This window comes from Mustela nigripes, chromosome 6, assembly GCF_022355385.1.
Source record: "Mustela nigripes isolate SB6536 chromosome 6, MUSNIG.SB6536, whole genome shotgun sequence".
Classification (NCBI taxonomy): domain Eukaryota; kingdom Metazoa; phylum Chordata; class Mammalia; order Carnivora; family Mustelidae; genus Mustela; species Mustela nigripes.
The window spans coordinates 19416013-19537732 of record NC_081562.1 but is presented as its reverse complement, the minus strand read 5'-3'; the positions used below and the strand labels follow the sequence as shown (position 1 = coordinate 19537732).

Here is a 121720-nt window from a genome sequence, read left to right as displayed (position 1 = left end):
GGAAGAGAAGACCTTAGTTCAGCCTGTTTCTGACAGGTTTAGGGCGGGCGCGAGGGAGAGACATGCAGACAGACGAAGGCCCACTCTGCTCCCCGGATATAAACTTGCCCAGGGCATCGCGACCAGTGAGACCCCCTTTCATCCCGCAGCTTTCCACCTGTCCTCGCCTGATCCAGGCCCTGCGCTCAGTGAAGTTCACTGACTTCATTTTTCTGTCAGAGGCCCCTAGTAGAGCCAGTCGGAAAGATTTACCTCACAGATCCAGAAAAGCCTCTAGCTCGGATGCCCGCGCTAGAAAAAATCCTCCCCTCCTCCCGCGTGAAAAAAACCCCAATGGCCAAAGACCAGAGCTATAGGTCTCCAGACAGTGTCGCTGCCACTCCAGCTTCCACGGCCCCAGCCCCTCACCTGAGGTTCCTGTCCGCTTGGCCAGCGCGACGCTCCTCTGAGGCAACTCAGAATTCCCGCGGGAGAAAAGCCAGAGCCGCCTGGCACGAAGGCGTCTCTGATTGGCTGGTGGGCTGTGCGCGTGCGTATAGAAGACCCACAGTCTCCGCCCCCACGAGCGACTGACCACGAGACTGCTGACCCAGAGTGCCTTGCGGGCTGTGGCCTGCGGGTATTAGGGCTCTTGAGGTATGTTCCTGCTTTGGTTTTTTTTGTTTGTTTGTTTGTTTTAAACTTGTGTAGTACTTGAAAAGTGCATAATATAAAGTTACGAAACACGAGGAACACACGACCTAATTTGTGAAGCAGAATTTTACCAGAATTACCCTTGGCATTTTGTCAGGAAATCGCTTCCATCCCATTCCTTTCCCACCCCCAATTCCCCGGTCAGAGATATTTTCTCACTTATCCTGAATTCTGTGTAAATCATCGTCTCTCACATGTTCTAAGTTTTGTTTCCACATACAAGTATCCTTAACCTTGCTTGGTTTTTGTGCGTGGATAGTATCCCCCCCCCCCCAAATACCATATTCTTTGTAATATCCTTCCACTCACTTTTTACTTTACCCGTCACTAAGAAAATCTATATTATCAGGTGTAGCCATAGTTCTTTCATGTTCACTGCCGTATAATATTTTATCGTTCCTCCTTTCCACAATTTATTCATTGAGTTTTCTGGCCATGCACATGTGGGTTGCTTCCAGAGCATAATCTATATAAACAATGCCGCTATGAATTTAGCATATGTGCTAAAGCTTTTGCAGAGAATCTAGGTGTGAAGTTGCTAGGTCATAAACTGGATGATAATAAGTAAGTGAACTGGTTTCCAATTTAGTCCCCACCGACAGAGTGAGTTCCCATTGTTTAGTCTATTCTTTTTGTTTTTTATTAAGATTTTATTTATTTATTTGACAGAGAGAGAGATCACAAGTAGGCAGAGAGGCAGGCAGAGAGAGAGAGGAGGAAGCAGGCTCCCCACCGAGCAGAGAGCCCGATGTGGGGCTCGATCCCAGGACCCCAGGATCACCACCTGAGCCGAAGGCAGAGGCTTTAATCCACTGAACCACCCGGGTGCCCCTGTTTAGTATATTATTAATTTTGCCATTCTATCAGGTATAAAATGATACTACTTTGGGTGTGCTTTATATTTCTCCTGTCACTCAGAAGATTAAACTCTAATTATGCTTATTGGCTATTTGCATTTTCTTTTCCTTAAAATATCTATTTGTTTGGTTTTTGTTGATTTATAAGCCTTTATGTATGCTGGATATTAATCTTTATGACTTTTTCTGTATGTTTTCAAAGAAACATCTTTATTCTGAAGTCATAAAAATATAAAGGTTTTAAGGTTTTATTTTTTAAGTCTTTGTTCATCTAGAATCAATTTTTGTGCTCAGTGTCAAGGTAGGATCCAGTTACTTTTTTTGCCATGTATGGAACCCAATTTCTTCAATAGTTTGTGCTTTCCCTCTTAACAGTTCTATGTTTCTTTGTATGATGTTTCTACATGTTTTTGAGTTTGCTTCTTTAACGTATTCCACTGGCCAGTCTGAGTGTCCCTGTGCCAAAACCATAGTTTTCATCATTCCAGCCTTATTATATCTTTGGTATCCTTTTTTTTTGGGGGGGGGGGAAGGTGAGCAGCAAAGCAAGGTTTATTGAGCAATGGCAAAGTGACAGTACAAAGCTCCCAAGGAGGGAGGGCAACCGATGGGGTTGCTGTCTTTAGTATTTAATAGGGCAAGTCTCATACCTTATTTTCTTCAGGAGTATTCTGTTATTTTTGAACTTTTTCTTTTCATGTAAATTTTAGAATCTGTTTTCTAAATTCCACGAAAAAAAAACTCTCTTGGATTTTGATTGGAATTGCACTGAATCCAGACCTCAGTTTGAGGAAATGAAGGCTTCTTAGTCTTTTTTTTTTTTTTAAGATTTTTTTATTTATTTGTCAGAGAGAGAGAGAGGGAGAGAGAGCGAACACAGGCAGAAAGAATGGCAGACAGAGGCAGAGGGAGAAGCAGACTCCCTGCCGAGCAAGGAGCCCGATGTGGGACTCCATCCCAGGACGCTGGGATCATGACCTGAGCCGAAGGCAGCTGCTTAACCAACTGAGCCACCCAGGCGTCCCGAAGTCTTCCTAGTCTTGAATATACATATTTTCCATTTATTTAGAACTTATTTAATATCAGTCAATAAAATTAGTCCTTTTTTTCTGTTTACAGGGGTTTCACTGTTATCAGATTTATTTATAAATTATATCATTTATTTTCTGATTGCTGGTATATAAAAATCCAGTTGGTTTCTGATACTGATCTTGTTCTTATACCCAGCTGGATATAATAATTTGTAAAGGCTAAGATGGTATAATCATATCATCTGTGAATAATGACATTTTTGTTTCTAATTCTTAGGCTTTTTTTTCCCTTTCTTTTCTGACTGTACTCATGAGAAGGTTTAGAGATGAGTAGAAGCATCAATACTGAACATTCTCTCCTATTTTAAAGGTCATGTTTCTAAGGTTTCTACTAACAATGATGATGCTGTATGTAGACAGTTGCTCTTTTTACAAATGTAGCTTCTATTTGTGATTCAGTAAGTTTTTTGTTTGCTATGTTTGTCCTGTTATTCTGTTTTAAATCATGAATGAATGCTGCATTTTATTTAATTATTTTTATATCGAAATTATCTTTTCTCTTTATTCTGTTGATGTGGTGAATAAGATTAATATGTTTTTCTAATGTTAAACCAAACCTACATTCCTGTGATAAACGCAAGTTGATCATGATACATTAATTTTGTAAGCACATTGCTATATTTGGTTTATACAGTATTTTGTGTCAATTTTCATGAATGAGATTGGCTTTTAATTTTCTGCTCTTACCTAGTTTGGAATGAAGTCTATGTACATGGCTTGTTCCATGTTATCAAGTCTTCATTCAAATGCTAGTATTCATATCAGTGAGGACTTTTCTGCCCCTACCTACTTTTAAATATTGTAAATGCAAACTTTGAACCTTACTTTCTCTTATCTATTCTTCTTCACCATGTACCTTTCTCCTAGCACTTAACATTTTTTATTATACGTGTAATTTATTTACTTTATTGTCTCCCCCAGGCCCTTTAGAATGTAAACTCTGAAGGGCAGACAGGATTGTATATAGTGTGAGGAACAGATTTAATTTCATCTTTTTCCAAATATCTATCCAATTATCCCAACAACATTTACTAAAACATCGACCTTTGCCCCCCCCCCACCCTTCAAAATACTACCTTTACAGGCGCCTGGGTGGCTCAGTGGGTTAAGCTTCTGCCTTCAGCTCAGGTCATGATCTCAGGGTCCTGGATGGAGCGAGCACTGCATCGGGCTCTCTGTTCAGTGGGAAGCCTGCTTCCCCCTCACTCTCTGCCTACTTGTGATCTCTCTCTCTCTCTCTCTCTCTCTGTCAAATAAATAAATAAATAAAGTCTTAAAAAAAATACTACCTTTATTATACACTAGATTTCCATAAAGAGTGGGTCAACTTCTGGATTTTGTTGCATTCCACTGACCTATCATTGATGTACCAGTACCACAGTGAATTATAGACACTTACAAGTGTGTGTGTATAAGTAAAATATTTACTTATTTATTTTAAAGAAAGAACAAGAGTGCACACAGAGAGGGAATCTCAGGCAGACTTCCTACTTAGTGGGGATCCCCATGTGGGGCTCAACCTCACCACAGTGAGATCACACCTGAGCCAAAACCAAGAGTTGGAAGCTTAACCAATTGTACCAGCCAGGTGCCCCATGAGCTTATTTTAATATTTGATAGGCTACTTTCCATGATAGTTAATTTTTTCAGGAATTTCCTAGCTATTCTTGCATTTTTGGGGGGGTGTTTTTGTTTTTGTTTTTGTTTTTAGATTTTATTTATTTATTTGACAGAGAGAAATCACAAGTAGATGGAGAGGCAGGCAGAGAGAGAGAGAGGGAAGCAGGCTCTCTGCTGAGCAGAGAGCCCGATACGGGACCCGATCCCAGGACCCTGAGATCATGACCTGAGCCGAAGGCAGCGGCTTAAACCACTGAGCCACCCAGGCGCCCCTATTCTTGCATTTTTAAAAAGATTTTATTTATTTGAGAGAGAGAGAGAGAAGGAGAAGGAGCAAGCATGGAGAGGCAAAGGGAGAAGGAGAAGCGGATTCCCCACTGAGCAGTGAGCCCGATGCAAGACTCAATCTCAGGACCCTGGGATCATTACCTAAACTGGAGGCAGACACTTAACCTACTGAGCCACCCAGGTGCCCCTTTGCATTTTTAGAAATGTGACTTTTAGCATCATCTTGTGTCTCTCTAAGAAGAAAAACCTTGACTTTTTAGAAGTTTTTATTTAAATTCCAGTTCGTTAGTGTACATACAGTGTAATATTAGTTTCAGGTATACAATATAGTGATTCAGCATTTCCATACAACATCAGGTGCTCATCATAGCAAGTGCACTCCTTAATCCCCATCTCCTGTTTTACCCATCCCTCCACCTGCCTCCCCTCTAGTAACTAGCAGTTTGTTCTCTATAGTTAAGAGTCACCATTAGTTAAGGGGGTCACCATTGCCTCCCTCTTTTTTTCCTCTTTGCTCATTGTTTTGTTTCTTAAATTCCACATATGAGTGAAATCGTTGCTATTTGTCTTTCTATGACTGACTTATTTTGCTTAGCATGATTCTTTCTAGCTCCATTCCTGTCATTGCACATGGCAAGATTTCATTCTTTTTATGGCTGAGTAATATTCCATTCTCTATATACCACATTTTCTTTATCCATTCATCAGTTGATGGACAGTTGGGCTGTTTCCATAATTTGGTTATTATATACAATGCTGCTATAAACGTCTGAGTGCATATACACCTTTGAAATAGTATTTTGGTATTCTACATACCTAGTAGTGCAATTGCTGGATTGTAGATAGAAGGTAGTTCTGTGTTAACTTTTCGAGGAACCTCTATACTGTTTTCCAGAGTGTCCACACAAGTTTGCATTCCCACAAGCAGTGCAAGAGTTTGCCCTTTTCTACATCATTGCCAACACTTGCTGTTTCTTGTGTTGATTTTAGCCATTCTGACAGGTGTAAGGTGGTTTTTCATTGTAGGGTTTGTTTGTTTGTTTGTTTTTAAAGATTTTATTTATTTATTTGAGAGAGAGCATTAGCTGGGGTGGGGTACAGATTTTCCAACCCATGAATTTGGAATGTTTTTCTATTTCTTTGTGTTGTCTTTAATTTCTTTCATCATTGTTTTACAGTTTTCAGAGTGTACAAATCTTTCACCTCTTTGGTTAGGTTTATTCCTAGATATCTTACTATTTTGATGCAATTGTAAGTGGGATTGATTGCTTAATTTCTCTTTCTGCCACTTCCTTATTGTTGTATAGAAATGCAACAGATTCTTTTAAAAAAAGAAAAGATCTTATTTATTTTAACAGAGAGGGAGAGCATAAACAGGGTTGGGGCAGAAGGAGAGGAAAAGGGAGAAGCAGACTCCCTGCTGAGCAGGGAGCCTGATGCAGGGTTCCATTCCAGGACCCTGAGATCATGACCCAAGCCAAAGGCAGAGACTTAACCAACTGAGCCACCCAGGCACCACTGGAAGTACAACAGATTTCTATACATTGATTTTGTATGCTACAACTACACTCCATTCATGTATCAGTTCTAGCAGTTTCTTTGGTGGAGTCTTTTGGGTTTCCTATATAGAGTACCATGTCACTTACAGGTAGTGAAGGTTTTATTTATTCCTTGCTGATTTCGATGCCTTTTATTTCTCTTTGTTGTCTGATTGCTGTGGCTAGGACTTCCAGGACTGTGTTCAATAACAGTGGTGGGAGTGGACATCCCTGTCTTGTTCCTAACCATTCAGGAAAACCTCTCAGTTTTTCCCCATTGAGGATGATATTAGCTGTGGGTTTTTCATATATGACCTTTATTGTGTTGAGGTATGTTCCCTCTAAACTTATTTTATTAAGGGGTTTTATCATGAATGGATGTTGTATTTTGTCAGATGCTTTTTTTCTTTGCATCTATTGAATGATCATATTGTTCTTATCCTTTATTAATGCGGTGTATCATATTGATTGATTTGTGAATATTGAACCATCCTTGCAACCACGAATAAATCCCACTTGATCAATGGTAAATGATTATTTTAATGTATTGTTGGATTCAGTTTGCTAGTATTTTATTGAGAATTTTTGCATCCATGTTCATCAGGGATTTGGCCTGTAGTTCTCTTTTTTAGTGGAGTCTTTGCCTGGTTTTGGCATAGAGTAATGCTGGCCTCATAGAATGAATTTGGAAGTTTTCCTCCCTTTTCTATTTTTTGAAATAGTTTGAGAAGAGTTGGTATTTAACTTTCTTTAACTGTTTGGTAGAATTCACCTGTGAAGTCATTTGGCCCTGGGCTTTTTGTGTTTGGGGAATTTTTTGATTGCTGATTCAATTTCTTTGCTTGTTACTGGTCTGTTCAAGTTTTCTATTTCTTCCTGTTTCAGAGAAACCTTGACTTTTTATTGGGATCTCATTAAATTTATAAATTTACTTAGAAAAAAATGACATCTTAATGATGTTAAAATGTTCCAAGAAAGTTCCAGTATATATATATATATATATATTTTTTTTAATTTGAGACAGAGAGCACATGAGCTAACACAAGCAGGGGGAGAGGCAGAGGGAGAGGGAAAAGCTCAGTCCAACACAGGGCTTGATCCCTAGACCTGGAGATCATGACCTGAGCTGAGGGCAGATGCTTAACTGACTGAGCCAGCAGGCACCACTAAAATGCTTCTTAACTACACAAAAGTGGGGAACCTGGGTTCTGTGAGCCTGTGGATGCAGCAATGGCACAAGCTCTGTTAAAATTTGTTGTCTTCTTCTTAGAGAAGTTCATTGTATGCTCTGTCTCCTAGTAATGCTGAAGGCATGGATTATGTATGATTTTATTTTTGCTTTTGTTATTTTATGGTTCTCAGAGAAGATGTGTGGAGAGATTCAGATTCAGGGGGGTCACCATTAACATCCATGTGCCAGATTCTCCCTCGAGTCTTTCCTTGTTTGTTTGTTTTTTTTAAGTACCACCAGAGGTGTATCTTTGCTATTAATTTTTTTAATGACTTTTATAATTTACTGATCTTTTCTATTAAACCTAAGTTTTCTCTTTCATCAGTTTTTGCTATTTATTATTTCTTTCTATTTTCTTTTGTTCTTTTTCTAACTTTTTATGTTGGATTATTGTTTATTTTCAGTCTTTTTTCTTTTCTAAGATATTCGTTTGGGATGATAAATTTCTATGTACCCTCCCTTTGACTGAATCCCACTAGTTGTGATATGCAACATTGTCATTACTATCAAGTTCTAAGTATTTTTAAATTTCCATTATGAGTTTTTCTTTGACTCCTGAATTATTTAATATGTTTTTAGACTTTCAAACAAATGTTTGAAACAAATGTAGTTCAATTTTATTTTTTAATTGAAATACTCTAACTCAGTACCCTGTAATCTGGATCATACCTGTGATATTAAATGTGTTACCACTTGTTTTATGATTTAGCACAAGGGCCATTTAAAAAATTTATTCTATGTGGGGGCACCTGGGTGGCTCAGTGGGTTAAAGCCTCTGCCTTCGGCTCGGGTCATGATCCTGGGATCCTGAGATCAAGCCCCAAATCGGGCTTTCTGCTTGGCGGGGAGCCTGCTTCCCCCCATCTCTCTGTCTGCCTCTCTGTCCACTTGTGATCTCTTTCTGTCAAATAAATAAACAAAATCTTTAAAAAAAAAATTTATTCTATGTGTACTTGATAAGAATGGGTAAGCTCTGATTGGGAGGTCTTTCATTCTAAATATGTCCATCTAATTAAGTTTACTAATTGTATCATTCAGATCCTTTAAGACTTGGCTGATATCTTTGTCTTATTGGCCTAGGGATAACTGAGGAGTTACTGGTTATGTGCTTAAAGTCTTCTATTCCGGTAGTAGATTTGTATGTGTTACCTTATAGTGCTATCAATTTTTGATTTTTGTATTTTGAAACTAGTTAGGTACATACAAGTTTAGAATTTAGTCAACTTTTAAAGGGTATCTGAGTGGCTCAGTGGGTTAAGTCTCTGCCTTTGGCTCAGGTCATGATCTCAGTGTCCTGGGATGGAGCCCTGCGTTGGGCTCTCTGCTCAGCCGGAAGGGCTTCCCCCTCTCTCTTTGCCTGCCTCTCTGCCTACTAGTGATCTCTCTCTGTCAAATAAATAAAATCTTTAAAAATATATATATTTAGAATTTATTCAACTTTTAGTCAGTTGAAACTCTAATCATTAAGTAGTTACTTTAATAATGCTTTTTGTCTTAAATTCTATTTTTTTATATTAATAAAATTTCCACGTGTTTCTTTTGTTTAGTGTTTACCTAGGATATCTTTTCTCATGTGTTTACTTTTAGACTTCCTACATCCTTTTATATTTCATGTGTACCCCATGGTGCATATCCAGTTTTGTTTTATTGTATAATATTTGGGGCATGTAGGCTGTTGGTCAGGGTGTTTCAGTTTTCCTCAAAGTGGGTTCTTCAGGAAGCTACTTCAAACCCATCCACATCACGGTTTCTGGGTTCCAACTAAAGCCAGAAGAAAGCAAACCCCAAAGAATGACCATTTTCAAACCTCTGCATTTGTCCTATGTACCAAAGTTATTCAAATAGCCAAGCCCTGCTTCAGAGAGTGAAGAAATAAATTCAATCTTTTTTTTTTTTTTTAAGATTTTTTAAATTTATTTGAGAAAGAGAGAGAAAGCACAAGCAGGGGGAGGGACAGAGGAAGAAGTAGGGAGCCTGATGTGGGACTTGATCCCAGGACCCCAGGATCATGACCTGACTAAAGGCAAGTGTTTAACAGACTGAGCCACTCAAGCACCCCAAATTCTACTTGATGGGCGGAACAGCATAGGTATGTACATACAGAGACAGGGGAATTATTGTAGCCATCTCTGCAAATAAGTTATCACAAACCTCTTTTATATTTTGCATCTCTCTGTATCTCTGCTATAGTGTGGGCAATTATACTTGGTTAAGTCACTATGTGAAATGCAAACAAATACAATTGTGAATGATAGAGAAGTACAGCTGAAATTTTTCTTACCCTCTTTGCATTAGCTAGGGTAGACTGTTACTGCAACAAATAAAACCAAGCATGTATAATGACTCAAAAAAATTTTTTTTTGTTTCTTCTCTAACAGTACTGGGAAAGTAAATAGGTCCTCAGAGAACTTTTAGTGTGCAGTCACATAAGGACCCAGGCTGATGGAAACTCTGCCATCTTCAACTTACGGGTTCCAAAGTTGCCAAAGAAGTGGTCTCTGTCCCAGCCAGCTAGATGGGAAAAGAATATGAAGGAGCACAGGTAAGAGGTTTAAGTGACACACATTATTTCTGCTCACATTTTATCACCTAGAAACTCAATCGCATGTAGACACCTAACAGCAGGTACAATGTTATTCAAGGAGAAACTCATAAAAAATGGTGTAAAACATGAAATGAAAATTTAGAACAAAATTAAATTATGCTCTGCCACTTATAAACTGTGAGACCTTGGGCAAATCACTTGACCTTTCTAAGCCTCTGTTTCTTTCTTCACTAATGTAAGGGGTGTAATGGTATTTATCTCTTAGAAATTTGGATTTTAAAAAGTGAAATAAGGCATAAAAACTCTTAGTAGTCACTCAATAGCATATAGAAAGTACTCAGTAAATATAAGTTATCAACATTACTAATATCATGATGGTTATTTGTTGAATCATTGGTATACCATTTCCTGAATATCAAACATGAATGCTACCAGTGGCAGACATATTAAATAATATAGAAATTTAAAATTTTATTAATAAAAATTAGAATTCTATTTTATTAACAAGTGCAGATTTAGGGATGGAAAACATGTTTTTTTTTAAAAACTGAGAGTCATTCAGAAGATATAAAATGTCACAAGGCATCTTTGAGTCTTTAAGGAGGTATTTCTCAAAAAAGATCTAAGAAGTCCACAGCTATTCAGTCAAAAAGAAGACTGCTTGCATAGACTGGTTTAGAAGGACTCTGTGGTGGTCACTGCTCTCAGAGTTTTGAGGCCAGTCTCTCACATGTTGTCCCATCCAATTCTGTCTGTAATAGGCAAATTATATGATTTTATTAAGTTTAGTGGGGTGACACACTGCACATCAAACAGAACTTTGTAGACATCCTTTTTAACCAGGGAGCTCTTTCCTTTCAAGTGCCCTTAAAAGAGCCTCATGGCAGCTGCCAGTTCTCTCCCACTACCTCTCTTCCTGGCTTCTCCAATATACCTCTTCCCTGTTGCCCTGGATCTTCCCTTTTGGGTTACTCTATTACTCTCTTTTGTAAACAACATAACTTTCTCGTGCTCCTGTTGTATTCACCTTACACTTCCAGTCACCAAAACAAAGGAGCGTCGTTAGAAGTTTTGAAAGGAAAAGGGGGAAAAAAAAAAGAAGTTTGAAAGGGACAAGATTATACATAACTTAGTTGATATTTTTGCAATCACAGAAAAAAAGTATAACTTAGAAAGTTAATTTTCTAGACAGTTGTCCCAAGCATCCTTAACATCTCCTTCTTGGTCTCCCCCTGTTCACTTACTGAACACAGTGGCATTTGGCACAGTCTTCTCACCCCAACTCTTGCCCTCGTCTTTTGATCTCTCAGTTTCTTAAGGTCCTCATCTAAAATGACCTGCCCCTGCACTCCATTTAAAGTCCTCTAACTCGTATGGCCACGCCTGAAGCTGCTCCACCCTCGTAATTCCCCTGTCAGATACCCTACTCTCAAACCACCACGTCCCACCTTTCCAGCTCAGTCTCATCTGTTCACACTATAAATACATGCCAATCTTCTCCAGACCTTCAGTCCATTACTGTTTTAACTTTTCCTTTCTCCATGAGCTGCCCTCTTGTCTTTGATTCAAATTCCATTATTTCAGTCAGTGTCATGCAAATAATAACCTGTACTTTCACTGCATTTGTCTGGCAAAATGTTATTTCTGCAAACACTCAACTATCTTCCTCTGTGCTACCTACCCTCACTCTGGTGCCTCTGAAGAAAACCATCCAAAGGAACAAATTTGTGGCACTTTTATTTTGAGTTCCAGCCTCAGTTGGGCCCTCAGCTTTGCCCTACATTCTCCCATTTCCCCTGTGGCAACTCATTGTCCCCAGCCCTTTCTACTCTATCCAACCTTGAACACTAACACTTTCCCTTCACACTTAGTATTTAACAATCCCATTCTCCCCCCCATCCCCCCCGCCCCGAGGGAGTAAATCACACTGAAACCCCCAAAGCTTCTGCCATCAGAGCTACAGCCTACCTGGGTCTGAGTCCTTGTCTTCTAAGAATCTTACATTATTCATTCTTTCTCTCCCTTCCTCTGTTCTATCCCTCCCATTAACATTTACAGATATTCTAATATCTCACAACTTTAAATATTCCTGGACCTTAATTCCAAACAATTACTCCCCTATGTCTTCCTCTTAGCCATCAAAATTCTAGAAAGAAATATCTAAGCTTGTTGCCTCAAATTCCTTTCCTTCCAAATACCCTGTAACCCACACTAAACCACCTTTGGTCCTTTCTACTTTAAAATTGTACTCACTCTAAAGTGACCAGTGACCTCCATATTGCTAAATCAAATGCATGTTCTCTGGTCCTAATCTCATTTGACTTTCAGCAAGTCAAACTGTTAACCATTTATTCCCCCTCCTTCATTCTGTCTTCCTTTGGCTTCTGTACCTACAGATTCTCTTGATAATCTCTTATTGTGACAGTTTCTTAATATCTTTGTTAACTCTTCCTTCTTCAGTGGACCCTCAGATGTTGGAGTTCTCCAGGACTTGTTTTACTTAGTTCTCAATTTGTATTCTTTCTCTAAGTGTTTTCAAATATACATGGCTTCAAATACAAGAGTTTCTCAAAGTGTGGTTCATGGGCCAGCATGTATCAGGATCACTAGCAGAAGATAAAGTGGGGAAATGTGGGTTGGGGGGAGGGGAAAGAGGTGTTAAAGCAGATTCCTAGGCCCCATGGTAGACCTGCCAAATTAACTCTGTGGGTAAGGACTGGGAATCTGCATTTTAAATAATTCTCCATGTCATGCTCATACTGACTAAAATTTGGAACCACTAACTTGATTTGCTCCATTAACAAGAACAGCTCAACATCTCCATCTGGTGACATACTAACACCAATGCCTTATTTTCTCAAATGTTAGTTAACTTAAAAATATGAAAACCAGAAAGGAAATAAGAAACAGAAGATATGAATGATCTATCTGCCCCATGAGTAATCAAGATTAGATTATGTTATCTTTTGGCTTTTCTAGCTCCAAATGAAAACTCATCTTTATTCGTAAGTTTCAAGTTTTAATCCTTATCCAACTAAATAAAAACACAAGAATCGAAATGACTGTTTCATCACATGAAGTCTCTTAAAATGGAACCAAGGACATCTTATGGATTTTCAAAGTTAGCTTTCCCTTGTTTAGCTAATAAAAAGCATTCTACTTTCCCCTAAAAATTTAACATGGGTCCTTATAATTTTATCTAAAATGTATTGTTAAATTGTTATCTTAGTTAAGGTAATAATTATTCATTGTAAAACAATTTGTAGAAGATAAATAATTAATGAAGGAAATGAAGTTCACTCATAATCTCACTACCAAGATATAATAGTTAAATTTGGGGTATTATTTCATTTTTTCTGTGCATGAATGGATTTTTCCACTGAATAATTTGAAAATATTTTTTCACTTTGTACTTGACTTAATTTGCTACCAGCTCTGCAATTCTTTTCCTTTTCTTAAGAGTGAGAGCCGGTGGGGGAGGGGGCATGTGTGCCAGAGGGAGAGGAATAGAGGAGTCTTAAGCAGCCTTCATGCCCAGTATGGATCCCAATGCAGGGTTCGATCTCATGACCCTGCGATCATGACCTTAGCCAAAATCAAGAGTCAGATACTTAACTGACTCAGCTAGTTTTTTCCTTTTTTTTTTTTTTTTTTTAAAGATTTTATTTATTTGACAGAGATCACAAGTAGGCAGAGAGGCAGATAGGGAGAGAGGAGGAAGCAGGCTCCCTGCCGAGCAGAGAACCTCATATGGGGCTCGATCCCAGGACCCTGGGATCATGACCCGAGCCGAAGGCAGAGGCTTTAACCCACTGAGCCACCCAGATCAACACAGTAAGTCTAGTTACTGTCACCATATAATTGATTCAATTCACCCTTTCACATACCCAACCCACTTCCCCTCTGATAACCACCAGTCTGTTCTCTGTACCTATGAGGGCTTTTTTTCCACATTCAGTATACAAGTAACATCATATGGCATTTATCTTTCTCTGACTTATCTCATTTAGCCTCATACTCGTAAGGTCCATCCATGGCAAGATCTCCTTTTTATGGCTGAGTAGTATTCCATTGTGTAAATGTACCACATCATCAAAACAGTATGGAGGTTCCTCAAAAAGTTAAAAATAGAACTACCCTATGACCCAGCAATTGCACTATTAAGTTTTTACTCAAAGGATACAGAAACACATATTCAAAGGAATACATGCACCCTGATGTTGAAAACAGCATTATCAATAATAGCCAAACTCTGGAAAGAGCCCAAGTGTTCACTGACTGATGAATGGACAAAGGTGTGTGTGTGTGTGTGTATACATATAAAATGGAATGTTGTTTAGCCATCAAAAAGAATGAAATCTTGCCATTTGCAACAACCTGGATGGAACTAGAGTGTATTATGCTAAGCGAAGTAAGTCAGAGAAAGACAAATACCATAGGATTTCTCTTGTGTGGAATTGAAGAAACAAAAGAGATGAACATAGTGGAAAGGAAGGAAAAATAAGATGAAAACAGAGAGGAAGGCAAACCATAAGAGTTGCTTTTAACTACAGAGAACAAACTGAGGGTTGCTGAAGGGGCAGTGGGTGGGAGGATGTGCTAAATGTATAGGCATGAAGGAGGGCACTTGTGATGAGCCCTGGGTGTTACATTTAAGTGATAAATTACTAAATTCTATTCCTGAAACCAACGTGACACTGGATGTTAACTTGAATTAAAGAAAAACTTGGAAAAAAATTGGAAAATATATATATACCACATTATCTGTATCCATCCATCAACAGTTAGGTTTCCATTATCTTGGCTATTATAAATAATGCTTAAATGAACTCAGTGCTGATTCTTGGAAGACATTAATACTCCTCCATATTTGCTCATTTACTCTGTTACCTGGATTCCTGACAAAATGTCCTCTCATTTTCTTTAGTAACCAGTGGTGTAGAATCTTGTCAAGATCATTTGAAGGCCTAAATACCACATTCCTTCTTTGCTTATTGTTTCAAAGAACTAAGGTGATAGTCTCTTAGAAAACTTTCTAGTAGATGAACTAATGATGGACGCACACCTTGAGGTATCAGTGCGTTTAATGGATTATAAGCAAGGAAAAGTCAGGTCAACCAGTAAGAATAGCATCTACGAGGATACAGAGGGATAAAAGTATGTAACACGTTTCGGGAAATGCAGTGTGGCCACAGTGTGTGGCCATGGGTGAGACTGGCAGGAGAGGAAAAGTATAAGGAGGATCAGTCAGAGAGACAACTTGGGACCCATTGTGAACTATAATAACCATAATTGTGAACCATTGATGGAGCATTTATTATGTGCCAGGTACTGTACTGATGCTTTGCAAACATTTCTTTGAATCTTTTCAATAATGAAAAATTTGTAAAGTTCACGGTATCCTAATGAACAAATTTGATTTTTCTAATTTTTTTTTTCAAGTATGGCAGCTTCCCTTCAATTTAAGTATTTAATCCAAGAACTTCGTCTTCCACATTAACCCAAACTTTATTATGTGAAGCTCATGTTTTTGTCAGGCCAGAACTCCTCTCCTTCCCTCCTTCTTTTGGTAAAAGTCTCCATCTCTCTGGCTATAAAAGTGGGCACAAATCACATTAATTCATCTCTACCAGCTTCCTGCGTCTCTGAGAGATGAGAGTCAGAAGCTGCCACAGCGCCACTGTGGGGAGAAAAGCTGACATACGGAGGCAGGGATGGGCTGTGTTGAGCAACAGTCGTGCAATGTATCTGCCTCCTCCACCCTTGTTTTTCTTTTTGTCCCTTGTATTCTGAGTGTATCTTAGTGGCTAAGAGTTAATTCTGGAGACATTTGGGTCAAAAGCTGGAATTGCCACTTAAACTAGTTAGGCCCCAGTGGTAAAGTGGGAATGTGGTGAGAACGAAATGGGATTATGGGTCTAAGTCACTTAGCACACACAACGTGTTCACTAAGATGTAGGGCAAGTGGAAGAAGGAGCAGTTAGAATGACAAGAAGCCCGTTTACCTCCCCTTAACAACTGAAACTTTGTACTCCTGTCTCCATGAAATTGGGATTTACTTTAAAATATATGAACAAAGAGAAATAAAGAATAGAGCAAAAGATGTGCCAAATCTTGATAACAGTTAAGCAGAGTCACTGTGCTAGACTCTTTTAAATTTTTTATAATCTTTTTTGAAGAAAGTTTCCTTGAGAATATCATGCAGTTTCTCTTTTCAGTACTGCTGATATAAACAGCATTGATTTTCAAAGGTTGGATCCACCTTGCATTCCTACAGTAGATGTAGTTTGATCAAAAAAGAGTTGTTCCGGGGCGCCTGGGTGGCTCAGTGGTTAAGCCGCTTCTTCAGCTTGGGTCATGATCTCAGGGTTCTGGGATCGAGCCCCGCATCGGGCTCTCTGCTCAGCAGGGAGCCTGCTTCCTCCTCTCTCTCTGCCTGCCTCTCTGCCTACTTGTGATTTCTGTCAAATAAATAAATAAAATCTTAAAAAAAAAAAAAAAGAGTTGTTCCTTTGAAGGATATAAGAATCTGGCTTATTAGTTTTCATATGGGATTCTTGAGACAGATGGCCTGTGGTTTCCCTCTCTAATTGTAACTGTGCCAACCTTTGGTGTGGGGCTGTGTTCACCTCAATGGATGAATTAGATGGTGTGTTTCTTTGTTTTCTACACTCTGGAGGAATTTTTGTGGGATTGATGCTATTTCTTCCTTAAGTAATTTGACCTCAGTTATAATTACACTTTCCTTTTAAATCCTTGAGCTGTTATTCACTAGACTGCATACTTTTTTGTATATGTAGAAATAATTTTTAAAATATTTCAAGAAAGTAGGCAAAAAAACAAAAAAATGAGAATATGTGTAACTTTCTTAGCTAAGTGCAAAAGTAAACATTTCATCCTAATGACTACACTAAAAACCTCACCCGTGGTCTGGACAGCAATCCTTTACCCACAAACTTTCATCACTACTGACATTACCAGGCAGAAATAACTTCCTAGACACTGTGCTAGATGTATTACATATATCATTTCCTTTCATCATCACCGTATGCCTATCAGTAGACACCAGTTACTGCCTCCCACATTTTAGGAGAAAGTCAAACAATGTCCAGGATCTTGGACTCAAACTCCAGAAGTCTGCTGCGAAGTGTATGCTCTTCACCCATTCATGCCTGTATGTCATGGAGAGGCAGCACAGCCTGGCAGGGATGGGAAAAGAGACCTAATCAGGGCTCCAACCTACCTCTGCCTCTAACTGGCTGTGAAATCTTAGAAAAATCACATCATCTTCCTTGCCCTTGTGTCTTTGATGACAGAATGCAGGGTGTTGTCCAGGAAGTTATTTTGAAACTCTACCTGTCAGGCCTCGGAGTTTGGAGGCATCACCTGGGGTCAAGCAGGACAAGGAGCTTTTCCTTCTTCTATATTACATATTGGCCTTTTATAGAATTTCATTTAATGGTTCTGAGGCTTAAAAAAAAATTTTTTTTTTAAAGATTTATTTATTTGACAGAGAGAGAGATCACAGTAGACAGAGAGGCAGGCAGAGAGAGAGAGAAGGAAGCAGGCTCCCCGCCAAGCAGAGAGCCCGATGTGGGACTCGATCCCAGGACCCTGAGATCATGACCTGAGCCGAAGGCAGCGGCTTAACCCACTGAGCCACCCAGGCGCCCCTGAGGCTTTAAAATTTTGAAACCATCTGACTACTCTTCAACTTCTGAGATTCTTCTGTTCCAATGATTCTACAGAATCACTACAGAGTCATTTAGATGAATGATTCTACAAATATTCTATGATTCTATTTTCTATCCAATTAAGCTATTAAGCTCTAAATTAGATCTAACCACAGAAATGTCCAACAAACACACCCAAATGTTAATTTCTCTATAATTTTTCTATAATAAATTCTTCACTTTTAGAATGATACCCAGATACCTCCTCAACTTCTACCACAGGATAAATCCCATTTAGAATTTATGTCTCCTATAACATGACACTCCCCAGTATGTTATAGTACTACTCTCTCCTTACATCACTTTTCATTTATGTTCAGTTATGTTCAGCACAGATGCTGATATACTGTACAAGCCCTCAAGTGACTGCAGAATCTGGATAACAATAAACTCATTCCTCAAAAGTTTAAAAATCAAAGCATCAGACAAAATGTAAGTTTTTATGAGACTTCACATTTTGAAATACATAACATAGCACAAACACACTATTTACATCACAAGTTCTTTTTACAAAATATGTGTTGAAAGAATACTGTTCAAGATCATGATCTTAAAATACCTGTTAGAGTTCAAAAGGGACTTATGGAATCTAATCTCCAGAAATCCACCATATGGTGATATAAATAAAAGCTGAACATCAGGGCTTACTCATACATAAAAATACGAATTCTCTATCCCAGTGGTCAGCAAACAATGGCCTGTGGGCCAAATCCAGCTGGTGGCCTGTTTTTGTACAGCTGCAAGCTAAACATGGTTTTTTGACATTTTTAAAAGTTAAAAAAAAAAAACACTAAAACTAAACAATAAAGAATATGCAACAGAGACCCCTGTGGCCTGCAAATATTTACTATGTGACTTTTTACAGAAAGTTTGCTGACCTCTGCATTACTCGAAACCAGCTGAAAGAGCTAGCTACTAGAATATAGGGAGCATTTAAAAAAACACCACTGTAATGTGCCAGTACCATCAGCACTACTCATTTCTAAAATGAGGCACTTCTGTTTGAATATGTACATTTCCGAAACATAATTACATCTGGAAGGTAGCTCTGCTACTTAACTCTAGCCCTTTGTAATTAGGCCTCTGCATGAAATCACATTCTTAGGGGCTGAAGTAAACAAGCACAAAGTACTTCAGCTGTCAGTCATTGATCTCATCAGTAGTTTGACCACTTATGGTCTTAAATGTTAATAGAATCCATAATTTAGGTATTGCCAATAGAAGGTGATATTGTTGTATTATTTAAATAACATAGATAAAAACATGTTTAGATATCCCAATTCATTATTTTCAGAAGTAAGGGTTAACTAGTTAACTTAGTAGCTACTTATTTTAAAAAACAAGAAATGGAAAAAACAAAAATGTAAAACTGCAGCAAAAGGCTTTAGAATGCAAAGACTGGGATCGCTTAGCAATGGTTCCCAAGCTTGCCTAGGCTTCTCATGTGAAAGTTAGTTGGAAATAGTTGCTATGGGAACTTGGCAGCTTTATCTTGTCAGATTTTTCATAAAAAGAATGATGGGTCCATAGCAAATGCTTTAAAAGTAAAACCAGGTCAGAGCTGCTTAACACACAAGTTTTCCATGTCTTGGTTAAACAACTCCTGGTCAGTAGGCTACATTCATGCCACAAAACAAGTATTGTACTGGATGCTTTTCCTTCTTCAAGTCAGGCTGGGTAAGCATCACATCACGAAGACATCTCTATGATGCCGAGTTTCAAAATGCTCAGTGAATGCTGAGGTAGATGATTTTCAAACGAAGATCTTCTATACCCTGATTCGATCAGGACTAGCTTCTTTCTGTATCCTCCTCCTGGGAAATATCTTCCGCTTAAGTGCAATTAACTAGAATATCAAACACAGAAAATATATTTTAATTCTCCATGTTGACAAATTTTAAACTTAGAATCCTATGACCTCTATCATTTCCAGTCTTCTACATTAAAAAAAAAAAAAAAAAACCAAAAACAAAACACAAAACACAAAAAATAGAGCAAACAAGTTTTCATCATTCCTCCCCCAAATAAAACCAACTACTACTTTCATTATAGGGTCAATATGCCTAAATATAGGCCAAAAAATATTTGAACACACAAGGACTAAAATTATTTTGGCCCATAAAGACCTTTTAACTACATATTTTTACACAGTGATTACCAAACATATTTACTTTTTATTAACATATAATGTAATAATTGTTTCAGGGGTACAGGTCTGTGAATGATCAGTTTTATAAAATTCACCGCACTCACTGAGCACATACCCTCCCAATGTCCTTAATCCAGTGACTCTATCCCTCCCCCCTTCTCCTGCCCCCAGCAACCCTCAATTTGTTTCCTGAGATTAAGAGTCTCTTATGATTTGTCTTCCTTCCCGGTCCCATCTTGTTTCACTTTTTCCCTCCCTTCCCCCCCATAACCCCCACCCTGTCCCTCAAATTTCTCATATCAGAGAGATCATGATAATTGTCTTTCTCTGACTGTCTTATTTCGCTTAGGGTAACAGCCTCTAGTTCCATCCATGTCATTGTTGCAAATGGCAAGATTTCAGGGGTTTTGATGGCTGCATCGTATTCCATTGTAGATATATACCACTTCTTTATTGATTCATCTATTAATGAACATCTAGGCTCTTTCCATAGTCTTGCTATTGTGGACACTGCTGCTATAAACATTCGGGTGCACATGCCCCTTCAGATCACTACATTTGTATCTTCAGGGTAAATACCCAGTAGTGTAATTGCTGGGTCGTAGGGTAGCTCTATTTTCAACTGTTTGAGGAAACCCCATACTGGTGTATTTTCCAGGGTGGCTGCACCAGCTGGCATTCCCACCAGTAATGTAGGCGGGTTCCCCTTTATCTGTATCCTCACCAAAAACCTGCCGTTTCCTGACTGGTTAATTTTAGCCATTCTGACTGGTGTGAGGTGGTATCTCATTGTGGTTTTGATTTGTATTTCCCTGATGCCAAGTGATCTGGAGCACTTTTTATGTGTCTACTGGCCATTTGGATGTCTTCTTTGCAGAAATGTCTGTTGATGTCTTCTGCCCATTTCTTGATTTGATTATTTGTTCTTTGGGTGTTGAGTTTTAGAAGTTGGGTTTTTTTTTAAGATTTTATTTATTTATTTGACAGAGAGAGATAACAAGCAGTCAGAGAGGCAGGCACAGAGCAGGGTGGGGGAAGCAGGCTCCCTGCTGAGCAGAAGGCAGAGGTTTAACCTACTGAGGCACCCAGGTGCCCCTATGAGTTTTATAAGTTCTTAATAGATTTTAGATACTAGCTCTTTATCTGGTATGTCATTTGCAAATACCTTCTCCCATTATGCTGGCTGTCTTTTGGTTTTGTTGACTGTTTCCTTTGGTGTGCAAAAGCTTTTGATCAGGATGAAGTCTCAATAGTTCATTTTTGCCCTTCCTTCCCTTGCCTTTGGCAATGTTTCTAGGAAGAAGTTGCTGCAGCTGAGGTCTAAAAGGTTGCTCCCTGTGTTCTTCTCAAGGATTTTGATGGATTCCTGTCTCATATTGAGGTCTTTCATCCATTTGAGGTCTGTTTTTGTGTGTGGTGTAAGGAAAATGGTCCACTTTCATTCTGCATGTGGTTGTCCAATTTTCCCAACACCATTTATTGAAGAGACTGTCTTTTTTCCACTGGAAATTCTTTCCTGCTTTGTCAAAGATTAGTTGACCATAGAGTTGAGGGTCCATTTCTGGGCTCTCTATTCTGTTCCATTTATCTATGTGTCTATTTTTAGGCCAGTACATTACTGTCTGGATAATTACAGCTTTGTATTACAGCTTGAGGTCTGCAATCGTGATGCCACCCACTTTGGTTTTCTTTTTCAACATTCCTCGGGCTATTCAGGGTCTTTTCTGATTCCATATAAATTTTAGGATTATTTGTTCCATTTCTTTGAATCAAGTTGACAGTATTTTGATAGGGACTGCATTAAACGTGTAGATAGCTCTATGCAGCATAAACATTTTCACAATATTTGTTCTTCCAATCCATGAACATGGAATGTTTTTCCATTTATTTCTGTCTTCTTCAATTTCTGAGTATAGATTCTTTGCCTCTTTGGTTAGGTTTATTCCTAGGTATCTTATGGTTTTGGGTGCAACTGTAAATGGGATCAACTCCTTAATTTCTCTTCCTTCTGCCTTGTTATGTATAGAAATGCAACTGATTTGTGTAAATTTTATATCCTGACACTTTACTTTTTTATCCTGAGTTCTAGCAGTGTTGGAGTGGAGTCTTTTGAGTTTCCCACATAAAGTATATCATCTGCACAGTAAGAGTTTAATTAATTTTTGCTGATTTGGAAGCCTTTTATTTCTTTTTGTTGTCTGACTGCTGAGGCTAGGACTTCTAGTACTATGTCGAATAGCAGTGGTGAAAGTGGACAGCCCTGCTGTGTTCCTGCCCTCAGAGGAAAAGCTTTCAGTTTTTCAACATTGAGAATGATATTCACTGTGGGTTTTCATAGATGGCTTTGATAATATTGAGGTATGTACTATCTATCCCTACACTGTGAAGAGTTTTTTTTTTTTTTTTTAAGATTTTATTTATTTATCTGACAGACAGAGATCACAAGCAGGCAGAGAGGCAGGCTGAGAGAGAGGGAGAAGCAGGCTCCCTGCTGAGCAGAGAGCCCGATGCAGGGCTCGATCCCAGGACCCTGAGATCATGACCTGAGCCGAAGGCAGAGACTTTAACCCACTGAGCCACACAGGCGCGCCAACTGTGAAGAGTTTTGATCAGGGAAGGTTGCTGTACTTTGCCAAATGCTTTTTCAGCATCTACTGAGGGTATCATATCGTTCCTGTTCTTTTTTATTAATGTCTTATATCACATTGATTGGATATTGAACCAAACTTGCAATCCAGGAATAAATCCCACATGGTTGTGGTGAATAATCCTTTTAATGTACTGTTGGATCCTACTGGCTAGTATTTTGCTAAGAATTTTTGCATCCATGTTCATCAGGGATATTGGTCTGTAATTCACCTTTTTGATGGGGTCTTTGGTTTGGGGATCAAGGTAATGCTGGCCTCATAAAATGAGTTTGGAAGTTTTCCTTCCATTTCTATTTTTTGGAACAGTTTCAGGAGAATAGGTGTTAATTCTTCTTTAAATGTTTGGTAGAATTCCTGTGGGAAGCCATCTGGCCCTGGGCTCTTTGTTGGGAGATTTTTTTAAAAGATTTTATTTATTTATTTATTTGATGGACAGAGATCACAAGTAGGCAGAGAGAGAGAGAGAAAGGGAAGCAGGCTCCCTGCTAAGCAGAGAGGCCAATGCAGGGCTCGATCCCAGGACCCTGAGACCATGACCTGAGCCAAAGGCAGAGGCTTAACCCACTGAGCCACCCAGGTGCCCCTGTTGGGAGATTTTTGATAACTGCTTCAGTCTCCTTACTGATTATAGATCTGTTCAGGCTTTCTGTTTCTTCCTGGTTCAGTTTTGGTAGTTTATGTGTCTCCAGGAATGTATCCATTTATTCCAGATTGTCAAATTTGCTGATGTATAGTTGCTCATATATGTTCTTATAATTATCTGTGTTTCTTTGGTGTTGGTTGTGATTTCTCCTCTTTCATTCATTATTTTATTAATTTGGGTCCTTTCTCTTTTCTTCTTGGTTAAGTCTGGCCAGGAGTTTATCGATCTTATTACTTCAAAGAACCAGCTCCCAGTTTCATTGATCTGTTCTACTGTTCTTTTGGTTTCTATTTCATTGATTTCTTCTCTGGTCTTTATTATTTCTCTTCTCCTGCTGGGTTCAGGGTTTCTTTGCTCTTTTCCAGCTCTTTTAGGTGTAGGGTTAGGTTGTGTTTTTGAGACCTTTCTTGTTTCTTGAGAAAGGTTTGTATGGCTATATGCTTTCTCTCAGGACCGCCTTTGCTGTATCCCAAAGATTTTGAACAGTTGTGTTTTCATTTTCTTTTGTTTCCATGCATTTTTTAAATTCTTCTTTAATTTCCTGGTTGACCCATTCATTCTTTATTAGGATGCTCTTTAGCATCCATGTGTTTTTCTTTCCAACTTCCCTCTTGTGGTTGAATTCTAGTTTCAAAGCACTGTGGTCTGAAAATATGCAGGGAATGATCCCAGTCTTTTGACACTGATTGAGACCTGATTTGTAAGCCAGGTTGGGATCTATTCTGGAGAATGTTCCATGTGCACTAGAAAAGAAGGTGTATTCTGTTGCTTTGGGGTGGAATGTTGTCAGTATATCTGTGATGTCCATCGGATCCAGTATATCATTTAAAGCCTTTATTTCCTTGTTAATCTTTTGCTTAGATAGTCCCTCCATTTCAGTGAGGGGGGGGGTGTTCAAGTGTTCTACTATTATTGTATTATAGTTGATGTGTTTCTTTGATTTTGATTTTGTTGTTAATTGGTTTTATAACTGGCTACTCCCATGTTAGGGGCATAGATATTTAAAATTGTTAGATCTTCTTGTTGGACAGACCATTTAAGTATGATATAGTGTCCTTCCTCATCTCTTATTATAGTCTTTGGCTGATGTAAGGCTTGCCACCCCAGCTTTCTTTTGATGTCCATTAGCATGGTAAATTGTTTTCTACCCACTCATTTTAAATCTGGAGGCGTCTTTGGTTCTAAAATGAGTTTCTTGTAGATGGCATATAGATGGGTCTTGGTTTTTTTTATCCATCCTGATACCCTGTGTCTTTTAATTGGGGCATTTAGCCCATTTACATTCAGAGTAACTACTGAAATATACGAATTTAGTGCCATTGTACTGCCTGTAAGGTAACTGTTACTATATATTGTCTCTGATCCTTTCTGGTCTGTTACTTTTAGGCTCTCTTTGCTTCGAGGACCCATTTCAGTATTTCCTGTAGGGGTGGTTTGGTGTTTGCAAATTCTTTTAGCTTCTGTTTGTCCTGGAAGCTTTTTACCTCTCCTTCTATTTTCAATGACAGCCTACCTGGATATAGTATTCTTGGCTGCATATTTTTCTCATTTAGTGCCTGAATATATCATGCCGGTCCTTTCCGGCCTGCCAGGTCTCTGCGGAGAGGTCTGCTGCCAATCTAACATTTTCTACCATTGTAGGTTACAGACCTCTTGTCCCAAGATGCTTTCAGGATTTACTCTTTGTCACTGAGACTTTTGAGAACAACGGGGCAGAGAGAAAAGAGGATTGATTCTTCCCCTCTTTTCTCCCTCCTTGCCTCTCTGTTTCCCTCTTCTCTATGGGTATAAGTGACACAGATGAAAGACTGGCACTCCTGTTCCTTCCCACTGCTGTCAGCTGCTCCTTCCAGCCAACCTGTCTTTTCTCCTCATTGCAGGCAGGCACACTGCTGACTCCTAATTCCTCAGTGACCTCTGTTCTAGAGCAGGGAGAGTTTTACTAGCCCAGAATAACGGCAATCAGAACAGAACTGATACTGCTAGGAAGTAGATGAAGATTTAAACTGCAGTCCTGCTTACCTACCCAATCTCCCCTCTTTTTATTTCCTTCCATTTATGGTAAGAAGCCCAGGCACTGTTTATTTCTAACGTTCTCAATACTTCAGCCTCCTCCTTCCCAGTTTAAGTAAACTCAGTGCAAGTTTCCCATAATTGACAGCTAGAAAGGCTCCACTCAACAGTCACCTCAGGTGGAGGCTGAGGTGAGGTCTACTTAACCCAGGTAAGTCAGGTCAGCCCAGACACCACTCCCTTTCTCTTAAGACCATTTCATGCCTACACCAAGTAAGGATTCTATGGTCCCTTTCTTTTTACCTCACTAACCTCCCTTCTACTCATGGGACTTCACTTGAAGAAGGCTGTGTACATGTGCCTGCACGGAGAGAAATTCCAGCAATTCAAAGGAAATGTAATTGGGAGAAATGTGAGCACAAATGGGCACTGTCCACAGAAGAGTAGGAGGTCTGAAGATAAGTCACTGCGGTCACTTTTAGAAAGGTTGTAAGAAAAGAAAAATCAAAAAACCATACAAAATCAGTATCAGATGAGGATTCTAGGTGGGTCTTTTGGTTAGAAACAGAGGTTTTCAGTTTTACCTTGATGTCTACAAGTTAATTTACTGAGTTCCAGGTAAAAAGAATACTGAAAGTGCATCTGGAAGATTAATGAATAAAAGGCTATTATGTTTGCTGCCTGAATATTATGAAATCTGTTTGACATATTAATATCTGAGTTAGAAGCTAAAAGAAAAAGTTAAAATTTTCCTGTGAATTCATATCACTTTTTAAAGAATCAGATATTCTTATACTAAAAAATGTTTGGGGGCACCTGGGTAGCTCAATGGGTTAAGCCTCTACCTTCAGCTCAGGTCATGATCTCAGGGTCCTGGGATCGAGCCCTGCATCAGGCTCTCTGTTCAGCAAGAAGCCTGCTTCCCCTTCTCTCTCTGCCTGCCTACTTGTGATCTCTCTTTGTGTCAAGTAAATACATAAAAATATTTAAATCCATCCATCCATCCATACATACATACATACATAATAAATAATGTTTGATCCTCACATAAAATATGTAAGACTTACCTGTTCAGCAAAAAATGAGAATATAGTAAACATAATCAATGTTGCCAGCACACAGTGAGTCCAAAACTTCAATTTGTCTCGATATGCTCTCCTGTTCAGAGAAAGAAGAAAGCAAATATGTAGTCTGTGCATAGTCCCACTATATCAGAATTAATTATATACTATTTTAGCCTAAGTTGTGAAACACAAAAACATTGTCTGGAGACAATTTGAAAATGTTAATACAATGTATATTTCCACATTAGATCAGATTTTTCATTACATCAGAGTAAATATTATATTTGAATTATAAAAGTTACCCAGGCAGAGGATAGGACTTCAAAAGAAAATTACTTTTAGCATTTAAACAAAAGTACACTTTCATTCCTATCCATTTCTTCACAGTCACTTAATCAACACTTTCTGTGGATGTAGACAGATAAACAAGAAGTTCTTGCTCTAAACTGTAAGCGTGGGGAGTCACTGACATGCAGATGGCTAGCCATCACACAAAATGGAACAAAAAATGTAGTATCAAAAGCAAAGTCTTATGGAAAAACAGAGAAATGAGGAAAGCACTTCAGATCCGGTAATATTTCATTTAAGCCTTGCAGCGGGGTGGGGGACCTTAAATGAAAGCATTTAACGGAGTAAGGCAGTGAGCATCATAGAGGAGCAGGCTGAGTCCTGTAGAAATGAGTGAAGTCTGGCCTAGGGACATCAGGAAGAGAGCTAAAGCCATGGCAAGGCAGGTGGGCATAAACTGCAGGTATTCTGGAAAAATATGCAATGGGGTTTGGACATAATACTCTAGTGGGAAAGTGTATGAAATGGCAGGTATGGGTGTATGTGTGACAACTGGAATAAAAATGGTGGCCATCTGAAGGATGCATGTCCGGTGACCAGAGGTGACCAGGCAGCCAGTTGTGTTAGTCTGGGTATGAAAACAAAATGAAGACAAGTGGGAGAAAGAAAACAAGCAACAGAAGAGATAATCTAAGAGTAGAATCAACTGGACTTGAAGATAGGTTATTGGGATTAGAGGCAGTAGAGAAGTTTCCTCATCTGTACTGTGGAAGTAATAATTTATTATGAAGACTAAACATATGCTTAACATAAGTCTTAGAAGATATTCCAATAGCCATCAATGCAGGCCTCTGTGCTGAGTTCCAGATTCTCTTTTACAGCTTATCTTGTGTAGATGTCTCTACTTCAAGTCCCATATTGATAATAGTACCTCTAATTTTCTCCTGAATTTCCTATGTCTCATAACAGGATCACAACTAGTGCAGTTAGTTCTAATGTCTATGGTGTCATTCAGAATCGATATGTAATTTAGAGAGATAAGAAGCCAGAAGCTCTAATACAGTTAAGCTGTCCCAGCAACCAGAGAATCTGATAATAGCTGGAGGTTCCCTCAGCCATTCATCCACTGAGCATGTATTATGTGCTAGAAAGGCACTGTGCACTCAGAGAAGAGTAAGACACCATCTCTGCCCATGAAGAGAGCTTATAGTCAATCAGGAGGGGCAAACGCACCAAACAGACTACTGTACAGTGTAGAAAGTGTTATACCCAAGGAAGGAGAACAGGAAGAAAGCCTAAAGAGAAAGGTGACAGGGGACTCAACCACAATGTCATGAAAGGAAAGAAAAAGTGAAGTTTCTAGAAGGCAAGGTGGTAGTGGAGGCCCAGCAGTAAGAAAAGACACAGATGCTGAACAGGATGAAGAAAATGAAGCCCCCCAGTTCAGAGAATTCCAACTGATTCATCCTTATTTGTGTAACACAGAAATCAAAGTCCTCTCAAATTATTCTTAAGCCTACTCCTTTCTTATTCAGTTGGGCCCTTGAAGATAAATGTAGTCACAAACTGGATTTGGGGAATTAACACTTGAAACCATCCAAAGATCTTTTTCCTCTGAGCTAAATAAAAGAAAGTAAAAATGAGAAACCATTCCTAGAAGGTAAGAACCACAATTTAGTAGTAACTTCTCCTTCTGGAAATAAAAATACACAGCTATTAGCAATATACATGTTAATGGGCTCAATTATCCAACTCCAATACACCAAAGAGTTCTAGTTGCCAAGGCTGCTAATTTCCTCCCTACAATCTCTCCCAATTCTGTCTTCTGCTTTCTCTCTATTCCCTGAGCTGTGGTCCTTGGTTCACACCCTGTTTCAGAGCTCCTGAAATAATTAATACTTGTCTCCCTGCTTTCAGTTTCCAGATAACACTGCCTCACCAGTTACCTTTCCAAAAATCATGTGGATTTGGATTGTGATCATCCAAGTCTGATCACTACAAACATCTAAAAAAATGTCTCTTGGGAAACCCCATTCTCTAAAGAAAAAAGTCAATTCATATAGAGCCCTTCACAATCTCTCCTTTTGCTCTCCAGAAACCCTCTTTTACACTCCTGTGCCTTGTACATGCCATTTCTTCTACCAGGAATGTCTTTTCTACTTGGGAAAGTCCTTTTCATAATTCAAAACCAAGTCCAAAGAGTGCCTTCCCCTAAGAGAACTGGCTGCTCCCTCGTTCATACTCCAGTAGCACTGAACCCTGTCAGAGCACTAGATACCACAACTGTCTGCCTGCAGCCTGTCTCCCTGCAGGGACTGAGGGCCTCAAAACCGGGTACCCTACTCCTTTCATCTGTGTATTCCCAGCACCTGGCATGGGGGTAAACAGTAGTAAAATAAGACATGAAGGAAACATTATAAAGCAGCTTTGGATTACAGTGGAACATATGGAAGGCTGGGTGGGAATCAGGCGGGATTTACCACTTATCAGCTACTTCACCTTGAGCAAATCATGCAGCTTCTATTACCATGTTCTCCTGCCATATAGCAGATTCTCAAGAAACAAGGTAGCTATTCTGATGGCAATGAATGATACTCAGCAGAGGTGCTTGGCCAGTAAGCTCAATAAAATCTTTTAAGTGTATTTTTACAAAGTAATTATAGATCAAATAGTACATTAAAGGAATTTCATCACTTGTCAATACACACACACACACACACACACACACACACACGTGAACATGAGACCCACCACTCCTGCAGCTCATGCATATGAAGGAAACGGTTTCGATACTCCCTTGGCAGCTCAAACTGGGATGGTATGGGGAACATGGATTCGTAGAAGTCCCTGAGAACAGCTTTCACTGTCTGGGCATCTTTATGATTATGGTCTATGTTGTCATTCAGGCAAACAAACTTCCTAGAAAAATAGAGATTCAGGGTTATTGGCTATCATGAGAATGAGCCTGATACAATAAAACAAGAAATGTAGATTCCAAATATATTTTAAACGGACTCATGTTCCAAGCTGTTATATGTGCTGATACGATTCTCTGGGGGAGGAATGTTCTATAGAGTTTTTCTTTGGATTTTCCTCATCTGTAAAACGAAGAGAACTAGGGAAGATAATCTTAAAAGTGCTTCTAGTTGTTGGAATGTTAATTTAATGATTTCTGTTTAACATGGCCCCAGTTAAGTGTTTAATAAATACAGTTTACTGATTAGAGCATTTTGTTGGCAGCCAGAGAAGAAACTGGTGAACACCTAAAACCAAGTTCTATTATGGTTATATTACTAAGAATAGTGATATAGACAATTAATATAAAGATAGTGCCTTACAGCTATAGATTCTATGAGTTTGATGACTTTTCTTAATATGTCTCCAACTAAGGTACTAGAGTTCTGGCACCTTACTGTCATGCTTCCCCCTACTGTTTCAAGTTCCCTTCAAGGCAAACTCACTAAACTGAGGGCCCATTAAAACAGCAGGCAGGGATAACACCACTTTTGAAGTAAATTTTACTAAAATTTAAAATTACTAAAATTTAAAAGAGACCAAAAAAAAACACAAAAAAACCCTCACCAAACTTAAATCTAATAAAGCCCTCAGATCCAACTACCAATTTATAAGAAAAAGTGGGAACATGAGATACAATCAAAGTAGTCCAAAGTACAGAGATTTCTTCATATACACATACAAAATTGTATGTTTAAAAAAGAGAGATTGAGGAAAAACTGACAGACTTAAGTGCAGTGAATTTACTTGATACTTCAAACCAATAAAAAACGTAAATGCTTAGAAAAGACAACTAGGGAAACAGGTATATTGACCAGATGGCTATCATATTAAGGAATAAAATAATGATATGGCGGTTATTTTGAAAGAGCTGTTATAGAGAAATATATTTTAAATATCTAGAGATAAAATGAAACAATGTCTGAGCTTTACATACAAATAATCAGAAAGAGGTAGTAAAGGACTGGATGTGTGTAGATGAAAGAAGAACAACTTCTAACAATCACTTCTTATTGAAGATGGGTGGTGGGTAAAAATTCATTATCCTATCTACTCTCTTGGGGACTGTATCAAATTAAAGGATACTCAAGAGATATCAACCAAATACAATGCATAAGCCTTGACTAGATCCTGCATTTAAAAAAAAAAATAGCTATACAGGGCATTTGGATGCAACTAGGAAAATATGAATATGGATTATCTATTAGATGGTATTGCTTAGTGTTATCAGATTGTGTGTTAGTTATGTGTTAACTGTCTTTAGTATAAAGGAGAATGATTTTGTTTTAGAAGATATGTACTAGAATAATTACCGGTGAAATGTATGGATGCCTGAAACTAAATTTCAAATGGTTCAGCAAACAGCAACAACAAAATAAAAACAAAACCTGTTTTGTGTGTGTGTATAGACAGATCAATAAGTATAATAAAACGCTGACATTTTAAAATCTGGGTTAAATATTTATGGGATTTATTGTAGTATTTTTTTCCATTTTCCTTTATCTCCAAAATTTTTCGTAACGTTGGGAGAAATTAAAGAAAGTATATGCACGAGACAAAGGGTATGTGTGGACAACAACTAAATTAGACCCTGCTGGGTGCCTAGAAAACATCATCCCCTTTCTTCTAAAAGGAGTTTGCATTTTGCTCAGTATTTCTCTCCCCATGAGCTGACTCAATGGGAGGCAAGCCTACTCCATCCCAGAGACAGCTCCTGTGTATGTGAATCCTTTTCACAGTGACTGATATTAGAATGGGGGTCTGGGGCGCCGGGATGACTCAATTGGTTAAGTGTCTGATTCTTGATTTCTGCTCAAGTCATGATCTCAGGGTCATGGATGGAGCTCCTCATAGGGCTGGGGGGTGGTCTGTGCTCAGTGGGGAGTATACTTGTCCCTCTGTGCACCCCTCCCTGCAACGCGCAATCTTTCTGCTCTCTAAAATAAATCAAATCTAAAAAAAAAAAAAAAAAGAATGAATGATGAATGAATGGAGAGACAGCATACCCTACATACAAAGGGGCAATCCCTTTGTCTCAGAGCATAGCTCCATTTTCAGAGACATCTAGAATTGCTGTGGCTCCCCTATCTCCAGCCTGAAGATGAAGCCAACAAAAGCAGGAGGGCAACAGAGAGGAACAGGCCTGAGGGAAAAACAAAGCCTGGATTCTGCCTAGTCCAGACTCCTCGTTAATGGGGGCAAACCTGTCCTTAAAACTTCAGTCAGTAAGAACACTGGTTTTCCATTCCTGACTTAAAAATGAGCACCTAAAAAAAAGTAAAACAACAGTTAAAAATAAGATCTGTTCAAGATCACAAGGGCCTGGCAGGTACTAAGCCTGGCTTACCACGTGTCCTTTTAGGAAATCCCTGTCCGTTTAAGTACCATAAAGGTCTATGAATTCTCTTACCCCAAAACTTTCAAACGGGCACAAAGACATAAAGGTATAAGGTACAACTGAAAACTACAAATTCTCACGTGGTATTCTTACACACAACAAAATGACTGGGAGGGCACATCAACAAAATGGGGGAAGCAAAAAGCAAGGACTGAAATTTTTTTTTTTTAAGATATTTTAAAAAATTAAAGCAGGGCATTCCAGTCAGAGGGCATAACAGGAAGAGAAAGCTACAAGCTGAGTGATTATTAATCATAATGGTTGGGACGGCTGGGTGGCTCAGTCAGTTAAGCTTCTGCCTTCAGCTCAGGTCATGATCCCAGAGTCCTGGGATTGAGTTCCGCATTGGGCTCCTTGCTTGGCTCCTTCTGCCTGCTCTGCATTCCATCTGCTCCAAACTAAATAAGCCACTTCCTTCTCTTGAGTCACCTTTTATCATGTCTATTTGCATAATTAAAGATCATTTTTGGGGGTGTCTGGGTGGCTTAGTTGGTTAAGTGTCAGCCTTTAGCTCAGGTCATGATCCTGGGACCCTGAGCTCGAGCCCCACATCGGGCTCCATTCTCAGCAGGGAGTCTGCTTCTCCCTCTGCCTCTCCCCTCCCCCACTAGCTTGTGCATACACGCTCTCTCCTAAAAAAAAAAAAATTTTTTTTTAAAGGGTTATGGACATTGGGGAGGGTATGTGCTCTGGTGAGTGCTGTGAAATGTGTAAGCCTGATGATTGACAGACCTGTAACCCTGGGGCAAATAAGATCTTATATGTTAATAAAAAATTTTAAAAAAGAAAGATCATTTTTTAAAGTTATGGGAATTCTCTGTATTTTCTGTTCAATTTTGCCGTGAACCTAAAAGTACTCAAAAAAGTAAAGTTTACCAGTTAAGAAAAAAGTACCTGGGGTTTTTTCTTATATCATCCAACTGGCCAACCACATGAGAAACATTGGTACGGATCATTTTAAAAGCAATTTCTTCTTCTCCCATGATTTCAAACCTAATTATCAAAACATATTTTAAAGAGTATAAATATTTACATGGAAATAAAAACAGAATTTAAATAAGAAAAGTATTTTATAAAACTTTAACAGTCAATATCCTGAGAATGACTTACTCTTTTGGTGTTACTAAACAAAACCACCTCATATAAATTTTAAAAGGGGGCTCAGGAGATAAACTATTGTAAAAATTATGAAAATGCCAGACTCCTACAATTATTCTTAAACAGAGAAAATGTATGTACAACTTACCTATATTTGTTTTTGTCCTTATATGCTTTGTGGATTTTATCAGTTACTGGTTTACAGTTGGTTACTAGACTCTTAGTGACTGGTGGCTAGAGAAAATACAAACAATGCATCAGGCCAAGACCTGGGTGGGATAGGTTGAAGCACTAACCTCAGGGCAAAATTTAAGGAGGGACCAAAGACTCCTAATCAAGACAAATACTTTAATGCAGTATTTGAAAAAGTCAAATTGGCATGAAATAACCTCCAGGCTAATTGCCTGTTTTTGTAAATAAATTTTTATTTTAATCACACATTGCTATACACTGTTAAAATAGTCTTGTAAGTTACTGGCAGAATAAATTTCTAACATAAATTGTAATGAACTGGTCTATGTCATACTCATAAGCTAACTTGTCATTCTTAACCTAATTGGGAAATACTTTATCCTAGGTATAATCACAGTTAATTACAGTAATGAAGCCAGCACCTTGCTAAGAGTTCATTCGAGTAATGCTAACAAAATGCTGTTAGTATTCATGTTCCAAGTAGTTTATTTGTATGAACCTCAAGCCTAACTTATTAACATTAGCAAGCAGCCTTTACTTAATTCTTAAAAGGGTATTTGCTGATTCTAAATCTCATGCCAGAAAGCTAGTATAAATCACCTTCCTTAGGGAGGAACACATTTCTGCAAGTTCTGTGTAAACGCAGGGGCCTGGTAACTGTGAAGTCTTACTAGGAACACAAAGTTTATAAGAGAAAGCTAGGAAAGGGGAGGAGAAAAGACAGTGAAGGACAGAAATGAAAGTACAGGTGGGGGAAACAGAAGTCTTGAGTGAGAGTAAACACCAGCAAAACTCTCTGAAGTATTCTCATTGGCTATCCTCTGCTGTCCTTAATGAACAGATGTCTGATTATAGAATATTAGCAACTAATCTCAATATTAGCTTAACATCCACTAGATAGGAGAAAGAAAAGATATGAATGATTCCGGATTATCTGAACTTCTGCTGTCTACCAAAGAGATAAATATAGAGTCTACTTCATATGTTTGAAATGCTATACAAAACCGGTACAGATAATACTTGATAAGGATATACTTCCTTGTTACACAAAGGAACTCATGCCACTTACCAAATTGGGATCATAGTATGCTTCCTGAGTTGGTGGAACACTATTTAGCAGAGTGATATTAACAGGGAGCATTTTCGAGCAATTTATTAGCATGTGTTCCAGACCTGTTAAATCCTAATAAAGCAAAATAAAAGGATAAACCTTATATGTACAAGTAATAACTGTGGTTTTAAAAATAAAAATTATGTGAAAGTCTCCAACAAAATTTCTTTAAATGCTATCTTCAAGGGGAGTTTGATTACATGGCTCCTAAAATAAAAACATCCCCAAAAGAACAGAATGAGATAATACAAACACAAATATTTCATCTTCATCTCAAAGTAGAACATACTGGCTTATGAGGCACTTTTTAGTCAGGGGGAGCCCCAGATGGGAGGTCCTGCAGTCAGGTTCATCTTGGCACTCTCCACTAACAAGTCGTCTACTCCTAGGACTACAGGATGCTGTGACCAAGGGGACTGTGCAACAACCCAGGCCTGGCTGAGACAACAATCCAGTGGGCCACACCTGAAGCTCCTGAAAGAACCTGTCACGAGAATCTTATATGCAGGGATGGTCTGGCTCTTTTCCACATAATATAATAGCAGAACACCTACTTCAGGCCTAAAAATGTACTCTTATAAAATATGAACCTCAAATTTGGCTTTAATTCTGGCACTAAAAATGGACTAGTTGTGAATACCTCTGTTAAATATTAAGAATTACTCTTACTTGCACTACAACAAAATATGTGAAAGAAAAGAGAAGGTTCAGAAGAGAAAAACAAAACAAAACACACCTGCAAACTTAAAGGCAGGTCGTGAATTCTGGTAGCCAGTGTTCGGATTTCTCTGTCAGATAAGACACCAGACTGGTCTGTATCAACTTCATCAAAAACCTGAGATATATTCAGTGGCTGAACAGCACTCATGAGATAGTAAAAATATGAAAAGGCAAACTGCATATCCTCCGAATGGCGCACTTTGTGAAATGATGTCTTGTCAAATTCTTCAGGGAACCTGTCCAAACATAACATACAGTGAGCTGAGCTCTGGATACTTGAAGTATATATAGACATTAATCTGTATTCAAATATATTCCAACATTTGTGGAGTTAGAATCTTCTTTCCCATTTCTTTCGCTGATACCTTCAACATACCAGTTGTCACGTGTTAAGAGCCATACATCAAGCACCACAAAGACGTCCACTGTAAGCAGACTTAACTCTGAGCACGTGCAAGCAACTCACACAATAAGCAAGACTTACATATCTTGAAGTTCTTGCATAACGATTCGGTCAATCATGTGAGGCATGTGTGCAGGGACTTTCCGAGATGTGAATCCAAACTTGCTGTTTAGAATTTTATTTACGTATCGAAGGGAATCTGCAAATGTATCTTTCAACTTCCTTCCAGTGTGTTTGCTATCAGTGTAGTATGCCAGTTGTGTCTTCAATGACTCTTCTTCCTGAAAAGAGAATTCCATGTAACATAGCATTATGTTTACTGCACAGGTGTACTTTGTTTAAGTAGTATTTTATATACCTAGCCAGGAACTGTGACAAATAAATGAGCACCAGCAGATCACTTTAAGGATCCTAAGAGTAGGACTAAACTCAATTTCAGTGAAAGTTTCACCAGCACTGGTCTATGAACAACAGTTGGGCAAAGGAGGTCTATTTATAGGGTATTTTTCAAGGACTAGTCACCAAGCATGAAATTTCATAGCCAATTCAGTGCAGTATTTAAAAAATTTATTTGAAAGTAAGTTTGACAGGGGCGTCTGGGTGGTCAGTTGATTGAACATCTGACTCTTGATCTTGGCCCAGGTCTTGATCTCAGGTTGTTAAGTTCAGGCCTCACATTGAAGCCTACTTTAAAAATAAAAATTAACCAACTGATCAATTTAATAGCACTTTCAATATCAAGTTATTTCTACTGGTGACATCTAAGCAGTAAGCACTTGAGTTCTGAACAGAAGGACCAAAAAAAGGATTGTTTCACCATATAACAGTGTTAATATTATAAAATACAAAGATGGAACCCTGTCAAAATCAAAATCAGTAAGAGGCAAAACTAATGGGCAAAGAATATTAAGAGAATATATGAATACACTTTACGAAGATGGGATATTTTTGCTTCTCAATCTGGTGAAAAAATATCGATTGATACTGTTGTTGGTTAGCCTGTGGAGAAACTAGCACTTTTGTATACTGTGGCAGTATGAAGTGGTATGGCATTCTAGAAGGACACAGTAAAAAAAAAATTAACTTTAACCTAGAAATTCCACCTACATAAGTAGAAACTTCCTCAAAAATAGGCTATACGTACAAGAATATCTACTGCAACACTACTTGTAATTGCAAAACAAACAGCTCTTAAAAAACACAGTGACACTCGCATGGGTTTGCTCCCATACTACCGGATCAAGAGGCAACCACAGAGCAGTATGTGTAGTGCTAGTTCACTGCTGCAAAACACTGCTGCAAACAAAAAAACAAAACACTGCCGCAAAAGACGTATTAATATAGTTTGTTTATTTGCATATCTATATAAAAATACTGGAAAAATACCCACCAAACTATTCCTAGTGATTATTTCAAGTAAGAAAATAAAGGAAGAAAGGAGGAAGATCTTTCCCTTTTTTACTGTATATTTTTTGGATTGCTTACAATTTTTGCCACTAGTCTATAATATTTTTTAATTTAAAGTAAGTAATGAAAGGGATATTATCACAGGTAAGAACTTTGCAGTCCTTCACTCAATTGGTAAATGACTACTGTAGGGATAAGATACTCTCCAAAGACAGTGAGGGAAGTTCCCCTCTTCAGCCTCTTTTTTCCCAGCCTGACACCTACTCATGGCTGTGCTCTGTTCATGATCCAGCCTTGACCACAGACAGGGTGGTCTGTCAATTCCCACATAGTTGACAGGAACTATCCTCACAAATAGTTCAGGAGGATAGCTCCTCATGGATGCCTTCTCTAATACCTCTAGGCAAAGTAAGAAATTTTCCTTTTGGACTCCTTGCGCAACCTCGGGAGACCTCCGTCACGTCGCTACAATTATTTACTCACAAATCTGTCCTCCTAGCTGTGTTCTAATAGTCTTGCATTCCCCTGCAGTGAACACAGTGACAGCACTTGGCAGATGGACAGATGACAGCATGGCACCATGGAGACCATGGTACAGGAGAGTGAGCACTTGAACCCTGAGGCTTGGCTCACACTGGAAACTAATTAATTTATCTGCACCCTGGGTTTCTTTTTTTTTAATCAGTAAAATTAGAAAAATAATCAGATCTGACTCACACAGTATATGCAGAAGCATTTTTTTTGAAATCAGAATATGTCAAGTGAAGATACCATCCCTGTTCTACTACTTTCTCAGGGCATGCCCCCAGCTTACTCCCTTACTCATTCACATTAGCTTAAGCTGTTTCCTAAACTGTGACATGAGGATCATACTAGTAGATAACCTTATAAGGTATTTTTATTGTTAGGGGTGTTGGGGCAATAAAAGCATGTAAGAAAAAGCATTTAGTACAGTGACTGGCACAGGACGTCCTGAATAAACAGTACCTATTATTATATAATTACCCCTTACAAGGTTATTTATTTTTCTGAGCATGGGAAAGATGAAAGCTGGATATAACTTACGTCGAGAAGATCCTGGAAATACTTTTTTTTCTCCCATGGCAAAAAGCCCAGGTAACTGTCTGTATAATGCTGCAGTTTTCTTCCAGGTAGTACTTCATTAACATCTACGTAGTTGTTTGCATTTTCCTCCATTCTGGTTTTCTCTCGTTCTTTCCCTGTGATTTTCTTTTCTTTTGTAATCTGCTTTTCCAGTGGAACAATCCGAGAGGAGAGTTTTTCTGTTGATACACTTCCACCTCTTACTTTTTGGATCAGAATTTCAGATTTAAATTTTTCTTCGATTTCTAAGTCCGGGGGTGGATTCTGACTCTGGTAGTGACCATTCACTTTCATTGTCACTGCTGAAAACGTCGACCTCTGTAATCTTTCAGATGTTCCCAAGCTTTTCGGCAAGATGCTTTTGTGAACCTGTTTTTCCAGTGGGGCCTCTACACTGTCATTTCTTTCATCTGTTATTAAAGCTTGATTTATTTTTACTTCAGCACCTGGTGAGCTCCTCAGAAATGATCTCAGCAATGCTGACTTGGACAGGTTGTATCCTTTCACAGTGATGTCTCCACGTTCTAGCTGCAAATCCAAGTTACTGAGACTCAATTGAGCCTCTTTGGGAAGGAGTGAAATATTTACCAAGGGAATTTCCACCTCTACCTGGAATCTTCCTGTTGTGTTAACATCATGTCTTTTGAACTTTGGAAAGCGTTTCTCTTCAGGAATATCCTCAAACAGTATTTCCGCCTCTGGAAGAAGTGTTGTGGGACTAACCAAATTTTGGTAAGACTTCTGGGTCGTAGAATTCACTTTGGGTTCCTCTCTTGTGTCAACCTCTACTGTTATCTGGATTTTGAACTCTTCATCATTTGTATTTTGAAATGTGAGATTAAAATGTATTGTGGTCGCATTCATTCCACTGTGCATTATGAGGTGGATGGTTTTCCACTTATTGGCAATAGAAGCATGTCGAATTATTGGGTTGTCACTATAGGCACCTTCGATTCCTCTTTTGGCTATTTCTGCAAAGCTGAAATAAGGCAGGCATTCACCTTTTGGAATAACATAGTGAGTCTGGTTTGGGAGAAGAGTTACTTTATACAATTCATGAAAATGATCTAGAGGAAAAAACACAAACATGACTTTAAAAATGAGGAATTTCCACCTCCGTTTCCTTTAATTCTTAGGGTTTGGATTTTCACTTTCTAAGAATGACTTTACATTGACTTCGGAATAATCAAACATTTTAACACAAGAGCTGTTGGTATGGGGGCTCACTTTATTATCCGAAGCAATCACTATTATCAACGTGGAATGCTGAGTCTAACTGACTAAAGAGAGAGGGTAAATTCCACTGATCAACTCTCATCTTTGTATCCATTTGAGGAAATAGAACCTTCTGCCAAAATGACCTCCAGGGAAAAGCTATCAAGATCCAGAGTTCAAACCATTCTTACTTAGTGTATTACTGGTCTCTTTCTATTGTTTCTAAATCAAACCTTTGCCATATATTTTCAATGAAGGTGCATCTGCCTCATACAAAATAAGTCAGACTGGAGCAATAACAGGCAAAGATGCAGCTCTAGTGTGTACTGTTTTTTAAAGATCTGTGTCCTCGGGGCGCCTAGGTGGCTCAGTGGGTTAAGGCCTCTGCCTTCGGCTCAGGCTGTGGTCTCAGGGTCCTGGGATTGAGCCCCGCATAGGGCTCTCTGCTTGGCAGGGAGTCTGCTTTCCCCCTTTCTCTCTGTCTGCCTCTGCCTACTTGTGATCTCTGTCAAATAAATAAATAAATAAATCTTAAAAAAAAAAAAAAGAAAACGAAAAAAAGATCTGTGTCCTCTCTTTTCACTTACACCTGGTCTGGATGCAATGATGGGCAACGGATTCATAGAGAATAATTACTTTAAGTAACAACAATACACACCTCCCTTTACTTATCAAGGATTTTGATCCCCTTACTCTAAGTATCTTTTTACGTGATTAAATATACCTTGCCCACAGTCGCCAGCATCAAACCCACAGGACAAGACATTGCAAGCTTGGTCACAGAACTTATCAGCAAGCCAGGAATTCGCACATCCTTGATTACAGTAAGAGACACTATTTAGTCCTCCGCCAAACTGCCAGGGCTGTCCAATTCCAATACTGCCGGTACCCCCGCCTCCTGCAGCATAGCGACTCCCACCATTGTTACCTGTAGGGGGAGGAGGAAGACAGAATCTTGCTGTGCTTATTATCTTGGAAAAGGACTGTTCCTTCTTTCTCAGTAGTGCTATCAAGGTTGATGCCTGCATTTCAGTCAGAAAAGGTTCACCCCATTCTTTAGCAGAAATTTTCATGTATCTTAAGAAGAAAACAAACTGAAAAGGGAAAAATCACTTGACAGGGGACTGGGCATGGGATGACCAGGCCTTGGCACTTAGAGCCGTGCAACCTTGAAGTACAAACTGGCCTACAGGGGCATGTGGAGGTGCATGTGGAGGAGCAGAGAAACAGGAGGAGATTATTCTAAAGACGGACCGTCAGAACTGCCAAAACGTGTCTAATATGGGGTGCCAGCCTCATCATCGAACCTTAACGTTCTATTAGGGGCTGACGTCTCTGGACTGCACGGATCTTCTTGGCATGTCTGTGTTCTCTCACTGAGGCTGCTTACATTTTTCAAAAGTGCATCAGACAGAACACAACTTAAAGCTTTGTTTCTTCTAATACTTCGCACTTTTTCAAATCTGTTTCTGTAAATGGAATATAGGGATGATAATATCTGTGCACATACTGTCTCCTTCTTAGGTGACTGAGAAATTCAAGTGGGTAAAGGAAAATGCATTATAAACTCAAATGCTTGATAAACTGAAAGGCAATCAATAAATGTAAAAACATGCTATTATAAACAAATACAGATATAACCATGTAAGAGAGAGAAGATGCTGAAGAGATCACTGACAGAAAGCTGCTGCTGAAAGCCACCAGCCTTGAGCTCCTAGGAACCAGGTAGAGTGATTCTTGCTTTTGAGATTACATAATTAAAGATATTCCTGATTTTTTAATTTCACATAATAAAAGGCATTTTCAAGTGCAGGGCCAGCCTGGGAATATGCCCTCAACAATGGAGAATATGAAAAACCGAGCCACCGGGAATGTGAGTCATTACATCCACAATCTATGGATTACTCTATGTATTGTTTTAACACAGGAAGAATGTTTAACTCACTATACCTATTCAGTGATGATATGAATGAAAAAAAGTCAGTAAACATGAATAAATTACATGTGAGCACATCATTACCAGAGCAGTCACCACCATCCCAGTCACAGGCTGAATTATTGCAAGCCTTGTCACAATAGCCGTCTTTAATCCAGGAACCCGGGCAGCCCTCAGCACAATTTGGCACAGGCCATGTCAAATAAACCTATGACAGAGCCAAAAAGAAAATAATATAGACACTTTCTAATTTCAAATTAGGATTCCTTTTAAAAAAAAAAAAAAAAAAAAAAAAGGAAAGAAACGGAGCCTCCAGTAAAGGTTACGATTCTCCCTGGGCCGGCCACCCGCATCCCCGTGGTGTATTTTTACACTGTTTGCTGCAGCAGTTTACAGAGTCCTGCTACGTCAATGACTCTTACTGAGCACATCTCCTCTTTTTCATGACTCAAGGAAAGCAGACAAGGACTCAACTCATGGATTGGTTTATAATCTATCTTGAAATAAAAAAAAAGCAACACATCAGACTTAAAGATAAGTACAAATGTGTGCCAAAGCAGGTAGAAAGTATATCACACGTTCACTGCTTTTCTGTGACAACTGTCATTAATTCCTAAATGTAATTCCTCAATGTGTTTACCCATGATCTTGTCAGATGAACTCTCAATACCCTTATCTCCGTGCATAGGTCCTGCAATAAATGATGTTAGCGCAGTGTTCTAAGTTGTGAACTCGCCTTTTAAAGTGAGTGACATGGTATGTGGTCACCTTTTAAAATAAATTAATTTAAAAAATACACCCCATGCCTCTGCATGCTCCATCTATTTGGAATGCCTTTCTTCATCTAGTTAACTCTTACTTGTTCTTCAAAGTTCACTCAATTCAGATGGGAATCTAGCCCTGTCTGGTTTCAAACTCCTGGGCAGCCATTACTTCCCACTGAGGGCACACCTGCCAACATCGAAATCACTGTTCCTAGTTACTGATTTTGTCTGTCTCTCCTGCCAAGCCACAGCTCACCCTGTCAGCCCTACAAACACAGAGGAGGCAACTCAACAGGGACGGAGAGAAGGGGCACACTGGGGTGGCATAAACAGCAAGAGGAAAAGTAGTTTTGTGCAATTAGCATTTCCAGTTGCAGGATTCTGTAACTTTAAAGTTTATGGTAGTAATTCTCCAACTTTTCACTGAATCCTAACAGGGCCACAGGGGTATTCCTAGTGTCCCCAGTATGCAGACAGGAAACACACGTAATCATTGCCCAGGACCATCCTCAATTATTGGCCCCTCTGTCTGTGCTCATAACGACTTCTCAGTCATACCTCTCAACGTCAAGGGAGACTGCTGCCCTACATGAAATTACACCCATGTCCGTAAGTGGAAAATTGAACTCACTTTTTATCTTGGCCATTTTGCTAATGTTCTAATGATGATTTTGTATTTCATAGTGGTTTTGCTTTCTCTGCTATTGCTGTAGTAGAAAATACAGGAGGTGCGGTCTGGGTGTCTGACAATGTAGGGAAGGAAAAAACTACTAAGGAACATTTTTTGTCCTCCCAAATTGTTAACTCTCCTGAGTTTAGCACTCAAAAATGCTTATTTGACCCAAACGGTATATAGAGTAGTATGTATACTGTTTTCCTGATCTGTTTATAACTTCTAAATGACTTCTAAGCTAGGCATCCTTTCCTCTCAGGCACTCACCTTCTGGCCTTTGGAGTGACTATAAAAATCATCCGGCCAAACATCCTTCCCAAACATGACATCATCGTTCAGATAAATAAACTTCTGGGACAGCCCTTCAATGCGATGAATGTGACTTTCAATAGCAGGTGAACTAAAGGTAGGCAAGTGGCTCAAGTTTCTAAAAACATCCTTTAAGCAAACAACAACAAAGGCAAGAGAAAAAGAGGGTGGATGAGAATTATTTCATTTTGTTTTCCTTTTTGGAAGGAAGGAAGGGAGATAAGTAGAACAGTCAAAGGGGATGGAGGTGGGGAGGATGAGGGAAAAGGGAATAAAATTAGGGATAGGTGAAGGACAGAAAAGGAAACCACAGCCTTGTGATCACATGGAAAGTCATGGACCTGGTGTGTGACTATTGTCACTCGAGGATTATCAAGGTTCAGCCAAGATGGAATCTGTCCATTGGTGACAATGAAAATATTCCGAACCCACGGAGCATGCCTCTCAATGGATCGCAGTGAATATCTCAGTTCTTCGTTATCTTCAAAACGGCTGGCAGAAACATCTTCATCCTGCTTAGACTGAAAAGAACATTTCACATGTGAAAATGTAAAATACTGCTTAAGTCACACCTTTCCTCCTGGTTGTCCCCTCTGCCAGATCTGCTCTCAGGGTGCTCTGGCAGACTTCTAAAGACTGAGTCCTACATTTGAACATCACAAAAAATGCAAAACACTAAGCATATTTAAAATAACAAAAATACCCAACACTTCTTTTGTACTTTTTTAAAGAGAAGGTTCTTGGATCTGATTCTAGGGCAATTCAGTTAATATTAACCAATGGCAATGACTAGAAAATTAGAAAAGTTCCAATCAACTCAACTCTCTGTAAGTCCTCTTCCTCCTTCAAATATAATGACTTATAAATCCATAAATCTAAACCCTTGATTAGGGTTTAGAAAGGATCTCTGCTTCCCTTACCTGGCTAATTGCACTCAGGTCCCATAATAAATATGCAGGACTTATAGTCAGTTCTTTTCCATCAATAGTCATGTTCTTCTTAGTCTGCTTATTCAGTTCTTGGAACTCTTTTGGGTTATTCAGTTTTAGAAGTGCTACACTGGCTTCTGAATATAACTGTAACTGTAAAATAACAAAAGGTTACATGTAGAAAAACTGAGCCTCAAAAAAGAGACACCTCTAAATTCCCAGTTTGATTTTTAATCTTTAAATGTATATAACACGTATAATGCATACTTAAATCTATATTATGTATGTTTAAAGTTTAATTCTGGCTCTCTATATAGATTATGAACTAGTAAGCTTATGATCACCGAAAGAAGATGTAAACAGGCCAGACACACTTTCCAAATGAGTGGAAGAACCCAGGTAATGTAAAACAGAGGGAGTGGTGGAGTTCTGGCACATGGGACATTTCAGGCCGAACCCAAAAGCCGCAGTCAATACTCAATATTGACAAGTGCAGCAAGATCTCCTAAAAGGCCAGAATCCCCATGTGTTCTATGAAATCTCCCCATTTTCAATGCTGGCTCAAATGTTTTCAATTGTCCTGCTTTCAAACAAAACACAACTGGTCACCAGCTGTGACCTCTGTTCTAGAATATCACCAACTGCTTATACTGGAGGAAACCCTGCGATGTAACATTGCTGGGATTGGTAGAAACAAGCCTGCAAGCACAGTCTCCAAACTTTTGTGAGTCACGTCTAAGAGGAATGTCTCTGACAGGGATGCTTGAACAGTCTCCATAGGAAAAGCACCTTCTGGGGCAGAGCTTTCAAAGAAGTCATCAGTCTAAGATGACTACAAACATCATGTTTTACAAATAGGCTTTCTACCACTACCAGATCCGCTTAAAAAGATGGGGGTGAGAACTCCTTCTGCTGAACTGACTCTCCTAACAGGGCCAGATTCTTAATTAATTAGTTAATTAATTAATTGCAGAGCAAATGCAAATAATTATGAGCTCCTCCTGAGCTCTCATATATGCTACCTGACTAAATTTAGCTCATCTTTCCAAGTTTCCTGAGTTTATGATGTCAAAAATGAGAAGTTCAAGTTGAAATTTCATTTATATTTTCCCCCTTATCACAAACTGCATGTGGGTGTTTGGGTGCATACATGCGAAGGTGTGTACTATCTTCCTGACTGATTACTTTCCTTCACCCTGACAGCACCTGGTATATACTGAGCACTCACTGAAGGTCAGCTCTCACTGCTGTTATCCTGCCTCAGTGTGTGGGGGGCAGGTGGGAGGCAAGACAAACATTCTTCTATCCGACTATGTACTGAGTCTCACTGCCTGCCCCAGCCTTCCCCTGCTCCATCCTTCCCTCCCACAGTGGCTCCGGCAGCACCTCGGAGAGCTCCGTGAAACAGAACAATCACTAAATTTTTAATGAATGTAGTACTTTAATACTCAAATTTAAATTTTATTGGGCAGATACCCTTCTATTAATATCTTCTATACAAATACTTTGAAATTTCATAGACATTTTCCTGACTAGAGCCATGAAAACTAAAGAGCTTAAGGGAATATTTCTATGTTGAAAAACCTTTTCTGCCACCATAATCAACCAAGTTGTGAGTGGTGAAAAGGGCAGGGAGAAGTATCCTCCGCTAGCCACTAGGTGGCACCCTAGTCATGGACATCTGCAGGAAGAGAGGCGGTGGCAAGGAAAAGTGGGTGTAGTAAATACTGAATGCTGGATTAGCTTGGGCAGCTGCTTCCATTCACAGCTTCTTACATGGAATTAGTAAGTTTATCTAAATTCTTTAAATTATAAGTTTCTCAAAGAGAAAAACTACACCCACCCACTGAAGGCCCACAACAGGCAAGATGACTGAGAAGTAAAGGTCTGCTACTTTTAAGCCAGAGATTTCAGGGTATGTGTTACTAGAGCATTATCTAGCATAATGGATCGATACACCTATACATGGTAGCATAAGGTTAGGGAAAAAAACATGCCTCTAATACAAGTGAAAACAAACTCATTCCAGTAACTTGACAACTCAAGAGTTTTCTAAAACTTAAGTCAGTTCCAGAGTTGCTTTAATCTATGGGAAGTGTCTATTTTAGGAGTAAAACCAAAACAAAGGGTACCATACTTTATAAGAGCAGGCGTGTAACACAGTTTCAGGCAAGTCACTAAAAGGGGCATTAATACAGTTATTACAATTATCTGTTACCTTGAATGTGCCCTGAACAGAAGTCGGAGGTAACCAAGTTCAGGAAGGACAATATGCGCTCCCGTCCCCCCAGCACTGTCCTTCCTGCCAGAGTCAACACCCTGGGCAGCCTTCAAGGATCCATGTAGCCTCTTTCTCTATGGGAACCTCCCCCATGTCTCTGATCTACACAGACTTTACCTGCCTCTACATGCCAACTTTGGAGGTCTGTACTACTCTCCTTGCTAACTCACCTATCTTACTTTGCTACTTGAATACTTGACATGCACACATATTGCCTCCAAAACATGATTCTAAGTGCAAAGCCGTATGGTAATCATTAGGGGTACACAGGTGAGCAAGTAATATCCATCTTGTGTTGCTCGTACCCAGGCAGGGCCTCCAGAGCAGAACTGAGCACTGGGTGGAGGCCACAGACCTAGGCCAAGGCCTCCTGAAGAACCTTGGGAGAGCAAGACAGTCTACCCCATTCAGGTCCTAAAGTCCAGTGTCTAATAACCCCTTCCTCCCACATGCCACAAAGTACCTCTAACAACATACCCCAAACTGAGCTCTCAGTTTCCTTCCCAAAAAATCTGCTTCTCCTACTGAGGCCAGGAATGTGGTTAAAGCCATCACTTCCATCTTCACTACTAACATCCACTTCCCCTTTCATTTTTCCTTCCCTCTCCCCAACAGCTAATAAGTCACAGGGTCATGCTGAGTGTTTCTCGCAGATGTTTTTAGAACCATTTTCTTTACTGGCACCACTTCCAGGACAGTTGCTGAACCTGAACATCTTGCTGGGCTATGGCTGCAGTGGCTAAACTGGTTTTCTGCCCAGGCTCATCTTGCTTAATCCCTACCACCATACCTTCACCTACTATGTTCCTTAGAAACAGATCAAGGGCTCCTCCTAAGGATGCCCCTTGCCTCCAGGATAAAGTTAGGCTCCTTATCAGATCTTTCCCAATCTGGCCTCAATCTCTTTTCCCAATCTCAGCACCAGGAAAATCCCCGTCTGGTGGCTGTCTGCCAAAAATAGCTGCCTTGGTTTTCTGGAAACCACTGACTTGCAAACCTCCAGCCCTTTGCTCAGGCTGTTCCCTCTTGCAGGAATGGTCTTTCCCACCCCCTTCTCTGCTGGGAGAATGGCTGCTGTGTCCAGGGCCCAGCTAAAATGTCTTGTATTCTACAAAGCCTTCCGTGCACCAGTACACCTAAAACCCAGGTATGCTTACACCACTTCGTATAAACACTTACTTGGAAGTGATCGTGCCCCCAAATTATGTAAATGCTTTATTCACTCAGTGATCCTTAACACAGTCCCGGCACAAAGCAGACATTTACTAAAAGCTCATACTCTAAATGGCCTGGGAATCCAATGACAGGAAACTTCTTTCTCAAGGTATTCAAAATAAAACCAGGAAGAGGAACCTACAGAAAGTCAGTCACTTGAAGGATTAGCTTTAAATGCTGATCCACTCCCCTTCTATTCTTCCCCTTTCTCATTTTCTCTCTAATCTCCCCAAACCAGAATTTCTAATCCCTGAAGTTCATTGCAGGTGTTAGCATCATGAAAATGACCTGTAATGAATGTTATGGCTTATTAGCTTGACCCTCTGAGGAGGTGCTAGCGTCCACAAAGACAAGTCTGGGAATCCAAATAAATCTCTGGACAGTGAATGAACAGTGCAAGGGGGCACATCACTGTGCGCAGAGCCTGTTGGTACTCCTCATCCAAATCAAGTTATTACCCCACCCTACCTCTACGCACACACCACACTCCATACCACCCAAAAACAGTTTGCTGAAGGATCAACAACTACTTGGACTGGCATTCTTTGGCAGCACCCACCCGTGTGTGTGTCAGCAAACACTGGGAAGCAGCTGCAGCAGGCAAAGAAAAGTCAAACTTGACTGGGGAACAGAGATACGTCACGAACCTTCTTTCCTTTAAAAACATATTACAGGGCGCCTGGGTGACTCAGTTGGTTAAGCAACTGCCTTCGGCTCAGGGCATGATCCTGGAGTTCCGGGACCGAGTCCCAGGTTGGGCTCCCTGCTCAGCGAGAGGTCTGCTTCTCCCTCTGACCCTCCCCCTTCTCATGCTCTCTCTCTCTCATTCTCTCTCAAATAAATAAATAATTAATTAGAATTTTTTTTAGAAACCATATTACAGTTGCAATCATATAAACAGATTCAAGAATGTCATTCTTGGGATGGCTGGGTGGCTCAGTTGGTTAAGCAGCTGCCTTCAGCTGGGGTCATGATCCCAGGGTCCTGCATCAGGCTCACTGCTCAGTAGGGGGGCCTGCTTCTCCCTCTGCCTGCTGCTCCCCCACTTGTGCACTCTCTGACAAGTTAAAGGGAACGTTGTGGATGGGGCAGGGCATTAAAAAACATGGTCAAGACAGGAACTAGGTAAGAACTCTCCGAACAAGGCTCTCCATTACCACTGCCCTGCCATCTCCATCTTGCACCTCCAATTGTTAACTGACACCAACAGAAGGAAGTAAGAGTCAGGAACCTGATCAATGTGGCAAAATTCAAAGAATGTTTCCTTGTTCTTTAATGAAGAAAACCAGACCCTAAAAAATTCTGAGCCCAGATCTTTATGCCTTCTGTTCTAGAAGAAAAGTATTCACGTTTTACAATCTGCAATGCTTCTGACAGAACTACAGGTATCTTGACATAAGGTCAGAAGGAAAGAACACCATACAACAGGGCAAGTGGGTCTAAAAACAATAAATGTTAAGGTAAAGGCATGTCTCAGGGGCAGCCTCCAAAGTCAACTCTAACTAATGGCATCAAAGTGTGAAGAGTTAATAGGTATAAATCCCCGAATACATTAGTGGCTTGATTAGCTATTTATGAATAAAGGTTTCACATTATCAACCATTCCAAATATCTGAAGCATACTCCCTTTATGAGTGAAGGCTCTTAATAAATACACAGGTTGCATTGTTAAACAAATGAATCATGTTTCTGTCTGAGAAACCAGCAAACCAAGACTCTTAAATTTTTGCCCGAATAAAAAGTAAAGAGTAAGGATCTTCTGTAAAGAAAGAGCCATCTTCATGACAATCCTGTGGCAGAAGAGACCCTCTGTGCATATGACTGTCAGCTCTACTATAACGAAATGGACCACAAGAGAAGAGTCATGCATTAAATGAAATGTGCTATACTCATTGCTCTGTTTCCTATGCTCTTACCAGTTTTATTTTAGAAGAAAGATTTTCTGGCAATTTTGTTTTTAGTTGATTTGTTTCCTTGAATGTCAGTGGAAATCCACTCAGAAAAGCCAAATCTTGCATTAGCACTAACCCAGGGACTTCTTTATCTGTGGTCTAAAATAAGAGGGGGAAAACACAACTCACTTTCCACATCATAAGGCTGGTGAAAACTTATAGCCTCAAAATCAGAATATTAAGATTACTTAAATCAGCATTCATTAATACTTATAAGCCAGGCTCAGAGAAAAAGTATACATTAATTAGCCTTTCAAGGTAAAACAGCTTTACTACTTATACTTTTATTCTAGTCTACTGCATAAATACAGTTAATTTAAAATAACATACCAAATAGCCCCTCCAAACTGTATGTCTGCTGTTTCCTTTAAATATTTCACTCTGGGCATCTTCAACTACAATAAAGAATACAATAAGCAAGCATGTTTTCAATGAATACTTAACTATGATACCTGCCAAAAACACTACACAATATTTTGAGAGCTGTTATAGCAGTAAAATACATGGTCTCAAAAACAGGTGGTTGGGGGAGACAAGTTCAACCCATCCAACAAAAGGGGAATGATGTAATACCAGTGCACAATTAAATGTTAAATTCTGCGGTACTGAAGAGGAAGCTCATATAGGCAGCAGAAACATGAAAATGATAGAATGACAGAATCACAGATGTCAGAGCAAACATATTTAATTAAAAAAAAAAAAACAAAAAAAAAACCCTGGATAGAATAAAACATTTGGGAGTGGTGAGTACAAGAAGGGTAACCAGAAGGGGGCTCTTGACAGCCAGGCCAAAGGCATCTAGATTAACAGCGGGGAGTGACTTTAAATTCTAGGGTTCCCCAACGGTCACAGGGAATTCCTAATATTCATCTGGTAAGGCTGAATAGAGCAGATTAAGTTAAGGATGGAGAGGGCCAATGACACAGCCCAACTGGGAGAAAGTTCCTAAATGAGAGGGACAAATAAAATCAGCAACTTGATCCTGACATATGGAGATCCCAGATCTTAGAAAACAGAAGAGAGGTCAGAGGGCTATAATCTGCAAAATGGTCATAGAAAAAAGCAGGGTCCAGCCTGGCAAGATGGCTGTCAGTTCTGGGCAAGAGTCTCAGATGTATTGTAAAAAACAAAATTGGTGAGCAATAAAAAAAATGAAAGCTTTTGCAGTATACTGTTAATCTTTAAGGGAAGCATTGAGCATTAAGAGTAGGAGTTCATTATTTATCAGATATGGACCTCCCTGGCTCCCCCCAACCCCCACTGACATGGGAGGTTCTGCACTGGTCGATCAGAGCATTCTAATAGATGTGGTTTAGCTATCTGTAAATAATCTCAGCAAAGGTAACTAATGACATCTCATGTCATCTTTATGGATATAACAGAGACTTAGCCTAGATCTCAAGTTTGGTGGAGAATAAACCAATTCTGACTAAAGAATGAAATCATAAAACTACTATCAACGTAAAGAGAGGATTTAGAGGTCTGCCATAGGTTCTGTCTTGTTCAATGATCCATCAAAGTTTTAGAAGACACAGAAGACATGCTTGAAGAATGTGTGGATTTACACGAAGCAGACAGAGAAGTAATTATTCTGAATAATGTACTAGGAGTTCCCCAAAGTTCTTACTATTTGGAACAACAAGTCAAACCTAGCAAAATGAAACCTCCTACAAAGACCTTTAACTTGGCACCAAAAACCAACTATGTAAGCATAAATTGGCAAGTATTTGAGCATTAGCGTGTATTGTTTCTTTTTTCTTCTCTTTTTCATCTTCCTCATCATGGGTCTTGAACCCACAACTTTAAGATCAAGACTTACATGCTCTACCAACTGAGCCAACCAGACATCCCTTTATTAAGTTTTTTAAAAAAGACTTAGGAGTTTTAAGTCCAGGGCGAGTTCAGTATGTCAACAATGTACTATGGCCATACTGAATTTCCACTGTAATTCTGTGCTTTTGAACTGGAGGACTTAGGATAAGAAAAGTGGTATTCCCCAACACCAACCCATGAGTAAATCCTGTTGGGCTGACCTTCAAAATGCCCAGAATCCAACCTCTCCTCACCACTACTCTGATCCACGCCACCCTCCCCCTTACCTGAATTGTTACAACCTTTGCCCCTCCTCAGTTTATTCCCACCACAGCAGCCAGACTGATCCTTTTGGAACATGAGTTCAATCACATCACTCCTATACTCAAAACCCTACAATAACTGCTCACTGCGTTTTTTTAAAAAAGATTTTATTTATTTGACAGAGAGAGAATAAGCACACAAGCAGGAGGAACAGCAGAGGGGGGAGAGAGAAGCAGACTGCTGAGCAGGGAGACACTTAACCTAGACTGAGCCACCAGGCGCCCCTGCTCATCACATTCTGAGTTAAAGCCAAAGTCCCTGTCATGGCTGCCAGGGCCGATCCCACCAGTTTTCCCATTACTTCTCTAGGCTCATCTTTTGCCCCCTTCCCTTGTTCACTCATGGGCATAGAAAGCCCAGTCACAGAGGCCTTTCTGCTCTTCTTGAAATATGCCAAACACACCCCTGACTCAGGGTCTTTGCACTGGCTCATCCACTTAACTGAATCACTCCTTGTCCATATATTCACACTGCTGGCCCTCTCATATTCTTGAAATTTTCACTTGGAAGTCACCTTCTTGGTAAGTCTGCCTTTATCACCCAGTTTCCTCTGCTCAATTTTTCTCTACACCACTTGTCTTCTGCAAACATAATTTACTTGTATTCTGTATTTATTGTGTCTCCCTCTGTTGAGATGTAAACTCAATGCAGGCAAAGATTTCTGTCCATTTCTTCACTGTTGCACTTTCAGCTCTGAGAACAGTACTTGGCACATGGTATACACTAAAAAAATAACAAACAGTCCTGCTCTCTCTGCAAATGAACCACCTGAAAAAAATGTTCTATTCCAGCTGACACACTTTAAAAGTAACAGAAACCATGGGGCGCCTGGGTAGTATAGTCGGATGAGCTTCTGACTCTTGGTTTCAGCGCAGGTCATGATCTCAGGGTCATGACATGGAGCCCCACATCAGGCTCCTTGCTTGGTGTGGAGTCTGCTTGAAACTCTTTCTCTCTCTCTCCTTCCGCCCCTCCCCCATGCTCACTCTCTTTCTCTAAAATAAATAAATCTATAAAAATAAAAAAATAAATAAAAGCAAATGAAACCAAAGCTCACTCTGAGAAGAATAAACTAGGACACAGATAAGCCCCTAAGAGACAGCTAAAAGAATAGGAATGAAAAGAAATGTCACATGGGAAAGAGATTACATTAGTTCTGGAAGATCCCAACGGGTACAATTTAACCAGTGTGAGAAAGCTGTAAGGAAGCACTCCATAATTCCTTGTAAAGGTCAATGTAGTCCAAAGGCAAAATGAATTATCACAGGAGAAAATTCGTTTCCTATAAATCAAAGGGAATAAGCTTGACCGGAAAAACCACTTTGCTGAGCAATCCAGGCCCAGGCTGCAGGACTAGACTGTGCAACTGCTGAAGTCCTGTCTACTCTACAGAGCCTAGACCACAAGTAGTGACACAGAATCGGAGGGGCAGAAAGGACACATTTCAGAAAGAGAAAAAAGCCAACAGCACTTGATGATGAACTTGAAAAAGGTTAAATGAGATAAATGGAACATCAAATGTGGATACAAATTTTTTATCTGTATCAGGGGTTGGCATTCTAGGGCCAAAATTTAGCCACTGCTTGTTTTAGTATGGCCCCAAGCTAAGAACGGTTTTGACATTTTAAAATGGCTAAATGTTAAATACTTATACAAAATATCTACATAATATCCTCCATGTTGCCTCTTGGCCCACAAAGCCTTAAAATATGTATTCTCTGGTTCTTTAAGAAAGAATTTGGCAATCCCTGATCTAGATAACTGAGGAGAATAAAGAGGGAGTCTGTGGTCCACTAGAAGTATAAGCTCCCTGATGGCCAGGATCTGTCTTTTGTTCTTTGCTATTTCTCTGTTACCTGGAACAACAACCAAAACAGAGCAGTTGCTCCACAAATCTTTACTGAACAAATGATTAAGTAGGGCAGTCAAACAGAAGCCCAAGTAGGAATTCAAAAACAGTGCTTAGAAGACTATAGTTTAATATAAAATTTATTTATATCAAAACTCACAACCTCATAAGTCTTTATTATGTTATAAAATTAGAGGAAAAATCCAAGATTCTCTCCACAGATGTTGTAACTGAGTTATAATTCTTAACATAATGTCATTCTTTCTTCTCCTCAGGTAAAACATTATCAAAGTACCTTAACTAATTTTAAAAAACAAAGCTAAATTTAGCAAAACAAGAAATCAAGATAATTTGCTGTAATTTGTCAAAGGTTATCCCTTTACTTTTCCTATATATTTAACTGTAACTCAAATACAAAAATGTTATTTATACAAAATAATTCAGAAACAAATCTACAGTGTAAAGTGGCGATATCTGCACTTAGAAAGGTTACAATTTTCTTTCAAATTACAAATAACTTAAGTGTCAGAAAGAAAGCATGATGTTAGACACTGTTCAGGACACAAATTGGTGAGTAATAAGGTCTCTGTGCTCGATTAAGAAATTAGATGAGGACACCATAAACTCCTGTGTAATCAAAAACTACGTTTTGGTGCACCTGGCTGGCACAGTCAGTTAAGCATCTGACTCTTGATTTTGCCTCAGGTCATGATCTCAGGCTCAAGAGATGGAGCCTCACATCGGGCTCTGCACTCAGCATGAAGTCTGCTTGCATATTCTCTCTCTGCCTGCCCCTTCTAAAAAATAAGTAAATCTTAAACACATACACACACACACACACACACACACACACACACACACACACACAGAAACCTAAGTTGTGAGTCACATTACAAGTACAAAAGGGAGACAGAAAGTAAAAATAAATAAAATCATTGTGAGTGTACTGTCCACGATCTTCAAGGAGACAGAGGTGGGGCTGGAAAGAACAGGAGGCAGGCTGGGAGAGGAGGAGGACCAGGAGAACAGCACCACACATGTGTGAAGACACGGGCAGCCTCAAGGAGATGCAGCAGGGCAGGGACACGAGGAACTAAGTGCAGAATCAAGGCTGAGTCCTGAACACCAGGAGGAGGAATCTGTATCCATGCAGAAAACAAATACATACTACTGTATTATCGTCTTCAAAAAGGAGGCAAACCAATAAAATCCGAGATTTCTGATTTATTCAGATTGCGTGCCAGGGAGATGGGAGAGAAACTTTACAGGTAGGCAGAGCAGCTAGGCGGCTATCACCGGGGCCTATGTGAAGGAATTCAGTCTGGTGTAGACAAAGTGAGATAAGTAAAGGAGGGAATCATTTGTGAAAAACAAAAGCAAGTAACAGGGTGAGATAAATTATTAGTGATGGAGGTAAAAAGGAAGAACACATCAAAGATATTTCAAAGATTTAAGCTGGGAGGTATGACACAGAAAGAATGGGAACTTAAGAACAGGACTCAATGCTGTAAAAGGGACATGACCGTTTTCATTTTATACAGGTGAAACACATGTAGGCTCCAAGGAGAGAGGCTCAGGACAGAAGCATGAGAGACAACAGACCAGAGTAGACACAGGCTCACCAGCTCAGTGGCCAAGTGGGAGGACAGGATCTCGAATGTGTGTATTATTCTATCCAGAAATTACAATTTCAGTTCTATTATCTGACCAACAAACTGTATAATCAGATAATTCAGAATGTAAAATAAGAATCCTCCAGTATGCTCTGTTCAAACTGGAGAAAATAACTTGCTGAAGAGTTATATGGCAAAAAATAATAATAGTAATAAGCCTCCACAATAACTCAGAGCCAAGCGAAATAAGGTATCAAATTTAAGGTCCTGACCACAGCACAGAAAGGCAAGTGTATAACAGGGAGTAAGATATATGGAATCCCTTTCTGAAGTTAGGGCTGAAATACAGTGGCAGCTCTTTTGCTTCTCCTTTTATGTTTTTAGTTTATCAAGTACTTCTTTAAAAACTGAATCATGTCTGTTCCATTTAGAATTTTGTTATTCAAACCATCAATGATGACATGAGTTTAAAATACCCATAGGAGATCTTACCATTCTTAGCACTGTCGAAAACAACAACTGAGACATTAGTGGAAGGGTTTTTTGGTTTTGCAACATTGACTATGTCACTGGCAGAATGAAAAGATGGATAAAGAGATGGCAGTTCCTTCAATGTGATGTTGGCTGGCAGAGCTGGATCCAGGACAAGCATTGGCACCTTGATGCAATGTGTCAGCAAACACTCCAACTGCTTCTCACTGGAAACAGACACCAACATGCTCAAAAACATTCTTGAAAAATTAATCAACATTGAAAAGCTTGTTTGTACATTAAATTTTCTAGATGTTTTTCTATATCCTATAAAAATCATATTTAATAAACACAAATCTTGTCAGGAATATAAAGATAGCAAGTATGATATAAAATTATCTTAAACAAGGGCAGCTTTAGAGCTTTAGAAAGTGCTTTCAAACTCCTATTAATATAATTGCCACCAAAATTTACTAACTCAAAGGTACACAAGAAATTAAGCATTTCACTACCATTTTAAATATTTTTCATAATTCCAATGAAGTCTATCATTAGGCAGATTAGGAAGTAGATAAATTCTGTTCACAGAGTGTCAGCCTACCAGATACAACTTACCAATTCACAAATACACTGGAAAGACATGACACTAATGTAAATAAAAGCAAATGCAACAAGGTTCTAAGATGAATGTTTCAGATATTTCTATCTAAACGAAAGGAATACCTAGAATAAACATAATACCTAAATAAACAATGGACAAAACACAGCTGGGGAACTCACAAAGTGGGAGCTGTGACTAGTTAATATGTAAAACTGTCCAACCACAGTAATATTTAAAGAAATGCAAAAGGAAACAATGAGGTATCACATTTTGTTTACTAAATTAGCATCCCTCAAAAAAAGGGACTCAGTGTTAGTGCAAGCACAGTACACCTATTCCTCTCAAACACTGCTGGTGTCACTGCAGGGGGGTATTTCCCATTTCCTCTCTGGAGAATTAATTTTATAGCATTTGCATGTGTCCTTATTCAGACCCATAAAAATTTATACATATGCTTCTTCCTCAGTAGTTTACTTTCAGGAATCTAGTCCAAGCAGAAGAAGAGAAACAAAACAGGGAAAACACATACATACACACACACACACACACACACACACACACACACACAGAAAATGTGACAGACCCAAATATAAGATCACAAAATATTTACAATAGTGAAATACAGAAGTGCCCAACATTTAGTAAATTACAGTAGTTATTTTATGGAATATTATTAACTATTACAACTGAGAAGAAGCACCAAGATAATTTATCAACAGATATGTATAGACTATATAAATTTTAAAATGATACAAAATTGTACATGGGTTATAAATTATAAAAAAAAGATTATAAATAACGACTATAAACACATGCATGAAAAGGGAATAATATAATGATCACAGCTGAATGAGACCATAGAATTATGCGAGCCTATTTTTTTCACTGTCCTCTCAACCTTTCTGTAATGTGGCACTATTACTTTGACTACTTTAAAAATGCACTTATTGGGCGCCTGGGTGGCTCAGTGGGTTAAGCCGCTGCCTTCTGCTCAGGTCATGATCCCAGGGTCCTGGGATCGAGTCCCGCATTGGGCTCTCTGCTCAGCAGGGAGCCTGCTTCCTCCTCTCTCTCTCTGCCTGCCTCTCTGTCTACTGTGATCTCTCTCTGTCAAATAAATAAATAAAATCTTAAAAAAAATAAAATAAAATAAAAATGCACTTATTTTAAAAATATCGGTATTTTAAAAATTAAAAAAAATTAACAGTGGTATTAACAGTAGTATATACAGTACAGTACTATTTTATAAATGAATATACATAACATAAAAAAATGATTCAGAGGGCACTTCAAGATCTCTAAATTCCTCAGGCTCATTTCTATAAAATAACTCTTATAAGTCTAACAATTAAGTGGGGGGAGTGCAGTTAACAGAGATTTCTGCTGGTCAGTGAGGCAATCTTGTTTTTAGGGCTATTCAGAATCAGTTACAATTTAAATCACAATAGCCACATTATGACAGCTTTTTCAAGGAAATAAATTAGTGAAAACACTGGGTCTAAGTCATACTTTAAGTGTACCAAGAGAAAAGAAAACCCAGAGAGATTAATGAAAACGACAGAGAAGAAAAACCTTAACATCCAGAAAACTAATCTATCAGAAACGATAAAGCTTTGATTAGGTACAACCTGGATAAGAGTTCTCAATCAACTATGCCTTTGGCACTGTTAGATTTTCCATCTAATGGAAGCACTTAATTTGGGGGTCAAAAACTAGCAGATGAGGGATTGAAGAGGGACAATAAATATAAAATACTGTGTATTCAACAAAAACAAGTTAGAACCTGGAAGTTTTACTTCAACATTTCAACCTCTATTCCTCAGAAGAGAATCAACACACTTACCTCTTCTTAGTTGGTTCCGTTGTGTTCTTCCCAAGGATTTCTCTAATGAAAGCAAATATATTTCATTACATATGCATAGGCTAGTACTAGCCCTAAATGTGAACAAGAGGTTACTGACAACATTGATTTTCTTGGTTACTCCCCTGGAACTAACCAGTAGGTTAAGAAATATAATGCTTACAACATTTAAGATATATAAAATTTTAAGTTTCAATTAAATATACTGAAGTTATTACCATCACATACCTTCCACAATAACTGAAAAAGTTGACATACAAGCTTCTACATTTTACTAGTAAAATCAGGTTGCCAAAGTCATTTTCATGCACTGGGAAGGTATAAAATTCCTCTAATGCAAAGAGAAAGAGACAATTTGTTGCAGTATAACTTGGCCAATTACCTGCAACTGGGAAGCACCCATTAACATTTACAAAGAAATGAATGGAGAAATTCTCAACAAATACTGCTAAGGAATCAGAAAGGAAGAAAAATCAGCCAGATCCCTAGCTCTAAAGGCTCTCCATTCAAGGGCATTGTACCTTTCCCAGGGAATTAACAGCTCTTGTAGTTATGCTGAATAACAAACACCTTATTTCATGAAGGTATGACACCTGGGACTCAGCCTGAGTCAGCAGAAGTCCAGGGCTTTCTTGGGAGGCTCCTTTCCCTTTAGGGCTCTCAGAGAGCAAGGCATCACTAGAGTGGCACAGTCATAAAATGGCCATCTTACAAAGTGAGGCCAGGATGCCACTAAAGTGGCTGAGTTCTCCTTGGGCACCAAGAAACAAGGCTTGGATACATGACTGACAACATCTTCTAATGGCACGAATTTGAGAGAGGCTAGCAATGTTACCAGATTTTTGTTTGGACAGCATTGTGAACATCACCTTTCCTTCTGAAATGCACTGTTACTTGCACTCAGAACAGTGTGTGTTTTGTTTTTAAGGAATCAGTTTTACCTCATTGCTTTCTGCTCCTCCTCCATCTGTTCTCTGACTTGCTGTAGTTCCTTCAGTAGTTCAAGATCTGTGCCATTCACCCAGGTATAAACCACATCGATCGGCATCGGCAGACAGAGCCTAGGGCAAACCCACAGGTCTTCCAGCTTACATGCATTTTTCCAATACATTTGGGAATAAAAGTATAAAAGGGTTTAAACTCAAAGGTTATGGAAAAAAAACCCGAAACAATGAAAAGGTAATCAAACCAGCCAACCATATCATAAAATTGCATGTTTCAAACTGGTGCTAGACTATTTGTTGAGAACTTTCTCTGCAAGATGCATGCAGATCTCTATGCAGTTCTGCACCATTTACTCCTCACAACCACCCCGCGAAGAGGCTGCCATCACTCCACTTTAAGATTGTCAGGAGATCTTGGAAACTCAGTTTATACTCCTACATGCTCAGTTTAGCAAACAAGGGTGCTGAGATACAAATGTAGCCAAACAGAAAAGAAATTAGAAGCTAAATAAAATTACCAAAAAGGGAATTATCCAACATTCCCTAACGATGACCCAGTTCTATTTTCCCAGCCCTGTTTTATGCCGCAGCACTCCTTATTCCCCGCTGCCCCAAGTCCTGCCCCTCCCAGCCCAGCCCTCTCCTTCCCCTGCCCTGCTTTTTCTTGTCTTCATAGCACTGACCACCTTTCTAACATATTAAATAATTGACTTGTTACCTACATTGGTAACTGTGTGTGTCCTTCCTCCAGAATGTAAGCTCCAAGAAGGCAGGAAGCTTTCTGTTTTGTTCCCTAAAGTACCCAATCGATTAGAAAAGTGCTGAGCACACAGAGCAGCTCAGTAATTGTTAAATGAGTCAATGATATATATGAGACACTAGCACAGACCTTCCTGAACTTGCCCGACTTAAGTTTCTTATTATATTTTCCTCAAAATAAGCACTCAGGCAGGCATCTAATTCTTGACTATCTCACCTAGGTCTTGTGTTAGTGTTTGTTCAAGTTTTACCCCTGCTGAAAGCTGTCTTTTCCTTTCTTTTACCAACCTGACCAAAACTCCCCCATCTTTCAGGTCTATTTTGGACCTATGATCCAGGAGTTCATCATGACTCATAGGCAAGCCTGGGTGGCTCAGTGGGTTGAGCCGCTGCCTCCGGCTCGGGTCATGATCTCAGGGTCCTGGGATCAAGTCCCACATCAGGCTCTCTGCTCAGCAGGGAGCCTGCCTTCCTCTCTCTCTCTGCCTGCCTCTCTACCTACTTATGATCTCTCTCTGTCAAATAAATAAATAAAATCTTAAAAAAAAAAAAAAAAAAAAGATGTGAAGGAAGTGAGAGAGCAAGCCATGTGGATAACTGGGGGACGAAAGGTTCAGAGAATGGGAACACCACGTGTAAATGCTCTGAAATAGATACCTAACTGGCATGTTCAAGGGGCTAAAGGCCAGAGTGGCAGAGACAAGGGGAAAAAGGGAGGAGCAAAAGAGAAGATGAAGGTCAAAGGAGAACCAGGGACCCAGAGCTTCATGGGAAAAATGAGGAGTCACCTAATACTCAGCTATATGTGAAAACTGAACATTTAGCAACCCTCCTGACAATGTTTACCACTGTCTGCAGAATGACATCTAAACCATGTCATAATCTACACCTTGTGCTTTAGACACTCCGGTCGTTTACCCCAATAAAGTAAGACTTGCAAGGTTTTGTGCCTTTAAACATGCCTCTCCCTCTGCCTAAAATATCCTTTTTTTTTCATGCTTTGTTGAACCACTTCCTCCTTCCCCGATCGCCCTCTTCCCTCACCTCCCACAAAGAGAATGTACTGCTTCCCATGCAGTTTCCATTATACTCTGTACTCTAATGAATCCTTAGCACGCTATGTTGTACTAGTTTTTATGCATGTCTATCTTCCACTAGATAGACTATTTCTAGAGCAGATGTGGTACCATAAATTTTGTGCGCTGTTGCATTAATAACTTCCTCTCTTCCTCTAAACAATGAATTTTGGAACACACACACACAAAATTAAATAAAATTAAATTTAAAAAAAAAAAACAAAAAACAAAAAAACTTCCTCTCTTTCCTATATTTTCAGGTTCTCTCTCCTCACCCTAACAGTAAGTGAAAGCTTTCTCAGCTAGGTCTTTTATGCAGTTATTATACCAATGGTTCTCAAACATTAGTAGGCATCAGAATCACCTTATGGCTTGTAAAACAGATTGTTAGGCTCCAACCCAGAGTTTCTGACCCATTAGGTCTGGTGTGGGGCCCCAGAACTTGCATATCTAACAAGTTCCCAGATACAGCAATACTGCCAGTCCAGAAATCCACAATGATAACTGTTTTGTTTATATACAGGTTGTAGTTCACATGCTTAAGTTAAAAAAAAAAAAAAAAAAAAAAACCTTCCCCACTAAAGTGCCAGTTCTGTATGAGGGTAAACGAGTTCCTCTTGGTCATCACAAGATGCCTAGGAATAAGGTCTGGTACATGAGTGGGATTTAACATATACTTGTTGGCTAAATAAAGTTCATTCCCTCAACATATATATCAGTCTTTTCCATTAAAAAGAAATGTCTTGCATTGCTCACACCGAAATTATCCAAGGTCATCTCACTCCCAATAGCTTCGACCAAAAATTAATCTGAAAAAACTACTTTGGTGACATATTTTTTAAGGGTTTTTTTCCCGAAGATTAAAAAAAAAAAGGATTGCACATTCCAAAGCTATCCTGTACAAGCAATTTCAAGCAATTACCTGCTATTAGAAATTTTTTAATAGAATGAGGAAATATCCATACATGTTCAAATGGGGAAAAAATTAAGTATATAATGGTTTTATGTACTGACTCTAGTAAGCTTGTATTATATGATCAATTTAATTCTCTGGTGTTAAACAAACTAGAAGATCGTGTGATCTGCCCGAGGTCAGTGAGTCAGTTGTTTTTCTACTATTAGACATAGCCACAGTGAGTTTGAGTCTTTCTTTCTAACCACGAGACCACTATATCTTAGTTTCCAGATGAAAAGAAAGCCTTTATCTTAGAGCTGAAGACTAAATAAGTCACCTATGACTCAGAACCAAAGCCACAGTGACAGTAATACAGCTTTTATTTTAATCAGTTTAGTTTAAGTGAGTATACAGGCGCTATGACATATAAACGACACTATGAATGTAGCCCCTTACTTCTACATTTTATAAAATAGATAAGAAAACTTAAATGGTACCTTAGATCCAAAGAGTTGGAAAAGATTTTATACTTAATTAATCTAATACCTACATTTTAGAGATGACTAGACTAGTCCCAGACTGACTTAATGCCTCACAAAATTAGTAGCAATAGATCATTTACATATTTACTTCTTAATGACATATAGAACTTTGTTTTAAACATTTCTAATAATATTAAAAAGACTTGCAGAGAAACTAGCAAAATAATGAAAATTTCCTATAAATATTATGGTATTTTAAAAATATATCAGAACACGTGATGTTATATATGATGCATTTACTTGTCATCTTCAAAATTAGGTAATTTCGAAATATCCTTATATAAAACTCAAACTATATTTTAATGCAGTCTAAAATTAGGAGGAGAAATATTTAACACACATACACAAAATTTTTCAGAAAGAGAACAAGAATGTTTGATTAAAACTGCTGACCTCCATATGTGAATTTTCTACAGCTACTTTTCCTTCTAAAGTTTTGAAGCTCCTTCAGGACAGTGATTTCTGCAAGTGTGCACCGTCAGCATGAGCCCAGAATAAGGCACAGTAGGTTGAGTAGGTGCTTGATAAATATTTGATTAAAAAAAGACAATTAAAAAAAAAAGCCATTTTGAGCTTTTCTTAGGAAAACTGGCTAAAATGAAAACAAAGTAGGAAAACTGGATTTCATTAAGAATCCACGAATGAATTGTTCTCAAAGTGTAGTCACCAGACCAGCAGCTTCAGTGTCACCAGTGAACTTGTTAAAATGAAAATTCTGTGGGCCCCTCTGAGACCTCCAGACTCAGAAACCCAGCAGGGGGTGGGGAGGTGGGGCAGGGGCTGGAATGCATTTTCTGAAGCTTTCCATGGGATTCTGCTGCACACTGAAGTTTTGGGAACTGCTATGTTAAAGAACACTTAATAATTATTCATTTCACACTTAATAATTATTAAGAACCCAAAAGGCTTTTGTTTATAGGTTGTAACTATTCATATTTGCTATATTTGAAAATAAAACACATTAAAAATATTCATTTTTTTTTTTAAGATTTTACTTATTTATTTATTTGAGAGAGAGTGTGAGAGAGAGAATGAGCATAAGAACTGGGGGGGGGGGGGGGGGGGGAGAAGCAGACTCCCTGTCGAGCAGGGAGCCTGATATGGGACTCGATCCCGGGACTCCAGGATCATGACCAGAGCCGAAGGCAGTCGCTTAACCAACTGAGCCACACAGCCTTCCCTATAATATTCATTTTAAAACAAAAAACCTCCTCACATGTTAACAAGATTAACTTTTTAAAAAGATTTTATTTATTTATTTGAGAGAGAGAGGGAGAACAGAGAGGATGAGGGAGAAAGAGAAGCAGACTCCCCACTGAGCAGAGAGTCTGACATGGGGCTAGATCCCAGGACCCTGAGATCATGACCTGAGTCAAAGGCAGATGCTTAAGGGCTGAACCACCCAGGCACCCCATGAACAACTTTTTAAATGAAAATAACAATATTTTCCAAAACAACAAAAAAAATTTAGCGAGAAGAGAAGCACTGTTTAACATTTCTGCCAATCTCTTAATGACTTAGTAGAAGAGAGCGAGCACCTCAGATCTTCCATGTTCAATCTACTCCCACGTGTTGTTTTGGTTGAACTATATAATGAAAACCCAGGCTCATACAGATATTTAGCTGGAAAGGAAAGTTGTATTTTAGCCTTTTCATGGGGGCCCCTTGGGAAGCTCAGTTTGTTAAGCATCTATCTGCCTTTGGCTCAGGTCATGATCCCAAGGTTCTGGGATCAAGCCCTGCGTTGGGTTCCCTGCTCAGCGGGTAGCCTGCTTCTCCCTCTCCCTCTGCCCTATCCACCTGCTCACTCTCTCTTTCTCAAATAAATAAAAATCTTCAAAAAAGTAGTAATAGCTTTTTCAGGTAATAGTGGGTTTTCCTCTCTGGTCCTACACCAAAGTAACTGGTAGTTGCTTAAAAATTAGTGGCAATGTGGAATATGAAGCTACATTAATGAGCTTTTTGTGCTTTTCCACTGAAATCCATTGGTCCTTCTTGCACTTTGAATGGCTTTTCTACCCATGCAAGATTCTGTAACCTCTGTAACAATAATCCTATAACAATGTATTGGTTATCTGGAAAATAAGAGCTCACTGAGTTAATGCAGATCTGCTAAATGGTGCCGTATTTCTTTCATTTTTTTTTCTACAATATTAACAAATGTGATTTTTTTGGACAATGCCACAGATCTAAAGAGATAAGTCTTTATGATACTGTGAAGCTGTTAAGCCCACAATAGTAGAAACAAGATTTCCCAAATTCTTATTTTCACCTGAAAGCTCAAATTTTATCACTGGCAACGAATACCACTACTCTTCCTTCAAGAGACAGAATTGCTTTGTTCACTGTCAAGAAATATCTGCCAAATGACCAAGTCTGAGTAATAATACTGCCATCTGTCCTTTCAAGTTATGACAATGGTGTTCCATTAAACAGAACAGCTAGTCCAGGTTGCAACTCAAACAATCACACAGGGCTTTTCCTCAAGATAATCACCAAACAGTCAGGTGCATTTCATTACAAAGAACATTAAAAAGATGTGTGGTCAAAGGATCAAGATATAATCAAATTAGTAACTTTTACTGCTTCATCGTGAACACTTTTAAGTGAAGCTAGCTTTTATCCTACCCATGTAAATGTGGGGTAGTAAAGAATATAGTGACTCATGCTAAGGTGTGGCAGTTTTACCCATCAATGCTTTTACACGATCAGTGCAAATGTCAACACAGTAAAAAAAAGCAAATAAGACATTAGTATTGTTATAAAAAATAGTTTTGATTTTGCAGATCCCTAGTGTCTTTGAAAACTTTTTAAGAGCTATTAAAAGGGTTGCCTGGTGGCTCAAATGGTTAGGTGTCTGCCCTTGGGTCAGGTCATGATCTCTGGGTCCTGGAATCAAGCCTCGTGTCAGACTCCCCTACTCAGTGGGAATCTGTTTCTCCCTCTCCCTTTGCCTCACGCCCTGCTCATGCTCTCTCTCTCAAGTGATAAATAAAATCTTTAAAAAAGAAAGAGAGAGACATCCTAAGAGAAAAGCCTAGTTTCCCTACTTCACGAATTATTTGCTTAACATGCCATTCTCCCCACTGGACTACACAATTCTTTACTGCAGAGTTATATCTCAGTGACTAAAAGAGAGGAAGACTCAAAGACTCATTTCATGTTAAAGGAGCAAAGTCTGGGATGTCATTCACACATAAGGCACAAAGCAAAGAGTAAAGCTTAACATCAATCAAAAAATCCCTTAGCCCTTCCTCCCTAAGATACTCATGACTGTAACAGTACATACATCCAATTAGTACAGTAAATTAAAAACCCACTTATTCGATAGAAACCACAAGGCACTCATATAGAGTGAAGAGAGGGACACGGAAGTGCTTCCAAGCAGTGGGGAAGGGCTCCAGAGCAACTGGTGATGTAGTCTGGAGGTTCTCAGGAAACTGTCAGGGTGTGCCAACTGATACCAACTGTAGTCACTTATAGTTTCATTAGGTTTTCCAGTTCAGTGAGAGCACAGGGCAAGATTTATGAGAACTATCCTCAGGGGGAAATGGACAGTCAGGATCAAGGAGGATTTTGACATTTAGACTTTTGTGGGGTTAGCTACCCTTGTGAGCTGCCCCACATTTGTTCTGGTCACCTATGGCTCCTTGCCCTGTAATGATTCACTGTGCACTGTTAGAACGGAAAAGAGTCAATAAGTACTGCATAAAATGAGTAAATGAAAAAGGAGAGAACTCCATTTATTTTTTAAAGTTAGAATGATGATTACCCAAAGAATCTACAATCAAAATTCATTAATAATGCTTCCTCTAGATCAGGGTAAATTAAAAATGGAACAGACAGAAGCATAAACTTTTATTTTTCTGTATTATTTGAACTGTTTTCAACCACTGACATAAACTGCTTTTATTATATAAAACAATATAAGTAATAATTAAAACAAAAAGGAGACTGCAGTTCATTTTAGCTGCAGGAAGAAAAGAGGATGTAAGAAAAGATTGATTCCACTCTGAGGTCTGTTTTTTTGAGGGTGGAAAAAAATCTCCAAGGAAAAGAAAGGTTGAAGGTAGCATCCAAGAGTGGCTGCACCAAGAAGCCTCTTGGCATTAAAGAGAAAAAGACCCAACCTATGAGGTTATTTGTTGTTCCTCACAGTGAACAGCAAGATGTGGTGATCATAAGGCTGGGTGAGGGGTTAGTCTGGTGGCTTCCATGGGACTGGCCCTGGTTAACAGAGTCAAAGAAGATGTCAACAGAAGAATACAGGCCGGGACTTGGGAAAGAATAATACTGGCCAGGGGAGCCACTTGGGTTCCTCATCCTGCAGAGGGATGGAATTACCTTTACTTCACAGAACTGGGGCAATGATAATGAGATCATGTAACTAACTCTGCAAGGCAGGACTATTCTTTGGGAATTGGATTTTTCAGTCATAAAATATGAGGATTCCTTCAGATAGAAGTGGTCTTGAATAGGTTAAACCCTATCTACACTTGGAAAAATCCCTTCAACTTCAAATCCTATATTTAAAACAAGGGTGATCTCATGACTCATCATTTCAAGTCCAAAGAAGCAGCTCTCCGAAACTGGAAACTGATCTCTTCTTACCGATTCTGAAAGGACTTTCCAGCAATATTGTCTCTGTAGGAATCAAACAAAACGTGGTATTGATCCCGGCTCCATTCCAGAACCACCTGGAAAAAAAAAAGGAAAAAATGTTTACCCTGCATCAAATACTAAGAATTTTTGTTTCATTTTAATTCCATTAAGAATCACTAAAGGAACAGGAAAAGAAATCAAAATTCATCCATTCACCCACTGCCTACCATATATATATATATACACCATACACTGTGCTCAGTCCAGATATAAAAACTACAATAGAAGGATAGTTATACAGATATAGAAATAAAAGCTATAGTTAATGGCCTGTGGGAGGAGGGGCATCAAAGAAATTTAAAAGGGGGGCCCCTGGGTGGCTCAGTGGGTTAAGCCTCTGCCTTGGGCTCTGGTCATGATCTGAGGGGTCCTGGAATCCAGCCCTGCATCGGGCTCTCTGCTCCACAGGGAGCCTGCTTTGACATCTCTCTCTGTCTGCCCCTCTGCCTACTTGTGATCTCTCTCTGTCAAATAAATAAATAAAATCTTTAAAAAAAAATTTTAAAGGACCCAATATGAGAATTAGGTCTTACAAAATGAGTTCACAAGGTAGGGAGAAAGGGACAGAGCTGCAAGAGCATGTTCAAAGGCTGAAAAGCAGCAAGGGTGAGTGGTTTCAGGGCAACAGGGCAGCTGGCTTTGGTAGGAGCATAGCTAGTAAGTGGAGAGAATGGGGCTGAGAAGGGAAACAGTGTCTTAACTATTGTGCCCTATGTACCATGGGAAGCAGAGGCACTACAGGATTTTCAGGCAGCTACATGGTCCATCCAAACCTTGGGAGAGTCTCCTCACAGCACAGAACAAAGCTATAAGGAAGAGACTGAAAGCTATAAGGAGATATTGGAGTGATGGCCTTACTGTCTACCAAGTTTCAGCTGATGACCTTGCTAAATAAAGGAGAGAATGGAAAGCTCCAGATAGGAGCTCCCTCATGTCTGCACCCCAAGTCTGTAAACCCACCAACACATGTGCCCCATATTCTTCTTCATTCCCTTCACCAGAGGTGAAGTGTCCTTCCTCCTTGCAAACACCCCCATCTCTGTCCATTTGCTCTGGATCTCATCAACCTGTCTCAAGACCTGGTCTGTTCTCTCATTTCCTCACAATAGGACTATTTTCATCAGCTTATTACAGTACTCTCAGAAAAACCTTCCCTTCACTCCACACCCTCTGCCAGTTGTTCCTTCTATTTGAAATTCTCTTTCAAGGGCAAATTTCTTTAGAGACTTCTTCTATGCTCCATTTACCCTCCAGCCATTCCAAAACCATTTCTGCTCTTACCATGTCTGGGGTCTTACCAAGGCCTCCATGTTGTGGAATCCACTGACATGTTCCCCATCTCTCTCTTACTCAACTGGGTAGCTGCTACCCAGTTCCTCTTTACTGAACCACTTCCCTAGCTTTCCTCCCATCACTCTGGTGACTCCTTTTCAATCTCCTTTTCCAGGTCATCTTTTTCTATCTGACTTTCAAATGCATCCTTTCATTTCATTCCTCTTCCTGGAATGCCCCTTCCTGGCAAGACTTCTAGCTTCCTACTGTGCAAACCATAGGATGCATGGCCCGGGATACATTCAGATGACCATGGGAATGCCCATCATTTAGATTTCATTCCAGCCAGCAGAAAGGTGAGCTAGGGAATGATATGCCCCTCCATTAAGGAACCTTCTTGGAAGGGGCACCTACCACTTCTGTTTTCAATGGCCAGAATGCAGTCACGTGATGACATGTGGCTACAGGGGAGGCCATGTGGACCCATGTGCTCAGCTATAACTGCTCTTTTCTTTGCACAGCATTCAGGTTTTCAATATCTAAACTCTGTCTATCCTGACAACCTTACTTCGCTGGAATGCTTTATAAACACCCCAAATTCAACTAATAATCCTCCCATCACTCAATGTACTGATTTAAAAACTGAGGGTCTAATATACCTTGTACTGGATTTTTAAAGAGAAATAAAGTAAATTCCTTGACTTGAACAAACTATACAGCCAATGATTAACAGAGAAGTTTACTGCCAACAACTGCACTGAAGAAAGAGCACCTCATCTAGGAAGACACTTAAAGATTCTCCTCAAGAAGCAATGTTAGTAGTATTAAAGGATGAACAGATGTCTGCTGACAGTTCAGCTGGGGTACCAAGGGTGTGTTAGAGGGATCTGCTACCAGACTAGGTGAGGGAGTGAAGAAGGGGAAGAGAGGCGAGGTGATGCTAGGTTTCCAGTATTTCTAATATGAGTGACTGAAGAGACAGTGGGGCCACTTAATGACACAGTAGGAACAGGTGTAGTGGGGATGAGCACTGGTGGGATTACCATTTTAGTCATGGTAGATTTGAGGCTGTGTGTGCATATAACTGGCCTCCCAACTGGACTGGAAATTCCAAAAGAACAGGGGAATGAGCTCTATGGCAGTATCACACATAACACCAAACCCCATGGCAGACATATAGCTATAAAATACCATCTTTGCTAAATAAAGTATATTTATTTTAATAACATATTGTATTGACTTGGATCAACTTACTGAATTCAGAACAGAAGTGATTCTCCATCAATATCCCTATGTAGCTGCAAAAGGACAACTAGTACATTATTTTTATTTAAAAAAACCACAATAGGGGTGCCTGGGTGGCTCAGTGGGTTAAGCCACTGCCTTCAGCTCAGGTCATGATCTCAGGGTCCTGGGATCGAGTCCCGCGTCGGGCTCTCTGCTCAGCAGGGAGCCTGCTTCCTCCTCTCTCTCTCTGCCTGCCTCTCTGCCTACTTGTGATCTCTGTCAAATAAATAAATAAAATCTTAAAAAAAAAAATAAAAAATAAAAAAAACCACAATAAATAAAGTTCAGTATCATTGTTCTTGACTCATAGTGCTATCCAGAAGACGGGAAGATATCAGAAAGGGCATACTTCACAAATGGCTGAGAAATGCTGATGTACTGTATGTTGACACAATGTGCTTTCCTTCATCAGATAAATTAATCTCACCATCTCTAAACAACTTTCATGTATTAGAAAGAATAGCAGCAGCAAAGGGTCCTTATCTATCACATTTAGGAATGTTCTCCTCTCCTATCAGCCAAGAGTTTTGCACACTTCAGAGAAAGTAGTAGGAATGCTTGGTTATGATTCAGGAGACACAGGGTTTCATCCCAGCTCTGTCACTTTTATGAGACCTTATGTAAGTTCTCTAGTCTGTTTAGGTTGTTTCTACATCTGTTTTACATTTTATGAATGGGGTCTGACCAAATTTCCTTGAAATCCTTTCCACCCCTAAGAGTATATGACAGAAGGAGGTGCAGGGCTGTACAGCTGGCACCATGACAGGCACAGTTTCTTCCCTGAACCCACATATCAACTGCACTGGGACACCATGTCTCTTCTCCTGTCTTCAAGCCTCCTCTGCGTCTCTTATACCTGGTCCTTAACCCATCAACAATGAAACATGATCTTCTTCCTTCACAATCGTTTGCCCTTTCTGCTTAATCCCAACTGTCAACTATACCCTATTAGGGAAGTCTTGCTAAACTCTTTAAGTAAATAAGTAATGTGCTAGCTATACGGGGGATCAAAAAGGAACCTTGTAAATGAAATGAAAAATCATCTGAGCACAAGTGCCAGATCATTTTCTTACACTATCAAGGATAGCATAGGAAAGAGTAGAAATTTGAATGAGCCATTATGAAATTATTCTGGGGTAAACTATATAAATATAAATAACTTTCAAACAACAAAAAAGCCAAAATAGGCCTAAGCTTACAATGAGATATTGTTTTCAGCCATTATTAGCAATAAACAAAAGACCAGAAGAAAAAGGTGAGAGAAATACTACCTACTATAAAATCAAGCCCCTTTCTGTCCACAATGCCTTTCCATATTCTTCAGCCCAACCCAAACGCTTCCTCCTCAGAACTTAACTTTCATCTCTACTGCTTATTTGGAAATCAATTACTCATGGCCCTCTAACATTTCTTGCCTTGCATCCCTTCGCTTTTTTATCATTACTTACTTTCCCCTTCATGGAAGCATCTTGTCAGACCAATTAAGTTATAAACTGCTTGGGGATACAGAACTACTTACAATTCTACTTATCATCAACTCATACCCGGCACTATTCATTATATACCATCTTCTTGTTCGTAAGTATTATCTGGTTACAGCAGGAGTAGCATTAAGACTGGATTTGGGGGGGCACCTGGGTGGCTCAGTTGACTAAGCATCTGCCTTTGGCTTAGGACATGATCCCAGGGCACTGGGATTGAGCCTGCATCCTCTGGGCTCCCTTCTCAGTGGGGAATCTGCTCCTTCCTCTCCTTCTACCCCTTCCCCTGCTCATGTAAACACTTTATCTTCTCCAAATAAATAAACTCTTAAAGAAAAAAAAGACTGGGTTTAGAGACTTGGGACACAGGATACCTCCGATAGAGAACCTCCCAGTTCTTCTATTTAGTAGCTGTGTAACTGTGGGTACTCAATTTCCTCAACTATGAACTAAGTACAAAATGTAGTTCATCAGTCTGTTGTGTTGCTCCAGTAGGACAGTGATTCTCCCTTGACATGCATAAAAAAAAAGTCTAACACAGGAGTAAACAAAGCATATCTTCCTGAACCATCATTTATAATGGCAAAACATTTAAAATATTACACTGATAGTACTGCAACATGTTTATGGAAAAAAACAGAAAACTGATGTGATTTTTATAGACAAAACGCTGGCCTTTAAAAAATGTCCTACTTGCTATTTTGCGCCATCCCTCCCACCCCTTCCACACGCACCTCTCTACACTATTCTTTGGGGTGCCGGGGTGGCTCAGTGGGTTAAAGCCTCTACTTTCAGCTCAGGTCATAATCCCAGGGTCCTGGGATCAAGCCCCGAAGCGGGCTTTCTGCTCAGCAGGGAGCCTGCTTCCCTTCCTCTCTCTCTGCCTACTTGTGATCTCTGTCAAATAAATAAATAAATAAAATCTTAAAAAAAAATTTTTTTCCTACTTGCCATTTTGCACTATCCTTCCCACCCCTTCCACACACACCTCTCTACACTATTCTCTTTCAGAGTATTTATTTTTTTCTGCCATTTATTAAAAGTGGTTTGATGGTAAAACTTAAGACACATGAACTAGAATACTATTTACTAAAATACTGTATGAACTCTGAAATACCACATAAGCAATATATTATTAACAATTATAAAAATCATCTAGGGATGCCTGGGTGGCTCAGTTGGTTAAATGTCTGCCTTCAGCTCAGGTCATGATCTCAGGATCCTGGGATCGAGTCCCACATAAGACTCCTTGCTTGGCAGGAAGCCAGCTTCTCCCTCTGCTTGTGCTCGCTCTCTGACAAATATATAAAAATCATCTAAAGGTAGTTTACTCTACTAGTTTAAAATATCTATCACTTTTACGACTCCATTTTTAATAATCATGGCATTCAAAGCATTCAAGATCAATTTTTGGTCTTTTGTCTTTTTTTTTTTCTGTTTTCTTTCTTTGTTTCTATCTTTTCTTTTTCTTCTTTCTTTCTTTCTTTCTTTTTTTTTTTTTTACAAATTGCAGCCAGTCAGTCTTAATGTGTTGATCACAGAGAAGGGGCACATTCCCACCTTCACCAAGTGAAGGTGCTCATGCCAGGTGCTCCTCTCCTCCCCACTGAATCCCTGCAACAAGGTACTAGCTGTGGGGCAGGCACTGCAATGGGTCATTGCCCAAACAGAAGCCCCAGGCCACATAGCAGTGTGTAATGGGGCTGAGATGTGAATTGACCTAACCCCAGAGCTCATGTTCCTGTTTAACTTCATCCAGGCTGAGCTCCTCTGATGCTTGCTTACACAGAGCCAGCTTTGTCAAATGTACATTTATAAATGTGGTCATTCAACCAATACCAAAACTGGTTATGTTTATCATCCTTAATTCAATGACCTAGATCTCTTTCCCTGGCATGTTTATAAATGACCATAGTCCATAATAAATTTGTTTTGCCCCCAGTATTTTTAGAATGTCTAACAATCCTTTCTTTAACTGGCTCGTGCAAACAAATACTAAAAATTGTGGATGATAAACTTCTAAAATTATAAAACTGGTACATGCATTGGCTGAAGATTTTTACAATCCTAGAACAAGTTCAAATGCATGCCTGTGTAAGAATAACAGTTACTGAGACACAAGCCTCATAATCGTTTGTATCCAAAGAATTCCCCACTTAAGGAAAAGAAGAAGGTAATTATCAGAAGAGAACTGGTGTACAGTGCAATGATCACAAGATTTACAATCAGAAGACATGAGTTTCAATCTGACGGTTATCAATAAATGACCTAGGGCATTTGTTGATTCTCAGCTTCTTCCCTTGTAGAATGAAGGTAGGAATGCCATGTATGTTACATAATTATTCTGATGAATAAATAAGATGTGCAGATCATACAGGGCTGTACAGCAATACTTCCATGCAAGCTGTTCACGTGTTCATCCTGCAATATCTTTACCTGTTTATGTATCAGTCTAAACCTCTTTGAACAACTCAAAGCCAAAAACTTGATCTCTAATCTTTATTCCCAGAACCTTGCACAGTGCCTAGCACAAAACCAATAAATTGAATAATTCTAAATTGAATAAATATGGCTACCAGTTTCATAAGGCAAACATTCTGGAACAGCTGACACGAAATGGTTTCTTTCCAGGACTTTCTGCTTTTGGATTCATTCCAGGATACTCAAGGTAAAAGCTAAAGGCTAGAGTTAATAAAGAGACTAAGCACACAAGGGTATAAAACTCTCTGTAAAAGCAAATGCCCTTTTTCAATTTTCCAAGTGTAGAAATGAGACATGCAGGATATGTGGGTAGCTCAGTCAGTTAAGTGACTGACTCTTGATCTAAAGGTTTTGAGTTCAGGGCTCCATGCTAGGTGTTGAGCCTACTCTAAAGAAAAAAAAAAATCAGGTGAAAAAAAAAAGAATGTGACATTGGCACCCTGTACTGTTTCACAGGGTACTATAAAAATTTCCAACCTCACAGTAAGAACCCTAAGTAGCAATGACAGAGCTTTTCACACACTAATAATGATACTCGAGTTTATAATATTCCCCCAAAAAAGAAGTTTAAAATAGTCCTAGATTACAACATGTTCTTCATAGTTTCTGAAAACAAAATTTTCATTAAGAGGCATTACAAGAGAGACCAAGATATCTTACAGATGTTCTAGGCTTTATCTTTTCTACTAACTCTCCTCTTCTTGATACCAATCAGGAAGTCAATGATGATGAAGATCATCATCATCATCCGGGCTACTATGACAAAGTATCATAGACTGGTAAACAATAGGAATATATGTCTCACAATTCTGGAGACTGGAAGACCAAGATCGAGGTACCAGCAGACTGGGTGTCTGCTGAGAGCCTACTTTCTGTTTCAGACTGCCTTCTCCTTGTGTCATCTTACATGGCAGGAGGGTAAAGAGGCTCTCTGGGGTCTCTTTATAAGGGAACTAATTTTCAACCTCGTGACCTAATCCCCTCCCCCAGCTGCTAACACCGTCACACTGGAGATAAGGTTCAACATATAAATTTTGAGAGGACACAACCATTCAGTCTATAGCATTTAGCAAAGTGACTAAAATAAGTAATTAACCCATTTCTTATTAGGAGTTGAATGGTTATTAAAACTGGGTTGATTTCCCCCATTTCACATAAAGGAAATGATCCAAAAAGATGCATGACCACTATTTATTCAAACATTAATTAAACTCAAAAACACTTTTCTAGACCATTCCTACGTTCTTTGAATCCTTCAGACAATTAGACACACATCATGTATTTGCTGAACATTTAAAAGAGCACAAAAGGGAAATCAGGCCTCTGTCCTCAAGGAGCTGATACCCATGTTAAGGACTATTTACTAGTATAAAATGATTAAGGAATATTTACTGTTCAGCTTCCAAATGAGTACAGAATAAAAGAGATGACTCACAGGAAAAATAATAGTCAAGGACAGGGTTAATCATGACAGCTTAATAAAATCTCTCTCCTTTTCCCAGGACACAAAACTGAGATTTTTAAGGAAATAAAGGAGGAGAGAGGGGCACCTGGGTGGCTCAGTGGGTTAAAGCCTCTGCCTTCAGCTCAGGTCATGATCCCAGGGTCCTGGGATCGAGCCCCGCATCAGGCTCTCTGCTCAGCAGGGAGCCTGCTTCCTCCTCTCTCCTCTCTCTGCCGCCTCTCTGCCTGTCAAACAAATAAATTTTTAAAAATCCTAAAAAAAAAAAAAAAAAAAAGGAGCAGAGAAAGGGAGAGAATTGTTTGCCAGAGGGATAGTGGGGGTGGGAGAAAAATAATGAAGGAAATCTAAAAAGTAGAATTAAAAACGTTAAACCTTTGACAGTTCATTGTAAAAAAAAATTATTTCGGGGGGGGGGGGACAAAAAAAACTCCTGTAACCACACTTAAATAAAAGTAAAAGTAAAACAAAACAACAACAAAAAAAGCCTACCAAAGATATTTTCAAAATGTATTCAAGCAGACTTTTTGGGTATACATAGATTTACTTGTTTTACTGGCCAGTGTTTATAAAACTCTGGTCAGAGTTTTACTGGTCAGAGTTTATAGAATCACAGAATTGTATAGGATGGACTTTAAATCCAGTACTCTACTCTGCAAGCCAATGTCTCAATCTCTGCTATAACGTCATGGTAAAGTTTCTTTACCTATGAGTTTAGACCTGTCCAAAATGGTATACCCTAGCCACTATGGTTATCTAAATTAAGACTAAATAGGGGTGCCTGGGTGGCTCAGTCATTGAGCGTCTGCCTTCAGCTCAGGTCATGATCCCAGAGTCCTGGGACAGAGCCCCCCAACAAGCTCCCTGCTCAGCAGAGGACTTGCTTCTCCCTCTTCCACTCCCCCTGCTTGTGTTCCCTCTCTTGTTGTGTCTCTGTTAAATAAATCTTAAATTTAAAAAAAAGACTAAATAAAATTAAATAAAAAGCTCAGTACTTTAGTCACACCAGCCACATTTCAAGCACTCACACGGTTAGTCGCTACTGTTTGGGACAGTTCAGAATTAGAGAATACTTTCATCACTGCACAAACTTCCCCTGGATCATGTTATGGTTATACAATCCTTAAAGTTAAGCAAGAGTCATACAAGGAAGCCCCAGTTTTGTGATTTTATTTTTTTTTTTAAGATTTTATTTATTTATTAGAGAGAGAGAGCATGAGAGGAGAGAGGACAGTGGGAGAAACAGACTCTCTGGCAATCAGAGAGCCTCATGTGGGACCCGATCCCAGACTCCAGGATCATGACCTGAGCAGAAGGCAGTTGCTTAACCAACTGAGCCACCCAGGAGCCCCCAGTTTTGTGATCTTAGACAAGTCATTTAAACATAAGTGCCAAATGTAAAATTTAAGAAATACCTTATCCTACAAGGGGTTGTTAAAAAAAAACAAGTGAGCAAATATATATCCAAATATTCTGACAACCACAAAGTACAATAGAAAATATGAGATATTAAGACTATGAAAACACACTGACCTTATTTAGCCTCTCAAAGGGCTCACAGTTTGCTGGGAAGACAAATATAAGACAAATAATTACAATATATCATGTGAAAAATATAACCAAAATATGAATAAAAGTGTAGTTGAACCTGCTATTTCCACTCTAACTATTAAACCAGGAACAAAAACTAGTCAAATGAAGGTTTCCTTTTTAATTTTATTTTGGTAAATTTCATTAAATAAAAATTTAATTTAAATAAAAAAATTTAAGAGTGCCTGGATGGCTCATTGGGTTAAAGCCTCTGCCTTCAGCTCAGGTCATGATCCGGGGGTCCTGGGATTGAGCCCCCACATCAGGCTCTCTGCTCAGCAGGGAGCCTGCTTCTCTCTCTCTCTCTCTCTGCCTTCCTCTCTGTCTACTTATGATCTCTGTCAAATAAATAAATAAAATCTTAAAAAAAAAGGAACTATATATTTCAAATAAATAAATAAGTTTAGTGAAATGAGATAGTTTTACAAAACATCTGCTTGTGATACTCCACTCACTGCTATCAACAAATTTTATCTCATACTATTTATTCACTAGATGAAAACATTTTTTTAAATACACCGAGAAGAGATCTCTTTTTTATGAGTCACAAGTGCATAAAAATCATAAATTAGTTGAAAAGTATGTTATAGATTTGTAAATAGCTGCAAAGTCATTTTAAAAAAATCTCCCCTTTCCTGAAAGGCAGTTAGCATTATGTATCAAAGGACCAAACAAAATGTCTTTTGTTCTGGCTATCTCTACTTCTGATTTATACATGCCAAGGAAATCATCACAGATGTACCCAAAGACCTGCGTAACTACAATAATGTCCATTATTAGTTATAAAAATAAAACCTGAAAATAGTATCTAATAATTAAACAATAGGTAATCAGGAAAATAAAGTACAGTCAAACAAATATTACAAAGCTATTAAAAAAAAGTCTTATTTTCAGGGCACCTAGGTGGCTCAGTCGGTTAAGTGTGTTTCTTAGCTCAGGTCATGATCCCAGGGTTCTGGGATTAAGCCCCACATCCATCAGGCTCCTCGCTCAGCAGGGAGCCTGCTTCTTCCTCTCCCTCTCCCTGCCTCTCCCCCTGCTTGTGTGCTTGCTCTCTCCCTCTCTCCCTCTCTCATCAAATAAATGGAAATTTTTAAAAAAAATCTTATTTTCAAATAATTATTAGTTACTTAATTCAGTAACTCAATAAATATTATGTGGTACCATTCTAGACTCTGAGGATTCAGCAATGGCCAAAACAAAGTATCTTCCTTTGTGAAGCATAAAGAATATTAAAGGATAAAGTGTTTGATAAAATATTATGTGAAAAAAGCAATTATCAAAACTTATCAGTCTGAAGCAAGATGTCATCAAAATGGCAGAGTAAGCAACTCTAATCTCTCATCCCCCCACCCGCCTAAGAAGCACTGAAAAACAAGCAGAAACTGCCAGAACAAGTAAAGAAGTATTATACAAAATGCTCATGATATAAAATATTCAGAATGGTCAAATCTGTATGGACAGAGGTTACCAGGTCCCAACGGGTGAATGGGGTTATTGCTTAATGGTTACAGAGTTTCTGCTTAGGGTGATGAAAAAGTTTTGGAAATAGATAGTGGCAATGGTTGCACAACAATGAAAATGTAATTAATGCCACTGAGTTGTGCACTTAAAAATTGTTAAAATGACAAATTTTATGTTATTTGAGTTTTACAACAATAACTCAAAAGAGAAGTAAGTCACTACAATATTCTTCCCAAAAGAGTAATAAAGGAACATTATGAACAACTCTAAGACTACAGGTTCACAGCTTAAATAAAATGGACCAATTCCTTGACAGATACAATCTACCAAAGCTCAAACGAGAAACAGATAACCTGAATCAGCATATACCTATTAAAGAATTTGGCCCAGGGTGCCTGGGTGGCTCAGTGGGTTGGGCCGCTGCCTTTGGCTAGGGTCGTGATCTCAGGGTCCTGGGATGGAGTCCCGCATCGGGCTCTCTGCTCAGCAGGGAGCCTGCTTCCTCCTCTCTCTCTCTGCCTGCCTTTCGGCCTACTTGTGATCCCTCTCTCTGTCAAATAAATAAATAAAATCTTAAAAAAAAAAAAAAAAAGAATTTGGCCCAATAATTAATTACATTCCAAACAGAAAGCACCAGCCCCAGATGGGTTCACTAATGATTTCTATCAAACATTTAAGGAAGAAATAATACCAATTCTCTACAATCTCTTCCAGAAAACAAACTTCCTAATTCATTCTATGAAGAAAAATATTACAAACAATATTTCTCGTGAAGAGATGTAAAAATCCTCAATAAAATGTTATCAAATCAAATCTAACAATGTATAGAAAGAATCATTTACCAGAGCAAAGTGGTATATTTTCTAGATATGAATTTCTGAATCCTGGTTCAACATTCCAAAACCAGTTAATGTAATCCATCACATCAATAGGCGCGCACACACACACACACACACACACACACACACACAATCATATGATTACAATAGGTGCATAAGGGGCGCCTGGGTGGCTCTGTGGGTTAAGCCTCTGCTTTCGGCTCAGGTCATGGTCTCAGGGTCCTGGGATCGAGCCCAGGCTCTCTGCTCGGCTCGGCAGGGAGCCTGTTTCTCCCTCTCTCTCCGCCTGCCTCTCTGCCTACTTGTGACCTCTCCCTCTCTATCAAATAAATAAAATCTTAAAAAAAAAGCTCTTATATAATAGGTGCATTAAAAAAGCATTTAACAAATTCCAACACCCATTTTTGATTAAAAAAAAAAAAAAACTGTCAGTAAACTTAGGAATAGAAGGAAACTTCCTCAATTTAAAAATAGTATTTACAAAAAACCTACAGTTAACATTATGCTTGATGGTGAGAAACTCAAGGCTTTCCCACTAATTTCAGGAACAAGGAAAGGATACCATCTCTCACTACTGCTACACATTGAAGTCCTAATTAGTGTGGTAACACAAAAAAAGGAAATAAAAGCTATACAGATTGGGAAGGAGAAAATAAAACTATCTTTGTTGACAGATGACACGATTATGTATAAAACTTCACAGAACTGACCCAAAAAACCCCCAAAACAAAATTCCTGAAACTAATAAACAAGCAGTTGCAGGATACAAGGTTGTAGCACACAAAAGTAACACACAAAAGTCAACTGCTTTCCTAAATACCAGCAACGAACTATATGACAATTTGGAAAAAACATAACTATATACATAGTTTTAAAAAAAAAAAAATCAAAGGCACCTGGGTGGCTCAGTCAGTTAAGTGTCCGGTTCTTAGCTAAGGTCTTGATCTCAGGGTCATGAGTTCAATCCCTACGTTGGGCTCCACACTGGGCGTGGAAACTACTTAAATAAAAAATCAAATAAAATACCCCAAATCATCCATTGCCAGTGGGGAGGGAAGCAAGGACTAGGTATAGTGCAGGACAAGGGTATTATCAGGGCAATGAAACTAAACTGTGTGATACTGTAATGGCAGATACATGATATAACTAATAGTATGCATTTGTCAAAATTCATAGAACTGTACAGTACAAAAAATGGATCCTAATGTTCAATATATTCTTAGTTAATAAAAATCTATCAATATTGGTTCATCAATTATAAAAATGTACTACACTGGGGCGCCTGGGTGGCTGATTGGGTTAAGCCTCTGCCTTCGGCTCAGGTCATGATCTCAGGGTCCTGGGATTGAGTCCCGCATTGGGCCTTCTGCCTGCTTGTGATCTCTGTCTGTCAAATAAATAAATAAATAATATTTTTTAAAAAATGTACCACACTGAAGCAAAGCGTTAAAAGTAGGGGAAAGTATGCTGGGAGAGATGAGGTAAACGCAAAATCTCTGCACTTCCCATGCAATTTTTTCCATTAACTTAAAGCTGCTATAATAAAATAAAACCTATTACATTTTCATGATGGTTAATTTTATGTGTCAATTTGAGTAAGTCGGGGCGGGGGGTATCCAGATATTTGATCAAACATCATTTTGGATGTGTCAGGCAGTGTTTCTGGATAAATTAACATTTGAATTAGTAGACTGAGTAAAGCATTTGTTCTCCTATTGTGGATGGGCCTCAGTGCCTCAGTTGAAGGCCTAAATAAAATAAAAAGGCTGAGTGAGAGAGAACTGCTTCTGACCTGACTGCCTTGAGCTGGAACATCGTTTTTCCTTCCTTTGGATCTGAACTGAAACAACAGCTTTTCCTGGCTTTCAAGTCTGCCAATTTTAAGACAGGAACTATACTAAGCTTTTCTGAGTTTCAGGCCTTTAGACTTAGATTAGAATTAATCTAAGTCAACTGGCTCTCCTAGGTCTCTAGCCTTGCTAAATGTAGATCTTGGAGACCTGTCAGTCTCCATAATCACGTGAGCCAGTTCTATGTAATAAATCTATTTCCATACACATATATATACACATTCTACTGATTCTGTTTCTCTGAAGAACCCTAATATAATTAGGGTTTAGTCTATCAACTAAACCTATCTACTTTCTACTAAGGTTGAATTTAGAAACTGATCACTACAGGTGACCTTTCTATATTTAGATACTAGCACAAATTATGTCTGCACTGAACTTAGTGCCAGGCTCTATTCTAGGGGCTGAGGATACAGTGGTGAATAAGACAGAAAGGCTGGATAAGACAGAAATCCTGTTGCCAGAGCTTACATTTTGGTGAAGAGGGAGAAGACATTAAATATAAGCATACACACACATTTTCAGACTAAGTACTATTAAGAAAAGAAGAAGAAAGGGACTATAATAAGGAATGGCTTGCTAAAAGAGACTACTTTAGGTAGTCTCTTTAGGTAGGTCTTTGGGTGATGGGGAAAACCCATCTAAAAAGGTGATACTGAGCTGAGGCCTATAAGACAAGGAGCTCATTACATGACGGTCTTGGAAGCAGCTGTCTCCAGGCTGATGGGACAGATAATGTAAAGCTCCTAAAGCAGAAACAAATTTGATGGTTCAAGGAATAAAAAGACAGTGAATACACCAGTTCTAAATCTAAACCTCAGGTAGGTTTACAAGTATCTACCTGATTTTCTGTGCCTTCACCACTGTCTTGAGAAGAACATGTGTAGACTGGGGTCGTATGGGGGGCTCAGTGTTAACCCACTGTTAAGCCTCTGCCTTCAGCTCGGGTCATGATCTCGGGGTCCTGGGATCGAGCCCCATATCAGGCTCTCTGCTCAGCAGGGAGCCTGCCCCCCCCAACTCTGCCTGCCTCTCTGCCTACTTATGATCTCTATCTGTGAAATAAATAAATAAATAAATAAATAAATAAAAAAAAAAAGAACATGTGTAGGCTGGCCCACTGGTCCCAGCAGGATGAAAGATAGGTGTAGCAGAGCCAACCAAAACCCACCCAGATGAGCCAGCTCCCATGTGTCTTGCACATCAAGGGAATAAATGTCGTTTTTAAAAAGATTTTTATTTATTTGAAAAAGAGAGAGAGAGCATAAGCAAGGGCAGGGGGCAGAGGGAGAGGAAGGAGCTAGTTCAACGCAAGACTCAATCCCAGGACCCTGGGATTATGACTTGAACAGAAGGTAGACACTTAACTGACTGAGCCACCCAAGTGCCCCAGAATGAATGTAATTTTAAGCCAAGGGACTGGCAAATTTTTTTTTTATAAAGGTCCCAAAATAGTAATCATCTGAATGGCCTCTATTTTCTTCAGGATGAATCCAAATTTCTTTCATATCATTCAACAGCCAAGTCCTAAATTGGCTACTAGGTGCCTCTCCAGCTTCCATCCTCAGTGTGCCACACCCCTTCAGAACTACTTTTGTTCCTGAAAAATAATAATACCTCTTAGACCTATGCCTTTACACCTACGGCATCTTTCCCTATTGAAAAGTGGTGTTAATGCGGGAGAGGTTTCCCTTCCTTCCATGGGGCCACCTATTCTATCTTCTTCAAGATCAAGTTCAAATGTCACTCCTAACGGCTGAGAAACACCCATGCCTGTGCTTCAACTTAATTTACCACAATGCGTTTTCTCTATTTGCTTGCCTATCTCCATCTAGAGTGAGCTCCTAGAGAGCAGGAAGAAACTGAACTATTTTTGTGTCTCTACTAGCAGCAGAGTACCTGGCCCAGAGTAAGCACCTCCGTAAATCTGCTGAATGAACAGCTTCTGCAAATTTGGTAAAGAAGTTCTATCCAGGGACGCCTGGGTGGCTCAGTGGGTTGAGCCGCTGCTTTCGGCTCAGGTCATGATCTCAGGGTACTGGGATCGAGTCCCACATCGGGCTCTCTGCTCAGCAGGGAGCCTGCTTCCTCCTCCCTCTCTCTCTCTCTGCCTGCCTCTCTGCCTACTTGTAATCTCTCTCTGTCAAATAAATAAATAAAATATTTAAAAAAAAAAAAAAAAAAGAAGTTCTATCCAGTTTGGAATTAATCAGAGACAGAAATGAAGCTAATGGGGGCACCTGGGTGGCTCAGTTGGTTGAGCATCTGCCTTCAGCTCAGGTCAAGTCAAGATCTTAGGGTTCTGGGATCAAGCCCCCCTCACCCCCAGTCGGGCTCTCTGCTCAGCAGGGAGTCTGCTTCTCCCTCTCACTCTCCCTCTGTGCTTGCTCTCTCTCTCTCTCTCTCTCCCAAATAAATAAAATCTTAAAGAAAAAAAAAAAATGAAGGTAATAGAATGAGGTAGTGAAGGGGGAATAGAAGATATATTGGGGGGGATAAACTAGAACCTAAAGGAGAAACAATTTTAGGAAGCAATTTTAAAGTGGGCAATATGGTTTTTAGTCTGATGGTAGAATGCAAATGGCTCTCCCTGCACAAATGTGACTTAGTCTGTAACATTTTTCAAAGATCACTTTTTTCCCCCTGCTTAATTTAGTGCAAGTATGAATCACACACAGGCTGACTAATCACCTGCTAAAGATATTGCATGTGGATCACAAGACTGGAACAATCAATCTAAAGGACAGTAAGATTACTATGAGATATACGGTGAATATGCAGAACTTATTACAGCTATACTTGTTATATTTTAGAAGGAACTAGAATAACATACACTATAGCACAGCCTGTGTTAAATTAATGCACTTACTGCCTCTGTTATCATATCAACCATTAACAAAGCACACTCAGGTAAAGAAATCATTGCAAACCTTTCAGCTCTGTCTCTAAGGAAAGATTAATTAATCTAAGGAATGATTAATGTACTCTTCAATTGTGACCCTGGGCACCAGACCAGAAGGTTGGTCTCCTGCTGTTCTCTTCATTGAGCATCTTGGCCAATGGAACGGTCCTGGGACAGGACACATGGCATGTATTTAGCATTTATAAACCATCTTTCCTCACTAAGGCTCAATCACAACCAATGAATAAAAATAATTTTTTATAATTATTCATTCAACAAAGCACCTACCCTTGATCTTAGCCAAAAGGCCGAGAAGCAATCATTCAACAAAGCACCTATTCATTCACTTAACATCTATAGTTATCATCTGGCAGAGCAAACGAACTCATCTATCTTGCTCATTTTTGTATCCCAAGATGTCAGCTGAGTGTCTGGCACAATATGGAACATAAAGACCAATGTTTTTGCCGCCTAAATCTCTCAAATCTATCCACTTCTCTTAACATACCCTTCTACCAGCCTAGTCCAAGGTTCCTAATTAAGGGCCTGCTGCCATTCCTGCTCTCCCTCTAATTCAGGTTTTTTCACTTTGGCACTATTGGCATTTAATACCTGAAAACATTGTTATAGGGGCTGTCCTGCGCACTACAGAAAGTTCATCAGCATCCCTGGTGTCCACTCACTAAAAAAGACAGTACCTAAGAACCTTGAATGGCATCCCATTGTTCTCAGGACAAACACCCAAATCCTGAACACCTAATCTACCAAGTGCTGGGAAGTGGGTACCACCAACTGCACTAGTCTCCCCTAGACCCTCACTTTCTCTTGCTCTCTAGCATCCAGCCACATGGGCCTGTGTTCACCTTCTCAAATGTACCCCAACTTCAAGACCTTCAAGCTGGTTCCAGAATCTGAACACTATTGATATTTGGGGCTGGATAATCTTTACTGTGGGGCCTGTACTTGTATTGTAGAATGTCTAGCAGAATCTCTGGCCTCCACCCACTGAATGCCAGTAGCACCAACCCCACCCTGTGCCCCATCTGTAGACACTGCCAAATACCTCTGGGGGCAAAATCACCCCGGTTGAGAAGAAATGGCCTAGAGAGCACACTTGCCCTGAAGCAATGGCCTAGAGAACACACTTGCTCTGCTCTGTCCTCTGCCTTGGCATTTCTGACCCTTCAAAGCTGAGCTCCAATTACATTAAGAAAGCCTCTCCCGACGCAGGCACCAGAAAGAACACTGCTCGTCTCTCCCACAACAGCCTCTCCTTCTTTGTAGCACTGCTCATGACTGTCATTAAGAAGCATTTAATGTCCGACTGTACAACCAGAATATAAACTCCTCCTCTGCAGGAACAGCCTACTTGGCTCTCTGCTCTCTGCCCAGAGGCCGGGCACTGTGCTCAAACAAAGAATGTGCTGTCAGAAGAATGATTCTGGTGTTCTGCTAAGTGCAGGGACCCCAAGACAAGAGAGGCAGTGTCTCTGTGTTCATGATGCTGAGTACAGAAATGGCAAATAGGTTTTGTCTCATGGGCAAAACTCAGTTAACTGCTCCAAGAAAACATGCATGTAGAAGTAAGTTTCTTGTGAGGCACCAAAAGACCAGATGTCACATTCCAAAGTGAATTTGAAACAAGAGGCAAAGTTTCCTCAGGAGATGGTTGAAAACTCATCCAAATCATGGCAGAAGGGTTTAGGAAGCTGCTGGCATTCTGCATATGCACTTGATTTTCTTTAAAGGGGAGGGATGGAAATCTCTTTCCATTTTCCCCACGCCAGGAAAAAGGCTCAGTGGGACCACCAAGACAGCCCACAACAGGACCATGCAGGTGGCTGGATGCCACAACTGTCTCACACCCACAAAACAGAAGGGTGGGCTGGCTAACTGCTCTGAGGACAAAGGAGAGGTTGCTGCTATGCTGGAATCAGCCCACATTCCCCCGCTTTGAGCTGAAAGGGTTCAGGATACACCACCCCAAAATACAGCACCTTAAGGGGCTTACTGAATATTTCAAGCTGAAGAAATCTGAGAAACAGCAGGTGCAGGAAGAAGTTTCTGACCTTACCCCTAGACTGTCTGTAAGAGGTGCCCTTCCTACACCAGGAAGAAAAGATTATCCTTATCTCCAAAGGACAAGTATTTCCAAAAGGAATCTTAAAGAACAGGCCTTGTGTTTCCCAAGCTAACTACACTTAGCTCATTCTTGTTTTTATCCTATCACAATTTTCCCAAACTCCACTCTTCATCAAACCTTCAATAAAAATACTCAGGTTTAACTACTTTTTGGAGTCTTTATTTCCTAGGCTCCCACATCATGTAACACTTATATCAAATAAACATGTATGCTTTTCTCTTATCAATCTGTCTTTTGTTACAGAGGCCCCAGCCAAGAACTTAGAAGAGTAGAAGAAAAAGATAAACTTTCTCTCTTACAAAGCAGAGCAGATTGGTCTTTCATGCACCAGATGTGTGCCATGCACAAGAGAATACCTAAGGAGGGTCATCTTAGATCAGGTCCAGGGCCCCCCAAAAGAAAAGCAAAGAGACTGAAATGAGATTCTCATGGTCTCATCATACTCCTAGGGACCAAGGAAGGAGCAAGCAACCAGCCTAAATGAAGAGGCATTTGCTCTCATCAGGGTTAAAAGCAAGCCATGGCTCTCAGGGTGTAGTCTCTGAAGGAGGCCCTTTGAAAGCATTCAAGAGAACAAGCTTTGACACGGGCAAATTCCGGAGAGCTCCAGCACTCCTATTGGAAGGACGTTCCTGCCCTCACTTCCCTTCCTTCTTCTAGGTGCTCCAACCTCCTAGGGTGCTGGCCCCTAGAAAGGGGCAGAAACAAGCTATGGAGGAGGAGGAGAAGCATGGGATGAATAAAGAGAAAAGTAGCCCTCTGTTCCCAACCTTCCTTCCTCAACTGCAGGCTTTCTGCCTAGGGCAGGCCTGAGCTGGGAAGGTAAGAGGCTTCAAATTCGACAGGCTTGCAGATGCTGAAATGTCATTATGTTTTAAAATTTGAAGTGACCACAAGACTTTTTATTATCAGGACACCTGGGTGGCTCAGTCAGTTAAGTGTGTGCCTTCGGCTCAGGTCATGATCCCAGGGTCCTAAGATGGAGGCCCACATCGGGCTCCCTGCTCAGGGGGTTTCTTCCTCACCTGCCTGCTGCTCCTTCTGCTTGTCTGCATGCATGCTCTTTCTCTCTCTGACAAATACATAAAAAAAATCACAAAAAAAAAAAAAAAAAAAAGAGAGACTTTTTATTACTTAGGAGTGACAAGAAAAGCCTTAAGCCCACCTGAGTTTTCACTCAGAGGCAGAGGTAGAACTAACCCTACAAACTGATATTAAAGGGCCAGTGGGAGAGAAAGACACTTGCTACACGTCAGTTGTGCTTATTTAATACGACAACTGCTACACATCCCACAAGTTGTGCTTACTGAACACGACACTTATTATAGCCATGACCTATACCAGTACCACTTACCTATTCTTTCCTAATACAACTCTGTACCCACATAACACAAATGTTCACAAGACAGGCCCTAAGTTCAGGAATGGATCAGAGTGGTCAAAAAGCAACCTCTTCCTCCTTTCAGGGCGTGTTTTTAGGAATGGCTCTATGATCCAATTCCTGGAAAGGTTTGCTGAGGTCTTGGGTGAAGTTCTTCCTCTACTTTCTGGGAGAACTCTCAGGAGCTAGAGGAATCCCACGTTGTTAAAACTCTGGGCTCCTGGGTGGCTCAATGGGTTAAAGCCTCTGCCTTCAGCTCAGGTCATGATCCCAGGGTCCTGGGATGGAGCCCCACATCGGGCTCTCTGCTCAGCAGGGAGCCTGCTTTCTCCTCTCTCTCTCTCCGCCTGCTGCTCTGCCTACTTGTGATCTCTGTCTGTCAAAACAAAAAAAAAAGCTGTTAAAAAAAAACAAAAAAAACTCTGAAGCCAGGTCTGGGTGCAGTGGAAAGAGCACCGTGATGAATGAGCACTGTCTGTCAGAAAGGCAGAGTAGTAAGGTCTGCACTGCAGACAGGCAGAAGTGTGGAATTAGATCTTAGTTCATCAAAGCAGCTGGGGATAGGAAGTCAGACAAATGGATGGGGGTCTGAAACAGAACATCCCCTATAAGAGAAGATGGCCAAAGAGCAAAGCCTGGGGAATCTCAACATTCAAGACTGAGAGAGAACAGTGAATGGGCAAGCAGAAGAGAGAGGGTAGTCTCTGTGAAGAAAGAGGGAGTGAGACTATTCAAACACACTGGTGGGCCAGGTGCTGCAAAAAGGTTAAGTTTTTTTATCACACAACATGCTAAATTTCATTAATAAAGTTAACAATACCCCATGGCTAAAACTGTAACTATCAATTCACCATATTCAAAGGAATCATTGCTGAAAGATGTAAAGGCACAAGAACTGTGTAGTAACACAGCCACCTTAAAAAAAAAAAAAAAAAAAAATACCCAACTAAGAATACAATTTCACAGACAGAATAATTAATCAAAATGGAAATAACTTTTACATCTTTTAGAAGAAGGTAGAGGGCTAAGAGCTATCACAGTGACAATGACAACAGTAAGGCCCAGGAAAGGAAATGGGTTTTGGCTGAAGGCTCTGTCTAGGTCATCTGTTGCTCTGGCCCTTCCCTTGATAACAGCCTCGTGATTTCCCTCTGGGGAACCCCCTCAATTCATATGCTTGAGAATGACAGCACCACCCACAATCCTAGCTCTGGAGATGGTCCAGGCAGTTAATGAGGGCATAGCAAGGACACTCATTCCGTGGCTGGGCAGGCCACCCTGGGCCTAGCTGGCACTAACGAGAAAGAAACTCTTTTTGCTGGAGTTACTCGACTGACAGACTAGAAGCTGGAATTGCTGGCAGCAATCTCCTCCCATCTGGGCACTGAGTACTAACCTGAGTACTAAACCAAGAGAGCTGGAGAAGAGGGACAAAAAGAGATTCCTGAAGACATCATCTGAGCACCTCTATTTAACCCTGTGAGAAGTTTCACCCTGTTTGTCAAGTACATGAGTCAAAAAACTACGTTTCTCTTAAGGCTGTGTCTGAGCTGGATTCTGTCAATTGCACCAAAGTGCTGCTGATCCTAGCCGCAACTTTAAACCGCTAACAGTTCAAAAGCAAAGTTCCTGCCTCCTTTATTAAAATCTCAACTTCTTCTGGGATGCCTCAACCCATAATTTTCTTTCCCTCTGATTTTCTAAGCAATTACTGTGTACCTATTCATTCAATTACTTATTCCTTGTATTGGTACTCACATGTATATACTATGGCTTCACCTCAACTAGACAAAGATGGCCAAAAATGAGCTATAAATCGTATATCCACTAACACCTTTTTTACCATACAAAGTACAATCAGACCAATGGTGTCTGAGAAATCAAAGGTACCTAAAGATGGGTCTGCATCGGGGTAGAAATCTAAACTTTTTTTTGGAAATGAGCTTGAAGGGATGTTTATTAAGACCATACCAATTAACTCATGCATTCACCCATCCATATCAAGTATTTATCTGGCACCAACTGGGTACCAAGCACTTCCTAGGTGCTAAGAATGCAGGAGAGACTAAGACTAGGTCCCTGCTTTGATCTGACAGTTAGCGGGGCTGTGTATCTTTCCCAAACCCCGCAAAAGAAAGAGACCATTTAAAAAAGGCTCTGTGTGGCCACTGGCATTTTCTTTCTAGTCCAAACAACATTACATTATGGTTCATGCTTTCTCATATGAAACAATAAATGTATATTCACAGAACATTAAAACTAAAATGGGGGGTCTTAGAAATCTCGACTTTTTAAAACATTATTTTTAATAAAGAAAGCTTTCCTCACCCCAAAAGAAATCTACATGAGATAACAGATAAGAGTGGCTGCCCACAGACTAGAAGGCAGCTGGGAATACTAACACAGCATGGAAAGCACTGAAGGTCACAGTTTACGTTGGAACTAGAACCAGGCCAGAGGCTGTCTCACAATTCTCAGACCAGGTCCCTCTACTCTACCTACATGTTGCCTTTGACAAGGAACACACTCAAAACATATCTGTTTAATGAAAGAATTAAACAAATACAAACATAGTAACTAATTTCTTTCTTCCAACTGAGCCAGGATGAGAAACTGGTCACCAAGGCTGAGCATGACTTTGGCTGGATCCAGTTTTCAACTTTCCTCTTCACTTAACAAAAACATCTCATTAATCCAAAATGGCAGAAGGCAGGCAACCAAAAGGGAGCAGGGAGTCCAGGGACAAGTTACCACCCAGTATGGGTATATTCTTCCTAAATCTGCTTCCTCATGGAAGTTAACTTTGGCGTACTTGTTTCCATACGTGCTGATACACACATATACACCCAGCAGTGATTTACAATTTTCTATTCACAATCCTGAAATCCAGAAAGTTCTCAACACTGAAGACCTTTTTGTACCTTATTTGGCAACAAAACCTGACCATCTGAACTCATTTGGTGGCAAAACTTGGCCTACAACTAATTGCAAACTATTTATAGGCTTCATTTACTTTTTTTTTTTTTAAGATTTTATTTATTTATTTGACAGACAGATCACAAGTAGGCAAGTAGGCAGAGAGGCAGGCAAAGAGAGAGAGGAGGAAGCAGGCTCCCCGCTGAGCAGAGAGCCCTATGTGGGGCTCGATCCCAGGACCCTGGGATCATGACCTGAACCGAAGGCAGAGGCTTTAACCCACTGAGCCATCCAGGCACTCCCTATAGTCTTCATTTCCTAAATGAGTGAGAATACTCCTATGTTTCACTGTAATAGATACTCACGTTTGATGATAAGGTTAATTCAGTAGAATTTTCAGAGAAGGGATTGTGGATTTGTATACAAATGGTTCAACTAAATAATGATGGCCCTTAAGTAATAAAATTTTACTTCAAAAACACACGTTTTAAAGTTTATATAATATCAACCAATCTTTTAAAAAGGGGGGAGGGGATGCCTGGATGGCTCAGTGGGGTAAGCCTCTGCCTTTGGCTCAGGTCAGGATCCCAGGGTTCTGGAATCCAGCCCCCCATCAGGCTCTCTGCTCAGCGGGAGCCTGCTTCCCATTCTCTCTCTGCCTGCCTCTCTGCCTACTTGTGATGTCTCTCTCTGTGTCAAATAAATAAGTGAAATCTTAAAAAAAAAAAAAATCAACCAACAGAGAACAAATATTTAAAAGCAGAAGTTTTGGCGCTAAAATTGATTTTAGGAGCATAGTAGTCTAGTGCTCTCGTTTGCAGGTGTGGGAACTGAGGCTCCCAGAGGGCACAGGATTTGTCCAATCAACTAGTTTACATTAGATAAGCTTCTATCTCCTACCCTCACCCCAAGGCGGTATACTTCAGTAGCTATTAGTACCCACCCTGAGGGCTCTCCCTGTGCATTTGGAAGGAGCTCTGCTTTTGTTTGACCAGAGTTCCAAAAAAGAGCTCTCCAGAAACTACCCCAGCAGCTTAAAGGGAAATTTTTTAAAATGCTATGTGTTAATACTTCCCTCCCTCAGTTTTGTTTTTCTTCCTCAAAATGTGGATGAGTATACAAAGGGCTTATCAAAAGGTAGCAGCCAATACCACTTATACTGAGGGGGGGGGGGAAATATTAATGAATTCACAGTTAACAAGGCCCTTCTTAGTCCTTTCTTTTATCCACTGCAATTAGTGAAGTTATTAACAAGTTGATAACATTAACTGTATGGCAGGAGTATTCTACTTCAAGGGTTTATTTCAGAATTCAGACAAGGGCATAAAATAGTTGATGATAACACAGTAGCAGCACCTACTACCATTTAATGAAAGTCTGTTATACGTGCCAAGAACCTTGAATGGTGCCTTGCAAAAGAGATCTATTTAATCGTATCTCAGTTTCAAAGATAAGGAAGCTGGGGTTCAAAAGGTTAAGTATCTTTTCCAAGATCATACAAAAGACAGCACAGACTGTGTGAGAAACCATGAAGATGTGTGCTTACAGCTCTGGAACCATACAATGCCTTGGTTGAAAGCACCCCCCTCCCACCCCCAGCTAGTAACTAGCTGGATTACTCTGTGCAAGTGCTTTAATTTCATCACTATAAAATGGGTATAACAATAGTACCCACCTCATAGGGGTGCTGTTGTGAAGATTCAATGAGTTAATATATGTAATGCAGTTAAGAGAGTGCCTAGTATCTGGTAAGCCCTATAGATTAGCTGATATTACTAATACTGGCACCAGCATTCAAACCCTGATCTGCCCAATCCCACGGCTCCTTTTTTTCATTGTGCTGCAGAAATTGTACTACGGCAGGTGCCTGGCTGTCTCAGTCCGTAGACTGCACAACTCTCAGACCTCCAAGGTCATCAGTTCAAACCCCACTTTGGTTGTGGAACCTACTTAAAAGAAAAAAAAAAAAGGAAGAAAGAAGTTCTACTACAGGCAATATGAGCGGCACTGAGCCTGCTGTCTCTACCTCCCAATTCACGTGTTGACATTCTTCACCTATTATTTCTTTTGTATGTTCCAAACTTTAACATTTGTGGCGCATTTCAAAGCTGACAAATGTCTTTCTTTTGGTAAAAAACCAGACATGGAATATATAAAGTGAAAAATTCTAGCAACTGATTGCCTTTAAGTCACCTTCACACTGCAGAGATGTTAGTAAACAGCTAACTTAAAATTAATCAGGGACAAAAAAAAAAAATCTTCCACCAAGAATAAGACACTTAACTGTGCACAGATACATTCACTGTATTAAACTGCAGTATATGAAAGAAGAGCTGTGGTATAATACTAGGTACATATTCCACATTTACACGTCTGGGGCACTTTCTCACTCTGACTTGTAAGACTTATTTTCATTTGCCCCTAGAACGAGAACTATTAGAAGTGTACACTTGGAAAGCATGCCACACAATTAATTCATTCACTCATTAAACAAATATTTAGACTGCCTATGCTGGAGTACCTGGAACAGTGCTTGGGTCAGGATTACAGTAGTTAAACAAAGAACACCCTCTCCTATGAAGTTTATAATGCAGCATGGGTACAGACTAAGCAAATGGATACTGTGGCATTTCTAAAAACTGTTCTCTTAATTTTAAAACCTTCTGCAACCTCCTACCAAAAAAAAAAGAAAGAAAGAAAGAAAAAAAGGAAATACTAAAACAAGGAAATAGACATCTAACAATTTCAAAATACAACTCTTCTCCAAGTTGCTACTTATTTCAAATGTGTTCTCTAAAATCATATACATGTACTCTTCCAGTTCTGACCTACCCAGCCTCTGTAAACTCGTTTATGATAAATACCATATAAGACTGTCAATAATATAATAACTACCCAACCTAAAATAAAGGGTATTTCATTCAAGAAAATGTTTAGTCTATTACCCAGCGAGGCATAAAAATCTATTAAACCTGGGTGTCGCCACCTCCCCAAACCTGTTGTGTGGACCCTCTAAAGAGTTTAGAGTCTAACCAAACTACTTTATTGCACATTAACTAAGAACAGATCAAGAAAGGCCGGCCTTGTGTGATCCAGAGTCTAAATTATCAGCATAACCCATGACCGAAGGGCTTGTCCTAGGGCCCAAGAGGTTGGGTGCTGGAGTGCAAGACAAGGCTTCCTAGTCAGATGAAGGGGCCCTAGCCTCAGCGGATCTCGAGATAGGGAAGAATGTCTGTAGCTGCCAACACATCTCTCACATCCGTGTGTACACCTCTACCAGGAGAGCCTCTACAGGATAACTGGTGTTGTTCTCAATAACAGAGCAGAAGGGGGGGGGTGGCTTTTACAAGTAAGTCTTTAAATTTGGAGCCGGTACCCTGTCCTCACTTCAAATTCACGTACGAAGAAACCTACACCCCTTGGAGAAAGTTTTGAAACCAGATTATGAAGACAAAGTGCCTTTGTCATAAGAGAGAAGATCAGGAAGGTGACAACAGGAACGAAAAAAAAAACCTGTAAGAGGGGCAAGGAATGAGAATTTTGGAGGATTTAGGAATGGGAAAAGACACCGACTCTGGCTGCTGGGAGGCGGCTTCGTGGAGGAGGACAGGCCTGAGGGAGAAAAACCGAACGACTTGGGGAGCCGCAAGAAAACACCTGGAGGCAAAGGGAACTGGCTGAACGAGCGCCCATTCCCTCAAACCGTCGGGAGGACGAGATCTGGATCCCAGATGTGAAACCAGAGCTCGGGGACATCTGAGTTCTAGGAGCCTCCGGGGCGGGGGGTCGGCGGGGGGGGATGCAGGCTCTGGGACTTGTCCCCGCAGCTGCGGCGAGGATGGGGAGGGAAGAGGCAAGCACGCCGGGGCTCGGGGCGCCGCGGGGCTCGAGTGGGCAGGGGCTCGGGGCGCCGCGGAGTCGTACCGGTCCGGGGCGTCCCGGCCGGGGCACCCGCTCCGCTACTCACCTCTCCGAACTGGAAGGCAGAGACGATGGTGACCACGACGCCCACGAAACAGACGTAGAGCCCATACCTGTGGGATAGACAGGTATAGGTCTGTCTCTGTAAGAGCTTAAGCAGCATCAGGCCTCCGCCGCGCCGCGCCGCGCCACGCCCCGAGCAGCCACAGCCGCCGCCGCCTCAGCGAGCCGCCATTCAGCGGCCCCTGCCCGGCCGCCGCGCTCAGGTCACAGGAGGCGGCCGCCAAGCATTGCTGCTCCGAGGATCGACGCCCGCTCGGCTCCGCGCCGCGGCCGCCGCTTCCGGGAGCCGGGAGCCCACGCCCTCGGCGCGGCGGAGGCGGACCCGCGGCCCGCGAGGCGGCGGGCGCCGCCCCGGTTGGGCCCGGTGAGAGTCGGCGGCGACGGTGGCAGCGGGGCAGCCAGCGCCACCTGGCGGGCGGAGGGGAGGAGGAGCGGAGGGCCGGCGCGCGCCCTTCCCATCCGCGCGTGCGCGGCGGCCTCTCGCTTTGGCCGGCATCTGCCTAGTGAGTTGGGGTCGCACTGGGAGCGCACCGGACCTTGGAAGGTCGCTGTGCCACAGACGGCCTTATGAGTACTTGTGTGCACAAAACTGTTTATGCATTTACAGTAAATGAAAAGTTGTGGTAAATCGGTTTTTTTTTTCAGCGCCAAGAGGGGATGCTCTAGGAGGCTCCTTTACCCTCTGTCTCTTTAACTATGTTGTTTGAAAGAGGAAACCTTTAGGCTAAAAGTACCCAAACCCAAATTCAATTCATTCATGTAGTCCTTGAATGTGTGGTGAGTGTCCGGGGCCTGGCAAGTGCTTGGTGTTGGGTATTAAAAAATGAACTAGACCTGGCAGCTGTAGCCAGAGTCTGGCTGGCGCAAAACACTAAGTACAAACAAAGTTAAGACAGAAAGAGTGCCAAGTATAGGAGGGGAGCCAAGGCGGCGGTGTCAATTCTACTTCGGCACCAGGTGATTTCCGGAAGGGCCTCCTCTCCTCTTATTTGGGAGACGTTTTCATTTTCTCCCAATAGACTCTAGTGACTATGATTTTTGCCTTGATGTAGTCACCCTGGAAAACAGTACACATAGCCTATCTCGCCATCATTCATAGCATCTTTAGAATTATCTTCAGAAGCAGCTTAAGGAAATACTCAAAATATGCCCTTAATTAGGTGGCCAGATGAAATGAACAGATCAATCCAAGGTAAGGCATTTACACTTTTTAGTCAAGTCTTTTAATCCCTCTTTAGGAAAAGCTGATTACATGCTCCACATACATGACACATTATGGCAGTAGTGTGAAACACAGTTCTGAGGGCTTTTCAAGCACGGTAACAGATATAAAACCATCTAGCATTCAACAGAACTCTATTGCAGTGTTTGTTTCCACAATAATGATGGCCAGCATTTACTTAGAATCTACTGTAGGCAGGGGTTCCCCTATTCCTCACAACAACCTTGTGAGGGACATAATGTTATTATCCCCATTCTAGAGATGAAGAAATTGAAGTTAAATAACTGTCTAAACTCACTCAACCAGTATGTGACAGAATTGACATTTGAACAATGTAACTTGGCTCCAAAACACAGCTGAGGGTAAGGGGAAGTGAGTTGTCCTGCAAGGGCAAGGGCAAGAAAGATTGTTTAAGATTTTGATATTTTGTTCTTGGTGGATATTTTGTATTAATTTTGAGCTTTTTTAAAAATAGCATTAAAGGGGCACCTGGGTGGCTCAGTGGGTTAAGCCTCTGCCTTCGGCTCAGGTCATGATCTCAGGGTCCTGGGATCGAGCCCCCCATCAGGCTCTCTGCTCAGCAGGGAGCCTGCTTCCTCCTCTCTCTGCCTGTGTACTTGTGATCTCTCTCTCTCTCTCTGTCAAATAAATAAATAAAATCTTTAAAAAAAAAAAATAGCATTAAAATGGGACGCCTGGGTGGCTCAGTTGGTTAAGCGGCTGCCTTTCGCTCAGGTCATGATCCCAGAGTCCTGGGATCAAGTCCCACATCGGGCTACTTGCTCGGTGGGGAGCTTGCTTCTCCCTCTACCTCTGCCTGCCACTCTGTCTGCCTGTGCTCGCTCTTGTGCTTTCTCTCTCTCTCTGACAAATGAATAAATAAAATCTTTTAAAAAAATAGCATTAAAATGTGATTCATCTTGTTTAGTGAGTTTTGGACTTTCCCTTAAATTGCACCCAAGGCAAGTGCCTCACTCTGCTAGCCCTGGCCCCTAGTCCTGGCCCTACCTAGAAGCTCTGTGTCTGAGAGAGTCTGCTTTGTTGTTTGCTTTTTTTTTTCTTCTGCCTCTTTATGCACCAACCAGAGAGCTTCAAGGGTGTCAGAAGTTTTGTTGAAGCCCTTTTTTCTGGAGAACTCACTCTTACTTGCTCTCTCCTTCCTGAGCCAGTGTCGTTGAACCTGAGAAAAATAAATGGGGGTATAAAATGATACATGTCAAGTAACTACCTTAAAGAGATATTAGGGAGTTAAATAAGATAATGCATGAAAGCACTTAAGTGGGATATATATATATATATTTTTTTTTTTTATTTATTTATTTGAGAGAGAGACAGTGAGAAAGAGCATGAGTGAGGAGAAAGTCAGAGGGAGAAGCAGACTCCCCATGGAGCTGGGCGCCTGATGCGGGACTCGATCCCGGAATTCCGGGATCATGACCTGAGCCGAAGGCAGTCGTCCAACCAACTGAGCCACCCAGGTGCCCCAGTGCCTGGGATATTTTACGTTAAGAAAAGAAATAAAAGTTAAATAGTTAAGAAAAAATTACAAAATAAGAAAAGTTAAGAATATTTAGCTTTGTTCTAATAAGCAGTGAGGCTTCTCACCATGAGAATGATCTAATTAATTATCTTCCAGAGGATTAATCTAGCAGCATGAAATTTGTGGAAATGATTTTATTTTATTTTTTTTTTAAAGATTTTATTTATTTATTTGACAGAGAGAGATAACAAGTAGATGGAGAGAGAGGCAGGCAGAGAGAGAGAGACGGAAGCAGGCTCTGTGCTGAGCAGAGAGCCCGATATGGGACTCGATCCCAGGACCCTGAGATCGTGACCTGAGCCGAAGGCAGCGGCTTAAACCACTGAGCCACCCAGGCGCCCGTGGAAATGATTTTAAACTATCAGCTTCTGAACAGTGGGAAAAAAATACACAACGGCATCTCATTTATCTCAAAAATCTGGCAACCTAAAAAAGCCAGAAAAAACAAGAAAGCAAAAAGACTACCAGGAACCCGAAATCCATGAGTTTTGCTTTTAAACAAATCTCTCAGTCCTCTCAAAATCTAATAAATACAATTCTGACAAACTTTGTTGTCTGGGGTCTCAGTTTCTGGCAGATGAGGGAAAGAAAAAAAATTAAGAGTTCATTTCTTGTCTTCTCCCAAGGAAAAGGTGACTTTAGCAGATGATATTTAAAGAAAAAGGAGAGAAAAAAATACTTTTTTAAAAAGAAGTCAAACTGATTAAAAAAATATAACCATGTTGGGGCCAATAATGTAAATAGAGGCAAGAACAGACCAGTGTCTCCAGTACAGTAGGATAATGGGTGGTAAAGTGGTGAAGCCAATCTTTGAGAAAATTTCAAGAAATGTTTAGTGCTTGTTTATTCATCATTTATCAACGAAAGCTCTGTGCTAGACATTTTACCAGCCCCTCAGGGCATCTAGTAGAGATTCCTGGAATTTACACTCTAGAAGGACAAACATGTATTAAGTTAGTATTGTGAGGGGAGCTAACTTAGCCTAGAAGATCAGTGAAGGCTTCCTGGAGGAGCTGACACCAAGACTTGAGGGCTGAAGATGGGAGGGTGAGAAGGGAAGTGCAATCCAGGCAGGATGGGCATGTTGAAGGGTCTAGTCTAAAGCTGGAGAGGATGGAGATGGAAAGAGATGGAGTAGGAAAGTTTGGCAGGGACTTGAGGGCTATGTTAAGAACAAAGGACTTGGGGCACACAGCTGGCTGTCATAAAAGTATGCGACTCTTGATCTCAAGGTTGTGAGTTTGAGCCCCACAGTGGGTGGGCTTAAAAATAAAATCATTTAAGAGACACCTGGGTGGCTCAGTAGGTTATATGTGTACCTTCAGCTTGGGTCATGATCCCAGGGTCCTGGGATTGAGTCCCGCATCAGGCTCCTTGCTTGGTGGAGAACCTGCTTCTCCCTCTTCCTCTCCCTCTGCCTGCTGCTCCCCTGCTTGTGCTCTGTGTGTGTGTGTGTCAAATAAATGAATAAAATCTTTAAAATAAAAAAATAAAATAAAATAAAAAAACAAGGACTTGGGATGCTTGGGTGGTTCGGTCAGTTAAGCCTCTGCCTTCAACTCAGGTCATGATCCTAGGATCCTGGTATTGAGTCCTGCATCTGGCTCCTTGCTCAGTGGGGAGCCTGCTTCTCCCTCTGCTTGCCTCTCCCTCTGCTTGCCTCTCCCTCTGCTTGCCGCTCCCTCCCCCTGCTTGCATGTGTGGGTGCTTTCTCTCTCTCTCTGGCAAATAAATAAATAAAATCTTTTAAAAAATAAAATAAATTTGAAAATATCATAATGAGTTGGGGGAAATTGGAAGGGGAGGTGAACCATGAGAGACTATGGACTCTGAAAAACAATCTGAGGGTTTTGAAGGGGGGGTGGAAGGTCGGGGTACCATGTGGTGAGTATTTTAGAGGGCACGGATTGCATGGAGCCCTGGGTGTGGTGCAAAAATAATGAATACTGTTATGCTGAAAATAAAAAATAAATTTTAAAAAATCCCCCAAAAGAAAATATCATAATGAAGATTAATCTTAAAAATAACAAGAAATTTTAATAAAAACCAAAAAGTGACATGATTAGGTGGGAATTTTAAGAATCATTAACTGTGGTGTGGAAAATATATTGGAGGTGACCCAAGGAGTTGAAGTGATAGCAGTGGGAGTAGACCTGTCAGATAAAATATAGAACACCTAGTTAACTTTGATTTCAGATTAACAATGAATAATTTTTTAACTAAAAGTTAAAAGTCAGTCTGGGACTGACTTATACTAAAAAAATTATTTGTTGTTTATCTGAAATTCATAGTAACTGGGCACCCTGTATTTTTATTTGCCAAGTCTGGCAACCCTAGGTGAGAAACTACTAGAGCATCCAGGGAAGGGGCACTAGTGGCTGGGCGGAAGGTCAGAATAATAACAAGGAAAGGAATCCCAGGTATATTTAGTAAGTGAAACTGCCAGGATTTGGTGATGAAGGATGGTCGGAAGGCAGGCAGACAGGGACACGCCCCTGCCGCTAAGATGAAACCACCTTTAAAAAGGATTTTACACCACCCTGGAAGAAGCCCTTTTACCTTTTCCCAAGAGATAGATAGGTGAGGAAAAACCTGATTGGATAACAGGCACAGGGAGGGTTAATCAGATTAAAGCAGCCGACCAACAAAGCCCATAAAACCTGCTAGATTTAAGAACTCCAGCCGCAATCCTTTTGGATCGCCTCCTTCTTTGGGAACTTTGTACTATCATTTTACTATTGCTCAATAAATCTTGCTTTGCTGCCCACCACTCTGTTCAGTCTACGTCTTCATTTTGTGAAGTGGAGTGACCAAGAACTGTGGGCACCAGTGGAGGAAAAAATCCTGTAATCTTGGTAGATTGATTGAATGTGGTAGGTCGGACTGCTGAGTGCTGGTCCTCCAGACTGGGAACACCAGAGGAAGAGTGGGCAGGCAATACGTATTTTAAATATATTTCCAAAATGGAACAATTACCGATAACAGGGGAAAATGGGATTTAATATCTTAGGCCCTGATAAACCAAGAAGTTTGCATAAATGGATCACCTCATTCCCAAAATAATAGATAAATCATCACTGTGTTCTTTTCACTGGGGCACTTTTCTAATTTTTCTAACCACAAGATCCATCATAAAATCAAGAAAGCTATTGTTTTTCATTTAAAAAAAAAAAGATTTTATTTATTTATTTTATTTGAGAGAGAGACAGCAGTGGGCGAGAGCAGATGGAGAGCTAGCGAGGGAGAGAATCTCCAGCAGACTCTGCAATGAGCCAGGAACGTGACAGGGGCTCAATCTTTACAACCCTGAGATCTTGACCAGAGCCTGAACAGAGAGTCCGTGCTTAATTGACTGAGCCACCGAGGTGCCCTTATTTTTACTTTTCAGTATGTTCTTTTCCCAGTATTTTTTTTTAAACAGTAAGATGAAAACTTCAAACATCATAAAAGCCTCTCTGAGTTAAAAACAAACAAAACAAAACAAAAACCACCACCACCAACAAAAAACTAGCCAATCTTTTTTCTAGGGCGTAAGAGTAATTTAATCACATCACACATGATCAACCTATGGCATGCAGGTAAGTTTTATTTAACCTGCAAGTTTTAAAAAATGCTTTAAGGGCACCTGGGTGGCTCAGTGGGTTAAGCGCTGCCTTCAGCTCAGGTCATGATCTCAGGGTCCTGGATCGAGTCCTGCATTGGGCTCTCTGCTCAGCAGGGAGCCTGCTTCCCTCTCTCTCTGCCTGTCTCTCCATCTACTTGTGATTTCTCTCTGTCAAATGAATAAATAAAAAATCTTTTAAAAAAAATGCTTTAAAACTGTGAGATTTCACTGACCAACCTTAATTGTAATTTCTAGTTTATTTTGAATAAATGAACAAATCTGGCCCCACTCTGGCCACCATTTTGCATGACAGTGATCAGCTGTGGCTAAGTGGGGACTGCCTGCCTCCTTTTCTCGGAGCATGCGCTCACCAGGTCCATGTCTCCCTTTCATTTCCCCAGCCCTGAGGCTCAGAGTCCAGTGACCTTTATTGTAGCCTTTCACTACAGCTTATTTTACACGCGGGAAAGATTTCTTTGCACACACATCTTTATCAAACGTGGTAAACAGAAGGTAGAGAGAGCCACATGATTCAAATAAAAGGGGGAGGAGGTTTTGTGTATGTGTAGAAATAAAGATATTAGCCTGAGTTACACGGTTAAGTTTAGCTGCCTCAATGATACTACCTACCTGGCACTTGAGTATGAAATGCACAAATTAGAGTGACAGACTGGTGACTAATAGTTTGGATTTTGGTAAGGCTAAAACCAAGGTAAGATCGATTACGCAAGATTTATTCTCTCCTCTCCCTATCCCTGTGTACTTGTGAGTGCCTTACTCCTAAGGGATAAATCCTGGAATGGGCAGAATCTTATCCAAATCAGTTAGAATGCTACAAGAGATCATCAGAAATTTTAATTGTTCACTTGAGACAAAGATTAAACTGTGGTGTGTCTTCAGTGCATTTTTCAGAAAAGGGGTTTTGGACAGTATCATATGATAGAATAAAACCAGAGAGCTTATGTCTCAAGGTGTTTTCAATAACTGTCTTTCATTTCAAGACATACTCCCCCCCACCAACATTTTATTGATACTCCTGGTCTCCCTTCCCTCCCCCCACCCCAGGAAAGGAGGAATGTAACTGACAGTGAGGTTGCAAGGGAATTGAACTGATCTGCCAGAGACACGAGTTCTGATCCACTCTCTGCCAAGCATGGGAGTATCTGTGCCAGGGCCTGAGCAAGGACCTAAAAACTCTGTCTCATTCAGGGATGAAATATTGGGTGCCCCCTTGTCCACTGACGTAAAACAACACTGTCCAATTAACTTTGTTAAGTACTAAAGCTAACACTTTAAGTACTAAAGCTAACACTTTGATCTCTAGCTGTCTGATTCTTTTTTTTTTTTTTTAAGATTTTATTTATTTGAGAAACAGAAAGAGAGATAGAGAGAGCACTTGCATGCCACAAGTGGATGGGGAGAGGAAGATGCAGACTCCTCACTGAGCAGTGAGCCAGATGTGAGACTTCATCCCAGGACCCTGGGATCATGACCTGAGCTGAAGGCAGATGCTTCACCTACTGAGCCACCCAGGTGTCCTTCTAGCTGTCTGATTCTTGCACGGCTTTCTCATTTGGTTCAAAACTTGAGACAAGGAGAATGCTTTCACATATTGGGCCCTAAAACATCAACCATCCTTGCTTGAGTCTCCTTTGGCTTGGGCTTGATGAAAAATGAACAATAAAAGGAAATGGTCATGCAGAGAACAGAGTGGAAACTTTTGCCTTGGGCGTACAAAACATACACGTTGTATATAAAGATGGTGTACTTGGAAGGCCTTACCTTGAGCTGATAAGAATATTGAACACAAACAAAGAGCTTTAACTAACAGATTAAGCCAAGTTAAAATAACTCCTGATGAGTCTGTATTTAGTTAAGTCCTTCCCTTATTCAAGGTAAAAAAGATTAAATGTTCACTTTGTGAAATCCTTTTACTTTTAAGCTTCAGTCTTGAAAAACTTGCTTCTTGCCAGGAAACATGTTTTGATTTTTGTCCCCTTCCTCCTTTGAGGATACATGGTATATATACATAAAACATAGACCTATTGTAAGTGAATGTATCCCTTTCTTTCTCTGTTCTAAAAGAAAAATTCAGGAAAAAAATAATAAAAGAAAAATTCAGGACAGTTTTAAATTTTTTGAAAAACAGAGAATAGAATAAAATAATTAAGAAATTTAATTGTTTCTGATAGAATTTCAAGAGCCAAAACATAACATGGCCCACTGTTTATTTTTTGTGATACAAATATTATTTCTCATACTTTATTCTATTTATTTGAGATTTACTTGTGGGTTTTTTTTTATGTTTCAGCCACAGAATATAGGCATCAGAGAGGTAAGAGACTTTCCTATCTTGTTTATAACTATATCACAGCCATAGCATTGTGCCTTGCTGATATTAGCCAAGTGATAAAAATCTATCATATGAGTCAATATATTTTGTACTTACTGATAAAAGTACCAAGTATAGAGTTGGCAACTATTAAAGTTTTGATGAATTAGGTGTGCCTGTCTGGCTCAATCAGTAGAGCATGTGACTCTTGATCCCAGGGTGGTGAGTTTAAGGCCCTCACAGAGCTTAAAGTTTTGATAAATTGAATTGAAGGAAACTAGAATGTTATGAAGAACAAAATTAAATTTTGAGCTAGAACTCACTTTGAAAACTATTTGGACCCGGATAATTTTGGCATGGGAGATTTCCAGAAATGTACTCAAATCATCTAGGTTTTAAAATCTCTGTTAATGTTTACCGTGATTTACTTTCTGTTTGCTTCATCTTATGTATTACTTCTTTGTATTTTGTTTTTTCCTAATTTTTTTTTCACTTACTCTTCGGCTCATCCTACTTTTCTCTGGTTTTCTATTTTATTGATTTATGCCTTTATCTTCGTAATTTCCTTTCCTCTTGTTCTCTGAATTTGCTCCGTTGGTCTTGAAAGAGTTTCTCAACTTTAATACTGAGCTCAATTCTTTTCAGTCTTTATTGTTCTTTATTAATGTTTCAAAACTACAAACTTCCCCTTAAGTACTAGTGCTAACTAGTGTTCCCCTTAAGTACTAGTACATGCATCCCATAAATGTCCGCATGGAATGCAACTGCACATTGGGATCTGGGGCTCCATTGTGGGTGTGGGCTTGGACACAATGTGCACACCAGGAAAACCACGATAAGGTACCGCCATACTGTGCCTAGGCAGGATCTGTGCTCTCTGGGCGTGCCCAGCTGGGCAGAACTTCACTGATGTCTTCTCCTATTCATAGGCTAACCCACCATGCAGCAGGTGGAAGAAAAACCAAGAGCCCTCTTCTTCCTGCAAAAAATCTCTCTACCGCCCTCTGCTGGTCAATATTGACATCATCTTTTTTTTTTCCAATTTTTATTTATTTTTTAAATTTCTTTTCAGTGTTCCAGAATTCATTGTTTATGCACCACACCGAGTGCTCCATGCAATACATGCCCTCCATAATACCCACTACCAGGCTCACCCAACCTCCCATCCCCCGCCCCTCCAAAACCCTCAGATTGTTTTTCAGAGTCCACGGTCTCTCATGGTTCGTCTCCCCCTCTGATTTCCCCCAATTCCGTTCTCCTTTCCTTTAACAAGGGTGAAAGCCTGAGTCCAGTCATGTATCAGAGAGTTGGTGATGAGAGGTGAACTTAGAACTGAGAAGCAAAAATTGATACCTGGCACATCTATGAAAGCAGGGTTCCAGATGTGATCATCCTGATCAAAAGAATTCACAGAAGGTTTTACTCTGGGAGGGACAGCGGGGAGAGAGGCAGGGCAAAGGGTACCTGTTTTTGCTAATGAGATGAATGGGTCTTAGTGTGGTCTTGAAGCCAGCACAGCTGGAAGTGACTTCCCCCATCTGCAAAAAAAAAGTCCTGCCCCTGTTCTTCGTAACTGTGGCGGAGTTGGCAGCCCCCTTGGCAGCTCAGTTGGGCTGAGGTTTGGGGCGTTCTTCCCACAAATTCAACCTAAAATCTCTTTGTTCAGCTTTCCTAACAGTTGATGGGTGATCAATTTCCTGATCTCCAAGCCTTTGGGATTTTCTGATCTCCATGATTTTTCTTACTGGTTTATAGTTTTCTTTCTTTCTTCCTTCCTTCCTTCCTTTCAGATTTTATTTATTTATTTGAGAGAGAGAGAGATTGAGAGAACGAGTGGGAGGAGAGGCAGAGGGAGAAGCAGACTCTCCGCTGAGCAGGGAGCCTGATTCTGGACTTGACCCCAGGACCCTGGGATCATGACCTGAGCCAAAGGCAGACAGACACTTAACCAACTGAGCCACCCAGGCGCCCCTGAGTTCTTAATTTAAAGAAATGGCATTAGGGATACCTAGCTGGCTCAGTTGGTAGAGCATGCAACTCTTTATCTTGGGGTTGTGAGTTAGAGCCTCACGTTGGGCGGGGAGCCCACTTTAAAATAAATATATCCATAAAATGTCTAAAGCAATGGCACTAAAATTGCAATTCAAATAAGGTAAGATTAGTTTTACTCACTTTTCCCATCTCATGTTCTACTGATCTAGTTTCTACAGGTAAAATCATTCTTGTAGCTTTCTTTTCACTAAACAATGTGCAATTCACTGCTACCTAATTTGAGAATTTTCCTCTAGTTAAACTAGAAACATGCTTTCATATTAAGACATTTATCTCAAACAAAAAGTCATGGTCAAAGCCTCTGCGTCTGTGAGCAATCATGGAATAATGTTTTTGTTTCTATTTCCACTCACTGCCTTAATTCCTTTTCCTCAATTTCCTTGAATCTTTCCTATTTAACTTGTTAAAGAAACCAAATGGATCAATGTATAATTTACATAACATAAAAATTTACATACCATAAAATAATTTACATACCATAGGTCCAACAATGATTTTAGTAAGTTTGTAAGGTGATTCTACCATCATCATAACACAGAATTTAGAATATTTCTGGTACAAATTTAGAATATTTCTGGGGCGCCTGGGTAGCTCAGTCCGTTAAGCATCTGCTTTCAGCTCAGGTCATGATCTCGGGGTTCTGGGATCAAATCCCTGCTCAGCGAGGGGCCCACTTCTCCCTCTTCCTCTGCTGCTCCCCATTGCTTGTGATCTCTCACTCTGTCAAATAAATGAATAAAATCTTTCAAAAAAATTTAGAATATTTCCATTTCTTATACCCATTTGCAGTTAATTCACACACCCACCTTCAACCCTAGGCAGCCACCAATCTGCTTTTCATCTCTCTAAATTTTTCTTTTCTAAACATTTCTAGAAAATGGAATGGAATCATACAATATTGGTGATATCTAGTCCTTGTGTCTCACTTCTGTCACTGAGCATGTTTAGACATTATGTTGTAACATGTATCAGTGGTTCATTCATTTTCACTGCTGAAAGGTAGTAGTCCATTGTATGCCTACCACATTTTGTTTATCCATTCACTGGTTGATGGATGTTTAGATGGTTTTTAGTTTGAGACTATCATGTGTAATACTGCTATGAACAGTCAATCACATACACGTCTTTGAGTGGACCTATGTTTTCATTTCTCTTGGGTAAATACAGAGGAATGAAATTACTAGGTCATATGGTCAGTGTAGTTAACTTTTTAAGAACTGCCAAGCCATTTTCCAAAGTGGCTGTACCATTTTACATTCCCACCAGCAAAGAGGGAAGTTTCCAGTTTCTTCTCATCCTTTCGAACACTTGGCATTGTCTTGTCATTTTAATTATAATCACTCAGTGTAGTTTTGATATGCATTTTTTTTGCATTTCCCTGATGACCAATGATGTTAGCATCTTTCCCCAACGTTATTAGCCATTTGTATTTTATCTCTAGTGAATTTTAATTTTTACATAGACTCTGTGCCCACTGTTGGGCTCTAACTCATGATCCTGAGATCAAGAGTTGTACACACTGCCAGCTGAGTCAGCCAGGCACCCGTTTTTGGTGAAATCTAAGGGCAAAGGGCAAATTTAAGCCCTTTGCCCATTATCTATCTATCCATCTATCTATCTATCTATTTAAGTAAGCTCTCCTGCCCAATGTGGGTCTTAAACTCATAAACCTCAAATCAAGAGTCACATGCTCTACCAGCTGAGCCATTCAGGTGACTTCCCTTTGCCTATTTTTAAATTGAATTCCTTCTCTAACCTTTAACAACCTAATTGCTATTCTTACTCTTATTAAAACTGCCCTCTGAAATAATGAAATTCCACTGAGATAATGAGTCCTAATAGACCCAGTAGTGTTTTTAAATTTGTCCCCTCCTTGACACTACTGCAGTATTTGATAGAGTCTTCGTTAAACCTTTCTCTTTTTTTTTTAAAGATATATTTTGGGGGGGCAGTAACAGGGAGAGTAACACTCAGTAAGGAGTCTTGCAAGCAGACTCCTTACTGAGTGCAGAGCCTGATGCAGGGTTCGATCCCACTGATGCATGAGATCGTGACCTGAAACCAGAGTCAGATCATGAGCTAAAACCAGATTCAGATGCTTAACTGACTGAACCAGTCAGGAGCCCCCATTAACCCCTTCTTGAAATGTTGTCTTACTTTGGTGTTCAGAACAGAATACTTTCCCTATTCCTCTTTGATCACTCTTTTTTTTGGGTAATAGTCCTCCTCCTGCCCTAAGTGGTCTAATCTATTGACTAGACCTATATGCTCTGCTCTTCTCCTTCTACATTTTATCCCATACGATATTATAATATTTTTAAGGAAATGTCTAGAAGGAAATGAAATATTTAACAATGTCTTTAAGGAAATAGACTTAACAGAATCTGTAAGAGCTGGAGTGTGGGGGGGTGTGCTGATAGGAGATATAGTAGATTGATAAGAAATGCAGCCACTGTGAGAAGGAATGTAGCCAAGCAGTGAGGGAGCAGAAAAGAAATACCCCAAATTTAATTTGTTTCCACCCTTCAATCTCATACCGGTGCCTCCCATTGGTTGAAGCCAGAGGTTAGCAGAGGCTGGATAAATCCATCTATGGGGTCAGCAAAGGGTATGGGGATGAATCTGGGAGCAAATGGAGAATAGGCAGCCTAAACTTCTGTGCCTCTGTCAAGGGTACCATTAACTCTCCTGATCTCTAAGGCTGGACCCTCAGAAAACACTACATCCTCAGTCAATGATCTTTTCTGCTCATAAAGTCTCTATCCCTTATGTGGCATTAATCATCTCATTGGGTTGGACCAGACCACTGTTAAGATCCTCTATAAATGTGAGACTTCATGGTTTTGTGGTACTCAATATTGCATCATGATTGTATTGAGATTCTCAAGTATGTATTTGTGTTCTGAACAGATGATAAGCACTTTTAGGGCAGGGTCTGTTCTTGATACTTCTTCAGATCCTCTCTGTGCTTATCCGTGTTCTATTAACTAAGAGACTCAGGTGTTCATAAAATGAATAAATGATTCAGACATGATCTTAAAATTTATCTAAATCCCTTGTCCAAATTACAAATTTTGACAATAAATAGTCAACACATTTCACCACTAAGTGGCAGCATCCACAATGATAATTTCCAAAATGGCCCAATTCCAGGAAGCATATCACTGAGATTTCAATGATCATAACAAGAGTATGTTAGCCTAACTATTCTCTTTCTGGTGAAGAATTACCAATGAATTACTGTCTATACAGATAATTTCTTTTCTTTTTTTCAGAAGTTATTTTATTTTATTTTTTTTGAAGATTTTATTTATTTATTTATGAGAGAGAGCACAAACAGGTAGAGCAGCAGGCAGAGGGAGAAGCAGGCTCCCTTCTGAGCAAGGAGCCCAGTGTGAGTCTCGATCCCAAGACCCTGGGATCATGACCTGAGCCAAAGGCAGAGGCTTAATCAGCTAAGTCACCCAGATGCCCTGTACAGATAATTTCTAACAAATGTGGTTAAGAACCAAAACTGTCTGCTTCACAAATATTTATGATCATGCATTTTTCTGAATTTTAACATTCTTTTTGTTTTAACTAAAGTTCAGAGTTCTTATGAAAATGTTATATTCAAATGAAACAAGATAGGACCCAGGAAGGAGACAAACCATAAGAGACTCATAATCGCAGGAAACAAACTGAAGTTTGCTGGGGGTTGAGGGGGAGGGGATAGGGTGACTGGGTGATGGACATTGGGGAGGGTATGTGCTATAGTGAGTCCTGTAAATTGTGTAAGACTGATGATTCACAGACCTTACCCCTGAAGCAAATAATACATTATATGTTAATAAAATAAAACTTTATAGAAATTAAAAAAAGAAAGTGTTATATTCTTAGTATAAAATATGCCAAAGAAGACAAAATCTCTTATAGCTCTTCCTGTTGTTCTTTTCCTCAGATTTTTTTTTAAAGATTTTATTTATTTATCTGACAGAGATCGCAAGTAGGCAGAGAGGCAGGCAGAAAGAGGAGAGAGGAGGAAGCAGGCTTCCTGCTGAGCAGAAACCCACCCCCCCCCCCCCCCATGCGAGCCTTGATCCCAGGACCTGATCATGACTGAATCAAAGGCAGAGGCTTAACCCACTAAGCCACCCAGGTGCCCCCTCAGTACATGTTTCAACTAGCTTTCTTCTTTCTCAAATTGACCTTTACATTTTATTGTTCCAGAATAAATCAGCTTAAAAAAATAAAAACAAGGAAAGTGTATATAGTAAAAAGTTAAGACTTCATTCCCTTCTAGGTCCTATTGCTACTCCCAAGGGGTAGTCACTGTTAACATAATGATGTATACTCTTCCTGACATTATTTTTTGCAGATTTAATTTATTTTTTTAAGTTTAAGCATGTTTTATTAAAATTACAATACAAAAAATATTTCCTACCTTGCACCTCTTACTTCGCCCCCTCTTAAATGAAACTGCAAACAAGTAGTCATGATGTGGATTCTGGTTGTCAACATTTAGGCGTTTGGAAATATGGGAGGACATTTGTGGTTGTCTTAGTGATTAGGAAGCTCTGTGGCCCTTGGGGGCAGAGTACTCAGATGCTAACAACTCTGGAATGCCTAGGAGCATCCCACAAGGTAAAACATTTTTCCACTTGGAATATCAGTAGCATTCCTGCTTAGAAAACCTAAAGATATCTTCCATACTAAATCTAAACACACACACACACACACACACACACACACAGCCTTTTTTCATTCAACAGAAAAGCTGAAAGAATTGTACAGTAAAACACTCATGTACCTACCACCTATTAACATGTTACCTTCATTGTTTTGCCACATATTTATTCAAATACAGGCCAATGTCTATGCCAGTTACCATTCAACTATCTTTTCTTTTTAAATTTTTATTTATTTATTATTTGACAGAGAGAGAGAGAGAGAGAGAGAGAGAGAGAGAGGGAACACAAGCAGGGGGAGTGGGAAAGGGAGAAGCAGGCTTCCCACCAGCAGGAAGCCTGACCTGGGGCTCAATCCCAGGACCCCGGGATCATGACCTGAGCCAAAGGCAGATGCTTAACGACTGAGCCACACAGGCACACCCCCCCCGATCTTTTTTTTTTTTTTTTAATGTACTTCAAAATAAGTTGAGGAGATAGTATACATCATCCCTAAATATTTCACCACTAAATTGCCTTTTATCTTTTTTATTGAAGTTTGGTTGACACACTATGTTACATTAGTAAATTGTCTTTTAAAAACCTCTTATGCATGTTGATCTACAGCTTGCCTTATAAATCTATCATCATTCATTCAACAAGTCAACATTTTTCATTGAGAGTTTACTATGTACGAGATACTTTCCTAGGCACTGGGGTTACACTGATGAGCAAAACAAATGCAGTCCCTGAATCATGGAGATTACTCCAATAGAGATTTTGACACTCTCTCCAATGTCAAAGTAATAATAATAATTAGTAGTATAACAATATATAACAACTTCATAACAAAATAATTATTGTAACAATAAAATCTAGTATTTGTTGTGTCTACTATATTCTTGACATTGTTCTAAGTATTTTAAATATATTAACTAGTTGAACCCTGTAAAGTAAGAACAATTATAATCTTCACTTTGCAGATAAGATGAGACACAGAGAAATTAGGTGTCTTGCCCAGGATCACAAAGCCTGGAAATGACAGAGCTGGGGTAAAAATCCAGAGTCCAAAACTGACCTTTTATCAACTGCCTCTCTTCTGTATTATCACCCTGTTAATAGAATATGATGGACTCTATTCTTTTTTTTACAGGTGCATAATATTCCACAGAATTAATTTAATGAAATGTACTTTGTGACTCCCTTACTTTCAAAATAATTTTTTACTGTTATAGCCAATGACACAGGAAATATCTTCATTCTTAAATTTTTATGCATCTGTATAAGTATTTCTGCCCAAAACACTCTAGAAGTAGACTTGCTAAGTCAAAAGATATGCACATTTTAATAGATATTGGTTAGCTGCCCTCAAAAAAATGCTACACCAATCAGTACTCTTCCAACAGAATATGAGGGTATCAGATTTCTTAGATCTCTCACAATACTCTTTTTAAAGTTTTATATATCTGGTGCAAAGAAAACAATATAAAATCATTTTTTGTTTATTCATGTATTGATTATTTAACAAATACACATTGAGAGCCCACAACGTTCCAATCACCATGCTAGGCCACAAAGATAATCCAGGAGCAATCAAGACACAATTCTTTCTCTTTTGGGCATGTAATCACTAAGGGCAGGCAGGCAATAAAAAAAAAAAAAAAATAGGCAGGTTAATATACAGTATAGTGTTAGGTGGTGATAAAGGTGATGAAGAAAAACAAATCATAATGAGGAAATACAGAATGAAGGCATTAGTGGGGTTAGCATCATCAGGAAGGGTCAGCGGGAAGGTGACTTTTAAGAACAGATGTGAACAAAGTGAGGGGCAGCCTGGTCAGAATCTGGGGAAAGGCTCTTTTAGGCACCAGGTGCAAAAGCCCTGAGGTGGAAATTGGTGCATCTGAAAAGCCTCATTGGTGTTTTAATTTGTACTTCTGTTATTACTATAGAGATGGAGCAAATCTCTTCCTTCTGGTGTGTCGACTACAAAATATATATGAACATAGCATTTTCATAGACTTCCAAATTCCCTGCGATCACTCAATTTTAGCCTGTAACTTTAATATGTGTTATCCTTTTTTATTTTTTTAAGATTTTATTTATTTATTTGAGAGAGAGGCAGTGAGAGAGAGCATGAGTGAGGAGAAGGTCAGAGAGAGAAGCAGACTCCCTGTGGAGCTGGGAGCCCAATGCGGGACTCGATCTCGAGACTCCAGGATCATGACCTGAGCTGAAGGCAGTTGTCCAACCAACTGAGCCACCCAGGCATCCCGTGTTATGCTTTTGAATTAAGCCAATGGCAAGGATGTTTTTCCTTTCTTTCCTCTCTCTTCTTTTTTTTTTTTCTTTTTCTTTTTGGTCAGGACTATTGAAGTATAATTTACACACAATAAACCTCACCCTTCGAAAATGTATAGTTAAATGAATTTGATAAAGTATACATTTGTGTAACCATCAGCACAATCATGGCGGAGAATATTCCAATGCCCCTTTGAAGTCAGTTCCTGCTTTTACCTCCAGCCTGTGGCCATTTTTTTGTACCTATAAACAGTTTATAAACTGTTATCTTCTATTGGGCTCAACTAAATCAACTTGTCACCAAGTTGGTCTCCTCAAGGAAATCTAAAACCAATAAAAACCTTATTTTGACATGTATTATATAACATCAAAGAAATCTAGATTCTAAGAAAATATATTTGCAAGTCATATATGTTAATGTGTGCTATATCTCTTTTTTGGGTGGGGGGAGCTGTGGTTTTTTTTTTTTTTTATAAGATTTTATTTATTTGCGGGAGAGAGAGCATGAGTGGGGAAAGAGGTAGATGAATAGGGAGAGTCAGAACTCCCTGTCAGCTGATGGTAGTTCTGAAGTATGACTCAGGCTCAAGAACTGGGCAAGAGATCCTGACTTCCTATTGGGTGACCACCCCAATTTTATCAAATACAATTTCTTGACCAGTATGCATTTAGCAGTTTAGAGATAGCATACTCTTACTATCTCTAAGCACAGGAATTGACACAAAGTAAGCCCTCAAAAAATATTTGGTGTACGAATAAATGGTGGTTGGGATTTCCTAGATATAAAGGTTTAGTTTGGTATATATAACCTCAACTAATCAGTTGATTACTGAAACTTCTTTGATTAAATGTTCTATTTGACTTGTAGGGGAAAAAAGAAAACTGAGTGCTCAAGGGAACAGTCTCTGGAATCAATCAGTGTAGATTTGATAGCTGGTCCCCTCTTACTATCTCTAAGCCTTGTTTTCTCATCTATAAAATAGGTAGAACTATGTTTTATATGGGTATTGTGAGGATTAAATGAGATAGCTCACATAAAGTTCATAGAATTCTGAGATTAAGAATTTTAAAACCACAACTGATAATAGTAGGTCCTTCCTATTTATAGTCTCACTAATCTCCACCCCACTGGGCTGGAGGGAGAAGGGAAGCAGTGAAGGATGCCATCAGAGTTAAACCTGCCAAGTGAAAGGAACTTAGTCTGTGTTAGTTAAAACTGTCTCTTGCGGGGCGCCTGGGTGGCTCAGTGGGCTGGGCCTCTGCCTTCGGCTCAGGTCATGATCCCAGGGTCCTGGGATCAAGCCCCGCATGGGGCTCTCTGCTCAGCGGGGAGCCTGCTTCCCCCCCTCTCTCTGCCTGCCTCTCTGCCTACTTGTGATCTCTGTCAAATAAATAAATAAAAATCTTTAAAAAAAAAACAACAACCTGTCTCTTGCTGGGTAAATATTCAATGATCTAATCTGTAACTCCACCTTTAAGCCATTTCATCCTCCTTTTCCCTCCCACTTTTCAACATGTCTGGGTTCCGCAGGAGAAGCCATGTACCCTTCTGGTGGGAAGAGGCAGTCCTTATATCAAAAAGTAGATCTTTCTGTCGTTTTGAAACCTTTGTGGACCTCAGGGACCCTCCTCAACTCAGTATTGATGTCCCAGAAATACCTGTCACTGGGAACCCTGGGGACACGCACTGCTGGGACGCGCAGAATTAAGACTGTTGGCCTGTACTTCTGGCTGGACTGGGTCCCAGTGGTCCACAAATGCTGACTTCGCCTCGCCCCTTGGCCCTAACTTAAAGAGCACTTGGACATTACCTCTGTCAGACCAGAGGTAGAGGCTGCCAGTCACTTCTGGCTCCTCCACCTCCTTACTCACAGTGACCCCAAGGCATGGCATGTTACCACTCAATTACCTTCCACTCCTCCTGGAAGTGTGTGAGGGAAGGGAGATTTGGCTCCATCCACGCCCTCAAAGGAGGTTACTTCTGTGTCTTCAACTATTGTCCCATACTTGCAGCCACTCTGAGCAGGCCTGGGAGGCACTTTTTGTTTTTTAAAAGATATTATTTATTTATTTGACACAGAGAGAGAGATCACAAGTAGGTAGAGAAGCAGGCAGAGGTGGGGGTGGGGGGGAAGCAGGCTCCCTGCCAAACAGAAAGCCTGGACCCTGGGATCCCAGGACCCTGGGATCATGACCTGAGCTGAAGACAGAGGATCAACCCACTGAGCCACCCAGGTGCCCCTGGGGGCACTTTGTTGAGTGGTGTTTCCTCCTTTCAAAACAAGAAGCTAGGCCTCCTTTGCATTTGGTTTATCTCTTCACTGCAAACCATGGTTTCGCCCTTGCTAAAGAACAAAAATTCACTTGAGTAAATCTGAAGACTAATTAGCCTAATTAAGTGATTCGTGAATGTACTAGGAAGTCTTCAAATTCTTCCTTGGATAGGATTCTATCTTTACCCATAAATATGAGCATGTCCTCCTTTTGTATTTGTGTAATTCTCAACCTATCATCTTGGAATAGAAGTCTGAAATTACTGTTTTTACTCCTCAGTCCAATGCAGTCCAACTTTTATTTGTACCATAATGAAATTTTTAAATAAAAATTGTCAATCATTATCTGCCCAACCCAATCTCTCCTCTTCTTGTGTTGGATTTCACTGCAATATATACTCCCTTGGTCTCCCATGTTTTGGTGGTATCCTACCCACTGTCCACTGATGCCTCCCAACTCAATTTTCAACTACTCATCAGTTGTCTTCACCTAGGTCTCCTACAAGCATCTTATTCATTAAACTGTTGTATATCTAAAACTGAACTCATAATCCTCTGTACTCTTTGGGTCCTCTGGCTCAATTAATGATTAATATGTCCTGAGCCTCTCCAGAAGGAAACTAAATCCATCTCTTCTTCAGTTCTTCTTGCTTATTCCATTCATCCAATTGTCCATCACCTTGCTTTTCTCCATCCACAATCTACTGCCTTACATTTGCATTTCTTTGAAAGATTTACCTGTCATTAATCCCCAGTGCTAACTCTGGTCCATGCACCCAAAACCTGCTGGAGTTTTCACCAGAGAAAACAAATCCAATAATAATACCACCCTACTTGTGAACTTCCACCTTCTCCCCAAAGGTTGCTTCCAGGTTGTGTCCAAACTCCTTAGCGTATCGGTGGAAGGCCTTTCACAATGTCATCACCACAATCTACCCAGCCTTAGCTTCATGTGTTCCAGTCACAGTGGACCTCTTTTCATCCCCTAAGCAAACCAAGTTCATCTGAACTGTGTGACTCAGACTTCAGGCACAGAGTGTTCTCTTTATCCTTCGTCCCAAAGCACAACATCTGACAAATTGTACATCTTCAATCCATGTTTGCTGAATGAATTAAGGACAAATCTTGGAAGGTTTGTTCAATAAGACGTAATTAGTAAGTAAGTAAAATAATTATTTAAAAAAGTCTCCAAGAAAATTACCTTTTTTTTTTTAAGACAGGGAGGCAAATAATTGTCTGCTGTCCTGATGCTTATCATTATTCTAGCCTTTTTCAAATCTTGTCTAATTTATGCTAGACTGTCAAGAGAAGAACAGCTGGCAAAACCTTCCCCACCCTTCTGTAATATCTTTACTGTGTAGAGAAATGAATTCATGAGATCATTGTAAACATGAACATCAGACCTCAGTTTTTCCGTAGATAATGGTCACTAGAGTATGAAATGCACCTCATAATAAACCCTTACATAGAACTGTTGCCACAAATAGAGATTTAAGATTAGTTAAACTGAGAAAACCAGATCATATGAGTTCCTATATTTGCAAGTTCATTTAGAAAGTATCGTAAGGGGAAGGGGAAAAAAACAACCTCTTAAAATTTACAAGAAATTCTCACTCTCATTGTCAAAATGGAAATTCCCAAATTTCTCAAATGTGTTCTCTCTCCTTTATCTCTTGTAGCATAAAAACATCTGCCAGAAAATAGTACGAAACTGAAGAAGTATCTGGTAACATTGTGCAAATGTGTAGTAACTTGTCCTGATCAGTTTATCTTCACAAACAGGTATCACTCCCTCAAAGGGTTCTGGTTTCTCTCCCATCGAGTAACAAAAATTTCTAAACCTTTGCTGCATCTTTGACTTCTGTACTCAGTAATATGGGATTAACAGGCTTCTTAAGAGATGCGAATATGCTGTTGGTCTGTACCATTGTATAAAGAAAAGATTCTCTAGGTAATTATTAAACTAGTAGAAAGCATTTACCTGCATATTTTTTCAATAAACATTTATTAACCATTTATTTTGTGCCAGTGCTTGGCATGGGAGATGCCAATGTGGGGGATTTATTTCCTGCTCATAAAGTTGAGAGTCTAGTGGGTAAGTTGACAAGTTAAAATTGTGAACACAAAATAGAATACATAGTAGAAGTAACCCAGGATGCTTTGGGATGTACAAGAGTGACACAGAGGTCAGACATTGGGAATATTAGGGAAGACTTCCAGAAGCAGGTCATTGCTGAGGTGAATACATTCATCAGATATTCATTAAGCTACCTGTGTCAAACACTGCTCCAGGCCTGGGAATGTTGCAGTGAAAAAAGCAGGAAGTCCTGTCCTTGTAGAATTTACATTTTAGGAGAATACCCTGAAGGAACTTTGCCAGATGAACAATCTAAAAAGAAAAAAAACATATATATTTAAAGGATAATTATGTACAAGTGAGTATAGTTTAAGCACCAGAAAAATCTAGCCTTGTAATCTTGGTTGTGTTGAGAACATGTTGAAATTTCCTGCCTTTGTATACAGACAGGTAACTGATTTCCACATCCGGGAACAAGGCCCCAAATCCATTCACCAGTCAGGGGTCCCTGCCATAATAAAGATACACACACAGGGGTGCCTGGGTGGCTCAGTGGGTTAAAGCCTCTGCCTTTCGCTCAGGTCATGATCCCAGGGTCCCGGGATCGAGCCCCGAGTCGGGTTCTCTGCTTGGCAGGGAGCCTGCTTCCTGCTTTCTCTCTGCCTGCCTCTCTACCCACTTGTGATCTCTGTCTGTCAAAAAAAAAAAAAAAAAAAAATATATATATATATATATATATATATATATGTATATATCACACACACACATATATACACAGGGTGGGCCATTCATACAATGACCAACACCGTGTATGTATCATGACATCCCCATGGTGACAATGTCCCTTTGCCAGAAGCAGCAATACAGGGAAGGGATTCTACTTAACCCTTCCCCCAAGAGTGTATTTTAAATTTCTTCCTGATCATAGAAAGTACATATAAGTGCTTTTAAAAGAGGTAGTACACATTAGTATGTATGTCCTTTTTTTCAGAGCTATGATAACATTCACTCAGATAAATTTACTTGAGTTTTTCAAAGGACTCTTGGAAGAAGAATGGTGGCATGCCACCTGGGTAGAAAGATCCCTGTGACCCTGCCATTCACTGAAAAATATACTATTTTAATTCTAAATGTATTGAATTGTAACAATCTTTATTCACTTTTCTCTTGTGATTGTTGTTCATACCAATGTTTGTTAAACTGAGTCTCTCTGAATCTGAAAATAACAAGTAACATCAACCTGATTTAGTTAGGGAAGGCAAGAGATTCAAGTGAAGTAGATCTACATACTAGTTAAGGTAATGTGAACTGCTGTAGCAGAAAGATCCAGAAACCATAAAGGTTTCAGTTTCTCATCTATATAAAGACTCAAAGGAGAGTTTCTTAACAGTGGTGGTGGAGGGAGTGGTTGGGAGGAGTGCATTGTTTCACAAAGATATTCAGGAACCTAGGTTGATGGTCTCCATTCATAACATGTCGCTTCCAAGGTCATCATGGGCACTGGCATCCAGCCAGCTGATGGGGGAGGAGAGAAAGCAGAGAAGACATACTGGCTTTTTCACCACCTGCCCTGGAGAGTGACTCACATCTTCCACTGGCAAGAACCAGTATGATCCCACCAGAAGGAAATGAAGTCCTTGTCTGGGAAATTCCTTCCCAGCAAGACCTCACAATGAAAAAGAGGCAAGAACTTTTATTCTAGGTGACTATCTAATCATTTCTGCCACAATGTGTGTTTTGTTTCAATAATATAATTCATTGCTTTTTAAAAGATTTTATGTATTTGTCAGAGAGAGCAAGAGAGGGAGCAAGCGAGGGAGCACAGGCAGGGGGAGGAGCAGCTGAGGAGCAGGCTCCCTGCTGAGCAAGCTGCACTATGCAGGACTTGATCCCAGGACCCTGGGATCATGACCTGAGCTGAAGGCAGGTGCTTAACTGACCGAGCCACGCAGGCACTCTAAATTACTCTAACTTTAAAAAGCAAACTTATTTTGGAATGATTTGATTTATAGAAAAGTTGCAAAGATGTCATGGAATTGGAGATACATGCCCCAGTTGTCCCTAATGGTAATATCTTACATTAGCATCAGTTAAGCTACAGGCTTTGTCCAGACATTCCGTTTTCCCACTGGGTTTCCACTGAGGTTTTCTGTTCTAGGATCCAGTTTGGGATACCGTATTGCATTTTAGTCATCACGTCTCCTTTGTCCTCTCTAATGTATTGACAGTTTTTCAATCTTTTATTATTTTTCAAAACACTTCGCATGACACTTCGCAGATACTAATCAGGTATTTTATAGATTGGCCTTTAATTCGTTTTCTTATGATTCATTTTCTTATGATTAGACCACACTGCAGGTATGGGTTTTGGGGGAAAATACCACACAGGTGATGTACCTGCTCATCATATCCTATTATTGTATCTTATTTTATGAATATATAGAGTATCAATTTATTATGGTGATATTACCCTTGATCATCTGATTAACATGATATCTGCCAGATTTCTCCTCTGTAGAGATACTTTATTTCCCTTCCATACTCTGGGCTTCAAAAGCACATCACTAAGTTCAGTCCACATTCAAGGAGAGGGGATACTACAACTTTTAGGATGGAGAAATAATTCAAGTTTTTAACTGCCTGTGGATAAAAATATATACAGTAAGCAAAGACATGATGAGAGAAATGGAATAACCAGTGCTAATTTTTATACTCTTTAATCTAGTATTAAAGAGCTGAACAATGACAAGTGACCAAATTGCTGAATTGTGCCTTTTTAAAAAAGTTGCTTTCACAAGAAATATAGCATATTCCTAGTAAAATAAATGGCCTTAATGTGGTACCCCAGCTTCTGCTTCAAATAATGATGGACTAGGAAATTCAGACAAATGAAAAGCGTAGGGAAGTATAAAAACATCTTCTTAAAAGTATCAAAGATTTAACCAAAGTAGGAGTTTGGGGGCCAAGATCCCCTCAAAGAATAAAAATCCAGAGGAGGGAGCCCAGTTCTGGGATTGTGTTTGCTTAGGGACTTTTGTTAAGTCAAGAGAGGCCACAGAGCAGGGCTTTTAACTACCTTATAGGTTATGGTCAGGACAATGAGTCTTGGAAGGTTGTGGGGCCGAAGGAAGGATGAACAAGTAACAACGAGCCCTCACACACACCCCAAGTCTGGCTTCAAGGTATCTGGGTGGATAGAAAACCTCAAGCCCTAAGATGGGGTTCAGATAATGCTGAGTAGGAACTTTCCCTGGTGCGGGCAAGAAGTAAACAAAATACTCCCTGGAGAAAGCCGGTATCATTCAAGACCTAAAATAATTTCTAAAAATAACTTTACAAAAAATATATCTAATATTCAACCAGGACAACATACTACAGTGCCTTAAGAACTCCAGGGATGTAAAAACACACTTTAAGAGGGAAACCGAAAGACTGCAGTTTGAGTTTGTAAATTATCATTAACTGGTAGAAGAAATAAGCAAGCCTCTTAAGCAAAGTTAGCATATGAAAATCCAGGTTTACAAAAGGGATACATTGTGGGGTAATTTACAAGAGGATTCATTCTAGTATTCCGAAGGTGGTGTATAGAAAAACGAATTTATACTCCGTTTTCTAGGAATATGGTCCATCAAACAACTGGGTACCCAAGATTTAGAGACATCATAAAGGGGATGTGATAACCAATATAGGTAGTATTAGTTGTGGCTACCTGTAAGAGAAAACTCCCCAAATAATAGTGATTAAGTAAGATGGAGGTTTATCTCTCTTTCACATAAAAGGAGCACAGAGTTAGACCTTCCAGGGTCACACCTCTGCAGCTCCATAATGTCAGGAGACTATGGCATCCATCTTCTGCTCCACTGTTTTCACAGACCTCTCTTCAAGGTCCATGACTGCATAATCCATGATGGCTGCTGGAGTTCAGCCATCCCATTATGTTTGCAAGTCAGCTTCCTTTATAAGCATCCTTCTTGATACATGATACAGGTCATGATTTTGGGATCCTGGGATGAGAGCTCTGAGTCAGGCCCCAAGCTCAGCTTGTCCCTATAAGTGTCACATGACACTTATTACATACCATAGGACAGAATCAAGTCACGTGGCCACCCCAGGCTGCAAGGGAAGCTGAGAAATCGAATCCCTTTGTGAAGGGCAGAATGTGTCCATTTCAAAGTGAGGGTTTATTACTAAGGAGAAAAGAAAAAATGGATGCTGCCCTGGGTAGCTAGTGGTCTCTATCACAGTGAAATAAGGGATTGATAACTTTAAAAGGAAGTATGCTAAAATCTCAAGTAGTATTTTCATAGCTTTTATAGAACATTAAAAATAGACAGAGGGGCATCTGGCTGGCTCAGCTGGCAGAGCATGCGACTCTTGATGTTGGGGTCATGAATTCAAGCCCCACATTGGGCCTAGAGATTATTTATAAATAAACAAACAAATAAATATCTTCAAAAATATATAGAGGTGATATATAATGAAACTGGAACACAGGTTATTAGAAGCAATGAAACTGATACAATACTTTCAAATAATTTAGGATGTTTATGGAATTTAAAATGTTCATATTGGGGGCACCTGGGTGGCTCAGTGGGTTAAGCCTCTGCCTTCGGTTCAGGTCATGATCTCAGGCACCTGGGATCAAGCCCCACATTGGGCTCTCTGCTCAGCAGGGAGCCTGCTTCCCCCACCCTCTCTGCCTGCTGCTCTGCCTACTTGTGATCTCTCTCTGTCAAATAAATAAAATCTTAAAAAAAAATAAAATGTCCATATTGTCCTTTGGTACAGCAATCCCACTCATGGAAATTTACCTAAAGGAAAAAGAAAACACATAAACAACTGAGATGTTAGTAGAATGTTACTTAAAATAGGGCAGTATCTGGACTAACATAACTGTTCAGCACTGGGGGCAGTGAGGTAGATTATAGTTCATTAATTCAGTGGATGAATATAGGGTAATGAAAAGCAGTAACTCAAAGATTTTAACAACATGGGCTAGATATTTAATACATAAAATAATAAAGAGGGGTGTCTAGGTAGCTCAGAGGGTTAAGTTTCTAATTCCTGATTTTGTTTCAGGTCATGATTTTGGGATCCTGGGATAGAGCTCTGAGTCAGGCCCCAAGCTCAGCTTGTCCCTATGCTCCTGCTCTCTCTCAAATATATTTCAAAAATCTTTTAAAAAATAATAAAGCTACAAATTTGTAATCATAATTTGGTTTTAAATATCTCTATGAGTAAGATTCAAATGGAAATTAGGAAATTGAGAAAGCTGACTTGTAGGCAGAGAATTATAGATGCTTCTTTATGTTTTTATTTTTAGATAATATTGTTCAATTTTTTGAAATTTTTCATATCCTGATGTATTCATAAATACATACATAAAAAGAAAAGATAACTGAATATATTTTAAGGCCCTTCCTTCTGAAATTCTGGAGTTCTGGAATCCAAAGAGTGAGACAGTTCCTCACAACAGTTAGGGTTACAGGCTTTTGAACCACATAGACCTGGATTCAAACTCTGCATCTTCATTTATTCATTTATGAACCTTATCTTCTCAGCCATAAAAAGGAGATGATACCTAAGCCCTGGCATGAACTTTATTTGGATTACATTTGCCTGTAAGTAAATGGTGAGCACCAAGGAAGAATGCCTCATCTTCAGAAGGGCAGCCCAACTAGACCCTTATGTTGAGTCAATATGGCTTTGACCGAGAGAAAATCAGGAACTAATTCAAGGGGAGAAGCACAACATAATTCTATGTCGAAGCGGCATATTTTGAAGTGACATATTCAGGTTTCCTTCACGGGTAAGGTTGTTTTCTAGGACTTTTGCTTTTCTTACCATCATGAACTTTACTGTTCCACAGAGAGCACATTATGTGATCTATGGTATGGCAGGCTTTTAGGAGGGAAAGCATTATGCTTCTCAGTGCAGCTTCACCCCATATGTAGTATACATGGTTAGTTATAGTTATAGAACTATTTTAGTTTTTTTTAAATTTATGTATTTATTTGACAGAGAGAGATACAGCGAAAGAGGGAACACAGGCAGGGGGAATGCGAGAGGAAGAAGCAGGCTTCCTG

At 39.8% G+C, this 121720-nt stretch overlaps 1 protein-coding gene across 2 annotated transcripts; it reads right to left on the bottom strand.

Annotated features, from left to right (window-relative positions):
- Positions 1-18001: 18001 nt before the first annotated feature.
- GNPTAB (N-acetylglucosamine-1-phosphate transferase subunits alpha and beta) lies at positions 18002-93879 on the bottom strand. 2 transcript variants are annotated; one of them, XM_059402242.1, is made up of 21 exons: positions 93571-93879; positions 66482-66567; positions 58596-58715; positions 57637-57678; positions 55214-55419; positions 49454-49518; positions 49088-49222; positions 43667-43828; positions 43088-43267; positions 42705-42875; positions 41085-41208; positions 39789-39992; positions 37811-38916; positions 35420-35619; positions 34952-35171; positions 34174-34287; positions 33061-33146; positions 32709-32807; positions 29153-29320; positions 26117-26207; positions 18002-19442 (listed from the first exon to the last, which is right to left on the bottom strand). In XM_059402242.1, exons 1-21 carry the CDS (start codon positions 93685-93687, stop codon positions 19365-19367), a joined length of 3774 nt encoding a protein of 1257 aa, XP_059258225.1. In that variant the 5' UTR covers positions 93688-93879; the 3' UTR covers positions 18002-19364. The 2 variants fall into 2 exon arrangements, with proteins under 2 accessions (XP_059258225.1, XP_059258226.1); XM_059402243.1 differs by lacking the exon at positions 93571-93879 and having other exon boundaries at positions 58596-58741; positions 66482-66542.
- Positions 93880-121720: the final 27841 nt, after the last annotated feature.

What these genes read in the sequence shown, in the direction of transcription:
- GNPTAB (XM_059402242.1), bottom strand. Translation starts at nt 93,687, where the DNA reads ATGCTGCTTAAGCTCTTACAGAGACAGACCTATACCTGTCTATCCCAC. An exon ending in GTCACTCCAAAGGCCAGAAG is followed by an intron (nt 41,209 to 42,704) that starts GTGAGTGCCTGA and finishes GCTCTGTCATAG; the next exon opens with GTTTATTTGACATGGCCTGT. An exon ending in GATATAAGAAAAAACCCCAG is followed by an intron (nt 29,321 to 32,708) that starts GTACTTTTTTCT and finishes CTATTTTTCTAG; the next exon opens with GAAGTTTGTTTGCCTGAATG.